The sequence below is a fragment of the Phoenix dactylifera genome, chromosome 6, assembly GCF_051530095.1.
Source record: "Phoenix dactylifera cultivar Ajwa chromosome 6, Ajwa_hap1_PhDact_Kaust_v1.1, whole genome shotgun sequence".
Taxonomy (NCBI): domain Eukaryota; kingdom Viridiplantae; phylum Streptophyta; class Magnoliopsida; order Arecales; family Arecaceae; genus Phoenix; species Phoenix dactylifera.
The window spans coordinates 2,332,848-2,477,026 of NC_143195.1; the positions used below are offsets into that span (position 1 = coordinate 2,332,848).

The following is a 144,179-nucleotide window of genomic DNA, read 5'->3' on the forward strand; positions in this document are numbered from 1 at the left end:
GGCAACACATGCTAGCAACTGTATAAGTTAGTGCAACAAACTTAATTTTGGATAATAGTCTAGGCCTTGGATCATGTGCTGATATATATATATATATATATATATATATATATATATATATATATATATATATATATATATATATATATATATATCATTTGAAATAATGAAGTGGGGACATTGCACTGAATAAATATATTGACAAGTCCTGTCTATTTTTGCCAATGGCCGTTGTAATTAAACAGTGTGGCGGCATGGTGGGCGCTGTGTAAACGAAGCCTCCGCGCCCGCGTTAGGCGAGCAGAATTGTTTTAATTATAATTGACTAGTTGGCCGGTGCGTGCTTGAACTCAGAAGTTAAGAGGACCACGGAACGGTCCCCTTCGACCGGAAATCATGGTGAGTTGGGCGACAAAAGCCCAAGCCTATCAGATGGGGTGCACGTGCTTTTTTGGTTGCCACGTGTCTTTTTCCTCCCAACGACCCAGTTAGTTGGAATCCGTGTCTCCTTTTTAGCACACGGAATAATTATAAGCATCTTGGAAGGGTTGTTGGCTTGGCTGGAGCCGAGTCGGATAAGCCAGCCGCCAGCGCCGAGCCACACTGGACCGGATCTAGCAAAAAAATTCAGCGACCTTACCGTATTTCAAAAGCTTACCGTATTTCAAAAGGATAAGTGCTCAGGTTATTCCGCCTAGTTTTAGAGCGAGAAACTCCGAGGGGCGAGAAATCTGTTCCAAGGAGAGAGAAAGCTTGGTGTGTGCCTAATGGCTAGTTAGTCGCCTCGGTGGAGTGGTCGCCGCCCAAGACGAAGTGCTGCGGATCGGTCTCTCTTGGTTCGCTCCATGGCCGGCCAGACTCAAAGCTTTCAGGGTGGCGAGTTGGCGACCTAGTGGAGGCCGAGGGGCAAGCTGGCCGAAGCTCCACAGGTGTTCAGTGTTTTTAGGGAAGCATTCACTCAACCTCTAACCAGCTTTCTTCCTTCTAGGGGCCAACACCGAATACGTTCCGGGCAGGTGAGCCAGAAGAGGAGGCTGCCTACGTTGGCCAGTTCGACACGGGTGGGAGTATCACCCTCATGGATCGGAAAGGGTAGCAGCTGACGGGGAAGACGATGGAAAGGGTAGTGAGAGGAGATGGTAAGGCAAAGCTTGAGCATGGGGAAAGCTCTGGTGCCCGGTTAAGGCTTGGGTCGTGGGTGACCAACTGGCCCACTGTCACAGAGGTGGAGCGGTTAAGCCGCCGATTCCCAGCAGTGCTGATGCTGCCGGAGGAACCGATCGTGGCAGCCCGCCAGGAGTGGGAGGGGCTATTGGTGGTGGTTCGCAGCCTGGGCCGCTGTGTCCCGACGGATTGGGTGGCCAAAGACGTGGCCACTTGATGCAAGTTGGTGGAGGTGGTGGTTGTACCACTCGCGGCCGACCACCTCGCCTTAAGGTTCTAGTCGATGGTAGATCGGGCCCTTAGTGAGGGCCCGAGGATGATGGCGGGGCAGCTCCTCGCCATGGAACCATGGGTTCCGGACTTTGAGCCCGGGGTGGACGCCATGAAAACTGCAGTGGTGTGGCTCTGGCTACCTCGACGCCCGCTGGAATATTGGTCGGCTTTGACAATCCTCCACGTCGCGGCCCAGGCGGGGCGGCCGATTGTGGTGGATGAGGACACTGAACAAAAGCAGGCAATGGGGTTCGCCTGGGTGAAGGTGGTGATTGATGCCACTGAACCCCTCTTATTGGGGATCCAGATATAAGGGAAGACGAAGGTGTGGTGGTAGCCCTTCATCTTTGAAAACCTACCGGAGTTATGCTCGAGGTGTGGGAGAATAGGGCACCTGGCGGCAGCTTGCTGGTACCCTGAGCTCGATCGGGCGGAAGGGGGCGTGCCTCTAGCAGTTATGGACCTTGAAGCTGCCTCCGAAGTGCCGCCTCTCGGCACTAGGGAGGAGGGCCAACGGTCAATGTATGGGCCTTGGATGGTGGTGTCGCAACGCAAGCACCCGAGGGAGGACCAGCCGCCGCGACTGAGGAAGGCGACCGCGCCTGAACCTGCAGCCGAGTCGTCTTCGACTCGGAAGGCGAGTCGTCTTCGACTCGGCTGCCTTCTCCGTTGGCAAGCCGCCCGACCTCACCGGTGTCCCCGTTGGACCTAGAAGGCCGGCAAAAGCCGATGAAGGTCGTGCATTGCCGGTCGCCACCGAAGGCCCCGCCGGCTGGTGATAAGGGCTGGTTGGACTCCAGGTTACATTTCGGTAGCCTCCGAGTTGACTTAGTCGTGAGTCACTCGGGAGCCAGGCCGACCCGGAGGCCCCTAGATCCATCACCAGCAGTGGGCCGGGAGCTGGCCCAGTCACACCGCGGGCCGGCCCTAGGCCCAACGGGGTGGGCGTAGCCCAATCCCAGTCCAACAAGCGCTCCAGAAATCCCGAGCCGCTTGCGGGACAGGCCAAAGGAATGGGCTTCGAGGCTCGAGCAGGGAGCGCGGGCCTCGGCCCATCGGGGGGCACCGGGCCTGGGCCCGCGTGGCCCCGGTGCAGGGCCAGTGGGCTAGCCAAGGAATGGCCCAAGGCAGCGCCATAGCGGGCCCAGCATGCCCGACCACATAGGGCGGGGCACGATGCGCCCGAGCTAGCAGGTGCGGGCCTAGGCACAATGGACGCTTAGGCCATGCCAAGCCAGTGGGCCTAGGGTGAACCAGGCCAGCGGGAGCGAGCTGCCAACGGGCCGACCTCGGTTAGGCCCGCGGGGAAGCCAGTTGGGCCTTTTGGTTACTGCCCGCCCAGCTTGAGACTGGATTCGGGGTTGATGGGGACTTCCCTACTCCTAATCCAAGACCCCTATAGGCGGCCGGGCATGCCGTGTGTGCCAGGTGTGTGGGGCACGCATGAGGGCCTAGGGATGGGCCCAGATGGGGTGTTTCGGTTTGGCTCACTGACCCAGGCACTGGGTGACTGGAAGGATATCACCTTGAGTGCGATGGACCTACACGGAGAGCCCAGCGAGGCAGGTGGCCTTGAGCGGGTAGGCTGCTCTATGACCCAGGAGTTGAGTGCAGTCGAGCCACTGGTGCCAGTAGAGGGTGCGGTAGGGGCTCAGTCGGCTCGAGCTATAAGGAACCCTCATATGCCGCAGGAAATTTCAGAAATTTTCAGCTTGCAGCAGAAAGGCATATGCGGGATCCATTCATCGTATGAACGTATTTTAAAAACTTCAATTGTAGATAGATTAGGATTAAATCTTTTACATTATTTTATATTATTAGGAAGATCAGATCTTTACCTTGTGCGGGTAGATGGTCTCCACAAATCTGATATTCGTGGATTTGATGGAAGGTTCGTTTGAAGCCGCACACGTGTCCGGCCTCTACGGGTATCCACACGAAGTAAAGCACCGATTGAAGCTTTTAGATCTTCCCGGGTGCTAGCTCACTTGTAGAGATGGCTATTGATGGTTGAAGTTCTCTTTTTTGAATCAACTCTTGATTGCCTTGAAGGAGAAAGAAGAAGGAGGGATCTAGGAAGAAGAATGTAAGGCCCTTCGCAACTTTTTCTTTTCCATGCGCTAGAACCAAGGAAGAAGGTCCAAGAGGAGATGCATGCCTCCTCTTTTTTTCTTCTTGCTGATGGCGGATGAAAGGAGGAAGAGAGAAGCTCTTGTTCACGGCTGAAAGAAGGAAAAATACCATAAAAATTCATAGCCCCTTGAAGTCCCCCTTTTATGGCGTGTGGATGGAGATGAGCTCCTAAATTTTAGGAGCTCATCTTTATCCCCTTTTGAATTCAAATGAGGAGGAGCATAGCCCCTCCTTTGTCCTCACACATCCAGCCAAGGGAGGGTACGCCCCTCCCCTCTTCTCCCATATGGTTAGCCCCACTTAATTAAATTAAGTGGGGATTGGGTTAGGACTAGTTCTAGATCCAATCCTAATCAAAATAGAATTATGTGCACCCATTTTAATTCCTCCAAATCCTAATTCAATTAGAATTTAATTGAACCATGACTCAATTGAATTCTTCCATCCTATCCAATTAGGAGTCTTTTAATTAATTAGATTAAAATTAATTAGCACTTAAGAAAATTCTAATCTAATTAGGACTTATTAAATTTCAGCTCTGAGGCAATTAGGACTTTAGAAATTCTACTCCAAGTAGGACTCTAATTTAATTTGAAATCCTAATCCAATTAGGACTCTCAAGATCCTACTCCAAGTAGGACTCATGATCAAGTCCAATTAATTAAATCCAATTAATTAAATTAAATTGCAATCCGATTGTAATTATTTCTTCTTCAACTCACTAACTCTTAGCAGGTTAACGAATTATCAATCAAATTGATTATTTGTGATTCCTAATCATAATTCAACCATCGGATCGGTCAATACCTCTAATATGTGTGACCCCATAGGTTCTATTCTGACTGGTAGTGAGATATATTGCGATCTCTATCACAATATCATTGAAAACTCCTTTTAAGGGGTTGAAACAATTCCAACTCAACTCACCAAGGATCATCGACCATCAAGATGGTCCCTGTGAGTCTCATTATCCACCAGTGACACCTAGCAGCATGTAGTGGCAACTCAGCAGAATGAAATGATGAACCTCTAGGTGCAGTTATCGTATGATACAGTTCTTCTATCATGAATTCCTACAGACCAGAGGTCATGGATAATTCGTCAAACCCCATCGTCTGTCATATGTCTAAATTTATTCGACTTAAGTTCGAGAGTGGAAAACTCTTTCTCCACTGTATGTATTGCCCTGGCCAAGGTCTTACGAACTCAGTTTTATAAATCACATAAGATCTCTCCTCATCTATCAAGATCGATAGATTCCATGTAGGTGCATACCCTACTCTACAGTGAACCTACTGTAGCCAATCTACACTACAATGATCCATATGACTAGAGACCATGTATATGTGTAGTCAAACAACAATAACCTCACTGTGAGTAGCCGAAGCATCGCAGGTCAAAGGACCAGTCATACTACTGCAACATCAAGCAAGTCACTGACGAGTGGATAGACATCCAAGTGACTTCTTGTCTTGATCATGCTCAGTACCCTTGTTCTCTAACAAGCACTTGCACTATCATCTCAGTATCCCTACAGTGTGGGTACTCGAGTCTCATCCATCCATAAGAAAAGCGATCTGTGCACTGATCTTATCGGATCGATCACCGTTCTCGTGATGATCCATTGATCAGGAGCATTTAGAAATTAATCACCAATGATACATGGATCAAATTCTCAACTTTTGAGAATATGTATCATTATCTTATTAATTTCTTGGACGATTCATAGACACGAGAGGAGGTGTGTGGTGGCAGTGGGCGGCTGCCAATTATTCGACATTCTGATCCCCAGAGCGGAGTTGAGGGCTGCCTGGGCGAATCTTCGACATATAAGGCGAGTACCACAGGCTAGTTCGGTTATCTTGGAGGGAGACTCGACCACGGTGATTAGGTGGATACAGGGGGATCTAAGAGATGCGAGCTCGGGCCACCCTTTGCTCCGGGACATCTGGATGATGACAAGAGATGGGGGGCCTTTCAGGCCAAACATGTATTTAGAGAGGCCAAGGGGCTGCCAACTAGGTGGCTGCTTATGTGGCTAATCATTCAGGGAGCACCCTGTGGTCAGGAGAGAGGGAGTTGCCTCGAGCACTCCGTGAACTTGTATTTTTTGATTTTATTGGGTATGTTCGTACACACATTGTATGATTAACCTGTTAAAGCAAAAAAAAAAAAGAATAACTTTTATGGAGGTTCACGATCATTCTTGAGGAAGATTCGGTCACGGTAATCGGTTGGATATGGAAGGAGGGGAGTAGGATGGACGAACGCCCTCTTATTGACGATAGTCGACGTATGGTGCGAGATTGCAGGGAGTGTCAGGTGGTACATGTATATAGGTAGGCAAATAAGGCCGCCGACTAGGTTGCCCCCTATGCAGCGCAGCATACTGGGGAGGTCCTTCGGATGCATCAGGGGACCTCTCCTCCACAGTTATGCCATTTTGTAGCTCTTGACTCTGCTGGCTGCACTTATACTTGGGTAGGGTGAGCAGCCGTTGTACCAAATAAATAAATAAAAAATAAAAACCATACCTGATCTAAAATCAAAAAATCTAGCAAATTCGAGCCATTAGATATAAATATATGATCTATAATTTCTAAACTATTTACTACTAAAAAAAATTTGATTCGGAAATTCTTAACCTATGCATCCATTGTCAAACTATATAAATTGTTTTATATTTTTAAACTTGTTTTTTCACTTTAGATGTATAGGTTAAGAATCTCTTCTTCGCATAATTTTTTGGACGATAAATAGTTTAGCAATAAATCACATCCAATAGGTGGATCATTGATGGAGAGGTCCCTAGTTGTTGGTTAGGACTAACCTTATTAAATATGCTGTGTGGGTGTCCGTATATTAGCTCTGCTTTTCTTTCAAATATATATATATATATATATATATATATATATATATATATATATATATATATATATATATATATATATATATATATATATATGCGTGGATGTAAAATGAAAGCGATGTTTAGGCCCCTTGAACTGTTAAATTGTATAGAATTACGCCATTTTTTGTAGTGAATGGCAGACATTTTTGCTTCGAAAAATACGATAGAGATGCTGCAACAACCTTTTGCTAGAGTTTCCAAAGAGAGATCACAAATCTATATTTATAGGACCACATTCCATAAACGCCCACAAAGCAAGACAAAGTTTGATCTGGACTCTTAAAAGTCCCATGATTTTGTTAGGTAGGGTTCCACTAAACCAGCTAGGATGAGTAGAGGCCACTTGGAAGAAACCACTAAGCCTCATCTCTTCGCTTGGAAAGTAGGGGTAAAGCACAGCTCTAGTGGGCCAAGCCCTATTATCTACCAGTCTAACAATCCAAGTATCTCGAAGTGCAACCGTCTGTTGTTAGCGTATTATGATCAAGAAGGTTTGGTAGGGTCTTTGGGACTTGTGTGCCATGCTAATTTTGATGTTTTTGATTATTTTTTTTTTTGGGCAAAACGATGGAGGAAACATACCTCACATTGATGTCTTTGATTGTTTAGTAATAAGGATAACAATGGTGTCTAGAATCATCTAGATTTGGATCTGAAAGTCAATCCACAACCTATGAATTGAATTTGGATTTTCGAAAATGCATCCAAATTCTTACTGCATTGGTGTTTAGATGTGTTTATGTCTAAATTTAGTATGCGTGCGGGTGTTTGCGTGTATCATTATAATTATCTTATCGGAGCATCATCAACTATATATTGCTTCGTGTAGTGGTGATAATCAGCCAGGTTAGGTCGGGTTGAGGTTATATATCAAAACCTATAGGTCGAACGCTAACCCGATCCGATCCGCCGGCAGGTAAAAAATGTCCACCCTGAGCTTGACATGTAGCCAACCTGCCGACATGCTTAGTTAGCCCAAGCTGCTGACATGTAATTTTTACATTGCATGGCACTGGGAAAGGAACAGAGGCAATGGGGGTTGTTTTGTTATTTTGCACTTTTAATTAACAATTAACACATATCAAAACATATTAGGGGTAAAAATTAAAAGGCTAGCCTGATTGATCTCTCTAAGTACCTTATGCCACTGAATCAACCCTCAATGAATAAATCTCCAACCAGATTCCAAAGTCCAACTTGCCATCATCAAAACAACAAGATGATTTTTACTAGTTTGAATCAATTAGTCGGAGTTCTATAGAGTAAAATAATCTCCAAGAGCAAAATCAAATGAAAAAAGGGAATTGATATCATTACCATTATGAACTGGTTTGACATAACAACCCAAGACTGCACGTAAAAAAGCTAGTCGAACGGTATTATTTAGATATCCAAGATCCACCCAGTCCATAATCCATGTAAGACTAAATACACGTACGCTTGGACAGATGCTCACATACTTTTCCTATTTAAGGCTTAGCTTTCTCGTCAAGCTAAGAATCTAAATCCAATTATAAACACCACGGTCCGTCCGTGGTCTATCCTAAATAGGTCTATGCTGCAGTATCCTCTAGTCCACATAGTCAAGGTGTAGATATTGTTTGTAACAAGCCAAGAACTCACCCAAAAAACCTAGTTTGAAGATGCAATTTGGGTTCTTTGATCTTGTAAAACTACCAAACAATATGAAACTAAACATATGCTCGAGGTGCTCATATTTGGTGAGGCCTAGCTCTCATATGTGTACCTATGGTAGGGCTCCATAATTTGTTCTCTTTCGAAGAAGTTTGGTAGGTAACACGAGGATGGCATTGTATGGGGCTGGAGGTCAGAGGATTATTGATGGATGTGGCAGTGCAAGGTTGGGCGCCATTCTAGAGAGGGATAGGGCAGCGAAAAGTGGTGATGGTGATGGAAGAAGGGTGGGGTGGAAACATTACGAAGACATGGGGAGGTGGGTTGAAGTGTATGTGGTGTGGTGCCACTGGAGCTGTGGACAAAATGACCTGGAAATCAGATGGGTTGGAATTAATATTAAAAGAGTCAAGTCTGGGTTGGGTAAAAAGGTTGGGTCAAAAATTGCCTCTGCTACCTCAGTGTGTTACAAATGATAGAACTATATACTTCTCATGTATTGCATTATGTAGCCTTACATGCATGGACTATTATATTATTTGTCCCATGCTATGAATGCACCTTTTTGTGTATATATTATTGTATAAATATTTCACCTTTTAGTGCAATATGATGGCATGGGGCAAATAACAAAATTATCCGCAAAGCTACCTAGTATAATACACAAGGTATGTGACCAATATCTAAAATCAGATTTTTGCTTTAATGTGTGTTGGCATGAGCAGTGCTATGGTACATGGAAATTTCATAGCAAAAAGTTAAATATGTGGATGTAATTAGCTATTTGACTGGTTCATCCACTGACACTACATGGATTTAACTACAAAGAAATTAACAACCATTGGGCCAATTAAGATGTTACATATCAATCAATCATATAACTTTTTTTTTTAGTGTGTTCGAGTGATTTCAAATATTACTTTAGTATTTCTCTAGATTCAAGTCATCCAATTTTTACTGGTTTTGGATTTGGATAGCTTTTATGATTTATACTCTACATAATAGAAGACACGCATGTATCGAAAAGCTAAGTATACACTCAGTTTCCTACAACTTGAGTTGTAGAAGATCCCACCTCCTTATTACTTGTCCATTTTTTCCTCAACATCTGATTTTTTCCCCCGTAGCTTGGCCTGCTCATTGAGATTCTTAACAAAATTATCCTTAAAAACATGCGGTTTAGATAGACTCAAATAATAGCCGGCAAACTTCAGAGTAGCATGGGACTCTCCAATCCTTGCAGTATACTGGTCTAATTGGAGGGAAAGGAATAATAAAGTTTCTCTCAAATGGACATGAAACTGGCAAATGGTTCTGAAAACAGTGCCCCTTCTTTATTTGTTGTTGGGGTATAGTCACCACTTCTAAAACTTCCACTGCATTTTAAACACTTATCAGGATTATTTAATATGATGTAGTTTATTTTCTTTCCCTCTATTTTGGCTACATCTTCTCTTTACCCACTATCTTTTGCATAGTTTTGTAAAGAAATGAGATAAATTGTTTGACTACATTGTGTTATCATTTCTAACAATAAACATATATACAGTGTACAAAGCCATGCAGTTATAACCATAGGATCATTTTGTTTGATAGTTACACTCGTAGAATCATTCTATTTCTAAGATAGGAGAGCGTTATGATCATATTGGTTACAACCATAAAGCAAACAATGGGTCATCTATTCTGATCTAATAGTTATAACCGACAGATATGTTGCTCTTATTCCATATTTAATAAACGGCTAGATGATGACCAAGAAGTTTTTGCCTTGGATCCCTTAATTTCCTCGATAAAACTTGTGTAACTTGTTTCGTCTTTTTTTTTTCTCTCTCTCTTTAACGATATAAGAGAGAGAGAGAGGATCTATCACCCTTGCAAGAACCACAACATCATGCAACCTCCATCTTAAACAAGAATTATTTTTATTCATGTTGCATACAAATAGTTTTCATCTACTCAGACCCATGCAATACGATAATCTCTCACGATGATACGAAATTTTGCAAGGTGTTCCATTGGCAATTAATGTTTATGTGCAATTCAATTATTTCTCATGGAGATAACATAACATTTTGAACGAGGTTAAGCTTGGAACACTAAGTCTGGTGTCCTTTAGACATGGGGATGTGATCCATTTGGAGTGCACGAAGTAGACAACTTTTAAATCAATTGAACAGCTCTCCAAAAATTTGGAACATCCTGATCGCAGAGCGCTGCGACAAGAGTAATTCCAGCTCATTCCAGCTCGAACCGGCTCGAGCCAGCCAGCCCATGAAGCAATTCCAGCTCTTTACCTAAAACTCCCTCCCAGTATTACTTATCAGAGAGAAGACCCTGACCTTTTGTTATGGAGGCACAAATCAAATCACAGGCTTTGCAGAATTACCAATTTATTCTTCATTCAACTTGTAAATAGTTTGCATCACATGAGATACATCACACGATTCCGAAGGTTTGACAAACCAAGGCTGACGTCACAGTGATGCATAAATTTTTTTTCAGAAACCAAATCATTATCTACCTTTTCTCTTATCCTGATATTATTATTTTTTATTCCAATAAAATATTTTTATTCAAATTCAATTTTTTATACCCGCCGAGGAAATAAATCTGAATTAGTATATAAACAATGGCTAGAACAAATAATAAAGGCAAATAATAAAAGTTATAAAAGGACGATAGAGAGCTGCTGTCACCTGTGATATAACAGTATACAATGGTTTCCCTTTGGACTGCCTTATTCGGGAATATTAGCCCTTCCGTAGTGCCGTTCTTTCGCTTCTGGGTGACATTCGTCGGATGCTACGGGAGGACCGAATTCTTCAGAGACATGTCTTGCGGGAGGCGAACCAGGCTGCTGATTGAGTCGCCTCCTTTATTGCTCACCATTTTGGAGACCTTCTTAGAATAGTGTGAGCAGCCGATTCACCCAAAAAAAAAAAAAAAAACCCTTAGTATTTTTTTAGTAGTTTGAGGAGCTCCATGTGCAAACCTTAACGCTAAGAGGTTTTATAGTTGAAGACTAGTCTGACGTCCAATAATTAGATGTCGAGTTCTCACCACCCCTTCTACCGCATGGAACTGGGGCCCTTTTGGGGGACTGTTGGGGGGGGAGGGTTAGATACGCATGTGAAGAGGAGCACTATAAAGGAGGATGGAGTACTGGTTCGTTCTCCATAGCTTCCATTATTGTCCTTTCCCTCCCTTTATTTCTATATACTTACTCTTTAAGCCCAGAGATTACACCACACAACTAGTGGTGTAGCTCGTTCGAGTCTCCTACAGTGGAAGTGTGGAAGCTATCACAAGAGTTATAGCTAAAGAGATGGCGAAGAAGGCAGAGAGAGGCGGGAGGAAGGCGGCGGTGATGATGAACAGAGGGGCGTGGACTGCTGAGGAGGACCAGAAACTTGTGGAGTACATTAAGGTTCATGGTGACAAGAAGTGGAGAGCTCTCCCTGTCAAAGCTGGTCTGCTCTCTCTCTCTTTTCCCCCCACAACCCAACCCCACCTTTGTTTAGATGGAGAGCTATCTTTTTATTCTTTTCTTATACCTTTTTTTTTCCTTAATTTCTAATGACTCAAGTATGTAGGTCTGAAGAAGATAGGAGAGTTGGCTTTTAAAGGAAATAGTCTTATGGCTTAGGATAGATGCATATTACCATTAGAGGACGACAGATAGAGAATGAATACATACCTAAAAAATAAAATGAACAAAAGTGACAAAAGGTATGTAGAACAGCTAGCTGCAACTAATGGTCCTTTAGTTGCTAGTCTCTGATTTTTTTTTTTTTTTGTTGGCAATTATTGTTTCTGATTTTATAAAGTGATGCAGATAATTAAGAATATTTCTTTTAAATATTTGTTGAGAGCATTTAATTAGAAGGGTTTCTTTACCCACAAAATGTTTTGATTGCTACTGCTAGTCTACACACCCATGAGCAAGCTTCCATGTACATTATAGATTGCTCTTTAAATGGATACAAGTGGACAGATCTCCTTTTTCTTCTTCTTCTTCTTCTTTTGTGCTCTGTGAGTATTAATTAAAAGAGGTTAGAATTTTAACTGGGTGTTTGAGTAGATTATAGGAAATTAGGCAAGTCTTGAGCTGTTACCCAAACACCAACTTATATTATTTAGAGATCAGAAAAAAATGATGATAGAAAGAAATTAATAGAGACTGAACCGGGAGAAACCATGAAGAAGTCCATAATAACACTGAGTCACAGGTTCAGTTTTATTTTGAAGCTTTAAACTGATGGGAAAAAGGAAAAAGTACGCAAGGAAAAGCTGCTGAGGGCTGTATGTGACTTGCAGATTCATTGGCAATCTATTTGAGTTGAAATCTTTGAAATATTGCAGCATGCCATATTAATAAGAGTTCATTCTGCGAATTTCCTTGGAAAACTGGAAAAGGCTTTCCATAAAAACAATAATTTTGTCTTCTAAGTAATTAGTAATAATCAACTGAATTAAAAGTAGGCTGTCTTTCATGTATGATGAATTTTTGGCTTCCTCTATGGCCAGTACTTGTCTCTTTTCTGAACTCAGAATTGTAGTGATACTAAAAAATAAATATCTCGCTAACATGATTGCATCAAATGTTATTTCATATGGTAAAACACCATTCTTTTTATTTAGTTGTCATTTTTCATATCATTGTCAGAATCAGACCGAAGGATGGAAAAACCAAGAGATCACCAAGTGGTGGGTCCGCAACTGCAGGCCACTAAGAGGAACCAAAATTCTTCTTTCCTTAGAACTTTCACTAAACTAAAGCCTAAAATGAGGTAAAAAGCCTGCACAAAGGTTAAACAACAATATTAAATCTCATTTAACATTATCTGCAAGTTCTATTATATGCCCTTGCTTGTCTTTTTCCTTAGTTTATACCAGACTTCTTTCTATTTCTCTGTGTGTTTCTTCTTATGCATTGTCACGCCCCCTACTTCTTACTCATTATTGCACACAATTTTATCAGTTTCCCAGAAGTATATGCTGAAAAGCAGATATAATCTTTTGCTTTAACTACTTAAGAAATTGAGCACTACTGTGAGAAGTGAGCACTGAGTATGAGCTCTCACCAGAGATGCAATGCTTTCTTTTATATATATAATGGGAAAGCAGCGAGGGACATTGATGAAGATCTTGATTCTAATAATAATTTGGTAGCATTTCTTTTCTATTGGCAGGGCTTAATAGGTGTGGGAAGAGCTGCAGGCTGAGATGGCTAAACTATCTCAGGCCTGGGATAAAAAGAGGGAATATATCCGAAGATGAAGAGGATCTCATTATTCGACTCCACAACCTCCTGGGCAACAGGTATCCTTTGGATCACGGTACTCCTACTTCAATCACAAAATCATTTCGACTGGTCACCCATCTGATAAAGATTGAACGCTCGGTAGTTGGTCCACATGCCACTCGGTGTATCACGGATCAAGTGATGGCATGCCACGCTTGGTGCATGGTGTTTGGTTGGAAGACATGCATGGCCCAGTTTTTGGACTCTGTGTTCCCTCCAACCAAGTTTCCATGCCCATTAAAGTCACTCGCCCATGCCGTCAACGGGCCCGTGATACACCGACAAACATGGTGTACTGCATTGTAAAGCTCATCGGCCAAAGTTCCCAAGCTCTGCAAGTCTTCCATTTCATTTTAAAGCAATGCCAATGAGAACCACAAGCATCCTCAACTTTCTTGAAATATTTTGAGCTCAGAATGCATGAAATAGGGCCACCTTCTGATGTTGGAAAACAAGCATGCATGCTTTGAAATCTGATCACCTTGGACTCTGTGTTATAGATGGTCTCTAATTGCTGGAAGACTGCCTGGCCGGACAGACAACGAGATAAAGAACCACTGGAATACTCACTTGAGCAAAAGGCCATTAACAATCGATGATCTAAACCTTAAGCTGGACATGAAGCATGAGGGTGGTGTTCATGGCCATACTCCCCCATCAAATACTCCTCTCGAACCAAGCCAGGGATTCAAGCCGACGGTCTCGGAGGAGCGCATGCTCCCTGATCACAATGAGGAGTTGGCAAGCTCATGGGCTGACTTGCCTGCTTCCGAATTTGACGTCGGGCAGCTCTTCGACTTCGCATCAATGCCGGATGTCGATGGAAATGAGGGTGGAAGCAGTGGCAGTGAGCTGGGAGTAGAAGAGTATGGCATGATGCATCAAGATGGTTACCAAGAGCTCACCAATGAGCTTTTGGGAGTAAACAATCAGGGGTCCTTGGATCCGCAGGCTATGTGTAATCCACCAGAGTTTGATGATTTGGACCTGTTCATCGGTTGTCAGGACTATGAATTCTATTTTCTTCATTAAAGCGAAATGGTTTGTTTTAGCTAAGGGGCATGAACTATAGCAAGTGTAAATCCTCCGCAAACTATGGTATTGTCTTTTCTTTAGTGGGATGATCTATTATTGTTATGCTCCAAAACCACCTCACAAGTTGGGCGTGTGACTCGGCCGGACAGAGTGTAGTTCTATGAAATTAGGGCAACATAAGACATTGGTTCTGAAATAATAAAACAACTTGTAACCCTAACATAGAACAACCTAGCTATCAGACATAAAATTTAACATGAAAATCCATAACCAAAGTATAAATATCGAACTAAACCCTAAGAGTCCAAAATCCAAGAATTAAAATGTCTAATATAACTAAAGAACTCACGAGCAGCTTAAAGCCTCCACAGCACTAAGCACCTTGTTGCTCTAAAAGAAAAATATTAAAATAAAAGATATGACCTTGACAACCCAGCAAGGATACCTTCAGGACACATATATAATGATGTGAAGGCAAAGCAGCATACAAGCTCGTGAAAAAATAAAAAAAGTAAAAATGTTATTGCTATAATGATGCACATGACAGATCAAAACTGTCATTAATTACCCAACATGATCTAACCAATTAATGCATAACATAGGTAACTCATCACTCAGCTTCAAATAGGATACGTCAACATCATTCCATGATTCCTCAACACAGTTTCAAATCAATGAAAATATTGATAGAATTATATAATAGAATGGAAGGAATAAATTCTATTCTTGAACTGACCATGATCATGTTTCTTTTCCATGATGGGACAACAAAAGGGTCATGTTTCTTAAAGATAGAAGGTTAGAAATGATGGTACCTCTCAAAGATCAATAGAGCTTGGAAAATCAAGGTCGGAGGTTGTAGATAGAAGGTTGGAGATCATTGACTGAAGGTTAGAGGTGATGGATCAAAGATTGGATCTTGGAGTTCAGTGGTTGCGAATTGGGTTGCAGCTTGCTGATCAAGGATGGAGCTCATTGATTTGAGATCAAACGTCGCAAATCAAGGGTTGGATCTTTTCAATTGAGGCTGAAGGTTGTAAATCGAGGCAAGAGCTTGTTGATTGAAGGTTGGAGATCATGGATTAGGATCGAAACCCATCGATTAAGACCAAAGTCATGGATCAAGGCTAAAACTCATCGACTAGAAGCTAGAGGTCGCAAGTCATGGCCAAAGGTTATAGATCGGAGATGGAGCTCATTGATCAAAAGCTAGAGGTCATGCATCAAGGCTGGAGCTTGTCGATTGGAGATTGAAGATCTTGGATTGGTGTTGAAGCTTATCGAACCAAGGCCAAAGGTTGCAGATTTAGGAAAGAGCTTGTAAGGCTGGAGGTTAGCAATCAGGGCTAGAGCATCCTGATTGAAGGTTTGAGGTCATGGGTGAAGGATCAAAGCTTATCAATTATAGGCCTAAATTCACCAATCAAGGGTGTGAAAGAAAGGGGAGAAAAAGAGGATTGCTTTTTTGTTGTTGTTCTTGTTGCTGAATCGGCTACATAATAGAGCCCTTGTATGTACATAACCTCCCCGCATTAGTTATTACAATAGCTCTAAGGTGATTAGGTAACTCTGATAGCACCTCCCATAGACTAGAGTCACTGTAGTTAGCCACATAGTTAGCCACCCCATCAGGGACATCATTGGCCTCTCTATAGACATGCCAGGCCACATAAGTGATGTGCAATGTAAGGCTCTAGATATCCACCAGTAGGGGGGTTCCTAACATCCTGATGATCTGCCTTAACACTAATCCATGAGATAACTATTCAACAATCTGCTTCTATGATTAAACTGTTAGCCCAAGGAATAGTGATGGCATAGGCCAACCCATTAGAAACAACTTGCAACTCGGCCATCAGCAATATTGTGTCATAAAGAGTTCATGACCTACCGGTTGCCACCAAGGATGACCTAGCATCTTTAATAACGAACCCATCTCTACCAATACCCCCTCTATTCTTTACACTACCATCATAGTTAATCTAAAGAAAGCTGGGCGGTGGGGCCACCCGTGTGAAATAAACCACACATGGCACAACAACTACAAATATGAAAGCTCAAATTTCCCAAACTATCATGATTCCCTCTATGTTTTTGGCCCGAATGAAGTCCAAGGCATGCATGTAATGAATCTCTCATAATAGTGAGCAGGGGGCTCTCATCATGCTCCTCAAATAGTTGTTGTTCTTAGCTAGCCAGATGTGGTAGGCAATATATCCCTCTATATCTACATTCCTTCATAGGCTGTATGAGAGTCTCCAAGTTCCAAGGGTGAAAGGTAAGGTATAACCATGTGAAACTTGGTTCCAACACTATCTTGCATTATTTCGCTAAAATAGCACATGGTCCATAGATTCTTCACTATCTATCCTACACCATTTTTTCAAAGAAAAAAAGCAACTCTAGGGTAGATACCAATCTACCAAACCCTCACTGTATCCCTCGATTGCCACAGTACCTCTCTTAGCAAGGCATAAAGCTTGTTGACTTTAACTCATATGGCCCCACTCGCCCTCCTTGGGCCACACCCAGGTCGGCCCTGCATGGGCTCCCAGGTCGGCCCTCCTTAGGGTTTGGTCCTTACAATTATATTGGCTTCTTGGATGAATACATTATGTTCCCTCAATTCTATGCTTAACTGCTTATTCTTCTCAAACAAAGAAATCCTTATAATCATTTCAAAAACAAAAAAAAAAAAAAATTGACCTATTCTGTTCTTTAATTGAAAAAAAATAGCTTGGCATTCCAAATTAAATTACATGACTCCTAGTCATTTCCAAATTAATTTTAATCTTGTTCATCAAAGACACTAACTTCAAATGGCTCCAAAACTTTCATGGTCTAAATATATACTTCTCCTCAACCATTTCACACTCTTATTCACAAAGTGCTAGCCGGACTTGAATGCCAAAAAAGAATTAAAAAAACGCTTGTTCAACGTCAAGCTGTGCAATGTACATGAAGCATGGTAGGTGCTATGTCCCATCCAATGTATTATGAATGATAACATTGCCATTATTCGGATCTAGAAGCTTCAAGCAAGTCAAGAGGATGTAATAGAACCATGCACATGTTTGATTCGGACAGATCGAATACATGTAACCACGGGCCTTTGTTCTTTTGTTCTTGAATGGCCCGCTCCTCTGGTTAGTCTCTCTACCCCACCCTTGTAATTATATCCTCTATCATTTCATATCCTCATGAAATTGTGGTGATCTCTTTGATCATCTTTACATTAATTTTTTTCTTTTAAAATACTTGTTGGATGGCTGCAAAGAAGAACTATATTTTCAAGACGCTGCGTGACTTATGCTCTCCAAATTTAATTCCTGTTCTAGACTTGGCCATAGTTTCAATACAAAGTCTTCTATCAAGCTTGGCCAGGACATCTCATGACATCCTTTCGCATTATAGTATATATGAGTACATTATTTTCAATCTTTCTATGCTTCATATATGTTTTCCAACTAATGCAACATTTATGGTATGCCTTGTCTTTATCTAACCGACCAATGAAAGCTCATCAAATGGCCTTCATTAAAGACTCCATAAAGGCTATTAAAGCTAACCCAACCGGCAGCCATTACAGCATGACCCACGAACACATGCCCTTCGTAGTTAAGCCCTGTGATGTGCGTAATGCACATGTAATTATTGCTTACTGAACAGTTAGGGCACACACCCACCATTCTTGATAACTGACATTGACCCTCGCCTTATATAAACAGCATCCAGAAGACTTTTATGTACACTTTCACATATTCTTATACTTATACTGGCTCGTACTTTCTCTAGTCTTTATTGTTCTCCAAAATTATTGTCTAACTTAAGCATTGAAAGGTCACCCACCAGACAAAGTTTCGTGACCTTTGATATTTTTTCTTTTGTTTTTAGGTCGGATTTGTCATACTCCCACCTCCGCAGGGCACGTGAGGCATCCAGTGCCCACGTAGATGCCACATGAGGGAGGAAACACGGAGCTCCCCTGCTAGATATTGTCCGGTTCCGGAAGCTTCACGCAAGCATCTTTCACCCCTTTGCGGTTTTGTTTTCCACCCAAAACACGTCTGCAAAATTTGGAGACACCTGCCTCATTTGCCCAGGCTCAATGTCACGCCTCCGCCTCTGCAGGGCACGTGAGGCGCCCAGTGCCCATGTGGGGGCCACATGAGGGGGAAACACAGGGCTCTCTTGTCAGATCTTGTCCGGTTCCGGGGCTTCACGCAAGCATCCTTCACCCCTCCCCGGTTTTGTTTTTCATCCAAAATGCATCTGCAGAATTTGGAGATACCCGCCTCATATGCCCAGGCTCTGGAACGAGTTTTTCCGATGTGGAACTATTGGGCCTCACACCCTTTTCACTATCGGACAAGAGCCGTCCTCGGCTCTGATACCAAATGTCATGCTCCCGCCTCTGCGGGACACGTGATGCACCCAGTGCCCATATGGAGGGCCACATGAGGGGGAAAATACGGGGCTCCCCTGCCAGATATTGTTCGGTTCCGGAGCTTCACGCAAGCGTCCTTCATCCTTCTCCAGTTTTGTTTTGGACAATATCTAACAGGGAAGCCCCGTGTTTCCCCCCTCATGTGGCCCCCACATGGGTACTGGGTGTTTCACGTGCCCTGCGGAGGCAGGGGTGTGACAGGTTTTATAGCTCTAAGCAAATTTGTTCATCTAAGTAGACCAGTTGGAGCACTTCGAGCAAGATTAGCCAATCACCGTTAGCCCATGCATTCTGTTTGGCCGGGTTGGATTTTGGTGGGAACAATATATATTTAACATGCAGGAAATAATTGAGAGCTCAAATAAACCCAGATAGTTGCTCAAATGAGTAACTTAATAGGAGCCCTTGACACAGAACTAAGTAGCTCATAAGAAAAAAAAATTAAATGCTTCAGAGCTAATCTCCAAGCCAATTTTGTTTTCCATGTTTCATCCTCTAATTTGTGCCTTACCTTTTGATAGGATGAGCAATTGAATGGCTAGAATAAGGGTCCATTCGAAATAGACACTATGTTTTTAGAGTTTTGTGGGACATGTAAATTGGCAGAAAGAAATAGTGCTAGCTTTGTAGTTTTTCTCCGAAAAGGCAATAGTGTATATGTGGACTAATATACTTCTATTCAGCTACCCAGTTAGTCAAGAAGCATTCATAAAGCTTTCTCCTGTCTGTGGAAAACCCTGATGTGCTGAATTATTCTTGTTGACTTTATATGGAGGCAATACCTGCTTTTTTTAATCTCCAGGAAAAATATTCTCTGCTTCTGGAGGAGTGATGTACTCTGATTTAACATGAGTTGTTTGATAGTGGCAGCAAAAAAAAAGAGAAAAAAGAAAAAGAAAAAAAGAAAGAAAAGAAAAGAAAAGAAACAGAATCAGGGCCTGTTGATTACAAATAATTGGCTTCCAACAGCATCCATTACAGGATTAGAGTGTGTTGTTCTGTGAGGTCGAGTCGCAAAAATTGAATCCAGTCATGACATGTATGTCATGTAACTCTAGTCTTTCAAGCTAATTAAAAGGCAACCAAATAATTATACATTAAGTAATATTAACAACTTACTCTGCATTTAAATAACAGCAGATAACAATGTCAGTTGTAACCATGCAAGCATGTAATCACAGTTACATGAAAACACAATAAGCTTATAAGCAAAGAGGACCTGAGCACTCGCATATCAATTTCATGAGAAAAATAATTGTTGTGCTTCGGCTATTTCCTTGAGGCAACTTAGATTATACTAATAAGTCATTGCCCACAGAATATTAACTGCAACCATGGGGCAGTAATTATTTAATACTAGAGTCAAGAAGCTGAATGAATAAAGGCAGAAAGAGCAAGGCTGTGAACGAGTAGCATGACCTAGTTTAGATGCATGTGAACTTTTACTTTTCCTAATAGTTTGAGAAGGAGATTGGAATTGTTATTTTGCCGCATTATGTTGAAGCATCCGGTTGTAGCGTAACTTGAGGGTCTTCTCTTCCACCGAGCAGAATGTCTACCATCTGTTCTTCCACCAGGAGAGGGTCTGATTGGGATTTTTTAAGCAACTCACGTAATCGTTGACCTCTTGCCAATTGATTCTGAGTAGCTTTATCGAGATCAGAAGCAAATTGTGCAAAGGCTTCTGACTCCGCGAATTGCGCTAGTTCCAATTTTGATTTGCCAGCTACTTATTTCATGGCTTTAATTTGAGCTGCAGATCCTACTCTGGAAACAGAAATACTCACATTAATAGCGGGTCGGATTCCAGCATTGAATAGATTGGCGGATAAGAATATTTGTCCATCTGTTGGAGTGTGCTAGAAGAGTAATGTTCCTTCATATCCTTATGGATCTTTGTTCTTAAGCCTAAATTAGAGACAAAATCATTATTATCCTTGTACTGATATTATCTATTCCCTCCCCTCCATCTAACCTCCTTTTTGTATGATTGTAGCCACTACTAATGGTGAGCTTAAATTCATCACTCTCATAATGAATTGTTTCATTGATGGCTTTCCATCATTCTTTCAAGGAGAGGGGGGGAGGAAAGTAAATTGGTTAGCTCTTTTTTGCCCACATTTGTTGTAATCAGCTCATATTGTGAACTTGCGCTGCATATTTACACTTCTGTCTGGCAATGCACACCTATCAATCTTTGAGAGAGAGAAGCATGAGAAGTACACTACACAGAAATCAGAGTAAAGAGCCCTGCTATTATATGTGCCTGACATTACTAGTCTCAATACAAGAAAAATGGACTTTGAATCTAGCCAGCTTCATAGTCTCATGGAGTGCACAGGAGCAAAGACCCTGCTTGCTTGCATTCCCTGAAGAATCTGCATTGCACTTTTGCCTAAGTCTTTTTGTCCATCCTAGGTCACCAATGGTATCTTCCATCTCCATCATAGCTAATAAGAGAGGCTGCGAGGCCATTTCATGGACATAGTGGTTCTAAGATTAGGTCACCATGTCCACATGGTACTTTAATTCTTTATTCACGAGTAAGGCCAGAGGATCCACACTATCAAAGTGAGACTCTTGATCACTGCCTCTTCTGAGGCATCAACTGGTGTGCCAGGGCCCGGGATGGTAGATAAGGTGGCCCCTCAAGGTTCAAGAGGCCACTCCCAAGGTTTTAGAGCATATATGACCATGCCTTTGATAGCTTGAGGGCCCAACCTTCTCTATCAGAAGGCTCAGTTTGATGGTTCTTTCCTTGATTCCTTAACTGTTTCTTTTCAGCCCATCAAGGAATCCATGCATTAGTTGTGGCTCAGAGATAGTGATTGTATGATGGGTCTGCATGAAGACTAAGTACATTGTGACTTAAGCTCATGCTTCAAGTCTTGACATGGTTCTAATCTGTGACTTAATTAGGAATATTATTTTGCATTCGTAGATAACTGATTTCAGAATTTGATTGACAAGGCCAGATGTTGCAGAGTTTGGATTGATTTATGCAGGCTAGTGTGATACTTTCAACATTAATCAAGATTATGTTTAGTTGATGTATTTTGTCCAAATGATCGAGACCCAGACATTTTAGAAAGACAGTGTTGTTATTTTTTTTTTTTTGAAGTTAAACTTGGGTTGATGGATCAAGATTTTCACGATCAAACGATAAGGTCAAATAATGATCTGAAATAATTTCTACATGACCCCTTGAGATGCAAATATTTATTAGTTATTTTGCACACCTCATGTTATGGAGCAGTTGTATCAAGACCTATTACTCTAAAATCAACATGAGTTCTTGTTACACAAGGATTGCTACACATATGTTTTGCGAAAATTTAAAGAAACCGAACCGTGGCTTTTAAGTAAAGCACCGGTGAGGAGAGTTTCATTAGGTTAAAACTAACTAAGTTCGAGAAGGGCTATGAGTCATTATAATTAATTACACATGAAAAAATGCAAATAATTACTTTGCTAACATATACTTGACATATCTTTACTGAATTTTATGATCTTAACACATACCATCACACTATATGATGAAAACCAATAGAATACATAATCAATCAAAGCAATCATGTACTAGTCTGTGTTGCAGTTTAGAATGTTTTAAGCAACTCCATTCTTGCTGTAGAAAAACTAAGGCCAAAAAAACCATGACATGCCATAACAATAGCACAGCAGATTTTTCTTTCCCTCTAAAGAGCCTGCTCTATTATTTGCATCCTAAATCTTTTGGCCAACTATTATGAAATTACATGGATATATCATAAATAAATGATCAGTATTTATTAGAAGTTATTATTTGTATGCTCTGAAAAATGTCAATATAAAAGCATATATTCCTACAAAGTATCAACTGTTATGAATGATATATAAAGCATTTACAAACAACCATATCTTACATTACAAATGCATTCTTGCGTATGGCTCTGCCATTCTCTGGCGTAATGAGATTGTTGTATAATGTCTTCTATTTAAACAATGACCAACAAGTCTTCTAGTAGTAAAACTTAAAAAGATTTTTTGCATGAATACCCTTCTAAATATCAGATTTTATATGAATACCCTCCCAAAATTGATATTTGCATGTATACCCTCATTAAACAATTGTTTTGCTATTCTACCTTTTTTATCTTTGTTTTTGCATGTGTACCCACATCATCTAATGCTGTTAAAAAATTAACGATTTCAAATTAAAATGATTAAAATGTCTTTAATGGGTAGACGTGCAAAAAGAAACATTTATAAGGGTATACAAGCAAATAGCAACTTTATAAAGATATTCATGCAATATTGTTATTTACGATGGTATATATGCAAAAGAGAATAATAGTAAATGGAAAAAATTTAGACACATTAATTAATATGATAGCCTTCAGAATTCTGCATTTATTAGTTAATATCATAGCCTTCAGAATTTCACATTTATTAATTATTGTTATAGCCGTTAGAGTCATGAATTTATGCCTCTACACAAGTAGGATGAATTAATACGTCATTAATTAATATCAGTCTCAACATCTTAAGTGCTTGCTCTTGTATTGATAGTTTTGAAATAGTTAAAGAAAGATGGATTTTTTGTATGAATACCCTTCTAAAAATTTAAATTTGCATGAATACACTCTTAAAATTTATATTTATTTTTGTACCCTCGTAAAATACTGTCTTTACATAAATGCTCCTAATATAACGATTCTTCTAACACCATTAATAAAAACCATATTTATTGTAATTAAAAATAAAATAAAATTTTGAAATTACTTTTTTGTCTTCCATCGCGATTGCCTTATAAATATTTCTTTATACACATCTACCAATTAAGTATATTTTAGTTATTTTAATTTGAAACCATTAATTTTTTTTAATAACGTTAGATGGCGTGGGTACATATGCAAAAATAAGGATAAAAAATGGTAGAATAGCAAAACAAATGTTTATAAGGGTATGCATACAAATATCAATTTTGGAAGGGTATTCATGCAAAATTCAATATTTATGAGGGTATTCATATAAAAAATCTAAGAAAGATTAAGAGTTATGGAGGAAAGTTGTACTCTCTTTGCAAGGTGACATGTTCGCAAAGAAGAGAATGTCGATGGTCTAGAAAAAGTAAAAAAAAAAGGCTCGTTAATTCAATTTGTTTTCTTTCTCTGGATGCTTTGGTTGATTCATATCAGCAACGTATATTTTATGGGTTCAAGATGGTTATGGATAGGACTTGAAATTTGGCATGTGTGCTCTATCCATGCATTTAGCTATTAGTAGTTTTTCCTCAGTTTTGTATTTTATAGATTTTAACAACCTAGAGGAAGTTCTGTTACAAGACTTTGTTAAGTTATTGTTGTGTCTCTTCACAAGTGGAAAATATAAAGCCACATTGCAATGCAAGCATAGTAAGCAGAACATAAGGTGGAAAAGTAAATATTTTTGATAAATAAAAATTTGTTCACATTTTTGCAATCAAAAAAAAGATTATCTCATTGTAGAACAAAATATCGTCTTGATCATTGTAGAATAAAATACATTGCTAGAGAAAAAACTAGATCCATATCCAACATAATCTCCACTGCTTCAGCAAAACATGCAATCAAATATGCAATTAGCAAAAAAATAAAAAAAAATAAGTATGAGAATTAACTCTATATCAACCAATAAATTATGTTTAGTAATAATACTAAAAGTGATCCAAATAACTTGAAAGCAAATAAGGTGCAAAAATTGGGATAGGTATATCCAATCGTCTACCAATCATATACCAATCAAGATTGTGGGTAGGTATTATTTTCTTCACTCTAAAGTTTTCATTCTTTCAGCTTGCTTACGGGGTTGTCCTTTATTTTTTTCCTCTTGATACTTTGAACGCTACATATGTGCCTCCTGTAATTAACACTCTTCCTCTTGAACCATCTCCCTTAGGCCTACAACCAGCTAAAAATCTTGTACTATAAGCTCGTAGACAAATAAAAAAGCGGTAGAAGTAATGCTTGTCACCTACCACATCTAACCTTAGCTTTACTACACTATTTGAGTTTTTTCTCAAATGCTCCTCCTTGAAATCCTCCATTCACTCAAAAGAATTTGCCCAATTAGCATGAATCAAGGACGTGGCAAACTTTTTTCCTCGCCAAACTCTGTGGTATGGAAGCTCAAGATGATGAAATTGCAACAATCTCCTTTTTAGCTCAATAGGCGACATGTCAGCCTCTTTTCTTAGCCAACCAATCATCCCATCACATATCCAAAATTGTGTGGCTATCTTGTTGCCACATTTGTTTATAGATGAGCATGTATGAGGTTCCTTCAATTTTTTGACTTGCACATACAAATAGAACAATATATTAATACATACAATATTTTCCATAAACACTATAATGAAAAGCTAACATATTTCAACCGTAATACCTGAAATATATGATCATCACATAATAGTAAAGCATGAAGCCTCCAATTACAGGCTTCATCTTTGCAATTCACTGTCATTCTACCTGGCTTGATTTTGAGAGCTCTTATGGTAAATTCATTCAACATAGTATACTGACTCAGTGCCACCTTGAACTATTCTCAACTTGTATATTTTGCCCCTACGGCCATTTTAGAATTCTCAATATCCATCTCATATGTCTCTCTCTCTTAGTCTATGATATTTTTATCATCATCATCAGGATCACTATTATAAATATTGTGATAGCTACTCTCAAAACCATAAATTTCAGTATTTGTTTTCTATTCCTCTTAAAATAAAATTTCATCATATACCCCACTATAGTCATTATTTTCAATAGCAGTAGCTAAGGTATCAATATCTATTGTAGCTAAATGCTAGCTTTCATTGTGCCTTTGGTTCTCTCTTACTTCATCCACTTGAATCTTTTCTATTGCAGTTGCAGTACTTCTACATGTTTCCATTTGATCTTGGTTGCCTAGTGTTGATTGAGAAAGTTGTATAATATTGGTCTCTTTTATGATAAATAAGAAGCACTCTTTCAAATTCTCGTACTCCTCAAGCAAACTCAGCAATTTTCGATATGTGTCTAATATCATTTAAGACTTAAGCGTTAAATGTCTAATCACATACCAAATTTTTATAGTTTCTTCAAGCTTTATTTGAAGGTATGCACTATACCATCATATAGGTCCTTATAACAATAGCAGTCAACATCAACTAACCAACTCTTTTATCTCCGAAATTTCACCTTCAATTTAAATAGTTGTTGCTCCATTTAAGAACCATGTACATGGAATAAATAAATATGAACAATATAAATTGTAACAGAGAGTGCTTATCAACCAAAACTATGCTAACAAAATAAAAGAAAAAAAGAATAGTACATAGCTATACTCTGTTTCAGCAATCAAAAATAGGTGACACTCTGCCTCTCTTACCATCAAATAAGGTATATGGGTAGGCCGTTAGAAACCCAAAAACAAAACTTCAATAGGTTCAAGGCTAGAAATAGGAATGAAAAAAAATCAGCTATAACAATAATTATTGTTCTTCTAACACTTGTAATGATGTATTTTTTTTTGGTTCAGTTTAATACGAGAAAAATAGTAGACATCAACGTGAGGGAAGAGAGGAAAAGTCGACATTGAAATACCTTTTTTAAAGATGAACACTGTTTGGAGACTAGTGATTGATCTCCGGACTAATTTCTGCGGCCAAGATGTAAATAGAGAGGAGAGATTCGGAAGATGGATCGAGTCCATGATTGGATTCGAGAGAGGAGAGATTTCGAATTAGCGAGGAATTTTTTTTTTAACCATCAAATACTGTTGTTTCAGGGGATCATATAGGGCATCGCGGGGAAAGAAGACAATCGTGATCAAGATAGTGGCGGAAAAGGGATCGCAACTGCGATAGCGGGGGAAGAAGGGGATCGCGATCGCGAGCGGAACGAGATGGAGACAAGAAAAATAATTTCAAAATTATATTTTATTTTTAATTAAAATAAAGATAGTTTTCATTAATGGTGTTACAAGAATCGTTATAATAAGGGTATTTATAAAAAACAGTGTTTTATAAAGGTGCATATATAAATAAAAGACTAGTCCAATTTAAATTCATACAAATTTTTATAGGGAATTCATGCAAATTTAAATTTTTATAAAGGTATTTATGTAAAAGAAAATCCAATTTAAAACTAGTCCAGGTACATTAGTGATTCTATATCCCATAGAAATGTGTAAATTGCCTGGCTCGGATCAAGTAAAAACAAATCCAAATGCGTAGCGTTTAGTTAAAACAATCATGCTTTACCTTCAAAAGATAATGTCATGTCGCAAATTATACATTATAATAAAAGAAAAATAAGAAAGAGAAAGTGCGGTTTCAAATGATGTTGTGCACTGCTTTTCCATGGGCGAGAACAACTTTGAGAAGCCCTTTCGGAAAGGCTAGACCCTCCTAATCTCGGCCCCCCACTGCAGACCATTCCAATACTAGATGTCTGTAACGTCTAGTATAATATAATTTATATCATATTTCATCATGCAATTTTAGGGTTGCTTCTTTTTTATTGATTAAATTCTTGACAATGTTTGTTGCTGTGTGAAAAGATTTTGAATTATAATAAAGGGGAATAGCATATACCGTCACCCTTATTTTGGATATTATTCTTGAAAATTTTTCATTATTTGATTAGCGGAAAAAACCAAGGTTTGAAATAGTGAATTTTAACTTGCTGATCTTGTTATAATATAATAACAATTTTTTTTATTTTCAAAAAATTCTAAATAGATTAGGGCATTAATCGGTGTAATTGGCATCAATAATTTTGATCATAGTGCTCCTAAAACCTAGATATAGATGCATCAAAGATGCTAAATTAATGAATAAGTTTCCCCTTTCTCCTCGTAATAATTATACTTGTTTTGTGTTTCTTTTGCTACATAGATATAAGAATTATCTTGACTTACCAAAAAAGCACTCCAATACAATAATTTGATGCACAATCTTTAATAAACAGACTAGTTGCAATGACAAGGAGTGCAATTGAGATTTTTTTTCATTGAGCAACAAGAACACTTGACTTGTATAATATAGGCTGCACCAACATATGTTACATGCAATGGAAGTGATATAAAATCATCATCACGCAAAGAGAAAAATAGTGATATCTATTTTATAAACATTTTTTGAGTTTTTTCATTCTTGCCTAGAGCTCCCAGTAAGCAAGAAGTGAACCTATACGAGTATATGTTTATTAGATCAAGAGATGGCATAGAGCACCTACAAATGGAATGTAGCTCAAATAGTGTGAGCTATTGCAATGTAGCTCATATAATATAATACATGTACAACTTATTGTAGATGAAATGAGAGTTGCATCCTAAATAAAAATCTTGGGCCTATTGTAGAAAGCTTATAGTAGTTTTAGTTATTTATTTACCATCATCGTGACAAGTAGAGATTTCTTGACCTAATTTCGTCTCTATTTTTGATACAATATCGGTCCAATACAGAATTTTTTTGACATACCGAATATCGGTACGCCATTCATATTGGGTACCAGTACCGAACCAGCATAATATGCTCTGTACTGTTCGGTTCGGACCGATACACCATACTATGCTTATATACATTGCAGATGTTGAGTTTTACGAGCAACAAAATTATTTTTTTAATAAAAAAATAATTAACTAGAATATAGCTCTTGTTGCTTCATTCCATTCCATTGCATATGCATCCATGCAGGCTGATATGAAATCCCATATTTTAGGCACCATGTCCTAATAACAACATCAAATAAAAATCTACCTGACCAAATAGACTTCACTCATAAAAAATTATAAAATCTTATTATTATAAGACAGTAAATACTATTTGTTGGCTTTTTTTTTTTTTTTCTCGCACCAATCTGGTCCTCTCACCACACGGCGAGCAGTCCCACGGCTGCATTGTTGCTCTAAATTTATGACTAGAATATATCATGGTTCAGAACCGTCCAAAATCTGATGATTAGACAACTCAGGTCTGAAGAAACCAGCGTCAAATCGCTTGGGCTTTTCCTTAAGCCATTAATGGCTGTCTGGATAATAAATCCCAGCCGTCCAAATGTCATGTCTTCTCCCGTCAATCGCTCAGCAGAACAACGTGCTCGTCTCCTCCAGTTCCGGAATCCACCGATCAAACGGGTGGCATCGGGATGGTGTACCAGAGGATGGACGGCCCAGATCGATCGAGTGGGGATATAAAAAGCAGATGTCGATTGACGGAAAAGATAGCGGCCGTTAATGGGGGCTATAAATAGGCCGCGGGGAGAGGGGCAATTTATTTTGGCCGTCCGGGTCGGAACGGGGAAAACGGAGAGCGGACAGCAGTGGGCGGCTTCTTTGTTTCAAAAATATCGGAAGCCCGCCGAAATCTCGCCGGGGTATCGCCGGCATTCCGATTCTCCGGCCCGATCGGCCTATATCTTCGCTTCTCTCGAGCTCGCTTTCTACTTTAATTTAGACATAAACAGAAAGAGAGCGAGGGTTTCTTCTTTTTTCCTCTTCGCCTCTTGAAGCGAAGAAGGCAAGGAGAGATCGCTGCAAACGTCTCTTTCGAGGATTTCTTGCAGCGATTCGTGCTGTTGGGGTTGAAGAAGGTGAGAAAATGTTGAATGCGATCGCCTTCTGTCGTTTAGATTTCAATGATTTCTGGCCCTTTTGAGTAGATTTTGATCGCACTTCTATCGCCCAAAAAAAAAAAGAGAATTATCTTATGTTCCTTTGCATGTGATGAGTTTCCTTTCAGATTATCTCTCTTGTTTCCTCTGTTTTTTCTCAGCAGCAATCGAGAGAACTTGAAAAAAAAACCCAAAAGAATTGGGCAATCGATTCCATCACATCCAAAAGAAATCGAGTTAGAAAAGGCCTCGGTATGTATGAAGCATCGCTTTCTTGTTTATTGTTCAGTTTCCTTTTAGGAAATTTCTGCCTTCCTCTCGCTTGTAAAGAGGATAGAGAATAAGTGATAGCAGTGCTCCTGCTCCTCCGCATTAATATTTTTTTCTCCTGCTATAAAATTCCCTCCCTCTCTTTCTCTTTCCTCTGCCGGGTTCTGCTTTCCATTTCATCAAACGGGCTAGGCGCAGAGCAGACGGACAGGGCTTTGCAGCTTCCAATCCAAGCCTTAAAACACCCATACGAAGAGATTCCAATCCCTGGACCTGGGACCCTCCCTCCCTCTCTCTCTCTCTCTCTCTCTCTCTCTCTCTCTCTCTCAATACTCTCTCCTCTCTCTCGACCTACACTTTCTGAAGAAGCCTTACCTTGCCTCGGGTTTCGTGTGGGCATTACCGCTATTATTCCTGTTGTCCCGTTGCTTGGGCTCCTAATCCTATCAGGAGCTTCCTTGTTCCGCCAATGTCTACTCGTTCTATCCTGCAGTACGATCTCCAAGTAGCGTGCGGAGATCGTTTCGGACGAAACATCGGCTTCGCTCCGGATTCGTTGTGATTAAAAAACTCGTTCTTTCCGAAAGTCCCGAATTCTGGAAGGACTCGTGTTGGGATGGGGGTTGATTTGCTTGTTCTCTCCGTTTCCCCAGATCCTCTTCGACGTTGTTTCGGTCGGTGTTTCCCGTTTCTCATCTCGTTTCCCGGTGCCAGAACCGGAGGCGGCAGGCGCTAGAGCTGGCTACTGGCTAGAGCTGTCCTTGTCCATGCTCTCCCTTGTACGGTATCCGCTAGTCGGAGTAGCAACAGGCCTCACGTGTTGGCACCGGAATGACCAAATTGCCCCTCCTATGTACACATATGCATGCACATGCACATGCACATGCGCCCGAATTTTCTATTAATTGACTTTATCTAACGAATATGATTTAAATTATTTGTATTTTTCTCTATCATAAAAGGAAAGAAAAGTTTTGTTTATTGGAATAGTTATGATGCAAGTTATTCTAATTTTTGTTTGATTATACTTTTGAAAATAAACTTTAGATGGAATTAACATCAATATGGTGGTTTATGAAAGATAGAAAATTGGCATAAGTGATAGTTTATTATGTATACTTTTAAAATAAGTGTAACTGGTACACTGTTGCTATATTTCCCAACCATGTATGACCTCATTTATGTTGAGATTAAGTTAAGAATAGATTGCACTGGCAATTAACATTGTTGGATTATATAATAATGATAAGTGAACTATGAGTTGGGAATGCTTCTTCTAGGAGCACCACATCAGTTATGGCCGAGCAATCTCTTTTTTGAGATGGCACAGCTTTTTTAGAAGGACAGTGAAGTGAATTAATTTAATATGCAGAGGTAGATTCGGGAGAGCATTGTGGTTGCTGGAGAGATGCTGACCTGCATCGCTTGTTCCAAGCACGAGATTGAAGATGGGGCTGAAGACACCGCGCGTGCTGGGACCCCAAGTACCAAAGACGCCGTCAAAAGCCTGACCTCCCAGGTATGTCTCTCTCTCACTTTGTACCCATACTACCATTTGGTAGTGGCCGAGGACTTTGGATTCAAAGTGGCGTGGGAGAGGGTAAACCCGAAGGTGGTGAAAACGACCCACCGAACCATTTTACTGCACCACCCCCAAAGTTGCCTTATAACCAGTACAGTGTTTAAAAACATCCAAAAGGAGATAACCGGCAGTAAATATTTTGCTTTTTTTTATCTTTTCCTTTTTGGTCCAAGCCCCCACTAAGTAGTGAGTAGCGACTCATTTTTGCTGCACTGCAAAGGCAGCAAAGCTGCCCCACGGCAAGAACAATGGTTAAAAAAATCCTCAAAAAGAGATGGCTAGCCGGTGGCAATTATATTGCTTTCTTTTAAGCCACCAAGTCACCCATTTTAGCGCACCAAAAAAGATAGCAGTAGGCCAGTAGTAATTAGATCAGTTTTTTATTTGTTGCTGTCCTTTTTCTTTTTCTTTTTCTACCTACTAGTTGATTCAAAAATTACAAAAAGGTCCTTTGGTCCAACGTTGGATAAAGTTGGTCAAGGGGGGAGGACGAGGGGAGGTCCCTTTCTGTCATTCCCTGGGGTTTTGAGGAGGGATTCGCTCATCCTAAAAGAGTGGGGTTGGGGGGGTTCAATTGGGCATGCCTCTGGGTTTTCTGTGTCTTTTCTCATAAAGAAGCTAAGGTTCGGGTCTTTTTAAAAAGCCGCGCTCTGGTGGAAAGAGATCCGTTGGATGTAGCCAGGACGAGATTTGGCCTTGTGTCGTTGTACCACGAAAAGAATAAAGGATGCACGATGGTCCTCGACCTGATTGAGTTGGCTGGGTTCGGTCCGGACTGGACTCTACTTTCCTTTGCCTTTGAACCTATGGGTGCGACTCCAAAGCTAGGCATCCTCATGGGGAACCATGAGCTGGTGACCAGTCCGACCGCAAATCAACATGCGCAAATGTGTATGCTTTTATTTTATTCCGTCTTTGTGCATTGATGGTTCAGAGTTGGATTGGTCCACCACTGAGCTGATGGACCTACTTATTTCCGAAAGCTCTCCTGTAGAAATCCATGGCAAAGACCAACCCAAGTGACATGAAAAATTCTAGACTAATTTATGACCGAATTGATTTGGCTCCATCTTCTCAATGTGACGATAATTGTAACTAACCTATTAGCTTTGTGAATCCTTGTTCTCCATTTATATATCCCGCATGATTTTAATGCAGACTAATTATGACTTTCACTTTAACCTAGCTACCAATAATTATATTTTGAAGCATATCATGACATATGATACCAGTTCAACTTATTCCAAAAGCTTGGCTCAGGATGTCTGACCTCATTACTAAATGATGGTACTTGTTTAGTTCTTGTTAGAAGGCTCTGCCACTAGTCGGAATGGCTTTGGCCTATGGCATAGTTTTTTATTTGTACACTTTCAAGCCCTAAGCTTCTTAACCTAGCAAGGCTTTTGAACATGAGTTATTTTAGAATCGAACTTACAATCTCAAGTACAAAGAGGGTAGCACTATCTTATACTGCTGCTTAACTGACCATTTTTCTTATTTCATGTGATGCACCACATGAGGCTAGAAGAAGTTATCCTTATCCAATTACGGTAACCTAACTCTTCCATCAAAAGGTACACAATAATCACAGTTTCGTTACTTCATTACCTGCAGTGGCAATAGTTTATATTGAGGCTCGATTAAGCTGCTCAACACTTATTAGACAAGGAAAGATGGCAATGGTGGATGAACTATACAGTTCTGGGTAGCCATTTTCAGGTTGCAACCAGTGTTTTTTTAGTCAGAACTAGCGACTCAGCTTCCTGAAACTGAAAATGTGCTCATCCAAGTCATAATTATTGCAGTGGTTATTCCTTCATCCTCTCCTCAAAACCATAGGAAATATAACAGATAGACTGGCCAAGAATAAGACTAAAGAAATATTGATAAATGAGCAGTGAAGATGGTGGTACTTATAATAAATACAAAAAGAGAGCAAGGTTTCTATTTCAGCTGCCCCATCCGGTGGTAAGTAATGAGAAATTTCTTTCACCCAAAAAGAAGGGAGAAAAAGCAGCTTCAAACAAGTAGTTTTTTTTTTTTTTTGGTATAGGTTCTCAGACAAGTTGTTAATTATAATGTCATATATATGGCACATGTGTCTACGCAAATCAGAGATTGTGCCGGCTGCTTGTTTGTCTGGTTTTGGAGTTTAGTAGGACGGACAACCCGGCTGATATCATTTCTTTGCTCCCCAAATATGTAAGCAGTTTCATTAAAGTGGACATGCATGCTTGGCAGATAAAGGACATGGTGTTGAAGTTCTCTGGCTCGAACCGGCATTGTAAAGGTGGCAGCTCGTCTCACCGGAGCAAGAGCTTCCACCACCCCCGCCACCATCACAGTGGTGGCGCCAGCAGCTCATTCCCACTCATCGACGATGACGCGGCCTCTGACGGTGGAGGTGGTGGCCACTACGCCTTCCTGCAGGCTGCGAGCTCAAGCTCAACCCCGGCGTGGGACTTCACGAGTATTGCCGGTGACAGGGATGATGACAGGTTCAAGTCCCACAAGTGGATGCCGGGAGTTGGGGTGGTGGCAGCAGCGGAGGAGGTGGTGCTGGAGGAGGACAACGGCGAGCCCAAGGAGTGGGTGGCTCAGGTTGAGCCCGGCGTCCACATCACCTTTGTTTCTCTCCCTGGCTGTGCCGGCAACGACCTCAAGCGCATCCGTTTCAGGTTCTCCATTCTATCTTTGATCGATCTACTAGTCGCTAATTGGTTAAGATTAGGCACTAATGTTCTTTTCTTGGCTTTGGTTCTCATGTTATAGTCGGGAGATGTTTAACAAGTGGCAAGCACAGAGGTGGTGGGGAGAGAACTATGATAGGATCCTGGAGCTTTACAACGTGCAGAGGTTTAGCCGCCAGGCACTCCCAACTCCGCTGAGGTCTGATGATGGCGGGGTTTGTTCTTACCCTTCTAAGTCCTTGCTGCTACTACACATTTGCTGCTAACTATGAACAACAAAAAGCATGCTTTCTTATTCAAAGGTTTTAAATGAATAACAACCATTATAATGTCTCCAAAGACGGCATTCCAGACGTTAATATTGAATTACATGTTTATCCTTATAAATATTTGAAATTACATATGTATCCTAGAAAATTTACTAATTCCTATAAATTATTATATATATATATATATATATATATATATATATATATATATATATTTATAAATGCCTGAAATTGTATGTCTTTCCTAGAAAATGCGAATTCTCTGTTTATATATATATATATATAAACCCTTAATAAAGATAGATGTATAAAAAGAAATAATTCATAATTAAGGATATAAGAAAATATTAAATTTATGAGAGTATATATACAAAAAGAAATAATTCATATAAAGACATTAATGCAATTTCTGATGTTTATAAAAAGTATAAATATTAATCGAAAAATTTGCAAGGGGTATATACACAATATCAGATATTTATGAGGATGCAAAAAACCCCTGGCTGCAACATTAGCTGATATCCTTTGGTACAGGCCTTTAAATGACAGGAATGACGACAATTATTTGACATCTGCAGAAGAAGGTAAATATTTTATTTCCATAAATAGATTTATAGAACAGCCCTGTCTTCATGTTCTTGACCGTTAACATTTAATAAGGACCATTACAACGCATTGTTTGCTGCAAATAACGATCTTATTGTAAGCTTTTAACGTTATTGAGGCTCTGGGCACCAGTTTATTTATTTATTTATTCACGTAGTCTCTCTTGCCTTCTCTTATTATGACTACCCCTCCTGTTCCCCTAGTCCATGCACCTGTTCCGGAGCCTTGTGGATTCCATTCTTCTCTGAACAACGTCCACTGCACAGTACATGATCTTTTTTATTTAGAAGTTGCAACATCGATGGCCTTTTTCTCTGAACAACGTCCTCTTTGATACAAGCTAGAGAGTGTGTGATCACATCACAGTACATGATCTTTTTTATTTAGAAGTTGCAACATCGATGCCCTTCTTCTCTGAACAACGTCCTCTTTGATACCAGAGTGTGTGATCACATCACAATACATGATCTTTTTTATTTAGAAGTTACAACATCGATTTCGTTCTCTGAACAACGTCCTTCTTTCTTGCTGCTAGCTCTGCAACCGACCAATAACATCTTGCTGATGGATCTTGCAGGGAGAAGCATTCTATTCGCGTGTGGGGTCGACAAGGGAGAGCCCCGTCACCCCTCCTCCAGGCAAAGAGCGGCTCTCTCGAAGCACATACAGATCTCATTCGGCTGCCACCGGTAAAGGAACGTACTATCCGACGGTGCCTGACCCTTCAGAGCATACTTTCCCTCATCACCTCAATCCTTTTGCTGCTGCTGCTGGAGCTGGAGCTGTGAGGACTTCGGGTATCAAGTGCGGAGAGGCCTCTGCGGTCGAGGCAACAAGAACAACTACATCCTCCAGGGACGAGGCCTCTATCTCCCTCAGCAATGCCGGTGATCTGGAGGCGACTGAGTGGGTGGAGCAGGATGAGCCTGGGGTTTTCATCACCATCCGAGAGCTGGCTGACGGGACACGAGAGCTTCGTCGGGTTCGATTCAGGTAACTAAACTAGCGCACTTCAAACTAACAGCCCTTATAGCTATATTACCAGAACTCTAAGAACAGTTTTGCTGGCCTCCTATCATGCCATTATATATATATATATATATATATATATATATATATATATATATATATATATATATATATATATGGCATGATAGTCATTAATTGACTCTTTTACTGTTAATTACTAAAGGTGACGAGCAAATTGAGCACATAATATTGCAGTTCTTATTCTGCGGTTCGTTTTTTCCCTTATAAAAGTACATAACCGTCATAAAACAGCCATTATTTATCCAAGTGAAAAATATATGGAAAAGGGCTGAACTGTGCAAATAACAGCTTTATTTTATTATATTGCAACATAACGGTTTGAGATAGTGTCTGTTATTTGGGCGTATCACTCTACTTATCTGCTTCGATTTTCATAGTTCAGTGCAGCACGCGTAGAATATCGATTAGTGCTTGCTTTAATTTAACCCTTTGTGCGCACTGTGTCTGTGCTGCAGCCGAGAAAAGTTTGGGGAGGTGCACGCCAAGCTGTGGTGGGAGGAGAACAGAGAGAGGATACAGGTTCAGTACCTTTGAAAGCCATCCTGAAGTCTCTCGGGTATGAAGCCTGTTCCTAAGAATATAATACACAAATTAGAAATAGATAGGAAGATAAGTTAAATATGGAGATATTTTACCCTTTGGCCTCACTGTAGCATGGTTGCTCATTACTGATCTTCTGTGTAACACTTTGTGGGATTTTCTCACTTTGTTCCTATCCATATTTAGGCTGTATTTAGTTTGTTATTATGTGTTTCCTTTATTCGCACTTGACCCGACCGAAAACCTCCAGTCAATACATTCTATACGCCGAGGGTATCGTGGCGAACGCATTTGAAGGCCATTGTGCTCACAGACTATATTCCATGTATCCATAGTGCTGTAGCTTGTATACTCCCTAACATGATCTAGAGGCTAACATAGCAAGCTTTGCGGCATAAGCTTACCTAACAGGAACAACCCCCAAGTCGTTTTAGCTTCAAAGTTTTGCATGGCATGAGCACCGACCGATCTTTTGCACTTAATGCGCGATTTGCACCGCAAAGTACTGTACATCACTCGATGGCCGCCAATGAAAAATGGATAGTTATCCAACAAGACAGCCTTATATGCCATACATGGCGCATCGCTGTTGATAGCTATCCATCTCTTGATGGCAACCATTAAGCCGTGTACAACACTCTATAATGCATACTGCACTGCGCACTACAAAGTATCCTAGATCAATATGGCAAAAATTGATTGTACTTACCCTGCATGGGCTACGTTTGTCTTCTAAGGTTGACTTTTAGCTTTTAGTTGAAATTCAGATCCAATTATTTTCCTGAATTTTCAAGTCGGACACAAGTCAAGGCTTTGATCCAATAGTTGATGAAATTTTACATGTTGCTTCTGATTTTGAGAGTGAAAAACTAGGTTTTCTAAGTTTTTCAAAATATTTTTATTTTGATTTTTCCTCTTCTATTCAAAAAGCAATTTTAAAAGTATAAGTTGAACACATCCTTATATAAGGTGGTTGTATTGTAAGTGAAGCATATGGATTGTGTCATGATATAGCTAGGAAAAAGGAGAGAGGAGAAGAAAGAAGCTTCATATTCATTGGATGTATTGTGGCTCAAAATCTGACCTGACGGATGGATGAGCGAGGTTAGTCTACTTAGTTAGGTTGGAGGAGCATTGTACGGTGCTGGAGCTGATCTACAAATACAGAAAATGATGAGGGGGTCATAGGAACGTATCCAGTCGGAGACCCTCTGGTGCTTAAGCTAGACAGAGTTTTAGGAGAAAATGAGATAGATGAAAGAGAGATTGAAGTTAGAGAACGGACCTCAAGGTGAAGATCTTTCCGACTTCTCGGTCCATTCCTCCCGAGGCGCCGACACCTCCCTCGCACCCAGCTTCTGAGAAGGAGGTCCACCACCCTAATTAGACCTTGAAATCTTCAGCCTCAGCTCTAACAAATCCAATGTGGCCCTTGCTTAAGGGGATCGTCGTCTCACCGATTGGAAGAGGTTGGAAGATATGAACATGGGGAGCCTTTTCGATGGAGTTTTTCGAGTTGTTGCCGAGGTAAGCACCATCATATTCTCCGTTAATCTTTAGTCAAGCTATTGTATCGCTAACAATTGTCTATTTTTTCAGAGTGTTGTCTGCATTATGCTCATTCATGAGCAGTATTACCAGCTTCGGCGCATGCTCAAGAGATGGAGCACGAGTGGAACGAGGTGAAGAAGTGAATGGACGAGCTAGAGGCATAGTTGAAGCAGTTGTCGTGCTGAAGGGCTTGCAGACCCAATGCAAGGCGGCTCGATTTCGAGCTGTCGAGACTAAGGAGCAGTTGGCGGTCGAGTAGCGAGTGGCTTCTGCTGAAGAGCGAGTCCTCCAAGCTGTGGAGGTATATAAGGCCTCCCAAGATTTTTAGAAAAAGTTTGCTTCAGCTTCCGTCGATTCCTGCCTGCACGACTTACAATTGCCAGTGTCGAGAGGTGAGGCACTTTCCCAAGTTTGACTTTAGTTGTGTTGCCCTGCCTGAGGATGATAAGGTGAAGGAAGCCGAGGAGCAAGAAAGAAACAAGCCTGAGGCTGTAGAACGGGAGGAGGGTAACACTGAGCAGGTGCATTGGGGCGAAGATGCTGCTGATCCCACTGCACCTATTGCCAACCTTCCTTAGGTGGCCAAGGTCCCCCCACCAAGTCCTAAGCAATAGGTTTTGGTGTACATCTTCTTTTGCTTGTTGGCACTGCCATAGAGGTGTAGAGCGAGGCCAAGCATAGCTTCTTGAGATTGGTGACCCCTGGTGAGCTTGACCTTCTTCAAGGACATTGACCTCGTAGGATCTAGTGTAGTTGGATCTCCCCATACTTGTATGGCTTGGCTACCGAGCTACTTCTGCCCTGTAATTTTCAATCATTGATGAAAGTACTTTTGTTCATTCCTTGTGTTTGTTTGCCATGATTGTTTGGCAGCTTTACGTTTCACAGCTAATTTTTGTATGCTTGAGCTGGCCGAGTTTTGATCAGACGGCCTTGGCAGCTCATCATCTATTTGGACCAATATGTAGGAGGTCAAGATAGGAGTTGCTTGCAAGGAGTTGGGGTCTTACCCTCCATTCTTAGCATCGCTTTGCCAAGGTCGTAGACTTAGACCTTTTTAGCATAGATACGTAAGTCGGAGATCGAAGATTGGAGTTTCCCTTCGGGTCCCTACTCGGACCTGAGGAGGTCGGAGACTTAGGATAGATGTCTATAAGTAGATTCCAATAGACATGTTCGTGGTTTCAAACCCTTGCCCCTTGCTCGTAGTCTATTTTTGGTCAGTGGGTCATGCCCACTCCATTGTCACTTGTAGCTTGGCTTCCAATTTGGGTGCCTTATTTTCTTGCTTGAAGAGGTGGGTTATCTGGCCTTCCGAGTCTTTGATTGTTTGGTCAGAGCTCGGCTTATCACCTTGGTGCCTAGTTCCCTTTTCTTGAAAAGGTAGATAGTTTGGCCCTTCAGAATTTTGATCATTTGTTTGGAGCTTGGCTTATCATCCTGGTGTCTGATTCCCCTTTCCTAAAAAGATGGGTAGTTTGATCGTTTAGATCTTTGGAGATCAGCTCGTCATCCTGGTACCCATTTTTCTTTGCTTGTAGAGGTGGATAGTTTGGCTCTCTAGATTTTTGGTTGGCTAGTTAGAGATCAGCTTGCGATCCCGGTGCTTGGTTTCCATTTTTTGAAGAGGCGAATAGTTTGGCTCTCTAGATCTTTGATTGGTTGGGTATTTTGGATACCTAGCACCGATTGATCAGGATGTGCATGCTTCTTCCAAGCCTAGTTTCAACCAGATCTTTCATCGGCTCTTGGCTGATAACAAGCCTGCGGGCTCTTGGGAGGCTCATCTAACCTATGGTGCCATTGATGGTCATTGTGAGACTCTTCTAACATTTCATTTGTGATTAATATTTGACATCCTTGCCAGATCCATGGGGATAATAGATCGGTGGCCTCTTGTGAGGCTCGTTTGAATTGCGACACTCAAGTGCGGCACCATCGGTAGTCCTTGCGAGACTCGTTTGATATTTCGTTTGTGATCAACGATTTGGTATTCTTACCAGGCCTATGGAAATTGTGAATGGTGGTCTATAAGAGACCCATCCAATTAGTTGTTTTTGAAATTTTCTTGATCGATAATTGTTGCATCCGACCTGTAGTACTTAGTTGCATGTAGAGCACGAAACAAAATTCATTTATTATTAGCAATAAAGGAGTACAGTGTTCAAAATTACAACTTCTACTAATGGTATGCTTGGAGCTTGTCTAAATTCCATGCTCGAAGTATCGGTGATCCATCAAGTTGCTCAAGTTTGTAAGCACTAGGTTTGATGACTTCCATAATTCCTTTCTAGCAAGTCCAGGTCGGCACGGAGATCTCCACAGGGATAACGGCTTCATGCAGAAGGAGAGGATGAAGGGGGTTTCTCTGGTCGGAATCCGATGAGTTGTGCAATAGGTCCACAGAATACTTGGTAGCTCATCTACTCAAAAGTCTTTGGCTCGATCAAGTATGGTCTTCAATTTCTGCAATATTGATCTGTTAGTTACCTCAACTTCTCCATTGGCTTGAGGATGACTGATCGAAGTGAGTCAATGGTCAATGCAAGCTCGTTGTAGAATTTTTTGAACCGAGCATTGTCGAATTGTTGGCCATTGTTGGTGATGAGGACCCATGGAATTCCAAACCGACAAATTATATATATCTAGATGAAACTCGATACATTCTTCTCTGTGATTCGAGTTAAAAGTTCTGCTTTGATCCATTTCATGAAGTAATCAAAGGCAACAATGAGGAACTTCCTCTTCCCGATAGTTTTGTTTAAGTTTGCAGGCCTCCTTTTGGTCAATGGGGAGTCCTCCCTCTTGGAGATAATGGATGATGGGATCCATCCATCTCAGTTTGTTCTCCACTTGAAATACTTGGTTATGAATTTCATCATTGCTAGGCTTATCAAACACTTCAAAATAAGGTGTTCTACTCAAGTCGGAGCATTCTGAGCTGGCTAGTTTGGATAGAATATCCGTCTTTATATTTTTCTCCCGAGGTATCTGCTGGATGTCAAATCTATCAAAGGTAGAGGAAATCTTCTTCACTTTCTACTAATACTTTATCATGGTCAAGTCTTAGACTTCGTACTCTCTTCCAACCTAATTAATTACTAACTAAAAATTGTAAATGATCATGAGTTAGGTTACCCCGATAGCTCGGGCTAATTTTAGTTCGGTGATTAGTGCCTCATACTCTGCTTCATTATTGAAAGTTTTGAAGTTAAACCTCAAAGCATGCTCGGCATCAATGTCCTCGGGGCTAGTCAGAATCAACCCAACCCCACATCCAGCTGCATCAGAGGACTCGTCAATATGGAGTGTCCAGAATGGTCATGTCTCTAACTCATTTTGTTCATTCTTGGCTTCGACTTCTACTCTATCCTCAGTCTTGGCTTCTTCCGACACAATGCACTCGACAATGAAGTCAACAAGTGCCTACGGTTTAATGGAAAATCTAGGTCGATAATTTATATCAACTTTTCCAAGCTCAATGACCTACTTAACTAGTTAGCCAGAAGTTTCCGACTTCTACACTACCTACCTCAGTAGCTAATCGGTCATCATCATGATGGTATGAGCTTGAAAGTATGGTCGCAAACTTCATGTTGAAATAATCAGGGCGTAGGCTATTTTTTTAATTCTTGGGTACCTTGTCTCGATATCCGAAAGTAGTTTGCTGACATAGTAGATTAGCCTCTAATTTCCATGCTCTTCCTTGATGACGACCAAATTGATTGCCAAGGGAGGATGACCATTTAAAGATACAATTCTCCTTGACCTTGGCTTTAGTGAGAAGTGGAGGGGGTCCGAGGTACTGTTTCAGTTGATCGAACACCAATTGGAATTCTTTGGTCCATTCAAAGTTTCTGGCATTTTTTAGAACCTTGAAGGCGAGACACATTTCCTCTGACCTAAATAGAAATCGGCTAAGGGTGGTCACCTGACTAGCAAGTCGTCAGACCTCCTTCAATGTCTTTGGAACAACCATTCCTAACACTACTCAAATCTTCTTTAGGTTGGCTTCAATTCCTTACTGGGTTACCATAAAACCCAAGAACTTCCTCGAGGTGACTCCAAATGCATACTTGCTTGGATTGAGCTTCGTACAGTATTTCCTCAGCTGGAAAGCTTCATGTAGATCGTGAACATGATATTCAGCCCTCTGCCTCTTTACAAGCATGTTATTTACATATGCCTCTATATTTCGACCGATCTAATCCTTGAAGACACAATTGACCAGTTGTTGGTATGTAGCTCCAGCATTCTTCAATCTAAATGGCATCATCCGGTAACAATATATCCCCTTGTCAATGACGCATGCCGATTTTTTCTCATCCTCAAGAGACATCTTGATCTAATTGTATCTTGAAAAGGCATCTATGAAATTGAGGAGATAGTGTCCAAAGGTAGTGTCAACAAGCTGGTCAATTCTTGATAGTGAAAAGTTGTCCTTCGGGCAAGCCTTATTAAGATGAGGGGTGCAAATGGGTCGAGTTGAGTCGGATCATGAGTGACTCCGACCCAACCCGGTTTCTTGTTCGGGTCTTAATTTTGGACCCAGACCCGATCCGATAGAAGATCAGGTCCGATCGAGTCCATCGCTACAATTTTTGACCCAATGGATCATTCGGGTCGGGTCGGGTCCATGTATAACCCGGACCCAATCCAAAAAATTCGAGTCCAATTCAGGTCTGAGTCGGCTCTGATTTAGGACTGGGTCGGATCCAATTCAGATGAACCCATCCATGGCTTCAGAACTTGTATTTGCATCCCCACGGACTGCAGCCCGTGGGGCCAAATAATTGTACAAATTCAATTCAGATCGTAAGATTGAAAATCCAAAATTACCCAAATTTCAAATAGGTCGGGTCCTATCTGAATTCAGTAAACCCAGACCCGACCCAAAAAATAGAACAAATCTAATTTTAGGATCCGACCTGGCCCCACGGATCCTCCAAAATCGGTCCTGTCGGGTCTAAGCAAGTCGGGTCGGGTCATGGGTCAACATGGCCTATTTACAGCCTTAATTAAGATCGGTAAGTTGATGCAAACTCTGTAACACCCATTAGCTTTTTTAACGAGCACCATGTTAACTATCCATTCTGGGTATCAACTTCATGGATACTCCCGGCCTCCAAGAGTTTGACGACCTCTTCGTCAATGGCTTGTTGTCGTTTAGGGGCGAAACTCCTCTTTTTCTGCCATATCGATTGACTCTTGAGGTCTACATTCAAACTATTACAACATAAGGATCTATACCTGGCATGTCGATGCCGACCAAGCGAATATGTTGGCATTTGAGTGGAGGAATTGGATGAGTCGGTTCTTCATGTCTTCATTGAGCAATGAGCCAATATGGATTGCTCGGTCGTCTCCTTCGTCGAAAAGCAGGATGGAGGTGAGCTCCTTGGCGGGTTCCCCATGCTGATCTTTTTGTTCATGTCGGACGTCCAGACCTTCAATGGGCAATGTTTATAAGGGCTTGGTATTTCTTCTGAGGGTGGCCACGTAACACTATCGAGCCATTGCCTGCTCGCCTCCAACTTTGCCAACCTCATGGGGAATCTTATCATTAGGTGATAGATGGATACCACAGCTCGCATTGTGTTGAATCCGAGCCGATGAAGAATGACGTTATACACTGAGGGGACCTTGATGACCAGAAAGTTTAGCATGACGGTCACCTTCAAGATTCTCGACCTGCTATGACTGGAAAGATGATTACTCCTAAAGGTATAGGCTTTCCGAAAAAACCAACCAAAGGAGGATCAATTCTCCTTAGCCGATCTACCATTAAATTTATTTTCTGAAATACCTCACAAAATAAGATATCTGAAGAACTTCCATTATCCACTAAAATTTGCTATTATAAGAGATATTACAACTGCATCATTATAAGAGGTTTGTACTTCTCTAGATCGGTATTCGAGAATGATATGACTTCCTCAGCTCTTGGTCTCTTCGAGGTTGGATCTCCTTGATGACCCAAAGATTGATTCAAAGATTGATTTTGATGATCACAAAACCTTGAAGTATAAATACTAATGTTTGTGTTGCAAGGAGAAAGATATTTATTTTGCAAGGAACATAGCAAGTTGGAAGAATACAAGAAGGCCTCCAAAGTTCTCAAGAAAAGTTGGAAGAAAGCTACAATTCATTGGCCTAAGCTTCAAGTTCAAAGAATTCAAGTTGAAGGAGCAAATTCAAAGAAAAATTCAAAAGAATAGTCCTCGAGTCGACTCCTGGAAGTTTCGAGTCGACTCTGGCACTCTAGAGTTTCAAGGAACAGTGCTCGAGTCGACTCCGGGACTCTACGAGTCGACTCCGACTGAGAACAAACAAAAAGACGGAGAGTTGATTTTCTGCGCTACAGTGATCTCGAGTCGACTCCCAACTTCAGGAGTCGACTCCCAACTTCAGGAGTCGACTCCCAGCTATAGTGCCGGCAGACTACTATTCACAGATCAACTCCTGTTTCAGCCGAGTCGACTCCTACTTCAGCCGAGTCGACTCGAGCACGCTGGGAGGCATAACGGCTAGTTTTTTCTTGATTCCAACGGCTCTATTTTTGTCTCTAACGGCTAGATTTTTGTTAGGACTCCCTCTAAAGCTATAAAATCAAGAGAAGAGCTAGGGGAGAAGGTATGGAAGTGGGAGAAAATATTTAGGGAAGAGATTTGAAAGAGATTACAAGGAAAATCTTCCATAAGCACAAAAGGGCCATTCAAAGTAAAATAGAGAGAAGAAGAGCATCCAAGTGAATCCCAAAGCTTTCTCTCCATCCGTGTGCTGCCTCGGAGATCCTCTACTTCGTGCAAAATCAGAAGAGGGGGCAAGTGAAGAAGAAGCCGAGTTCCTCCATCTACAAATTAGTTTGAGGGCTTCTTCTCTTTTCTTTACTTATTTACATTTGCTATATTTGCTTATTTGAGAAGCTTGTATTTGATTTAAACTCTTGTTCTAATATCTTGTAACTTGATTCAATCAAGGGATTGAATCAAGGGGTTAAGGTTTGTTGGTGAGCCAAAGGGAAAAACCAACGTTGTAAGGTTGTGGTTGGTGAGCCTTTGGGGAAAACCAACCGGGTTGATTGTGAACCCGGAAAACAATCATTGTAAGGTTGTGGTTGGTGAGCCTTTGGGAAAACCAACTGGGTTGGATTGTGAGCCCGTGAAAACAATCGGTTGGTTCTAGTCGGTGAGCCTGTGAAAACCGACCGAGTTCGTTGTGATCTCGCAAAACAACAAGTTGGGTTGTGAGCTTGTAAAACAACCGACTGTAATCTAAGGGATTATAGTGAAATTCCCAAGAGGTCTTGGGGAGTGGATGTAGGTGCTGGGGTGCACCGAACCACTATACATCTTTGTGTTTGTGATGCTTTATCTCTTGTATTTCATGCCTTCCATTCATGCTTGATTGTGTAATATCTCTAGATTTGTTTCTATAGAGTTATAAGTGATTTGCTTAGCTTCCACTCCATTCTTACCATACACATAGATTAAAATTGATCATACAACTATAAGTTAATGTTAGATCAATTGCACCCTAAAGCCATAGTATAATTGCTCTAGCTTAATCTTCCACTGCTTTACTTGTAATTGCCTAGAGCTTAAGTAAATAACATCTTATTATTCCGCTGCATTCTATTCAAAGTAAAAATTAGGGAACATAATTTTTAGAAAACCCAATTCACCCCCCCTCTTGGGTTGTCACCTTGGGCAACAAGTGGTATCAGAGCAGGTGCTCAAGATTAATTGTTGATCTCACGATCAAGAGCCAAAGATCATGACAACTCAAATAGATAGTTTTCTAGGAGAGGGACAGTTAATTGATAGGCCTCCACTGTTTAATGGCATAGACTACACATATTGGAAAGCACGCATGCGCATTTTTATTCAATCACAAAACTATTATTTATGGAAAATCATAATAAATGACCTTCACACACTCTCTCAAACTATTAATGAAAAGGACTTAGCACAATTGAATGCTAATGCTATGAACATATTATATTGTGCTATTCATGAAACGAAGTTTAATGAAATTTCTGCATGCTTATCTGCTAAGGAGATCTGGGATACTTTAGAAAATATTTATGATAAATCTCAGATTAGCTCACATGTGCTTCAATTGCATACTAACAATGAGATTGCAGAATCCTCCACAGTAGCCGAGTCGACTCCCAGTTTGTCCGAGTCGACTCCTAGAGAAGAACAGTCTGAAAGGCAGAAACACAGTCTTGAAGACCCTGTGAACGAGTCGACTCCAAGTAGTTCCGAGTCGACTCCCAAGTTAGCCGAGTCGACTCCGACAAGGCCCGAGTCGACTCCGAGGCAGAACAATTCAAAAGACAGAGAATCATCTTTTAGGCCTCTGAGGACGAGACGTCTCCCGAAGATCTCGAGTCGACTCTCAAGTCAGTCGAGTCGACTCCAAGTAAACTCGAGTCGACTCGAGGAAGAAATAACAGCAAGAAAATTCAAAAGCTTCCTAAAGTCAAAGAAGAAGAGGAAGCAAGAAGAAAGGAAGAAAGAGATAAAAAGCAAGAAAGCTAGAAGCAACAATGAACTACAAGAGGTAACTAACTTATGTTTTATGGCACTAGAAAATAAAGTAAAATCTGAATCTAGTGAATTTCATGAAGAATTTTCTTATGATGAACTTTTAAATGCTTTCCATGATTTGTATGGTGAATGTAGAAAATTAGCTATGAAAAATAAAAATCTTAAAAAGCTAAATTTGCAAATTTCAAAAGAAAGAAATTCTATTGCTGAAATACAAGACAAACTAAATTCTGAAAATAAAAGCTTAAGGTTAAATTCAGAAGAATTGATTCAGAAAAATCATAGCTTAATCAAAACAAACCAAAACTTGAGTAAAGAAGTTAACCAACTGAAATCTCTTATTAACAAGTTCACTGTAAGTTCAGAAAGATTAAAAATGATGTTTGAAAGCCAACATGCTGATTTTGATAAATCAAAATTTGGCTTGATTCCTTCACTTAGCAATGAATCCCTAAAGAAAAATGTTTTGAATTTATCAAGCAAACCATTAAATAAGATAACATATTTCGAACATGAAAAGAATGGACATAACAACTTTACCTATCGTTCTAACATAATTAAATCAAGTAGTAAAGTTATTACAATTAAACAAATTTGGGTTCCAAAAGGAACCATATGTCCTAACTCTCAAGGACCCAAGCAAGCTTGGGTACCCAAAATAAAAATATGAGGATGTAGACATAGGTGTGCCAAGATACCCATGGAACAAATAGAACTTTCATACAAATGGGTGTTCTAGACACACGTCAAAAAAATGAAACTTAAAACATACTTATGAAAAGTAATTTTTAAATAAAAAATAATAATAATAATAATAATGAAATCAGTAATCCTTGCATCTCATCATTATTTTTGCCTTAGTATTTGATTAAAATATGAATTGCAAGTATTGATCAATTTTATGATATAGAAAATACTTTTGGAAATATAATCAAATCACTTCATTTTATAGTATACTTTACTCACTATTGGATAAGTTGCTAAATGATTAATCAATTTATTAAAAATAACTCTATGAATTCTCTATATGCTTGATTGAGAGTTTTTTATCCATGGCATTATTGTTTATTGATCATAGATATGATAATGTGTACTTGGTGTGCTTTTGAATATATGCACTATGAATACCAAGATTAAAGAAACCATCTTTGGCATATAAAATCAACTCATGCTAGTATGTACTTAATCTCAAAAGACCTTGCCATTGGCTTACTTAGATTATCTTCTGAAAGGTCAAAGTTTGCTATGCATGCTAACTAAGGAAACAAATAAAAATCAATTTCTAAATTGTTGTTTCCATCACTAAGTTTTCAAAAGCTTACATTGGATTTGTTCTTGGCAAATAAAATTAAAATATTTTCTGTATTTGCTAAATCATGTAAAAATGTTTCAAATGATAAAGATTTCCAAACTGTGAAGATAAAGAGTATCATGGCACAATGTTGAAAACCAAAATCCTGATAAAGGTTTCCAAACTGTGAAGATAAAGAGTATCATGGCACAATGTTGAAAACCAAAATCCTGATAAAGTTTATACAGAAATTAATTATTTCAGCACCAAGGACACCTTAAGTAAAATAGGGTTAATAGAATTCTTGAAGAAATGAAAAAGACAATTGTGTATGATAGTCATCTACTTAAATAATTTTTAAAAAAAGCTATCATCACTGCTTGTCATACATATGATTTCTATTAGATCTATTTTTTGATGAAAACTCCTTTTGATCTTCTGAAAAAATGAAAAATGAACCATTGCATATCTTTCACATTTTTCAGTCGTACATGTTATGCTTAATATGCTCTTATGAAAATAATGCCAAATCTGATAGAGATATGTCTACCCTTGGATATCATTCATCAAGCAATGCATATAGAGTATTCAATGAAAAGTTTTTAGGTGCAAAAATATCAAGGTATCTTATTCTTTATGAGACTACTGATTTATTATCAAAATACTAAAATTAAATTATATATGTATATGGTTAATCTTTTACATATAACAATCTAAAAACTTGTTAATAATTATAACCAAATTGAGTTTTTCAGAAATACATTTAATGAAGAAAAATTGTTTGCTTAGAAGATGAAATAGATCTTGATTCTTGCATGATTAGAAGTAAAGATCACCATTATTATTTGCTTGCTTTATGAGCTTTATATTCTATCAAATGAGTGTGTAGAATGGACTCCTATATGCTTACTTTATTAAAGAAGATATATGTTAAATAACCACCATATTTGAAAACACTCATTACAAATATGATAAAGCAATATATAATTTGGAACAAGCATCAAAAGCATAATATAAAAGCTTAAGTAACCTTTTTGATAGAAAGTAATAGTGATAAATCTACACATCAAAAAGAAGAATTTGTGATATCTTATTTGCTCAAAATATGCATTGATGACATCATTTTTGGTTCTACTAATGAAGAGTTATATGAAGATTTTACTGAGCTCATGTAAGGTGAGTTTGAAATACGTATGATGAATGAATTAACATCTTCTCTCAAACTCCAAATTAAGACAAACAAGAAAGGGGATCTTCATTGACCAAAGTTAGTCCACAAGAAAACTCTTATAGAAGATTGGCATGAAGAAGGTATGTCTATAACCCCATCTTGTAGAATTTGAAAAGGATGAGCAAAGTAGATCTATTATTTTAAAGCTGTAGTGAAGCATGATAGAATAATTATTTTATCATACAGCTAGTAGACCAGATTGTATGCTCATTATGTGCACTTGTGCAAGCCTTCAATCTAAGTTTAATGAATCATATTTTATTGATAACAAATAAATCATAATCTGAATTTTGATAGAAACAACTGTTTAAGATAAGTTGATTAAAACTTAGCTAGCATGTCTTATTAATAATTATCTTAAGCAAATAAAATCTAAACTAAATCGTTTTTGAGAAATTGATTTGACCTTGATAAAACTTCCTATTGCCTCACATACTTGTCCTTGAACCATCTTGGTTAATGAAACTATCTCTTTAGTTCAAGTGATATGTGCTTGCTTATATTTAGGCAATCTCTGGCGTAAAGTGACTCAATATTCAACTATTGTCATATCTTATATTGAGTCATCTAGTTAAAAAAAAAAAAAATATGTTGGATGAATGTTTTGTATCTTGAAAAAACCAATGACTTTCTTTCAAGAAAGAAAAGGAGTTTGTTAATAATGCAGGATCCTTGAGCAAGAAAATGAGAGATCTCAACTTGAAGGATATCTCCATGTAAGATACAATAAACATTCACTTGCAAACAAGAGAGAGGACCTTCTTCAGTCAAAGGTTCATACATAAGAAATCTAGTAGGTATTTGACTGAAGAATGCAGAATGGATTGGTAATTCTAGATACTTCTTGAGCAAAGTCAACAACTTAAGTCTTATTATGGCATGATTAAGTTCTTTAATTATTAACTTTTGATATCATGGCTCTATACATATTGATTGACTTATGCTCTTAGAAATTGTTTCATGGTTTGCCTAAACTAAATGATTTCTTTGCCTATATCATAACCATGAAATACACAAGTATATGCTTAAAAGTTTGATGTAAAATAACTTGTGAGAAGTTATGAATCCATGAGCATAATAAAAATGTTGTTTGCATGATATACATATATATGATACACAAGATTAATTCTTTATTCTGCTCTTTCATGTAAATTACTTGAGAATAACAAAAAGAGAGAGAGATAAAGAAAAGAAAATGAATATTATTCAAGAGGTGTAGAATCTAAGCAAAGGCAAATACTCCAATCTTAAGGAAAAGTAAAACAAGCATAATATATTTGGCACATTTGGAAGGGATAAAATCCATAATTAATTACACTTAAACAGGGAGAATTCGAAGCAAACATTTTAATCCTTCTATATTGCTCATCATAGGGATGGTGCCAATGGGGAGGCTAGTGGTAGTACCCGGCACTATTTGACCCAACTATTCGGTGTAGGGCATATTAGGGACGGCACAAGAGGGAGGCTAGTGGTAGTACCTCGTGCCCCTTCCCAACTCCACCGGATAGGGAGCAAATAGAATATAAAGCATAAGAAAGTTAAAAATGAAAGACAAAGTAAATGAAAATATATAAGAAGAATCAAGTCTAATTATTAGTCACTTGGAAACACACCATAAGGATGAAGTCAATGCAAGATGATATTTAAATAGGGGGAGTGTATTTGAAAAGAATTGACTTTGATCCTTGACATGCTTGTTATTATTATTTTAATGCATGACTTAACACTTAATATATTTTGCATATAGTATGATGTCTTGATTTATGGGTTCTCAATATTTTGTAATGTTTCATACTTGGACAATTTGATTGAATGCATGAATTGCTACATAACATCTTTTTTTAGTTTTATTGAAAAGAAATTTCAGATTTGTCATTCACAATCATTGTTAAAATCTGAAAGCTAAATAAAATTGTAGAAAGGAGAAGAGAAGAATATCTCTATTTAGGGAAAATAAATTGATTTTGATCTATCTTTCTACTCGCCTAACTTTGATACATAATGTCCTAATACTTGTTAAAATATCCTTTATTTTGTATCGAAACTCAAAATTAAACACAAAGATTCTGAAAGTGCTTTAATGGTATTGAAATATGTATTTTTCAATCATAATAATTTAAGATGAGCCACAATGTGAAAGATACATATCTCAAATTATGACTTAAAAGGCCTCTATTGAAAATCTTTATGAAATTCAGAATTTGATTTTGTATAAAAGCTTAAACTCCATATGATTACTAAATAAAATGTTAATGTAAGAAAAACAGAATTTATTTAGATTGCTCCGATACGCATCCGAAACATATCTTTTCTTATCATTAAAATGTACCAATATTGGTCTAAATGATGTGTCTTTCAATGATCTTGATTGCAAGTAAATATTTTTAAAATATATGACTTTATTTTAATATTTAAAAATTTATTGAGTTTCATGTATACATTGCTGAAAAATTGTGATTAAGAAATTGAGTTCTATAAATACATATACTTCCATGATCATCTATATGTTTTTTCTCTCCTATATCATTAAAGACTTTCATCAATAGAGTGAATGATCTAAAAGAAAGAAAATGTAAATGCTTTTGAAAGAAACTAAGCTTCAAATGAATTACTTTTGATTAATATTTTCATACATTTTCTCTAAGATTAGGAGAAAGCATAACTTGTTCTTAAAAGATTAAAAAGAGTGATTACTATAAATTGTGAATATTTCTAGATCACTCTACATTCTTGATATCATAAAGTTTCAGCTCTATTCACGTTTATCATTAAAATCTGAAATTCGACAAAAGAAAAGAAAGATTAAAGAAGAATGCATCTTTTAAGGGGGAGCTTTAGATATTCAGTATCTTATCCTAAAGTCACTTCAATTTGATGCATACCTTGCACTTTATGGATTGATTTTGATGAACCTCCTTATATTGCAAGACATGCTTTAATTACCTTGAGATGAGTTCTATAAAGGTTGTCTTATCTCAAACCTTGAGTCTTGTGAAAATAAGCTGAAACTTATAGAAAATATATTTTTGAGATTGACGATTTTATTGAACATTATCTTCAAATTTTAAAACTCTTAGATGGAATGATCAATTGAGGGGGAGAAAGAAAATTTCAGAAGGAGAGGTCTGATGGAACTTAATTGCATAAATTTATAAAGGAGAGAGAAAGAATACTAAATGAAAAGTGATCCTAATACTCTCCAATATGTATCATCTGAAATTTAAATCTGAAAACCTTTATGATACACCTTGAGGCGTGTTATTTGGTTAGTATATCTTATGCATAAATCATGAACCAAATTGCAAGTTGATCTTAAGAGCCTTTAACTTAATGACAAAGGGGGAGAATAACGTGTTGAATGGTCTTGAGTATCTCTTAGAAAATTTATTTTGAAATTCACTAATAAGTCCTAATTAGCTTGCTCTTTAGAACGTCAATTCTGTGCCAATTCATATTTTTATATATGTATCAAATTGTGCTTATTTTCTAAAGGAATAAAAGAACTTTGAAGACATTAAAAATTAATGATCCAACATGATGATATGTCTCTCAAATATATAAGTTTTGATCTTTTACTCTGAAAATTAACTAAAATTGCTCTCATGTTTGATAAAATACTTAATAGATTGGGCAAAAGGTCTTAAATGAACAAGCTTTCATACTTATTATTGAAGAGAGGTTAGATTTCCACTCGTGTTTTCTTTGAATATCATTTGTAGTACTTCTTGGATTAACCTAAGGAAGATTCCACCTACACTTGAATAGAAAACTATCTGTGGTATCAAATTAGAAAACTTCTTGAAATCACATTTAATGTGTTCTGTTCTGAAATTATCTTAATTGGCTCTGATCTGTGCTCATTAATCTGATTCCAATATTATTGCCTTGAGTTATATGATTCATATCCTTGCAATAATTTAACATTCAAATCAGAGTACAATAAAGAAAAGAAATATATGAGTATTCTGATCTTTGTGCTTAATGTTTTCCTATCTTTTTGATGTTGTCAAAAGGGGGAGAAATATCTAAGTATATGCTCATAATGCTTTATGTTTTGAATTGAATACAAATCAGCTGGAATTGACATATATTGATTATCTTAAGTTGATTAAATCTAAAGCATTATCATGAAGTATGTTTTTTAAATATATATGTTTTCTACTTCATGCAACTTTGCTATGTATTACTTCTAGAAAACAATATCTTTTATATTGCATATACTCCAAGTTTTGTCATCATCAAAAAGGGGGAGACTGATGACCCAAAGATTGATTCAAAGATTGATTTTGATGATCACAAAACCTTGAAGTATAAATACTAATGTTTGTGTTGCAAGGAGAAAGATATTTATTTTGCAAGGAACATAGCAAGTTGGAAGAATACAAGAAGGCCTCCAAAGTTCTCAAGAAAAGTTGGAAGAAAGCTACAATTCATTGGCCCAAGCTTCAAGTTCAAAGAATTCAAGTTGAAGGAGCAAATTCAAAGAAAAATTCAAAAGAATAGTCCTCGAGTCGACTCCTGGAAGTTTCGAGTCGACTCTGGCACTCTAGAGTTTCAAGGAACAGTGCTCGAGTCGACTCCGGGACTCTACGAGTCGACTCCGACTGAGAACAAACAAAAAGACAGAGAGTTGATTTTCTGCGCTACAGTGATCTCGAGTCGACTCCCAACTTCAGGAGTCGACTCCCAACTTCAGGAGTCGACTCCCAGCTACAGTGCCGGCAGACTACTATTCATAGATCAACTCCTGTTTCAGCCGAGTCGACTCCTACTTCAGCCGAGTCGACTCGAGCACGCTGGGAGGCATAACGGCTAGTTTTTTCTTGATTCCAACGGCTCTATTTTTGTCTCTAACGGCTAGATTTTTGTTGGGACTCCCTCTAAAGCTATAAAATCAAGAGAAGAGCTAAGGGAGAAGGTATGGAAGTGGGAGAAAACATTTAGGGAAGAGATTTGAAAGAGATTACAAGGAAAATCTTCCATAAGCACAAAAGGGCCATTCAAAGTAAAATAGAGAGAAGAAGAGCATCCAAGTGAATCCCAAAGCTTCTTCTCCATCCGTGTGCTGCCTCGGAGATCCTCTACTTCGTGCAAAATTAGAAGAGGGGGCAAGTGAAGAAGAAGCCGAGTTCCTCCATCTACAAATTAGTTTGAGGGCTTCTTCTCTTTTCTTTACTTATTTACATTTGCTATATTTGCTTATTTGAGAAGCTTGTATTTGATTTAAACTCTTGTTCTAATATCTTGTAACTTGATTCAATCAAGGGATTGAATCAAGGGGTTAAGGTTTGTTGGTGAGCCAAAGGGAAAAACCAACATTGTAAGGTTGTGGTTGGTGAGCCTTTGGGGAAAACCAACCGGGTTGATTGTGAACCCGGAAAACAATCATTGTAAGGTTGTGGTTGGTGAGCCTTTGGGAAAACCAACTGGGTTGGATTGTGAGCCCGTGAAAACAATCGGTTGGTTCTAGTCGGTGAGCCTGTGAAAACCGACCGAGTTCGTTGTGATCTCGCAAAACAACAAGTTGGGTTGTGAGCTTGTAAAACAACCGACTGTAATCTAAGGGATTATAGTGAAATTCCCAAGAGGTCTTGGGGAGTGGATGTAGGTGCTGGGGTGCACCGAACCACTATACATCTTTGTGTTTGTGATGCTTTATCTCTTGTATTTCATGCCTTCCATTCATGCTTGATTGTGTAATATCTCTAGATTTGTTTCTATAGAGTTATAAGTGATTTGCTTAGCTTCCACTCCATTCTTACCATACACATAGATTAAAATTGATCATACAACTATAAGTTAATGTTAGATCAATTGCACCCTAAAGCCATAGTATAATTGCTCTAGCTTAATCTTCCACTGCTTTACTTGTAATTGCCTAGAGCTTAAGTAAATAACATCTTATTATTCCGCTGCATTCTATTCAAAGTAAAAATTAGGGAACATAATTTTTAGAAAACCCAATTCACCCCCCCTCTTGGGTTGTCACCTTGGGCAACACTCCTGCTAGGGCAGCTCAGGCATATTTAGGTCGACGAGCTTGACCTGTCTGCTAGAGCTACAGGTCCACCTGAAATAGTATTTATGACCCCTATGGTGGGTTGGTGGTGTTCCAACTTCTTGGATGAGCGCATGTTCCACCGCTCTCCTTCTCATCGTCGGTTTTCTATATACCGACTAAGATGTCCTCGACGGATGAGAACCTCAATCTCGTCCTTCAACTTAACACATTCTTGGGTATCATGATTGTGGTCTTTGTGAAACCGACAATATTTTCTGAAATTCCGGCAATAATCACGATGTTCTATCTCCATCAGGATCTGAACCTTGGGCATGTCGAGAGGAGCATACCTTTGAAATCTCAATGATGGGCTCGATGGCTCTCCCCCTCACATCTAGGACTCCTTCTCGATCCTTCTCTTCTTCTTGGCCCTATTTCTGCCATTTTTGCTTTTAGTTAACTCCCTCCATGCCACCATGGCCTCCTCAGCCTTGATGCATTTCTCGGCTTGGGATAGAAATTTGGCCAAATTTTTGGGAGTTCTCTTCTTCGAGAAGAAGTAGAAATGGAAAGATTCTAAACCACTGCACTCTGCCAACACAGCGGTTTTCTGATCAAGGCTATAGATCCCCAGCATCTCCTTATTGAAGCGATTGGCATAGCTTCTAAGCGACTCATCTTGCCTCTTCTTCATCGCGAACATTCTAGTGGTACCCTTCTTCTGCCACAAAGTGAGCGACAAACTAAAGATTGAGCTGATCAAAGGAATGAACAATTCTTGGTCGGAGATCAAAATACCATAGGTGAGCTGGTTTCCTCAAAGTGGTTGGAAAAGCTCGGCATAAAAAATGCATTTATTTTTCCTTGTAACATCATGAGGGCCTTAAAGCTCTCAAGATGGTCCATCGGGCCTGAGGTGCCATCTTACGCCTCAAATTGGGGCATTTTGAATCTCCTCAGCAATGATTCCTCTATAGTAGCCTTGGAGAACGACAGGTTGATTGTAATCTCTAGATCTTCTCACTAATCGGCTTTCCTTCTCCCAAGGCTTCGAGTTTGTTATTTATCTTGATCCTTCGATCGAGGTCGGCTTTCTCTCCTGAAGAGTCTTTCTGGCTTGGGGGATTTCGAAACTCTTAGGCTGGAGCCCATTTCGAAATGAGCACCAGATGATCGTATTCACAATGTCGGTTGGAGTTCTCGAGGAGATGGGCAGTGTTGTGTCAGGCCGCCCTAGCGGTCTAGTGGTGCGATGGTAGGTTGTTAGTTCGAGTGTTGCATACCTCGAACTACTTCGTTGGAGTTTGCACTTGTTGTACAAGCAAATTAAATTGCTCGGTCATTGCCATCTCAGGAGCCGGTTACGGAATCGAAGACCATTGAGGGCTAAGTCAGCAGTCATTAGACTCCTATTGGGGTTGGTCGGTGGAATGGTGTTGTTTCTTCGAGGTTTTATCCATCTTAAATTTTCAAAAAAGAAAAGGATGCTTTCTTTAGCGCCAATCTATTATCGCTTAAAACCTAACTTGACGGATAGACAAGCTGACAAACGAAGTTGCTCTACTCAATTGGGCTAGAAGAGTATTGTACGACATTGGACCTGATATGCAAACATAGAAAAATGGTCAAGAGGCTGCTGAAATATATCTAAACTAGAACCCTCTTATGCTTAAGTCGGATAGAATTCAAAAAACAAAAAAAAAAAGAGAAAAAAGATTAAAATATGAAAGTATGACATTTAGATTTTCTTGTCATACTTAGAGGATCCTTATGCCAGGTATTTATAGAGGAGAAAATACAAATTTGCAAAGTTATAATTGTATGATTCGCAGATGAGCAGTCGTCGAGCTATAATCGATAGTGCTAATTATTCGTAAATTTGACTGGCTGTTGATTTTGCAAAATATAGATCATCTTGTTCGCGAGCTAAATTATCAGACAGAAAATTTAAAAATGATAAATCCAAACTGTAACAAGATGCATAACAAGAGTCCTCTGCAACATAATTGGTTAGGCTAGATCAGTTAAGAGCAAAGGGTGCAGCATAAATTATTGAAATCCAACCAGAGTTGGTGCGAGCAGAGGTATTCAGAACACCCCCAATGGCGATTCAAATGCCGAAATCATAGTAGAAATGTTAAACAGTACGGCAAACGCTTTATAGACACGGCAGTTCGATGGTCCAAACCAGCACTCGGAAAATACCAGGCAGCACGCAGCGACCATTAGAGATAGACCCATGCTGCTAGGAACAACCCCCTAACTTTCATCCCACAACCTTGCGAGTAAATCTTCTAGGAGGCAGTTCATGCGACCGAGCGAGGAGGTCAGTCTGGCTGTGCCAACCCCCTGCCTTCATCCAAGGGGGCGGTTGCTTCCCGGCATGCTGCGGACCAGAGTTCAGTGACATCTTCCCCAGCTTCTCGGCCACATTTGAAACCTTAGCAGAGGTCGCAGCTCGATTGGAAGTCTTTTCGGGTATGTCGGCCATCCTGCGAGAGCTTCTTCCAAAGGCTCCTGCTCAGAATATGGCAAATAAGCCCGTTAGAATAAACAGGAGAATCCTACTCACAGCCCCTTAGAATATGGCAAAGCTGGAGTTTATCCAAAATGAAAAATAGGAGTAAAATGATGACAAGTTGCTGAAAATGTAAAACTGCATGAGCTATGCCATGATTTCCTGAGAATATCCTCCAATAAAATGATAAGTTGCTGAAAAGAGTCGCCGGCTAAAGCCTCGCACTTGCCTGGGTTGTTTCTTGCTGGTGGCCTATATGGAGATTGTTTGAAGCTGTTCTTCATGGATTTTTCAGTTTTCTCAGGCGCCTGTGAACGGAAAAGCTTAGAATGCAAACACCAATAAATCACATCAAGTCAACAAGACATCGAGCAACTTACCTGATGAGCCATCTCCAGCTTTCTTTGTGCACCTGCAGCAACTAGTTTGCGTCAACTATATGCAGTCTGACAATATCTCAGGTATAAGCCAAAGCTTTCAGAATATTTACCTGTCCTCAGAGAAGCATTTGACTTCACTGATAAGACATTATTAGCAGCTTTTGTTGTGGATAGAGTTCCTGTTGAATATCTTCTAGCACCCTTCTGCTCGGAAGCTCCTCTCACCCCAACTAAGGATATAAAAAGTAATAAACATGACTGATGCCTCATAAAAAGTATCCAAATAGAAAAATTTGAAGTATAAGAGCGCCAACAAACCAGATGGAGGTGTATTCGGTTTTGCTGCCACTTTTGGACGAAGAGATGGTGCGACGTAAACACAGGACTGCCAGATCAAGGGGATGCAATATTGATAAGCATCATATAACAAAACAAAAGGCCATGTGTGCCTGCATCATTTTTTGACTCAGTTTATGCATCATAATGGCAGAAAAGATTACAAACGTTACCTGGAAGAAAGAATGTTGAAGGGCCTCTGCAGCTTTAGGCCTTTTGCGGGGATCCCAGGAACAAAGTGACTGCATCCATACAAGTATATCAGGATACTCCTCGCAGTCAATTAAAATACCAACAAGCCAGAATTATTCTCATATCACACATCTGATTAGAAGGCATCCTTCTCAAAAGCAGGGCTTACCGAGATAAGGTCAATTGCTTCCTTGCTAGCTGATGGAATAAGCACTGAAAGATCGACACCGGAAAACTGCATAAAGGAAAAGAAAATAATTGCACACCGAGCTAAATTTGTATGATTTATAAATTAGCAAAATGTAAAGCCAATAGCAATGAATGCTTTTTAATTGCTTAACCCAACAAAAAAATTAATTAGACAACAGATATAGAGATCAGCAAGTCAATGGATGCTTGAGTTTTGTCTAATATACATACATACATACATGCATACATGCATATATGCATCGATGGATGGATGGATGGATAGATAGATAGATAGATAGATAGATAGGGTCAGGTTCAAGTTACATTTAGTCTAACTTCTATAAGAGTTAGATATTTTTTGAATTCAATGATGAAGGTCTTACATCAAGGATCCAAGCTATTGGATGAGATCTATAAATAACATGAAAAATTTGACTACTTGATGCATAAGGCATAGGTCTCCAGGTCATATGATTTTTGGTGAATAAGTAATTTAACGATAGTAGATCACATCCAATGGTTCGGGTCACTGCTGTCGGACCCCTATTATCCAATTTGAAAGAAGGTACAACTCTATATAATATACATATGCATGTATATTTTAGATTTATATGTGTGTGAGTGTGTAATATAGATACATGTAATATAGATGTATTAATGTCAAAAGGGCATGCAAAACATATTCACAGAACTATTGATCCAAATGAAGGGAGCTATCTAGGAAAAAATCATGGAGAATATTGAGCTGATATTGAGCATGTTAATTAACAATCTGGAAGACTTCAATAAGGATGGGTATATTCGTTTGTGTTGAAGAATTCAGAAAAGAAGGGGTAAAACTAATCAAGAATGGGTTTGATCTGGACTTATGATTATCTAATATGCTCTATTTTTGGTCATTTCTATAATGAATTAAAGAATGTTTTAAGATAATCTAATCCACAATAATCCTGGCATTTTAAATGAAAATTATGTAAAATTCATTATTTATTCACTTACAAATAGCATAAATATAAAAAAGGCGGTCCAAAGGCTCCTACCATTGCAGATTTTGGAAAGGATCAAATGTATGCAACCATACCTCCTATTTGGAGAGGTTGTTTTTGTGTTTTGAACTATAACCTCTAGACTATAGTGGATCAATCTTACCGTTGCGCCAAAGCTTACCCTCATAAATTGCACCACTATCTAACATTTAATTATCAATAACTGATAATTTTATTTTTTAACTATTTAAATATTTTTATATGACATCAGCCTGCTTGTTCAACCCAATGGCCAAACCAGTGATCCAGTCCCCTTGGTCGGGTCAAGACTCGGTCTGTGCATGAGAACTATGTTTCTAATTAAATTCTGCACATGTTGTCGACATTGGGAAGTGGAATGTACAAAATTAACTTGCAATAATAAGATTGAAGCTCCAAAAAGGGCAACAAAAAGAGATGAGAATGGAAATCCTGCAGCCACATTGCTGCAGCATACAGTCCATGTTGTCTTTTACTGTTACTGCATTTTTAATGCTCATACACCACTTTTCCTTAGGTGTGATGATGGAAAAAGACAAGATGGTTTCACAAGGATAATCTGAAAGGCTTAACTGCGATTGCATATAAGATTTGCATGCACAAGTTTGGAAGAAAGTTCTGTCCCCAGTGAAACATGCAACACACCATAAGATATTGAGCATGAACTAGAATACAAAGAGCAAATAATGGATCTCCTATTTGGTTGCAGTTTAGGTCCTCTACAAAGCAAAAGATAAGTTCCACTTGGGGCCTTCTGAAACTAGGATGCAAATGGAAACAGCATTGCATATTAGAAGGCAATGCCAGAAACATGATAGGCAGCCATTTCGTAAACTCAAAGTTCACTGTGCATGGCAGGCAGGTCCTAGGTGGAATCTAGGCAGGTCCGAAGTGGATAGTTAGTTTACTTTGTGAGGACCTAAACAGCATCAGTCCTATGTGCTATCATAATAAGACAGGTATAAGGCACAGAACCCAAATTTAAGTAGAACTTTAATACGAGCCTTGGGATATAACCTGTGGAAACTGATACTTGATGGTGCCTGCAAGTTGCAATCCTTCAGCCCAAGTATTTTCACTCGGGCTACCAATAACCTTGCAAATTCTATATATTTCATCGGGTTCACTGTATGATGAATAAACAAATCAAAACACTATTACAGAGTATCCACAAAAATAAAGGCAAAACATATAATGAGAAAGGAGAAAAAATATATAACAGAGATTTTTTTTAGGAAAAAAGGGGGAAAAAAGAGAATACATCAGATAACCTGATTACAAAATCAAAAGTTTTTGCATTTTCATATGTTTAATGCAACATCAGAAAGCAGCATCTTCAGTAGGTTTTCCCACCCAATGTCATTTTCCTACCTTTTACTGGTGGATTTTTGTGTCTCCCTTCTCTTTGTTGTGTGGGTGTGTGTGTGTGTTTTCTTTTTTCCCTTTTTTTATTTTTGGTTTTGGGGGGCGGGGGATATGTTCTGGGCTCATCATACTTACTGATAATTCATAAGCATATTTTTGATGAGAAAGATTCCAAGCTGGAATTAGAAAAAACAAAGATATATTCAAGACACACCAAACCCTTGAGTTGCAACTTTTGGGGCCAAAATCACTTTTCATAATACAGATAATTCCTATAAAAATTGACAAACAGTTTTTTCAAAAAAAAAGGCAGAAGAAACATTTCAGAAATCTGGAAAATCACAGGCAAAGATAACATCAAACAATGAGTACCTTAAGCCAGGGAAAAGAGGACGAAGTGTAAACAGCTCAGCCATAATAGCACCCATTGCCCAAATATCTACAGGTAGCATTGAAAGTAACAACATCAATGTTGATTGGTATACTCCTTTAATCATTATAATTTTATATCTTTAACCACTCACCAACTGCAGAATCATATACTGATGACTGGAGCAATACTTCAGGTGCTCGATACCTTAAACATCAAGTAATATAGGATGGTCATGATGAGTGTGATCACCCCAGCATAAATGTATGAAATATAAAAATAAATTACCAGCGAGTAGAGACATATTCTGTATATGGTGGCTGTGAACATACTTCCCGAGCAAGGCCAAAATCAGCTATTTTTATGATGTCCTTTGTTACTAACAAGTTTTCTGCATAAATTTCAATGAGTTGTTTACGGATAACATGGAAACATAACTACCAAAAATCTGTAATAGTTACCTGAAAAGGTAAGTTTAATAGTTGACTATCAGAAATATATTCTAAATTAACTACTTTAGAATTCATACAAACCGAAACAATGAGTTTAATAATAGCCTGCAACTTTTAAATTCAGAATATAGTCAATATACTATACTAATATAAGTGGGCTATGTTATGCAGCCTAGCAGATATTGCAAGAGAACTTGTAACACTGGATGGGACTCTAGCTTTAACTAACATACTGTATTGGGTGGAAAGAAAGATGTGTGGGGAAAAGAACTGGACCCAGGAAAATTTACGCCAACTTCATCCCTACCACGACACTCAAGGGAGGAAATCTTTGCCCAAGACATGCTCATCCCTTCCCTCCTAGCTTGCCCTTTGCTTTCAGCCAAGATTCAAGTCAAACAACATTCCTTGACAGTTATGTTGCTGAAACATGACAGTATATCTCAAACAAGAATTACACATAGAAGCTATTAAAAGATGGCTTCAGTAAAGATTGTAAAGTCGATGCAGAAATCTTTGGACACCTTGACAGATAAAACTTTTAGCACATGCCCAGCAAAGTTCAATCAGTTTTACAATCCCTTGCCCAATGCCCATCCTTAAAACTACAACTCTTTTGTCCTAAATATAAAGCGACTAGAAAAGACTACCTGCAGGCTTCTCAATGATAAGTAACAGAACTTCTGCAATAACAGCTTCACCCAAGACCTTTCATGAATACTTAAGAGTTTAAATTCCTAATGCAGAAAGCCAACTCGCTGATTCAAGTTTCCAATAAAGCAATCAGATAATTAAAAAAATAACATCAATCAAAAATTGTTTTCACAACATGCACGAGAAAAGTCCTTCAATTTCCTCAGGGATGCTTTTATTTCTTTTGGAAAGATAGAGGTATAGCAATGTAGGTAATATGATCAAAAGCACCACACAATCCATCATCACACAAAAGCTGAACCTCTACAGATGCCCTCATCTCTTAGCCTATCCTACAACTAAAAAACTGAAAGAAAAAAAACATACTCAAACTAATGGAGCGAAAGCTTGCATCTCCTAGATCTTCTTAGAAGATAGGTGTAATCACCCAAAAGAAAAGGCAAAGACAAAATAAAGGCTTACAATTAAATGTCAGAATATTTTGAAAGCTATTCACAAACTTGATCAAGTACTGCTTTAATTCATTCCATCCATTGGCCTTTATCTAATCCAACTAGAATTTGGTGTCCACCATCATTTCAGAACCATCAAAATGGGAAGGTACGATTGCTATCATACCTGTTCTAGCATGAAGCCAGCCCTGGTACAAGTGCCAAGATGTCGAAACAGCTAGACCAGTATGTACCAGCTATATCGGCCGGGTATCAGTCCATACCGGTACATATTGATGGTACCATACCAACTATATCGGTCAGTACCAATAGTTTGTCAATTTTCTGGAATATGTTAGTTTTGGTAGGTATCGTCGGGACGGATACCATATCATTTCAATGGAAAAACCGTATGAAGTTGCCATATTAAAAACCTTAGTGTCTGGCATCCTAATAAGGTAATTGGTCAACAAATAGCATCAATGACTGTTTCATGATCAAATTGTCCAAGTCCAGTCAGAAACAGAAATTTGAACATAACATACCCAGTAGTTATTTAAGAAATCAATTTTTATTTAAAAAAAAAAAAAGCTCAGGCCAGACGGACCTACAAACTATAAAATCTAGACAGGAACCAAGCAGATTTAATCCAAAGGCTCTGGATTTGGGCCAATAGTTGTTGGATGAATTTCCCACTACTTTTGATCTCCATGATAATTGACCAGTGCGTATAGTTAAGTGTGGCATTCAAAAAGAAAATAAACAGCTAAAAACACAACCAAACAACAAATGTCAAATGCAAGCCTTACTCAAATAGGGACCTAGACCCTATCAGAATGGTAACATGAAAACAAAGAGAAAATGGTTATTAAACAAAACATTTCCTCACAACTAGAGTAATACCAGGCTTAAGGTCACGGTGAAAATAGCCACGCTGGTGCATATAAGCAAGGGCTTGAAATATTTGAAAGCACCAATTCCGAATTTCAGCCTCCGAAAAAACCTCTCCCCTATCTTTCATAAGCTGGTAGAGATTGCATTCCTGAAAATGTTACAAAAACTATGAGTTCTCAATGTCGTTGTTCCTGCATTGGAGCAACCTTTTCATAGAATCTGTCATACCATATATTCAAACACGAAGTATAGAATATCATTTTCTCTTATGACTTCCTTTAGCTTCACAATGTTAGGATGGTTCATCCGCCGAAGGGACTTCCGGAGAAGAAAAAAAACTTGTCAGAAAGAAAATAGAAAGGGGAAAAGTACAAAGTTAAGAAACATCTCCAAGCCAGAGTACCTTCACCTCCCGAAGATTCATGCACTCCTCCCAAGAATAATATTTCCTCTTCATTTTCTTAATTGCAACCTATGGTAATCGCATAGAATTTCATAATGTTAACAAAAGATACTATATTTTCCTAGCAGTAAAGTGTGAAATGCACCATAAGAACATACAACTTCCCCGGTCTGTTTATTTATAGCTCGCCAAACACTCCCAAATGTTCCATCACCGACTTCCTTAATTAACTTGTACCTGCAACAGGTGGTAACATTTTCAAATAATGATAGTGCATGCTTTCAAGCAGCTGCAAGCACTTGGAAAATACAAATACCCACCGTTCCATCATATTCAGCAGCTGAAGCCAAGTATACCCCCTTTGGTTCTTATTCAAGTGAACCAACAGCTATTTATAAGAAAAACTATTAAATCTCACAAGAGTTTATACTTGATCGAGGAAATGTCTGTGTTTGTATAAAACTTGGACAAACTTCAAGAAAAATCCACCATCAATTTTAACTTGCAATACATGTCACCAGGATGTCTTTCTGATTGTCATGTTCAAAGCCTCTGTTTCCATTAACATGTGAAATAAAGCTCCAGGACCACGTTCCACTTCACAAAAAGCAGCAGTCAAGATATTGCAGCTCAACCTAGCTGGAGAAAATTACTCCCAATAGCCTCGAACAGCCTAACGGAACAAGTTTCGAGGAAGCTTCGCACTCTCCATATAACTTGTTTACACTTTTTTAAAAATCTTGTTAACTAGTCAAGTGCATGCCATAGTTGAAGAAATTGATATCAAATAACACACCAAACATGCATCTGGATCTGAATGGAATTGGAGCAAACAAAATGCCTACTAGCTATAGGACCAAAAGGAGGAAAAATGAGATGACAGTGGCTGAAGCTCGAAGATTTAACCCTGGAGAAAAGAAGGCCAAAAAGTTAAATTCCTGAAAGAAAAAAGAGAAAAATACCTCATACAATTTTATCAATGTTGTCGACTTGTCATTAGTACATAACCTAAGTCATACCCCAGAGATTACTTCTTCAATATCATGCACCTGAGACCTCAGATTTACACCAAGCAGAAGCTGTGTTGGGAATGCGCTGCCATAGGAGAACAAAAAGTCAGAGTGCATCACCATCAAAATACTTACTTAAACAGAACATAAGAAATTGGCTTACTTGTAGAAGTGTGACATAGACCCAACACCAACTTCAGAAAAAAGTTGCATCAGGCTGCTCTTGTTGGACATAGAAAAGCAGCTGGCCACTAAGTATAGTTAACAAAAGAGATGATCAGAAAGTCTCCAAAAGCAAGAAACCGCCAGCCAAGAAATTCTTGGAATAACGAGACTTTGCACTGATAGCAACTTGACCAACAATGTGCACGTTCCATATCTCTAGTAAATATATTAAGCCTGCAATAACACACTGGAGCGCAGCCTATCAAACAGAGTGAAAATAAATAAAGAAAAGAGAAGGAATAGAAATTACAGAAGCAACATAATCGCCATGTGAACCAACTAATGTTGGTGGACTAATTGAACATGTATAACTGTTAGCAGTCTCTGCGAACTCGTAAATAACTCACCCAATTACTTTTATTTATCAACATTAGTCAAGATTTTGCAAAATAAGATCTCCATAATTGCTAAACACTGGCTCTAACCACAATTATCACCATGCTATTGCAATCAATCTAAGAACTTACAAAATCATACGAAATGCCTACAGCACAAGCAAGTAATCAAAATTCTGATGGCCAGTTCACTAGCTCAATCAGCAAATACTTATATGAAAAAATCTGTGTAACCCTTGATGGCTGGGTACTTCCAAAATGGAACATGCCTGCACAATTTTGTGAGTAGAGCATAAAAAACCAATGCAAGCATCTACAAGGATATAACACAAAAAGTTGATAATATTCAAAAATATAAGGATTGTAAATTGAGCATTCATCTAGCTAAGTTATCAACAGTCAGAAACTAGGGGCTTCAAAGTAAACCATACCATCTGCCAATTAACAGCTCAGCTTGATGCATTCCTTGGTCACTCCTAATCATGGGCTACTCACAATGTCAATCCAGTATTTTTAATTTTCCCTCACAACTTCAGTCCATGTTATTTTAGGTCATCTCCCTCATCAATAACGACAACCATAACAATAACTATCCAGCCTTTTCCAACTATTTAGATCGGCTTTGTGGAACCCATTCACCAAGTGTCCAAGTGTTCCTATTTAGGACCACCTATGATGTCATTCCAACTTTATATCCTTTTTCAAAACTTACATCCATGTTAGCTTAGATCATCCCTTCCATTTCTTACAACCTTCAACACAAACTAAACTCAGTTTACTGAAGCCTCCATAGACATTTGTCATACATGCCTATATTATATCAACAGATTTTCTATCTCTTAACCAAAATCAAAGCCCTCCAACATATAAAGGTTATCCTGCTTTCTATGCATATAATCGCAACAATACCCTCTAACATTGATTTTCCATAAAATTATCCAACCAAAAACATTCCTAGGATCCTGATAGGTACACAAACATGGGATGATTTTTCACAGTTACCATATTATAGTTGTTAAGGAGCTTGTAAGATTGAAGCCCGAGAAATTTTGTACAACTTATTTATAATGGGAGACAATGTATGACAGTTCAAATCCATGCAGTCAATGAGGTTAATCAGTTCATTACACCCGCATTAAACTGAGGGAACATGATGTTCTAGATGACTCAAAGTTTTTTTTTTTTTGAGAAGAAGCTCTAAATCACTTAAGTAGGAATAGTTATATACACTTCATTCATTAATTCACTCTTTCTATTGGTCTCTTGTTGAATCTAGGTCTCAAGAACGAAGATAGCTAAAGTCAGAAGACTTAGGTAGTGGAACTGGGCACATATATAAATTTTATATAAATATCTAAAAGTGATTGAGGCTAAAAGTGTGGTATCAGAGCCCTAGGTTAAACAAGAAAATAACCATAAAATATCTGGGGCAATGGGTAGTTAAGAATGTTGTAGCTTATAGAGATTGTCATAATATGTTAGTTTATTGTAATCTTACTTTAAATTTTGACTGCTAGGTAACCATTAAGAAGACATGGACGATGATAGGAGACCACCCTCCCTAGAGCCTAGCTATCAGTCAGTCTCCCAAGATTCTCCACGTTCTGTAGTAGGTCAAGCAGACCTCGCCGGGGTATACCAGTTGATAGCGCAACTACTACAACAGCAGCAGCAGATGCAGATGGCTGCTATGCAACCGGCAGATTCCTACTACGAGAGATTCCGCCGACTGAACCCACCAATCTTTGATGGTGGACCCGACCCCATAGCAGCAGAAGCGTGGATCCGAGAGATGGAGAAAATGTTTCGAGCTCTCCATTTTTCCGATGAGGTGATGGTCAGACTGGCAATCCCTATGCTGAAAGGAAATGCCGAGTATTGGTGGACGGCCATGGAGATGGCTTATGCCGTCAATGGAATAACCTAGAGGGACTTTAAGAGGTTATTCCACACCCAGTATTTTCCGGACTCAGTCAGCCAGATGAAGCAAAACGAATTTTTGACGTTGACCAGTCCGATCATATGTCCGTTCTGGAGTATGCCAACAAATTTAATGAGCTGGGACGATTTTGTCCCCAGTTTATGGAGAAGGAGAGAAACAAGATAAACCGGTTTGAGCAGGGACTGAGATACGAGATTCGGTCCCGAATATCCTTCCACCTATTCACTAGCTACCGAGATGTGTTGGACCGAGCCTTAAAGGTTGAGGTTGACCTGATAAGGTCCGACAGAGAGAGGAATAATCTGAAGAGGACCAGATCGTCAGGAGGGCAGAGTAGTGGGCCCGAAGGCAGCAAGGGGCCTGCGCCTAAGAAGACAGAACAGAGGTTGCCCCAGCTGCGGCAAACACCAGTGGGACCTGCTTGAAGAAGACCGGGGCTTGTTTTACTTGCGGACAGACAGGACATATCGCGCACGACTGCCCGAGCCGGAAGAGGGATGAGCCCAGACGTTCTGCACCAGAGGACCAGAGACCGAGGAGTAACTCTCGAGTTTTTGCACTGACTCGTCAGGATGCCAGTGCTAGCGATCAAGTGGTGACAGGTACTCTACCAGTCAACTCGGTTCATGCCCTTATTCTATTTGATTCTGGTTCTACGCATTCTTTCATATCAGTTAGCTTTTCCAAACAATTACACTGCATATCCAAGAAATTAGAAGAACCATGGCATGTTGCTACACCCCTTCAGAAAAAAGTAGTTGTTGACACTAAATACAAAGACTGCATAATTCAGATAGAGGAAAAAGAATTAGAGACAAATCTTCTGCAGCTTGACATGCAAGACTTCGACATCATTTTGGGTATGGACTGGATGTCTCAGTACCATGCCCATATTGATTGTTACCATAAAAGAGTGGTATTCCGGATACCTGGAGAACAAGAATTCTTCTTTCAGGGCGACACACCCCTTCGAGGTAATCCTACACAGCATTTTATTTCCATTTTAAAAACCGGAAAGGCGCTAAGAAAGGGGTGTGCGGCTTATCTGGCCTGTGCAACGGATACCCGAGAAGAGATCAAACTGAAAAATATTCCAGTGGTCAGGGAATACCCGGATGTTTTTCGGATGAATTATCGGGATTACCCCCTGACCGAGAGATCGAATTCACTATCGATCTCGCACCAGGAGTGGAACCATTCTCCAAGGCTCCTTATCGGATGGCTCATGCTGAGCTAAGGGAATTGAAGATACAATTACAAGAATTCCTGGACAAAAAGTTCATTCAGCCCAGTGCGTCGCCATAGGGAGCTCCTGTCTTGTTTGTGAAAAAGAAAGATGGAAGTATGCGACTATGCATCGATTACCGAGAATTGAACAAGATAAAAATAAAGAACAAATATCCTCTGCCCCGGATCGATGACCTGTTTGATCAGCTGCAAGGTGCCCAAGTCTTCTCCAAGATAGATTTGCGGTCCGGTTACCATCAATTGAAGATCAAAGCTGATGATGTGCCAAAGACTGCATTTCGAACCAGGTACGGGCATTATAAATTTCTGGTTATGCCTTTTGGACTGACCAATGCTCCGACTGCGTTTATGGACTTAATAAACAGAGTCTTTAGGCAGCATTTGGATCAGTTCGTGATAGTCTTCATCGACGACATTCTAATCTACTCAAGGAGCAGGGAAGAACACGAAGATCATTTGAGAGTGGTACTATAGACTCTTCGAGAAAAAAGACTATATGCCAAGCTGAGCAAATGTGAATTCTGGTTGGACAGTGTGGCATTTCTCGGTCATGTGATCTCCAAGGATGGAGTGTCGGTGGACCTCAAGAAGATAGAAGCGGTGGTGGATTGGCCTCGTCCCACCAATGTCAAAGAAATTAGAAGCTCCTTGAGACTAGCCGGGTATTACCGACGATTTGTAGAAGGATTCTCCATGATAGCCACTCCCTTGACCCATTTGACTAAGAAGCGGGCCAAGTTTATCTGGGATGACAATTGTGAGAAAAGCTTTCAGAAGCTTAAACAAAGGTTAGTATCTGCTCCGATTTTAACTTTGTCGTCCTCAACTGGAGAATTTGCTACCTATAGTGATGCTTCCAAGAACGGGCTAGGTTGTGTACTGATGCAAGATGGCAAGGTAGTAGCTTATACCTCAAAACAGCTGAAACCATATGAGCAGAACTACCCGACCCATGATCTAGAGCTAGCTGCAATGGTTTTCGCCTTGAAACTTTGGAGACACTATTTATATGGCGAACACTGTGAAGTGTACACTAACCACAAGAGCCTAAAATATATATTCACCCAGAAAGAATAGAATATGAGGCAAAGAAGGTGGTCAGAGCTCTTGAAGGATTATGATTTGAGCATTAAGTACCACCCAGAAAAGGCCAACGTGGTGGCGGATGCTCTGAGCAGAAAGTCGGCAGTGGGCTCCGCCGCACTACTCACCACTCAACCGCAAATTCGGAAGGATCTTGACAAATTGCAGGTTGTGGTGGTCACACAAACTGCAAGAAGCCTACTGACCACTTTGAGAGTACAACCAACGCTGATCAACAGAATAAAAGTCGCTCAGCAGTCTGATGTGCACACATGTCAGCTCATGGACGAAGTGGAGAAAGGGTTGCGCCAGATCCACCCAGATGGCACCCTAAGATTCAGCCACCGGTTGTATGTTCTGGTTGATGCTGACCTGAAAAAGAAGATCCTGGAAGAGGCCCAACAGTCTCATTTCTCTATCCACCATGGCAGTACCAAGATGTACATGGACCTTCGGAAACATTACTGGTGGAAGGGAATGAAGAGAGAAGTAGCTGAGTTTGTGGCCCGATGCTTGACCTGTCAGCTGGTAAAAGCAGAGCACCAGAGGCCGGCAGGATTACTAGAACCAGTAAAAATCCCAGAATGGAAATGGGAGCATATTACTATGGACTTTGTTACAGAGCTCCCCAGAACAATAAGGAAGAATGATTCAGTGTGGGTGATTGTTTATCGCCTCACAAAATCGGCTCACTTCCTACCTTTCAGGATTGGTACCCCATTGGACAAACTGGCTCAATTATATATTGATCAGATTGTGCGCCTGCACGGAGTGCTAGTGAACATCATTTCTAATCGCGACCTCCAATTCGTATCCAAATTCTGGGAAAGCTTTCAGAGGGCTATGGGTACCGGATTGAGACTCAGTACAGCATATCACCCCCTGACTGACGGTCAGTCAGAGCGGACAATCCAAACTTTGGAGGACATGTTAAGAGCATATAGCCATGTACTATGGATCTAGGTGAAAACTGGGATAGTCATATACCTCTGGTAGAGTTTGCATACAATAATAGTTACCATTCCAGCATTCAGATGGCCCCATATGAAGCTCTCTATGGAAGAAAATGTCGATCTCCTCTACATTGGGATGATGTCGGAGAGCAGAAGTTACTAGGCCCTGAACTGGTCCAGCACACCAGAGATAAAGTACTTCTAATTAAGCAAAGGCTTCAGGCTGCCCAAGACAGACAGAAAAGATGGGCTGACAGAGGAAGAAGGGCCTTGAAATTTTTGGAGGGGAACTTTGTCTTCCTAAAAATTTCTCCATCGAAGGGTGTTAACCGATTTGGGAGACACGGCAAGTTAAGTCCTGGCTACATTGGTCCATTCAAGGTTCTTGCCAGAATAGGCAAGGTTGCCTACAAGTTGGCCTTGCCCCCAGAGCTATCAAGCATACACAATGTCTTTCATGTCTCTCTGCTACGGAGGTACATCCCTGATCCCAGCCATATGGTGCCATATGAACATCTGCAAATAAATGAAGATTTGACATATGAGGAGGTTCCCCCGCGCATCGTTGATAGAAAAGAACAGATCCTTCGAAGGCGCACCATCCCTTACGTTAAAGTCCAATGGACCAATCACACCGAAAGGGAAGCTACCTGGAAACTGGAAAAAGAGATGCGTCAGTGTTACCCCAAGCTTTTCGAGAATTGAGATATGTTTAATTTCGATGACGAAATTTATTTAAGGGGAGAAGGATGTAATGTCCGGGCCCAATACCTTTAGGGCCCAGTTAGAGAGTATTTAGGCTAGGTGGTTAGTGGGCCATACTGGCTCATGGAGAGCAGCCCATGGAGGGCTGCCATCTCCCGCCTAAGGGCTGAAAGGATAGGACCCCAGCTGGCTATCGGAGAGAAGGCCTTAACCATGCAAAACGGGAGCCCGCCACCTCTTCACCCTCGGTTAAAGGAGAACTGAGTTGCCCTGAGGGGGGGCAGCTGGTGGCTCCCGGAGCAAGGGTGAAAGAGAGGATGCCACCTCTCCAAGGGGTCAAATCCTAATCCACATTATATAACCCTTAAGCTTGCTAACCCACTGTTACTATACCCTCTTAACCTCTAACCCTCTGAAATACTGCACCAGAGAGCCACACCTTGGAGCTGGAGGCCAAAGGAACATTGAAGTCCAAGGAGAGGGAGGAGGGATTTCGTGAAGGTGATACTACCCGACTGCAACCAACCGGAGCAAGGTAAGCAGTAAGCTGTGTTTCACCTGATAGATAAGGTTTAAATGAAGTAAGAAGGGTGGGCATTCCTCTGTGGAGTACTTCTTCCCCCCTGTTTCAACAGTGAAACAAAGGGAAGAAGACCGGTACAGGGGAGAAGACCGGCACGGGGGAGACGGGAGAAGGGCCGCGGGCCTGCCTGAGAACGGCTCGAGCCCAGGCCCAGGCCCATTATTCATCCGAGCCGAGCCCAACCGGACTCGGCCTGCGGCTGACAGGGCACCGCAGCCCCGGCTGCGGCTACCCTAGGGCTTAAGGGCGGCCACAGGCCGCCAGGTCTAGCCGAGCCGGCAACAGATGCGGCCACAAGGCCGCTAGCCCCAGCCGAGCCCCCACCTATTCTCCGGTGAAGAGGTGGTTAAAAAAAAAAAGAAAGAAAAAGAGAGAAGAGGGAAAACGGAAGCTGAAGAAGAATCAAAAAAAAGAAAAAAACAAAGCTTAGCGAACCCTTGAGGCTTCATCCTCGGATGGCGGCCTTACCTCGCCGTGGTCGGAGCAGGTGAGGACCTCCCGAAGGAGATCCGGCCCCGGTTCCACCTTCCGGCTCTCCTCTTCTCCGGCGTCACTTCGAAGAAGAGGAAGGGTCGGCCTTCCGTCCGCCATCGCCCCAAGGGGAAGCTCCGCCTCGGCTGGTGGACTGAGGGAGCCCCGCCTCCCCCGGTCGTCTGCGAGAGGAAAGGGAGAAGCCGGAAGGCGGCGAGGAAAAAGGAAGGGGCCGGAGGAGGAGAAGGCCGGGCATTTCGGCCGGAGCGGCGAGGGCTTCGGTGGAGACGAAGGAGAGAACGAGAGAGAGGGAGAGATCGGAGGAGAGAGAGAGGCGCGGGAGACGAAGAGGTCGAAGCCTCTAGAAGAGCCGAGAAGACCCTTAAACAGGTCTGCCTAACGGGTCGGATCCGGGTTCGGGTCCGAAACCCGTTAGGCCCAAATAACTTAAAATGGGTTTGGTAAACCCAATAAAAAGGTTAAACCGAGCCCAATTGAATGAAATGGATTAAACTAAGCCCAAATAGTGTCGGATCTGAACCTAACTGAGCCTGAACGAACCCAATTAAGCAAATTGGGTTAAATCCGAACCCAATTAAGCTCAATTGAGCCGAGACCGAACCCTATTCATGCTATGTTAATCTCAGCAGGACCAATTAATTTTAAATCAGGCCCAGATCAAGTTCAGTTAAATTGGCAGAAGGCCAAATTGGCTAGAAAAGGCTGGACTTAATCATAAATCAGGCCCAACCCTTTTTTAAAAAAGCCCAATTAAACCATATGGACCCAAATTGGCTTTAATTGAACCCCAAAGGTTTCAAATTGGGTAAATTGAATTAGGCTAAGATCCTTAGATGGGATCCAAGCAAGTCCATAGTAAGATGGGCTAAATTCTATAATAAATAAATAGAGAATAACATGATTCCTATGATGCGAATTTAGGTGATTAAAGATTTATCACCCGGACTTAAGAAATTGGATAACGAATTTCTGTAAGTAACCCGTTCTAATCCTATTATGGATCATGTTATGTTTATGTCTTCTTACATGAATTAACAAGTATAAGTTATTTGTCCTCATCTTATTGTATGCAAGTAGCTTGTTCTTTAATCTTAATATGAATCATGCAAGCATCATGTTTATTAAGATTTGCTAAGTATTTGTTCATATACATGCTTCATGTGTAGCATACTATGAAAAGTAACATGCCTAATCTCATAATTTATGGCTATGCATGCATCATGTTTATGCTGATGATTTTAAAGTATCATGCATGCAAGTTAATATAGCAAATTGCATCTAGTTAAAGGTACTGTTGCAAGAGGTACTATGGGCTCTTGATGATATGGGTTGAATGCAACTGAGCCGGCCTTGCCAGTGGCCGAGAATGACTGAACCGACCTCGCCAGTGGCTGATAAAAAATTGAGCTGGCCCCGTCAGTGACCCTTAATGAATTCGCCCAGCATCCAAGAGGTACTATTAATGGACTTAAAGATGCTACTGATTGAATACAACTAAGCCGGCCTTGCCAGTGGCCGAGAATGACTGAGCCGGCCCCGCCAGTGGCTGATAAAAAACTGAGCTGGCCCCGCCAGTGGCCGATAACGACTTCGCAGTAGCATCCGAGAGTATGAAACACAGCATGCCGGGGGTACAGTTTTCATATGTATATTCCATGAAAATTCTTGTTGACATAAAATACTAATTTGTTTACTCAGCATAAATATTTTGTCATGATAACTTGTTAAAATAAAATACATGTCAGCTTCTCAAACCCTGTTTAAACATGTTTAGCCTTTTAGTTGATCCGATAAGATTATACAGGATTACTTACTGAGCCGTATAGCTCATACCCGTTTATTTATATTTTCTTTCAGATCCTCACCAGTGATCGCCATCAGACGTATTTTTCTTTTGTATCAGGGCTTCTTTATTTTGAGAGTGAAACAAATATACTTTTGTGTACATAAACTATGTAGAAGCTCTGTATTTTGTATCAACCAGCAGGTTGTAATGCAAATATTTTAATACATGAAAGTTTGATTACTTTTGGCTGCCTGTTACCCTTGTATGAGGCTTCGTGCTATTGTGGGCGGTAGTCGGCAATAGCACGGCCGTATCACGGATCCGGGTCCGGGGCATGACAAAAAGAGTACTTGACATATTATTACCACTCAGAATCATGTTTTTGGGTCCTTTAGGTGTCAATAAATATGAATTTCATTAAGCTTACAAACCGTGCTTCATGTTTTATAAGAATCAACAAAGAATTCAACGTCTTCTTTCATCAAAAGATAAATCTTTCAATTTTTTTCTTCCCATGAAAAAATTCATTGCTTAGAATATTGCTTCTTACTTATCCACCAACGACACGATCAGGCACCTCTTAAACACAAGCAAGTTGTTTTCTGACTTAATGTCCAAACAAATTGAGTTCAAAGTCAAAATCATTAAAATGGGATCCATCTCTAATTAACGCCAAACACAAAACGTTGATTCGTAAAACCCAATCCATCAATGACAATAAATCCATCGACTCGAACGGCCGATATAATCAAACAAAGACTAACCAAGCATCCACAAATCGAAACATCAAACCCATAAAGAATCATCCAACAGACTCGAGCACGAAAACAAATCACAAGCCTAGACTGGAGGAAGGATCCATTGGCAAGAAGAACCACCCTCCACATCCCCCCCCCCCCCAACCCCCGCGTGAAAAAAAAAAAAGAAAAAAGAAAAAAAGGGAAATACAAACCCTAGATAGATCCGTCGGAGAGGCCGCACTCCTCCGCCTTGGATCGAAATCCAAGCCCTAGGATCCCCAGAGCCGGAACCCTAGAAGCACCATGGGTTCGATCCCTGGGAAATCGGGCAGCGAATTCTAGGGTTTGCTCTTCGGATCTAAAGAGGGAAAGAAGAGAGGAGAGGATTGGATGCTGTATACCTGTTCGCTCTCCGGCATAACCTCCCTCGCCTCCCTCCGCAGGCAAAGGCCGCGATCCAACCGTAACCGCGATATATAGAAATCAGACGCGAAGCAGCCTGGTTATACCCTAGGCTCCTCTGTTCCTCAAGAACAGCTTTGCTTAAATTAACCGGCGCTCTGTATTATGACGTCATCGGGATCTAATCTTGCGGAATGTTTTTGTCTGTATTAGGAGTCGTGGGCATCGTATCGTCATGCTAAAAAAATTCCGTACGAGCCCATGATATATTCTAGGCATGGAATGACTATAATACCCATCCAAATCTATTCAAATATAAATAAAAATTTAACTATTCAACTAATATTTTTATATATATATATATATATTAAAAAATAAATAGATATTTATCTAATTCATATCTAATTTTATTTTTAATTTTATATAATACTTATAATTTTTTAAAAAATAAATGATCATATTAATATATTATTAACTTAATTTATTATCTATTTTGTAATATTTTTAATTTTGTAGATATAAAGTTAAATTATCCATATTTATATTCATATTTTTTATATCCAATCTACGTCTATATTCGATTGAAACAAATATGAATATAAATTTTTGCACTATTCATATTCATCAAACAAATCAAATATAAATATAGGTATAGCATCTGATCTATATTTAATCCTATTTTAATCTAGTATTTTTCTGTTTGATTCAAACAACATCGTTTTTTGCTAGTTTGGATTTGTTTGGAAGTAAAATATTTGACTGTTATTTGCCGTTACGAAAACTTTTCATCTGAGATCATTGTGATCTATACTTTTTAAGAAAAATACAGCTTAAAAACACCTTTATAGATTTAAACAAATTATTTGCTTTTTATAAAAATTAAAAAAAAGCAGAATAGCAGCAAGATGACTGCCGTTATTTAGGATCCCCTCGTATAACTGTAGCATATCACAAGGCGTCCAACTATAATAGCTGAATAGCTAGACCTGACCATGGTTCCGAAACAGCCGGTTCTGATTATGGAACCGCCAGTTTTGGTTCCACAAAAACCTAGAACATTAACCGGAACCGAAAATAGTCGGTTCGGTTCCGGTTCTAGAACTGCCGGTTTCGGTTCCGGTTCCGGTTCCGGTTCTAGACGGTTCTGGTTCCGGTTCTAGATGGTTTCGATTCCGGTTATAAAATTTTGAAAAAAATAGATTGTGTAATTAATTTGAAAAAAAAAATTAAATACAATTAGATTGTGTAATTAATACAAAATGATAATTTGTACCTCATTTTATTATTTACTCATCAATAGAGGGGGGTCGGTAATTTGGATCCCAAGAATTTGGGTTTGGAACATATATTTCCTTGCCTTTATTTGAGTGGGAGGAAAACATTTTTGATAATTGAATTGGAAAAAATGAAAATATGGGAAGGTTATAGAATGTGTAGAGAATTGGAATAGATTGAATAATTGAGAGAGTGAAAAATTGAGAGAGAGAGATTGGAAGATTGAGTGGTATGGTGAAAAAATTGATTTGGAAAAGTATATATAGTGTTGGGGATAATTTTTGTTTTCCAAAATGTCCCTCAAACTAGCCGTCTTTTAGTTGTTAGGAGGGGTAAAATAGTCGTTTCCCAAAAGCCCCTCAAAATAACCGTTTTTAGTTGTTAGGAGGGGTAAAATAGTCATTTTCGATTCGAACCGGAACCGAACTGCCGATTCCGATTTCGGTTCCGGTTCCGGTTCCGGTTTCTGTTCCGTCAAATCTGAAACCTTAACCGAACCGTATTCCTCAAGATTCCGGTTCGGTTAAAAATCGTGAGACACAGTTTTGATTTCGGTCCGATTCTTTTCAGTTCGGTTCTAGTTCGGTTCTTCGGTTAGAACCAAACCGTAGTCAGATCTATGAACAGCTCCCCACACCTAATTGCAATGAAACGTGGCACCTGTGGGACGGGCGAGCAGCCGGGACGGGCGTTACGTCATAACTTGAAAATAGCCGATAGTTCCTTTGTTCCTCTGCAAAAGTTTTGCTTAAATGGAACCGACGATAAGATATTATAGAATGACGTCATCTAGACTCTCATGCACCGCATGATTTTGTTTTTATTGGACATTCTTTCAGAAGTTTATGATTAGTGTAAGGGATACCGTACGATCGATGGGGCCCGGGGCGGGGGGGAAGGCCCGATTTCCGTCAAGGAGTCAGCGAAACGGTGACTGGAACCCACACCGGAGGTCTTTGGAGGAATCGACCGCCGAGATTTGTTCGTGGACCAAAAAAAAAAAAAACAAAAAAAGGGTCTTCGCTTTTCCGTCAGGGAAGGTCTCGGCGATATTTGTTTGGTTTGGGCGTCAAAATCCCCGATGGCGACTTGCGGTAAGCGCAGGGTTGTTATCATTGCATGACCAAATTTTGGAGCAAAACTAGCGTAGGTGGAACTTAGCTAACAATTCAAATGGATGATATGTTAGATCAGACCACGTAAGACTGAAGTAGACTTTAGAAATTAGAACTATAAGGTTTCTTTCATTCCATCTTGGCCAATATCTTGGATATCCTGATTTGTATGAAAATATCTTAACTATATTACCTCCTCTCATACAAACTGGGTTGATATGTTTTTTCTTATTCATTTTTACCTTCTTTAGATAAATTTTTAATTAATAAATCCGAAACTTTTACCTTCTTTACATAAGTTTTTAATAAAAAAAATTGAAATCAATAGCTACATATTGAACGCGATACGGGATTTATCATGAGGATCGAGAGTTCAACATTTTAATTCTAAATTGTTTGGTGAGATGAGTCTTGGAAAAATTTTAATTCTTTTTAAATTTTTCCATCGTTCGTAAAGAAAGAAGTAAATTGAGACGCCAGTCACCAATATACCTGATATATTAGAATTTAGAAAATGGGGACAAAAAGAAAAAATAGAATTATTTTTTTTGGTAGAGAAATAAAAAATGGAATTGAGTGCCAAGACCCTGGCCTCATGCAATCCACTTGCACCCAACTAATGCTGGAATACACCCTCTAATTTTGCTAAAGATTGAAGAGATGGGTCATGACTTGAATGGAGGAATCAAAACTTCTTCAGAATTTAACTGTGATAGAAATAAGATGGACGATATTGAAGGAAGAAATGTGGATTTGTGATCGGTATCAAACAGTAAGACTTGTCGATGTCTAAGCTGAAGGACTACTTGCATCACAGATGGGACATTATGAGATAGAGCTGTTTTGTGCGGATAAGAACTTATGCATCTGCATCCAAGGTTTTAAGGACTGATGCTAATATTCCCCATAGAGAAGGCTTCAGAAAATTATTGCTTGAACCAAGTTATTTGAGTGATTATTCAAATTCATGTTAAGGTTTATTTTAGCTGAAATTGGATGTTTCTTTCTTTTTTTTGCTCTAATTTATTTTAGGTACGATACCTTAGGCGAAGTAAAATGAAATACATATAGAATCTTCAATATGTAAGTTCACCAAATCATTATTACGCGACGAGCTTCAGCAAGCATTGATTTTGTCTTCACAAGTCAAAAGAATGCTGAGGCTAGAAAGAAAGAACAGGTGCACCTTAGTCTGCACCTAAACAGGAGCCAGACTCCTTTTGTTAGAGATATTTGTAGAGTTCAAACTCAAGTGTGCTAAAACGCTATAAATGACCTTACTTATGAAGTTCCACTGTGGAAATCACTCCAATTCTTAGAAAACCGTCAGTACACCTTTGAACATCTTAGTTGATTGTGGCATCATATTATTTCCAAGCTAGCACCTTTCAAGAGGTCTGAGGTGCAACCACTCCTTAAATGGATGTACTAGTTTGCAGCATTCCAATGACATGGTAAGTTGAGCTTGATGCCCGCTAGGACATCGAGCCCAGAGTCGAGGTGGAAGGCCTTGGTGATCTTCACCACTGGCTTGGCTCATGAGGTAGTGATTTCCGGAGGAGAAGCATCAGGGGAGAAAAAAATTACATAGTTAAATTTAGGAACTTCCTAGATTCCCAGGTTAGGCTACAACCTGAGGTGTTCCTCCCCCAAATCCTTCGGCTTTAGCCATGCAAATCCTAAAGCAGGCGATGGCTTCAATGCTTTCTCCTTTTCTTGGGTACAGATGATGTTGAACTTCTCGATAAAAGTATGAACATTAGATCCATATATCATGGTAAATAATGAGAGATTCTAGGCTTTATATTTAAAATTCCTGGGGTGAAGAAGATAGAGATGTTCACAAGTCTAACAAACACAGAAACACAATAATATCTGGACATGCATGTTTCTCTATTCTAATGATCTTTCACTTCACTTGCATGCCCTGAATCAGTAGCACTCAAAACTCATCCAAGCATGCATAAAGTACAACTGATTTTGAGCGCCTTGCTCCCAAAACCTATTACAAATATACCCTTGCTATTGTCCTTTAATAAAGAATATCTGACAACCAGAATCTATTTTGGGTAATCTATTTTGAGTGTTCTAAGACAAAACTCTCGACCACCCGAGGGGATAAAGCAAACACCTCCGTCTGGAAATCTTTAAATGAGGCCCAATTATGAGAAGTCTGCACTGAATTGAATACTTTCATTTAAAGAATCTGAAGGTTTTCTATACCTTGTAGTTTTACTTGGAATTTTGCTGAGCCTTCCTTGGCTCCTACTTATTGCTGGCTGTACCAAAGTTTCTTCTGACATATTAACAGCTTCTCTTTCTCTACATTGTATTCAGTGTCATGTTTCTGGCAATTCCATCTCATGCCTCTGGCAATGGTTGCTATAGCGTCTATGAAATAGTTATTTTCACGGATTATCGCGTATCCATTTGGACGCAGGATCCGATCCATCTCAAGGAGAACATACTTCATCTCGCATCTGCTAGAATGGTAGAGAAGTCCAGGACATGTAGTTAAGCATGCTGATGCAGTCAAACTTGGTAAATACATGTAATATTGAAAAGAAAATAGACAATGGAAAATATGGAAACTAACAGGGAGTTTCTTACAAGAAATGAAATAGAACAACTATCAAGTAGGAGGTTGCTTATTTTGATGAATGCTAAGAACCATCTTCTAAGTGAAAAAATTTAGGAAAATCCACCATCATTATTGCAGAAACTGTTTTGATTAACATGACTCGACTACTATGAACAACATGTGTCATTGGTGTTTCATAGTGCTTCTGTACCAAGATAGAAGCTGACCTGATAAATTCATGAATATAAGACCCAAGTACGAAAATGAGCTTATGGTGCTGCATTTGTTCCTATGCTAGGGAATGTGTCAGTGCCTTTGTATCAATGACACACAGCAAGTCTCTCATGTGCTGCTACCAGGAGTCTTGCTTAGTTTCTTTGCTGGTGGTATTATTGCTTAGTTTCTCCTAAGGTTTCCCTTCGGTGCTTTTTTCAAGTTTACAGAAGCAATTAACTCTCCCCTGAGGGAAAGTTCCCCTCTACAGTGAACAAAGCTTGATCATCACAAAGCATTTACAAACAGTGAAGCCCAATTTGGAAGAAGAATATAAGATCTTTTACATGCTATGCTGAAATTTGTTCCTGACAGTTTTGATTTTTCCTTTTAAATTGCATCAATGAGTTTGGGAAGTTACTCATGAGCTTGCAAAATGAATGGTTAGTGATGCTTTTTATGACAAAGTCACAGAACATTCATTAAAATTAATGAGCTGTGCTAAAGAACAGAAGCTGTGCTTAAGAACAGAAAAGAGGAACAAGACTCTAATAGTTTACCTGTGACTTTCTGCAGTAAAAAAGCCATCAAGATGCAAGAGGTCATATGTTCGAGGATAAGTTGAGAATGCCTGACACCTACAAAAAGGATTATAAAAAAAAAAGACAAATAACTACCGAATCAATTTACTATAACTATAATTCCTGTTGTGCATATATTATCAAAAGGTCAGGAATATGTAGGTCATAATTCTATCTGCATCTGAACATTGGCATGCAACCAAGACATATGAGATGCATAAGTACCGGTTGAAGTATGCCAGCTAGCATGCATTCTTTAGCACAAAAATGTCCAGGAATGCAAAAAAAGAAGCATCTAGAAAAAAAAGGCCCACATTGCTCCGCAGGAATAATCTTTAGGATAGCTGTATGAAGAAATAGATGGACATTACATACATGTGGAGTCAAAGCACAATCATTGAATAAAATAACTTTGCCATTAAAAAGCCACAAGAAAACAAAAAACAGCCATGTTACAACTAGAATTTTACTATACTTAACTGAGAGAGTATAAAATATACTTAATTGAGAGAGTATAAAATATGTTGAGCAACGAGTGATGTAGACAGAGTCATGAAAAAGATGGTTCATAATACGAGCAAAAGAAATCTTAGTAAGTTCCAAATTCAGGATAGTTAGCAGTGGCTGCACACATGCATGGCCTAAGAATGTAAAAATTTAGTTAACAGAACCGTCCCAAAAGAGGCTGATACACGTACTGCAGGAAATTAGATTATAATAAAGTCTGTTCCTTTCCAATTGTGCCCCTTAGAGTAACTCCAAATGCAAAAATAATGGAAGGCTAAATTATCAACAATGAATATTTCTAGTAAATCTTAAAGCACAAGATATCTCATGGTGGCAAAAAATTGCAACTACAGCAGTCAAAAGTTCTCTTATAGAGTTATGATGAATTGCGATGACTCTTGAATCCTTTAAAAGTCAAAAAGGAAGGAAAGATGAGAGAATTTACTACAACCAAAAAGGAGACACTTCAGGAGAGTCTCGTATCAGATGATATGGATCTTGCATGGACTTGCACACATGCAGATGCATAAGATTTTTTTTTATGGTTCTTGATTTACAGAACCCCTTAAATGGATCATGTTTGTTTCATTAAGCTTGCCGGACGTAAAAATCATAATCATTTGAAAAAGTTATGCACAAGTTTACATGCTCGGTGCACATATTTATATCTATGCATGTCTGAATGGTATAAATATGTATCAACATATTGACTTACCAATCATGATAGGTGCCAATCAGCCCCGTCATAGACCACACCAAGGGAATTTACTCCATAAGAAGAGACAACATTCATTACCCAGACAGGAGAATTGATAAGCGCTGCTGCAAACCCTCCATATAATGTATTCATATCCATGACATTTCGAATTTTATCACTTCCAAGAGCAGGAAGCAAGGTCTTGTAGTGTTTCACCCGCACCTTCCATTTACTGTCATCATGCTTGAACCCACCAGAGTTCCCATTTGGAACCATGGAGACACGTTCTGGAGCTATATGCAGCCGATTGGGCCATTTTGGGGTAGATTGCAGCCCCAACTTCATGAAGTTTTGGCTTGGGGTAGCTATGCAAGGGCGAAGTGGAACATACCATGCTGAATCAGGATCCATGCTGTCATCACATTTTGGTGGGTACGAAGCTGCAGTGAGTTGATTATAACAGCTATTATCTGGAGATTTTTGCCACACAGCAATGTCATCTTTTTTATTGTACAGTTTGAAACACATGCTCATGAGCAACTTCTTTAATTTGTCAAAATCTGCTTTCTGCTCTTGCACTGTGGTGTTCCACCCCCGCCAACGGTTTTCATAGTTTATAGGTGGTCCAGAGAGCACCCAGAAGCCACCAGGCCGAAGAATTCGGTGTATTTCTAACAGGTATATCCCACCTGAAACATAAAAAGGTTGAAATTTAGCACGGTATATCGATGTAAACATCTGGCAGGTTAAAACTGGTAATCCTCTCTCTCTCTCTCTCTCGGGGGGTGTGTGTGTGTGTGTGTGTGTGTGTGAGAGAGAGAGAGAGAGAGAGAGAAACACATGTAAAATATAAAAGAAATATCAGAAAAAAACTGCATACCTACTTTGCAGAAAAATGACAGGAAACATAAGAATTACCCAGGTGCTAAAAATTGGAGCCACCTATACCGTATCAACAGGGGGAACAAGAAGCAGTAAAAACAAGTATTTGAAACATTGTCAAGGATATGAATTATAACCTAATAGTGCAATGCACTAAAGGCCATGGATAAATGAACATAACTGCATTACAATATATTGAAAATCAGGCAGCATGGGAGCAATGCCAACTTTAAAAAAGGACAGTCAAGCTTGTCGAAGATATTTGTTATATGTATGAAGCATAGAAATTTCGAGTCCAAAAAAAATAAAAAGGGATATATCCTCACCAAAAAGTTTAATTATTTTTAAGAACTTTTTAAATGATATATCAGATGAATTTTCACTAAAAATGAAATCGTTAGTGCAAAGCAACTGATAAAAAATTGAACTTTCTTCTCAGCTATTGAGGTCAACAGAATATTACTGTTTCCCATTCAAGTGCACAACGATCAGCATATATGCTGTATTTTTCATTTAGGACATTTTCTTTGTGATATCTGACACCTCAAAATTTAAATTACTTTTTGAGATATGGCATCGCCCACTACAGAAAAAAAGTGTCTTTCATGATCATCAAAACATGAGAGAAAGGAAAATTTACCAAATTCTGTCCACGGGATAAGGCATCTGGAGCAGTGAGCCATATCAAATGAATTGGATGGGAAAGGAAGACGTTGGGTAGAAATGATTCCTAAAATTGCTGGAACACCACGTTCAAGGGCAAACTGTACTTGAGCTTCATGATTATCTCTAGGTGCAAGAGAAACAGTTAAAATTCCACGATCTAACAAATCACCTCCCCAACTTGCAACCTAACAAAGCATGTGGGCAACATGGTTAAGTTTTGAACAACAAATATAAATTTGACTAATGCCGTTGACAAAAATGCAAAACAATAGCCCCCATAAGATATTTGAACCACTTGCTTTAAGCACTAGAAAATTGATGCATCATGAACAAGCTATATTTAAATATATACAAGATTGATTTTAAGCACCATAAACAATAAACAATAATGCTAATTGCCTCTACATATCTAAAATTAGAAGCATGGGACTATGAAATCTCTCCTGCAATATTTGATTCCCTTCCCTTACCACCTACTATGTAAGCAAGTTCAACCATGAACATGACAAAACAGCTATGACTTTTTCAATCCAGGGGGATGCTACTTAGATATATGTGCAGAACCTATTTGGAGATGATTTTCCATCCTTAATGCCAAATAATGAACCACTAGAGAATGAAAAGGATCATGTTGAGTTGTTATGGTGGGTAGGCCAGGATAAGTAGAACGAAACCAGTACACTCAGCCGGAGTCAAACTTGGGACTTTATCAATTGAGGGAAGGGTGTCCACTCACTTTATCAGAATCTTATTGGCACTTGGACTCCCCCTCAACTCGTCCATTATCTCAAAATTTATAAAAAACGTGGACAACAAGAAAGAATTTGTAAGCATGTGCAAGAGTGAAATTCTAAGGAATCTTTTGTATGTACAAGAAGACCACAATTGGCATTCAGAATTATATCATACACAGAATAATCCAATGGTTAAGTAGAGTGTCAGCATGCAGACTCAAAGCTAAACGAAACCATGGGCAATCAACTGATGTGTGGGAATTTATTCCCAGCATATATAGTCATTTAAGAAAATATTAAAACAGGAATACAGGAAGAGATAAGTGACTGTAGTGTTGGTTTGACTGCTGTTCCTATACATCTCTGCAATGTAATAGCTATCTTCTCAAAAACCAAATTGTTATTGTAAGCAAATATTGAAAAGCAACTTACCCCACACCCTGTATCAATGGCAGTTCGGACAGTTCCATCCTTCATTCCAGGAATCAGTTTTTCCATCAAGTCAACATAGGCACCAACTCCTTTAGGAAACATGGTGCCGCCACCAGGAAAGTAAAACTTTTCACCTTCTTTTCTCAGCCAGTGTTGATTAGATTTCTGGTTGTTTATCCAGTCATAAGGTACATTTCTGAACCATGTACATGAAAGGAATAAAGCACTTATCATTCCACCAAATAGTAAGACTGTGGCTTTCATGGTCAATTATGAAGAAATTACAGAAAAAAGGATTCAAGAAGATGACAAACAAATCAACAAATTGAACAATAAAGATCAATAAATGATGACATACCTGTACCAGCACTCATCTCTGCTCTTTGGCCATCTGATTGGTGGCTTATATCCATCAGGAGGAGGCACTAAGCATTCTTTCCTTTCAGTCATTGGTGGACAATGGCGCTCCATGAAACTAAGCCTGTAATTACCATACTTCCTCCATCTCTGACAAAAAACAAAAAAAGACATGAAGAATTAATACTAATATGCAGCATTCTTTCCAGCAAAACAAATTTTTGTAGACACCAAATAATGTGAATATATGGATCTCAGCAACACATATATACTATTTATGTGGATGAAAGTGCACCGTGTAAAGCTCGATGATCTTAACATACATGCAAATGTGTCCTGTGCAGAAGCACACATGCATAAGCACCAAGATTAGCAACCCTTGGGCATGTTTGCATGTAAACACTTAAGCTTTGAAAATAATCTTAGGGTATATTTAGTTGCAAGGAAACCCACAGAAGAGGAAAAGGAACAATAGGACTTTTACGTGGAAAATGAAAATTTTTCCAGAAAATTAGTTGTAAGATTACCAAAATTGTTAATTTTCTAATGAAACAAACAATTAGAAAACTAGATTTTCAAAGGAAAATAAGTATTACAAGCAATCATGCTTGCAACCATACCTTTTGCTTAAAAACATACAAAATCCTGTTCTCTTGAAAGACTAATTCCACTTCGGGGATTTATATCTAAGAAGGATAAAAGTATTTGCACTGAATAATTTACAGCCAGTATGCCTTTTCCCATTTATTTGGGGTTGTCTTGCTGAATCCTACAGTCCATTTGTATCCATCATGGGTCATATTTTTTAATCAATCTAGGCTTTTGTTACATTGTAGTACTTACTAGAAACTTTCTTTTGAGTTTATTCATGCTTCACCTTATAGTGCAGCTTCTATTACTCAAAAGGAAAAAAAATGGAATGCAGAAATTATGTATACCTTAGGGTCTGTGCATGGTGTGTAATCTTGATAATCACTACTACACTCAGGGAATGAAACAGACTTAATTTGAAGAGGAGCCACAGCAGTTTCCTTGCGAGACTGAATCCCTGGTGTCCCATCCTTCTTAAAAAATATGACCTTTTCAGAGCAAAATATGCCCCCAAGGTAGAATGAAGATCCACATAGTACTATGAACATCAAGGTCATGGGGACCATCCCAGAACTTTTATCAGGATAAGCTCGTGGCTTAGGATCTTTATTCTTCATTTTATATTCTGAAATTAGAAACCTGCAGGAAAGCAAGGCAATATAGTTTATAATGGTATAAAGCAGAACTGAAAATCCTTGACTGTTTCCAGTTAAAAATACAATCGCAAACAAATTGCGGCATGTAGACATATGGTGAATGTTGCATAACCATGAAAAACATCCGAGATCTAAAAGTAATCTAAGCTGAATAAAAAGCACAAAACAGGCAGAGAGAGGATCTATAGGATCATCATATATAAAGGCCAAATTGTTACACTCAGAGGAAGCATTTCAGGAACTTAAAATAGCTTCAAAACACAGCAATGCATAGGACATAATATTGCATGCGTATGAAGTTCACGAACAAAATTATGCATAGGATTTCACAAACTCCTTTTTTCTTTTAATATACAAGGAAAAAAGGTAAGATTAAACCAAACATAATGCATGCCAATATAAATCCATAATGACACAACCTAAAGGACTGGATTGATAAGGTATAATTTTAGGATACTACTATGTAAACAGCTGCACTTTACCAGCAAGGCCCATAACCTATGATAAACAAACTCTAACATAACTCTGGCCTGTAAATAGTAGTGATTGCAAAACACAATAAGCAGTTCATTATTTCACTTGCCAAATCTACCTCTAAATCATTTCAATATTTATGTTACAAAGTAATAAACAAGCATACAACTTTCGTATCTGTATTAAAAGTAAATATACAGATTAACCCGTAAACTTTTAGAATTATATTCTTTTACTAGTGCACCAGAAACAATTAGACTCAGCCTGAGAAACAACATCTTCATACAAATAAAGAGACCAGATCTGGAAAGGTAATTATATTTGTGCAACCTCAAAAATAAGGAGACAATTAACATGTTCTTACAAACACACTCAACATGAGAAATGATATCCCATTGGCAAGATCTATCAGTTAGAATTATATTGCCATTCCACCATGGATCTAAAAGTTCACCACTCCAAGTTAGATTTTTCAGTTCTTTTTTTTTTCCGAAATAAGGGAAGGGTTGCCTTCCGATTCATTAAGATAATGAAAGATGTAGTAAAAAATTACTACCTTTTATGTTGAAGAAAATAGCAATATATATCCATGGATGGATCTGACCATCCCACAGCAGAGTTGCGATCCAATAACAATAGATCTAATTATCGCAAATCTGAATCTAGAAGCAGAGAACTTGACACTCCAAAACGATAAATATCAGATGATGATCAGTGCTTCAACAGAATATTTATAGAATTAAGAATTAGTCTACAGAAATTGTCAACAAGGTTGAACAGTTTGGTGATTAAAGCAGAGTAGACAGCAATGATGGTTGGTCAAGGGATCCGACTTTGGAGCAAAACTCCAACACCGATAGTCACTGAACTTACTGGTCCTCCTTTTATCTCAACCACGAGAAGATCATAAATGCTATGACAGGTAAATTATCCACTGTGACCTAAAAGGTACTAAAAGTCAACAACACTGTGACTCACTAAACTAAGAAATGCTACCGACAAAGAAGCAACAAGAAACTCTGCAGAAATAACACCTACCCCAGATTAGAGAGGAAATGAACCATAGTCACAGACACCAGTCAAATCATAAAACTTCAGACCAAAGCTCGACTATTATTATATTTCTAAATACTAAAGTGAATGATTCAGGGAAAAGATCGGCCAAACTAATATAAAAAAGTTAATCATTTCCGGACATCAACTTCCGCAAGAGAGCACCGAGTTTGGAAAGCCAGATCGGAAGAAAATACGAGTGAAAAAACCCAACCAATCCAATTCCCACTCAAAACTCCACAAATCCACTAGAAATAACGCTACAACGCAGTAAATGCATCAAAAGAAATTGAGCAAACAAGAAATTCCCGTCCGATCATAGCTCCCAGCTCTGAATCGCTGCGTCCTTTCACGAATTAAACTCAAACAAGAAAATCTTATAAAAGCCCATTCGAACTCAAAAACCGATTCTAAAACCCATCTTCGATTAACAATCAGAAAATTAAAAAAAAATCCAGCCGACCCGATTGTCGAATGAACCCCGGTGACGCAATCGATTATGATCCAAGGAAATCCCTCGTCACACATACAGAACCCCAGAAAATCCACGAACCCACTCAAAATATAACACTAAATCCAATAAATCCTTCAAAAGAACCAGACAAAATGAGAAATCTCCAATCAATCAGAGATCCTGGCTATAAATATCTTTCCTGTTCCGAATTAAACTAAAAACAGAACTCCGAAATCGATCGAGTCCAGATCTATGAGAGAAGTAGACCAAGAACGAGAACAAGGTAATGAAACAACAGCGGAACAGCAGCAGCAGGAGCACTTTGGAAGAGAGAAAATACCTCCAAGATCTCTCTCTCTCTCTCTCTCTCTCTCTCTCTTTCTCAATCAATCAATCAATGGATAAGAAACGAGGAGAGCTAAGGGAGAGAGAGGTTGAGATAAGAAGATGGCACAGGCCGCAGCAGTAGTTATAGAGGGATGAGAGGTTGAGGGAATGGGGGGAGGAGATGAGGGCTGGTAAAACGAGAGATCTCAACTAAATCGATTGAAGGAACGAGAATTTTAGCGCGCGCTCCCTCTCTCTCTCTCTCCTTTTATAGCTGGCATTTGGCAGTGCGGCCCCCCTCCCCGCTCCCACTCTCTCTCCCGCGTTAAATTGCGAAAGGGAAGAGGGAAGCTACCGCGGTCATGCAGACGGGTTAAAAGAGAAGGTAGCAACGCGGAAACTTGGGGAAAAATAATAATAATATTGATCTAAGTTTACGGATAAAATAGTAGCAATGAACTCACGGACCTCTGAGTGCACCCACAGGGCCACCTCCTGAGCCCTAGGTCCGAACAACTCAATATATATATATATATATATAATAAAACGGACGACTCTATAGTATTGGTGCAACCAAAAAAAAATAATAAATAATAAATTTCGACGAACAGCTTTTTCTTTCGATTTATAGAATATCTCTATAGTAATTGACTATATATGAGGCCCCCAATTTGTAGTCTCCTTGGCCTCCCTATCTACTCAATGTTTCTGCAACATATTTTTTTTTTACTTTTTCTAATTTTCATTCAAAAATCAAAATAATAATAATAATAAATTAATCAAATATGTACCATGAAAACTTTTTTATATTTTTAATTATTTATAAAATTTTATAAGGTACTTAAACAATATCTATAAATTGAACCGAGGACATTATTTAAATGCAAGCTCTGCTTTTGTGTCCTATTCAACTAAACCAATAATTCTTAGCTTCAAAATAATGATCAAATGTTATTGCTTTTGACTAAAAAAAATATTTACATGATGGGTGCTAATAAAGGATTAACAATTGTGCAATATTTATTTTTTTAACGAAGATTCATCCAATTAATACAATTCATTCTTTAGGTTCGTAAAATTTCTAAAAGTTATGTAGCATCTAAGAATGTTAATAAAAAATAGATACTCAAATATTTTACTCGAATCGAATGGAGTGATTTTAACCAAAATTAAATGAGGAAGGTTTTAGTTATTGTTTTAAAAATCAAAAACCATTTGGTTTTAGTTTTGCATTTTGGTTCTACTAAAGCCTCTAATGTGAAACTGAACTCGAACCAAACAGGATATCGAATTCAAAACTGAACATAACTGATATTTTTTAGCATCATTTACATTTAACATAAACCTAGCCCCCTCATCTCATTAAATCTAAACTGTTCATAGACCATCGATGGGTAAATGACTAAATCGAAAAACCCTAAATGCTAAAGAGGTGGTTTTTTTCCTCTCCTCGATTCTTCTTCACGATTATTGTGTTGTTGGACTTATTTTTTTTGATGTAGTTGAACTTGTTTTTAACTTGAATTATTATATTTGTTGAATGGTTATATTATTATTTTAGAATTATTGAGTTTGTTGGATAGCTGTATTATTATTTTCGACATATTTATTAGTTGAGTTGGTATGAATTATATAACAATTATAGATAATTTTTTTAATTTAAATATTTGTATATAAAAATTTTAAAATAAATAAAAATTTTAGATTTTTAGTTTCGTTTTTGCGATTTTTTCAGTTGTAGTTGTAAATTTTTATTTTAAAAATTATTTAATTTAGATTTTGGTTAACCACATTGAATCTATTCTTTTTGACATCCCTAGTAACACCTTCTAGTACTTTTCAAAAAAAATAATTCTATATTTTTTTTAAGTACAATAGTCTTTTACATTAATCTAAGGTGAGTACAACCAACTAAGCCAAGATACACTACGTTGCATAAGGTGCGGTATAGTTTAATGATATTTTTCGTATATCTCAAACAAAGTAAAGCAGTTTATCAATACAAAATTTCAAATTAAAATAATATTTGATGATATCAACTATACTTTAATTCTTTTCATATTCTCGGCAAATCCAATACGTTAAAAAAATACGAACAAATAAACCATGGTCCACGCCCTCTCGCTGGCAATAATTTCCGTTTGGAATTCCAGGAGACCGAGCGCGACGCTTCCAACGCTACCTTCCTTGGACGGTTGCAACGCTTCGAGCTCGCGACCGCAAATCTTGCGTCAGCTTACCGTGTGGGGCCCACTCTCTGCATGGTTTTCACGTCAAAGCACGTAAAATGATCATAAAGGATATCGATCTCGGCCGTCTGATCAAAGGTTCATCGCTCTCCGCGAAAGCCGCTTGGACGGCGATCACGTCGAAAACGGCATGAAAAGTACCAAACTTCACGATTAATCTGATGGTGGATGCTAAATATAGATTAACTACCAGGTTAGAGCCAGTCGAGAGTAAATTAAAATATATTTATACTTAATAATTTAAAAAATTTATATTCGTACTTTTAAAATATATTTTTATCTAATTTTTTATTTTATAACTTAATAAAATATTAATCAAAACGTTAAGCTTAAATGTAGGCTGAAAAAAATTAAAAATAATTAAAATAATTTTAAGTGATATAACAATCAGCCAAACATACAAGGGAATATGTGTATTTTTTTTGGTCCAAAAATAATTTCGACCTTTTATATGAGGTAAGTGATTTCACTAATTTTGTTAATTTAATTAAGTACAGAAGTAGGTTTTACAAACCATCAATATAAGTATAATAAATATAAATCTAAAAAAAATAATTTATTTTATAAATTATTTATTATTTGATGTAACACCATTTTGGCATTATAAGCAATGATATTGTCCGTACAAAAATTGTAATTTAGATTAGAATAATCGTGACACAACTTTAGGTATTGACGATGGGTTTCTTTTCTTGTGAATTGCACTTTTTTTGAAATAAAATGACTAATAAACTAGTAGCTGTTATTTTTTCCTCAAAAAATACAATTATTGGCCTCTAGTCTAATTTTTATCTGAATATGTCTTACGTTCATCAAGACTCGGAGCAATGACTTCACTTGAAACAGTACGCTTACACCTAAGTCAAATAGTAGTCTATTTTTAATAGCTCAGTATAGCAACCGTCAGGGACGGCCCAATGCATTTGGGGGCCTAAAGCGAACTTTCTAAGAGAGACCTTTTTTAAAAATAATAATAATAATAATAATAAATTTTAATAAGTGTAAAATATTTTAAAATTTATTTAAAAATAATCCGTCTAGCTTTTTGAGATGCAAAATTGCTAATCAAACTTTTGTACTCAAGATTCATTAAAATACTATTTTCAATCGATAATATAGCTAATCCATTTAATCTTTCTTGTGACATAGTTGACCGCAAATAAGATTTTATCAACTTTAATTTTGAAAAACTTATTTCAGCAGAAGCAACTATTTCAGGTATTGTTAACAATATCCTGTAAGCAATGCATGCATTTGGAAAAGAATCTGTTTTTTTAATAAAACTTAAAGTATCAATAGGGGTACAAGTTTCTATTTGTAAAATTTCTTTTAAAACGTTTAACTCTGAAAATAGATCAAGACCATCAATATCAGAATATTCACCGTGCTTTAAATAGTTTTCAAGATTAAGACAACACCTTTTCAAATTCTCTTCATTCAAAGATTTTAACTTTCTAAAGTTAAACAAAAAACCAAAAACATCTTCATATATGGTGAATTGTTCAAACCTACTTTGAATTGAAGAAATAGCTTGATCTACTATATATAAAAAGTAATCAATTCTAAAAAATTCTCCAGCTGATCTTATTGTCTCATCATCAGTATTTTCATCAAATTATTTTTTTCTACGGATCACACGTTTTTCACGAAATGTAGGTTCTATTTTCATTTCATTTGCAATTTCTTTAGATGAATTCAAAGCATTCATAAATCCATTTTCTCTATAACTTTTTAAATAAGAAAGAAGATATTTTAATAGATCTATAGAAATATCAATATGCATGTCTTCAGATTGTAAATTCTTACTAACTGAGTTAACAGCAAACAATATATCGTACCAAATATTCATGCCTAATAAGAATTCAAAATTTTCAATCTCATATGTAGCTAAGCATATGGCTTCACTCTTTATTTTAGGATCTTCACTAGTTTCCGCTAATTGAATTAAGGCATCTCTTATTTTAGGAGCTTGATGTTTAATTGCTTTGACACTTTCAATACTACTTTCCCAACGCGTTTGTGATAAAGGTTTAAGAGTTAATGTAGATACATTATCTTGTAAAATTTTCCATCGTTTTGTAGAAGAAGAAAATAAGGTATAAATTCGTTGTATCACTCCAAAAAAAGATATAGCCTTAGGACATGAGTTAGCAGTATCACATAATACTAAATTCAAGTTATGACATCCACAAGGTGTGTAAAATGCTCTAGGATTTATATCTAATAATCTTTTTTGTACACCTTGATGTTTTTCTTTCATATGAGATCCATTGTCATACCCTTGTCCTCTTATATCATTAACCTCAAGTTTATGTTTTTCTATTATATTTAAAACTTCATTAAAAAGGCCCTTTCCAAAGGTATCATCTACTTCTAAAAATTCTAAAAAATATTCTTCTACTTTTACTGGACTTGTTGAAGTATCTACACATCTTAAAACTAGGGACATTTATTCCTGATGGCTTGCATCAGGAGTGCAATCAAGTATTACAGAAAAGTATTTTGCTTTTTTAATCATTTTAATTATTATATCTTTAATTTCAGACGCTAATATTTGAATCAATTCATTTTGAATATTATGACCTAAATAATGATTGTGAATTTCACCATGTTGAATGCGTCGAACATGTTCTTGCATTACTGGATCAAATTCTGCAATTGTTTCAATAAAACTTAGAAAATTTTCGTTATTGCTTTGATAGATTTTTTCATTCTTTCCTCGAAATGCTAAATTATTTTTTGCAAGATTTTTTACGACAGTAATAATTCTTAATAAAACTTTTTTCAATGATCCTTCTCTTGGTTTATTTGTTTTTGGAGACTTTTATCAATTGTCTTATTTTTTAGCAATCTCACTTCTATATCAATCCACCTATTCATGCTAATGATATGTTCATTAGTTGTTTCATGACTTTTAAGCTTGATACCTAGATTTTTCCAATCCCTACTTCCTTCATTGACTAATTGACTCGTGCTAGACTTTGAATCAAATAATTTACAACAAAAACAATATACCCTATCCAAATTCTTTGAATACACTAACCATCTTCTATCATATTTTTCGCCATTAGGTAACTTACGAATGTAATGTATAGTAGAAAAGTGTCTATTATTTTCATCCATAGGAAAATGAAGATCATAATCTCAAATTGGACCTCTTTCCACTAATAGATCTCTCAACTTTGTATCAATATTTTTCCATTGACCAGGATCATATATATTTATAGAAATAGAACTAGTTTCATTAAACTCTACACTATCCTTATTTATCCTATCTTAATCTAATTTCTTATTGTGTTCTTCACTAGATATTGTTTCAGTAGATATTTGAATACTACTATAAATCTGGTTATCAATCTCATTTTGTTTCGTTCTTTTTATGTCATCTTCTAACTCTATTTCGTTCTGAGTTGAACTTGATGTAATGTTTTGTTTATTTGTAACAATAAATCTATCTAAAGCACCTTTTTGAGATTGAATGAGTTTTTCGATTTTTCTTTTCTTTTTGAGTTTTTCATACCCACATTCAAATTTTCTATTAGACATTTGAATCCAAAAATAATATTATCAAACCAAATAATTAAGACAATCACTACAAACAAATCAAAATAGAGTAGAGTTGAAAATGATAAAACCCGAAATGCCAATAGAAGCGGTGCCGGACTCGACGACAAACTCAAGTCCCAACAAGCGGTGCCGGACTCAACGACGAACTCAAATTCCGACAAGCGGTGTCGAACTCAATGGCGAGAAGGGGTGCCGAAAGTACTGCCAATTTTAATGGAGACCCTAGACATGAAAAACTATTATCAATTTTTAAGAATAGACATAAAAATTTATTTTCAAGAATCCGACAATAAAAATTTTGATGGCATTGAAATGTAAATAGTAAAGTGGAAATGGGTGCAAAATGGAGCTCTGTAAGACTGTAACAGAGAGTATATCATGACATTAAGTTTAAGAATGTTAATTGTAGTTTTTACATCATTAATTGTAACACTAAAAACTGGGTTAAATTTCTATTCTCTCTTCCTCCTGGCTCCTGCACAACTACCAGAAACAGGGAAAGCACCAAACCCCAACTATCATACTCTCAACTTTTCCCTCTATCTATATGATTCTATCTATCGACAAAGAGGTAAAAGGGGGGAACTAATGATTCAGCACAACAAAGCACCAACGATTACTTGAGTTAAAAACGAAAAAAAAGCTCCCGTTGCCACATAGTCAAATGATTCATTCAAACCACAGTTCCGGCAGCCGGCACATTCTGCCCAAAAAATAAATCCCCCGTTCCCCAATTTAAGCGAAATTTTCCAACAATCTTTAAAATTATAGTTTCTATTGCTATCCATTTATCAACAAAGGGGTTAAAAAATCATAAAGGGCTTGTAATCACTAATCAGTAAGCTATGTCTGGACTCTGGTCTCTATAATGACGAATTGAAAGTTGGAACAGGGGTGGAGCCGCGGAGGGCGGAACTGGAGAAGGAGAACTCACCTAGTCGGCTAGTCCCCTGACACCTAGAGAGGGCGGACTGCGGAGCCGCGGAGGGCCGAGAAGGAGATCTGGAGAAGAGACGCCGTCAAGAACCGAGTTATCGAGGAACGGGAAGCCAAGAAGGAAGAACTGTTGAGTCAAGAACCGAAGAAGAGCTGAGCTGCTGAAGGAAGAACTCAAGGATGAAGAAGAACACGCCGTCCTCTTTGGTTATTTGGGATTATGGTGTCGGTGACTACGGGCTACGGCTAACATTTAAGAAGTAAGAAGACGGTGGCGTGCCAGGCGGATGGTTGGATGGAGAAGACGGGCTACGCTAGGGCCTGGGCAGCTGGAGCCTGGAGAAGACGGGCTATGGACGGGGGATGGCTAAGATGTCTTGTCCCGTTACTCCCGTAGGCGGTAGGCCGTAACTCGTAAGCTCTATCCCCGTTGCCGTTGGCCTGGATGTCGGTTGCCAGACCGTTGGTCGCTGCCTGTTGGTCACTGCCCGCTGGTCGCTGGAGGAGGAGCTCTCCCAGAGGCGGAGGCCGGAGGCCTTCCTTTGGTCCGAGGCCCTAGGCGACCGCCTCGATCGCCTAGGGCTCGGGCCGGCATGGGCAACCGTTCTCATTGGCTGCATGCCAAAATATACCAAGAGGCAGGAGATTCAAGTACCAAAAATAGAATAAATAATAAATATTTTTTTTATGCAAAGCAGTGTTATAAAGCATTTATGTTAGATTACCAGGATTCAAAAAAGGTTAAGATTACTTGCCGCTTGTAAAAATTATCAAATGAACCAGGTATATCTAGAATGGTTTTATCTTAGATGAATTAATTTTATTCTAAGATAAAATTATTAGTCAATTCATTTTATTTTAGATCCACGATGGTCCATAGGGCTGAAATTGGATCAGAAATAGACCATATACTAGCATATCTATTGTTAGAGTAGAGAAAGGGGATGCATTCCCATAGAAGGTGTTGGGGAAAAAAATGGATTGCCCCAAAGCGCGTGAGCACACCGCCGGCACGTGATAACAGGTACCTGACCTCAAGGCACGCCCGACCAGGTGCAGGCACCCGACCTCAAGGCACACTCGACCTCAAGACGCCCGACCTCAGGGCGCCTAACCTCAAGGTGCGCCCGACCAGGCGCCCGACTTCAAGGCGCGCCCGACTTCAAGATATCTGACCTCGGCATCCCTGACCTCAAAGTTCTGTGGCCCTGCAACCTTGGTCTCGGCCCAGTCGACCCCGAACGACTTCGATCCCAAAGAAGACCCAGTCATAGAACAAGGCAAACTCCTCCACTCCGCCGGGAACCAAGCCTTTCAGGGCCCCATCCTGTGATCTCCGCCTAAACGGCTATCAGCAATTAATGCGCATGGTCTCCACAGATCTCCGGCTTACTCAATAAATGCGCATGCTCTCCATGGATCTCTAGCTTACTCAAAATCCACGTTCAGTCATCTACGGCAACTCATTAATGCGCACGATCGTGCCCAATCATAATGGTAACTCATTAATTCACCCAGTCAAATCTCAGGTAACTTTGCACCCCTCCTATAAAAGGGGAACTCCTTCCCCTTAGGAGGGGTCTTTTTTCCGCCGATTTCTAGTAACAATATATTCATCACCTTCTCCTAACTAAGCCCCCTCTGACTTAAGCATCGGAGGGCCGGCGCCGGAAACCCCGGCCACCGGCTTTTTGCATCTCTCCGGAGGACGTCGCCTGCTGACACGCCCGCCGGAGCTCCTCCTCCTCAGCTCGTGGTCCCCCCCGGGTCCAATTTCCAACAACAAAAGGTATTGTCTGCTTTGGAGGCAGGTCACCCTCGAGTCTCTTCGGCTCTTTGGGGCACCATAAATCCCTCACGGCTTTGTCCTTTAAAAAGACGCCTTTTGAGGAAAGGGGTGTACCCTCCTTAATAAGGCGCAATCCTTTCCGCTACTTAACCAATGTGGGACTAAGTCCCTAGCCCCCTCCACCCCCAACACTAGCTCCCCAAACGAAAAGGATTCATGCAGAGTCTATGGGGGGTCCACACTCACTGCACCATCTGTTAGAGTAGGAAAAGGGGATGCGTTCCCACATAAGGTATTGTCCGCTTTGGGCAGGTCACCCTCGGGCCTCTTCGGCTCTTTGAGGCGCCATATACCCCTCACGGCTTTGTTCTTTAAAAAAGTGCCTCCTGAGGAAAGGGGTGTACCCCCTCCTTAATAAGGCGCAATTCTTTCCACTACTCAACCGTTGTGGAACTAATTCCCTAGCCTCCTCCACCCCCAACACTAGCCCCCCAAGCGAAAAGGATTCGTGCAGGGTCTATGGGGGGGTCCACGCTCACCGCACCATCGGTTAAAGCAGGAAAAGGGATGCGCTCCCACAGAAGGTATTATCCGCTTTGGGGCAGGTCACCCTCGGGCCTCTTCGGCTCTTTGGGGCGCCATATACCCTTCACGTCTTTGTCCTTTAAAAAAGTACCTCCTGAGGGAAGGGGTGTACCTCTCTTTAATAAGGCACAATCCTTTCCCCTACTCAACCGATATGGAACTAAGTTTCTGGCCTCCTCCACCCCCAACACTAGGCCTCCGAGCAGGAAGGATTCGTGCGGGGTTTATGGGGGTCTACGCTCATCGCACCATCTGTTAGAGCAGAAAAAGGGGATGCATCCCCTATTGTCCGCTTTCAGGGCAGGTCACCCTCGGGCCCAGTGGGCTCTTTGAGGGTGGAGGGAGCCAGGGACTTAGTCTCACATCGGTTGAGTAGCGAAAAAGATTGTACCTTATTAAGGAGGGGTACACCACTTCCCTCAGGAGGCGCCTTTTTAAAGGACAAAGTCGTGAGGGGTATATAGCGCCCTAAAGAGCCGAACAGGCCCAAGGATGACTTGCTCCCAAAGCGGACAATACCTCCTGTGGGGACGCATCCTCTTTTCCTGCTCTAACAGATGTTGCGGTGAGCGTGGACCCCCCATAGACCCCGCATGAATCCTTTTCGCTCGGAGGACTAGTTTTGGGGGTGGAGGGGGCCAGGGACTTAGTCCCACATCGGTTGAGTAACGGAAAAGATTGTGCTTTATTAAGAAGGGTACACCCCTTCCCTAAGGATGTGCCTTTTTAAAGGATAAAGCTGTGAGGGGTATATGGCGCCCCAAAAAGCCGAAGAGGCCCGAGGGTGACTGGTGCCGCACCAAGCACGGGAAAATCAGCTGCGGTGATGGTCCAACTCGGGCGTCTGCTGTGGTGTTACAATAAGAAACAGAAGAAGAAGAAGGAAAAACAGGAGGAGAAGAAGAGAGGAAGAATGGCAGAAAGAGAAGAAGAGGGAGAAGGAGAGGGAGGAGAGAGAAGAGGGAGACGTGGGGGAAAAGAGTTTCTTAATCTTTCATTAACCCTAATCAATATAAAAGTTCTCGATAAATAGGGCCCAAATAAGAACAATTAAAATAAAACCCTCCTTACACAAAATAATTCCCAATGAACCCGAAATACACAAATAAATCCTAAAATGCGAACAAGCCCAGAAATAACATAAAACAAATATGTAAAATAAAATGGTGGACTAAGCGGGGACATAATCAACTCCGATGTCCCCATCAACTCCTGAAACATTGCGTTTGGCTTCTTGAGGGCGGGTTGGAACCTAGTATGCATTTTTCTTTATCAGTTGATGGACTTTGAACAGGCATCAGGGACGGCCTAGTCGGTGCTTGGCTAGAGCCGGGCTGGTTAGGAGGGTTGGAAAATAGTCTGGATTGCAGGAGATAGCTTTGATTAGGTCGGGCTCCTGGGGGTATGGACCGAGAGTTGGTACGCCTCACTACAAGGATCCGTAAGAAACTATCCACATCTTGAGCCAACTGGTATGCTTGGCCAAGGGTGGTAATCTTTCGAAGGATTAATTTTTTCTGGATCTCCTCACGGAGTCCTGCCCGAAACCTAGAGAGGGTAACAGTCTCCTCTTCGATTACACCGCATCTCATATGAAACTTCTCAAATCGTGCAATGTAATCGGCAACGGTTGATGTCCCTTGAGTTAATTTCTGCCACCTATCCATAAGTCGTTGTCGGTAAGAGAATGGCAGATATTTCTCATTCAACTTTTCTTTCATATCCTCCCAGGTGGTGATACGAGGAAGCCTTTGGATCTCACGCATATGTTCAACGTTATGCCAGTACTAGTGAGCTTGCCCAATAAGCTTCATTTTAGCGAACCGTACTTTTCTATCATCAGTCATTTCGTACCACTCAAAATAATTATCCATGGCTACTCTCCAATTAAGGTACACGCTCGGCTCTAATTGATCAGCAAATGTGGGGGCATCTACTCTTACGGTACGAAGTAGTCGCTCGTCAAGATCGTGTTGGTGATTAGGAGAAAGTTGGTTCCTAGGAGGATGGGGAAAAGCTACAGGTGGTGTGGCCAAACCAAGCTCGGGATAAGCTGCGATTGGGGTTGACGGTTCAGGAGTCCTAGGATGTTGCACTAGGGCACGGATCTCTCGTTTGAATTCGTCATGATTAGCTCGTAATGCAGCGATTTGTTCCACAAGATCTTGCAGAACTCTGGGGTCCATGGTGGTTAAAGGGGTCTGAGAGCCAGTGAGGAGGTTCTCCCTACCACTACGGGTTGGCATACAGGGATTACACTAGTTGGTGATATGACATGCAATGCTACTAATGAACCCTAACTTACTAAATGTAATGCAGGACAACCTACTAATGCAACCTACTATAAATTCGGAAATCAGCAAATTTTCATAAAAATAACTTAAAATTAAATGTTACTAATTTGTACTTTGGTTATTTCAGAATTAAAATAGGAAATTAGTCACTATAAGAAGTTAGGTTGCAAGCACGTATTACAGTCATTCTAATCCTAAAGTAATCTGATTGACGGATATTGAGAATTGTCGCTAAGGTGTGCTAATTTAATATCTAGATTTAAATGATGGGTAGGATGGTGTGGTAGTAGATGTTCTAGGTTTTACAGTTTGACAGGAAAGTAAGTTTACAAAATAGGATTGTCATACAAGAGAACTAGAACATAATTAGATAAGCAAGCCCAAAAGAAAGAAGAACCTGTTACCTATGGCGAATGTAATCAACCAGAAGCGTCCGTTGTGGAGTCTCGAACATGAAGTTGGCGCTGGGCAGAGCTAGCTGGAGCTGTGGACCTGGATCTACAGCACAAGAATTTCTGGGCTGCTGAAATGGGCTGAAGAACACTCTGGATCGGGCCAGGGCCTGCGGCCAAGGGGCCTTGGCCCGCGCTCAAAGAAGCGTGCCCGCGGGCCTGGGCCAAACCGAACCTTCGGCCGCTTGGGCCTAGGCCACGCTCAAAGGATCTGGCGCACGGGTTGAGTGGTGGGAGATGGCCTGGCAGCCTGCGGAACAGACCCTAGGGCAGACCGCTCAAGCTCGGGGAAGAGAAGAAGGCCGGACGGAGTTCGGTGAAGGGGTGCTGCAGGCGGTCCGTTCGGAGGCGACGCTTGGGGAGAACGGCTCAGACAAGGACTAGGCGGAGAAGAAGAGGCTCGGCGGCGGGAGGTGAGGACTCGGCGGCAGGGAAGCATTCAGGCGGTGGAACTCGGGCGGTGGAGCCGACGACGGTCATGGATCGGGGAAGACGAAAAGGTAGCGGAGAAAAGGAGGTGGAGGTGGCGGAGGGCTCGGAGAAGGAGGCGGCGGGCTCGGAGGGACGCTCGGCAGAGGCGGCGCTCAGAGGATGAAGGCGGCAGCGGTCTTCCAGCGTTGGCTCTGATGCTCGGAAGAGGTGGCGAAGCCGGAGGCCGCTCGGGGAAGAAGACCAGCGAGGACCGGTGGGGCTCAGCGTCCGTGGGATGCTCGGCGGCGTTGATGGCGGCAGCGGTGGAAATCCTCTAGGGTTTCCTTGTCGTTAGGAGCAGAGGTATTTTTTTTATAAGGCACGTGCAGATCACATGCCTTCACTTGAACCTTTCGCGTGCAACCACACGTGCGGGAGTCACGTGCAGATCACATGACCCTACGGATTCTTTTTTTTTGAAACCTTTACGGGTTCAGGTTTCAGTTGCAACCCACTCTGATAACTGTTAAGCCTAGCACGTGCAGATCACGTGCAGTCTTTTTTTTTTGAATTTTTTTTTTGGACCCAGGTTACCGGGTTGCGGGTGATAGGTTTAGGACTTACCCGTTACCAGACTTCGTCTTCAACCTCCTAACCGATTCGGGAGGGCGATCTAGTCTCTTCAGCGGCAGCTGCGGAACCGCTGAAGGGAACTGGGATGGAGCAGGTGGCCCTGACACGGTGGTGGGCGGTGACAGGCGGCGGCCGAACGCGGCGGCAGGTGGATTCCCCCTGTGTGCGGTGGCCGGCGGGTGCTTCGGCGGGTCCGAGGGACAGGGCCGAAAGAAGGGCGGCGATGCTCCTCTTCTTTCCGGCAACGGGAATCGCTCGTGGCCCGTCAACACGCTCCGGTGTCCGTGGTCGAGGGACGGCGTAGATCTCGTGCGCCCACCGGAGGCCTGGGATCCGGCGCGGCTCTTCCATACACCAGTAGAGGGTGCTGCGGGTTTCTTTGCTCTTTATTTTTTTTTCTAGTGAAAGCTGACAGAGGGGAGGGGGAGGGGTTGGTGAAAACTAAGAGAGAGAGGTCTGGTGAACGAGGGGAAAGAGGAGGTGGAGGCGTCCCAGGGCGAGAGGCGGTGGGCTCGGGCGGCACCTGACGGTGGGGAAGAAGGTGGCGGTTCCAGCAAGACGGCGGGAGGTAGATGGGTTTGGGACCGAACCCCTTGAGGGATGAAAAGGAGGGATCACGGAGAGGGGGGGTATCGGGCGGTGAACCAGGGATCGTGGCTTTGGCAGGACAAGGCCGACTGGCTTTGATACCAAGCTGATGCCGCACCAAGCACGGGGAATTCAGCTGCGGTGATGGTCCAACTCGAGCGTCTGTTGTGGTGTTACAATGGGAAACAGAAGAAGAAGAAGGAAAAATAGGAGGAGAAGAAGAGAGGAAGAATGACAGAGGAGAAGGAGAGGGAGGAGAGAGAAGAGGTAGACGTGGGGGAAAAGAGTTTCTTAATCTTTCATTAATCCTAATCAACATAAAAGTTCCCTATAAATATGGCCCAAATAAGAACAATTAAAATAAAACCTCTCTTACACAAAATAATTTCCAATGAATCCGAAATACATAAATAAACCCTAAAATGCGAACAAGCCCAGAAATAACATAAAACAAATATACAAAATAAAATGGTGGACTATGCGGGAACATAATCAGCTCCGATGTCCCCATAAGTGACCTACCCCCAAAGCAGACAATATCTCCTATAGGGACGCATCTCATTTTTCTACTCTAACAGATGGTGCGGTGAGCATGGACTCCCCATAGACCCCGCACGAATTCTTCTTGCTCGGAGGGCTAGTGTTGGGGATGGAGGGGGTCAGGGATTTAGTCCCACGTCGGTTGAGTAATGGAAAGGATTGTGCCTTATTAAGGAAGGGTACACCCCTTCCCTTAGGAGGCGCCTTTTTAAAGAACAAAGCTGTGATGGGTATATGGTGCCCTAAAGAGCCGAAGAGACCTGAGGGTGACCTGCCCCCAAAGCGGACAATACCTCCTTTGGGGACGCATCCCCTTTTTCTGCTCTAACATCTATATACATATTTGTTTTATTTGATACGAAATACAGATATTAGTCGAATGCAAAAATTCACACTCATATTTATTTCAAACGGATACGGATACAAATCGGATACTAAATATATAGATATAAAAACGAATATAAATCGGATAATTAAACTTTATGACCACGAAATCAATGATATTACCAAGTGGATGATAAATCAAGTTAATAACATATTAATGCCATCATTTATTTTTCTAAAAAATTCATAAATGCTATAAAAAATTAAATAGGATTATAAATATAATTTAATATTCGGATACAGATCGGATAGGTGTCTATTCATATTTATATCCATGGATATTCAAATGTCTATTCATATTCGGATAGATATTATCTAAACTCAAAGTCTACTCAAATCGGGCCAAACCGCCAGATTCAGGCGTACCGAAACTGAGTCGGTTCGTCATTCATATTCGGTTTTGGCCCCTACCGGCCAGAACTGATATTAGACCAACTGAAACCGATTTTTTACTGCCCAGAACCTGCCGATTTGCACCGAATCAATCTAGTTTCGAACTAGATTTGGTATGGGACACCTGCGACTGTTCTACTGGTTCCGTCCCATACTAAATTGGCACCGAACTGTATCAAACACCAATCAATATGAGTTTCGGTATCAGTTCGGCAGATCTTGTCCAAATCATCGGTTCCAATTCATCAAATAATATCCGATGTGCGTTAGGGTGAACCACATCCGCACGTGATTGTTATTTCTGTTCACCCTTAGAGAGAGAGAGAGAGAGAGAGAGAGAGAGAGAGAGAGGTTTGGCAGCTTCGGGGCAGCAAGCCCGTCTCCAGCCGCTCAAAGAAAGTCAATTAATCACCAACCGCTGTACTAACACAGTCAAAACCGCAGCACCTTTTGACAAAAATTAATACCTCCCAAGAACCACTAGTTCGAAGACCCAAAAGTAAGTGGATCTTTAACTCCCGCGCCCGTGATTCTAGAAAGATATGATTGTAGGGAATTCTTCCAGATCAAGATATGAGTGATATTTGTTACTAAGTTATGACTTTGACTTAGATCTAATTTATTTAGAGTTTACTTTTAAATATAAAAATTATCTAATTTCTTTTTTTACCCATTAAACTTTGATATTTATGAAATTTGATGAAACTTCACTTAAATGCTATGATAATATGATCAAGTGATTTTCCTTCAACCATGAATCTTGAAATACAGCCTTATATGTTGCCTAGCCTTCAATTGGAGACTAAATCTTCTCTAAAAGAAATCTAGATATGTTTTATTTTATTTTATCTAGAATTAAAAGGATCGCAATTATAACCATCCATTCTTATTTTTAATTATTTGGATTTGTTTTAATAATAATTGCAGCATGATTTTCTGATGATGGATGTGTGTATGGTTCAGATTTGACACTATTTTGTTGTGTTCATGTACAGTGCTCTGCATTGGCAATGGTAGACTTGAAGCATGGGCATGGACATAAGAGTGAACCATCTTGAAATAGTAGATACTACTAGTTTGGCGAAGTCAGTGCTCAAAATCAAGCAAGGTGGGGCTCACATGAGACTGAGGTGGTTACCCTACCCTTCACCGTACGTCACATCCGTTAATCCGACTTTATATTATCTTACTGAGTAGTACCTTATTCTATTCCAACTAAGAGCACAAATGAGCCTAACTCCTCCTGGGCTGCTCAAGTCTGACTCAATCCCAAGCTCAACTTGACTCGGATATTACTAGGCTCAAGCCAAGCTCGAATAGTTTGAAGAGTTTTTCAAATCTAGCTCGAATAGTAAAATACTCGACTCGAAAGCTTACAAACCTAATTATATATATATATATATATATATAATAATTTATTTATAATATATATTATTAATTTAATAATTTAAAATATAATATTATGTTATGTTTTTTAATTATATTTTTTTAATTTTTGAATTCGAGCTCAAAATAGCTCGGTTCATATTCGAGTTGAGTCGATTTTGAGTATTATTTATTTTTTTATTTAGACGAGTTTAAGTTTGAATATTAAAGCTCGATTAATCTCAAATCAAATTTTGAATCTTAATATTTTAAATTAAGTCAAACTTGAGCCTTTTGTTATTCAATTTGGTAGACCCTAGGACCAACCCACTATTGATTATTATTACAAGGATATATATATATATATAACAGCTATTTCTTGGTGGGACTCGCATAGCGTTGATAAAAGTTGACGGGGTTCCTGGAAGGAGCCATGCACTGATAGCCTACGACTGTAAATAAAGAAGTTCAATAACTTCGCGCGCCGACACAATCCCTTCCGCCACCGTCTGTACTTTATTCTTTTCTTTCAAACTTCGCCATCTTGCCAACCCCACTGTGACTCTGTGAGCCTCTCAGCATCACAGAATCACAATTGACCACAAAGTAAAGGGGAAAAAAAAATAGATACACTGCCCTCTCCTTATATATTTCATTTTTTTATATTTTCTTTCTTTACGTTTAGGTAGGGTTCCAAATGAGCTTTAACAAACTACTAATAATTACCTGAAAAAAGTAATGTTTGAACAACATAAAGAAAAAAACAAAAAAGCACATTAAACTAACATTACTTTTATTCATATCGCTGAGCATTCCCTCTTTTTTTAAAGATCATGAACAGACGCCAGAAAAAGACCAATTTGGGTTTTGTCAAAAATAGAGTACCTGATGAAGCTTGTTTACCGGAAGGCTAATGAGGCTGCCGATTGGATGACTTTCTTTATTGCTAACCATTTGAAAGGATACCTATGGGTAAGTGAGGCGGAGCTGCTTAGTGCTCTTTGAAATGTTTTGCTTTTGATTTTTTTGGTTGTATTCGTATATGTTTAGTATGATACTTTCATTTTTTAAGCCAAAAAAAAAAAAAACAAACGGGATACTTGCATCAGACAAAAACAATAAAGAGAAGGAATTTAATTACACATTGTATCATGGAGCATGGGGATGGGTCTGGCTTAAGGGGGTGGTGTCGGTGCAAGATGGAATGGAATCTTACTTATACCTATCCAATGATAGGTCTTATGGAATGATGGAACCTCAGAGAATTAATCCTTTTGGCATCTTTGTTTGGAGAAGGCTTGCGTGCAACCTAAAACGAGCATTGGCTCCTCCAGAACCATCAGATATTTCCTTGTGGTATTATGGCCGAGTAAAATTAGTTAGCACTGGTGGGCATAATTGATGATTGATTTCGAGCCCACTTAGGAATTTGTATTAGGCTGTTGTTAGATTTATCTAATTTATTGATTTTATTTTAAAATTTAAAAGTTCATTTTTAATTACTAATTAAGAAGTGATTCTTCATTTTCTTCTCCTATTCAGGGAGTACTGCATTTCTTGATTTATCTTTTTTTATTTTTCAACTATCATCGCTTGAGGACTTCATGGCACGAGTTCTTTCAACTTCGAAGCAAAGACAAAATAAAGTCGTCAAGGTGAAAGTAAAATAGTTGGAATGGAGATTCTCCATAAAATATATAGCTTTCATGAGGTTGAAGGAGTGTTCTTTTCTCACATGTATAGTAGTTTCATTGTTTTTTCTAGCTATCTGTCGGTGTGACATTTTCTTTAAATCACATTCTCTATGAAGCAATAAGGTCACTTAACTTACCTATGGTATCCAAAAATAAAAATAGGTTACTATCGATTTGTCCGGATTTTCTCTTAAAATAAAAGAAATATGGATACATCCATTTGCTTGATGCTTTCACCGATAAATGGTAAAATAAAAATGCTATGCCTAACCTTCTACTTGTTTAATCTCATTATCATGAGCGCTAGATCAACCATCTACTCACCTTGCCAAATTGTCCTATCCAATTATAGGTGTACTATTCTGATAATTTTAGGTAGAATGCCCCTCGGCCATTTGCAATTGAACCTTAGCACCCTCCATCATCCAAATGAAGCTGTCTCCATCTCTCCAAGTGTTCATGACATGGGACCTATCATTAGTGCTGCTAATGATAGAGGGTAACTTTATCTAGTTGCAAAAGGGAGGAGAAAAGGGGCTACAAAGAGAGGCGAATGGATTAGAGCGGCGGTTGCGCGTAATGGCTGTCGTTCACGTGCTTGCGCGTGACTCCAAGTGTGTCACGTTCTCGACGGATGCCCCCAGATCACCTCAGACAAGACCTTGGCATCTGTGTCGGCAAGGGGTTTGTTATAACTCTTAATACGCTCTCGCCATAGAAATTTTGATTATGTTCCCCAGAGAAAATCTACTAGCTTATTATAATTATGGTTTAAGTTGCATATGCAGGTCTCCATTTTTTTTTTTTTTTTTCTAGTAACTCCCCCTTTTTTTTTTTGCTAAAACGGATATTTCATACATCACGGGTACGAATACGCCCAATAGAATCTGAAAGCAAATAGGTAACTCCCTTTCTCCAACACAAAGAGTACCTCTAGAGTGATTAGCCACGTACGAGGCCACCAAATTCGCAACCCCTATAGCTTCTCTATAAACGTGCCTAGCTTGGAACTCAACATTATCTCTCACCATGATCCAAATGTCCTGGAATAGAGGATGACGCCCATCCGCGCCATTAGATCTCTCTAAATCTAGCCGATCATCGTGTGAGTCGCCCTCTAGTACGACCGCTCTGGCCCGCAGCACACGCCGTGTATACTCCAGACTAGCCTACGCCGCTCTCAACTCTATACTTTCATATGTGTGGAGTGATTGATTAAAACCCCATTTGATTTTGATGAGCTCAAAGCAATTGAGTATATCTTGTGATTACTAATGAATTCAATTGAGTGTTTCAGTGAAAATCCTGTCCAAGTGTTTCTAGACTTGGTTCATAGTATTTTGGATAAGTTAAGAAGTCTGCATGAACCAATGTCTGAGACTCGAGTCCACTCCCGAGTATCACGAGTCGACTCCAAGCGTATCAAGTTCACTGGCACGAGCTCGAGTCGACTCCAGATTAGTACGAGTCGACTCCGACTGAGAACAGAAAGAAGAACAGAAAGCTTCATCTCAGAACCTGTCAACGAGTCGACTCCTGAAGTGCGCGAGTCGACTCCAATGTTCACCGAGTCGACTCCAGGGAAGTAAGAGTCGACTCCAAGCAGTCACAGGCAGAAAAGTCAGAGAGCAGTTTTCGGGTCTGAGATTCGAGTCGACTCCAGTGGAACGCGAGTCGACTCCGATGGTTGGCAGGTCGACTCCAAAGAAGGTAAGAGTCGACTCTCAGAGGAACACAAGGAAAAAGTCAGAGAACGATTTTCGGACTCTGAGATTCGAGTCGACTCTCGCAGTACACGAGTCGACTCCGAGACTGAGTGACCATCAACAGACAGAAGACCATGTTACTGCCTCTGAGATTCGAGTCGACTCACAGACAGCTCGAGTCGACTCCAAGACAAGCTACACGTCAAAAGGCAGAAGACCAACTTTCGGAAACTGAGAGCCGAGTCGACTCCAAGACTGGATGAGCCAAACGACAGAGAATCGAGAGTTCGGGCTCTGAGATTCGAGTCGACTCCCAGGACAGTCGAGTCGACTCGAGTGGACAAAATTCAAATTTGGATCCACGGACTTCAGTGGATGAGCCGACTCCAAAAATTGCCAGGTCAACTCCAGAAGTTGGCGAGTCGACTCCAGGTCAAGACGAGTCGACTCCCAGTCAAGACGGCAACTTTAATTCAAATTTGGAACAGTTGCCGAGTCGACTCCGGAAAAGCGTGAGTCGACTCCTGCTACAGCCGAGTCGACTCCTGATCGCGCGAGTCGACTCCAACCCACCAACGGTCATATTGTCAGGCTGCGCAGAGTATGCAGAACGGCCAGAAAAAACAGAGTAACGGCTAGTTTCCGTGGGGATTGGGTTAAATAGCCACAGTGGACTGTAGCAAGGCAGAGAACAGAGATTCCACTCCAAGCATTCAAGTTTTCAAGCTCTCCAAGTGCTCTTAAACGAAAAAGGGGAGATCTGCATTTACTGCTCCAATAACTTCTTCCCAACAATCAAAGCTTCCTCCTCCTGCATTCAAGTCGACCACTCTTTCAAGAGGAGACCGGAGTTCCAGAAGCCATACCTCTTCACCAGCTTAAAAGCGTTTGAGGGCTTCTAACTCCTTTACGATTATATTGTCTTAAGTCTGCTTTTTGAGAAGCTATTTTCTGTTTTCTTCTATCTCTTGTATTTACTTGATTCAATCGGGGGATTGAATCAAGGGGTTTAAGGTTGGTTGGTGAGCCAAGTTAAAACCAACGTGTGTAAGGGTTTGATTGTGAGCCCGGGAAAACAATCGGGGTTGGTTCTAGTCGGTGAGCCTGAGAAAACCGACCGAGTTCGTTGTGAGCTCGTAAAACAACAAGTTTGGTTGTGAGCTTGCAAAACAACCGGCTGTAATCCAAGGGGGTTATAGTGAAATTCCCAAGTGAGACTTGGGGAGTGGACGTAGGAGCAAGGGTTAGCTCCGAACCACTATAAAACTTTGTGTTTGTAGTGCATTGTCTCTCATCTTCTTCCCCGCACATTACTCACAGCACTAGGCGTTAATTAAATAACTTGCTATAGTTTTTAATTAATCATCCACAAAGTTTTAATTAGCCAAATTATATTAAAAACCCAATTCACCCTCCCTCTTGGATTGTCTATCTGGGCAACAAGTGGTATCAGAGCCAAAAACTCTTCCACTCAAGAGTTAAAAGATCAAAATGACAACCCCATTTGGATCTTCTCACATTGAGGGTCAGTCCACCCAAAGACCCCCTTTCTTCAATGGATCTGACTACTCATACTGGAAGGCTAGGATGAGAATATTCATCCAAGCCCAAGACTATGAGATGTGGTCCATTGTAGTAAATGGGCCATACATCCCATCCATATACGTAGATGGTGTTAAGGTACCTAAACTAGAAATGGACTGGGATGAACATGACATGAGGAAGGCACAATTAAACTCTAAAGCTATGAATGTGTTTTATTGTGCCTTAGACCGTAATGAATTCAATAGGGTCTCTACTTGCAATTCTGCAAAAGAGATTTGGGACAGACTTGAAGTGACCCATGAGGGCACGAATCAAGTGAAAGAGTCCAAAATAAATATTTTGGTTCATAAATATGAACTATTTAAAATGGACTCTAACGAAACAATTACATGCATGTTCACTAGGTTTACTGATATTGTCAATGGCCTAAAAAGCCTTGGCAAGAATTATACTAACAGTGAACTTGTCAGGAAAATCCTTCGGTGTCTACCAAGGTCGTGGGAAGCTAAAGTGACGGCAATCCAAGAAGCTAAAGACTTGAACAAGCTTCCACTTGAAGAGCTCCTTGGATCCCTTATGACGCATGAGCTTATCATGAAACAACACAACGAGGAAGAGTCCTCCCATAAGAAAAAGGTAATAGCTTTAAAATCTACTTCTTCTAACAAGGACTTGTCTTGCAGCAGCAGCAGTGAAGAAGAAGAAGATGAGGAAGATGGTGGTGAGGCTCTTCTTGTGCGCAAGTTCAAGAAATTCATCAACCACAAGAAGTCCTATCATCAAAGGAGAGGCCCCTCAAATTCCTACCGCAAGGACAAAGGTAAGGAAAGGGAAAGTGAGGGGATCGGCTGCTATGAGTGCAAAAAGCCGGGACACATCCGAGCTGAGTGTCCCTTACTAAAGAAGAGCAGCAAGTACAAGAAGAAGAAGAAAGCCCTTGTCACCACCCTATCGGACTCCGACGCATCATCTTCATCATCGGATGAAGAACAAGAAGAGAAGGCCAATTTTTGTTTCATGGCCAACGAAAATGAGGTAACTTCCGATACGCACTATGATTTTTCATTTGATGAACTTTATGATGCATTTAATGAATTAATGGTAGAATATAAGGCTATAAATCTTAAGAATAAAGAACTGAAAATAACCAATCAATCATACCTACATAAATACGATAAATTAGTTAAGGATAAGGATTTAATCACCAAAGAAAATATAGAACTTAAAACAAGCAACCAACTTTTAACTCAAAAGACCAACACCTTAACTAAAGAAAATGAAAAACTAACTAAGGAATTTTCAGAACTTAAAAAATATAAACAAACCTTAGATAAGGATCTTACTAAAGAACTTAATGATCTAAAAGCCGAAAATCAGACACTAACTAAAGAACTTAACAAATACAAACCCTTAGTTGAAAGATTTACCTATAGTTCTGAAAAATTAAACATGATACTAAATAGTCAACGTGCAGTGTTTAATAAAGTCGGTTTAGGATATAAACCAAGGAATAAGCAAAAACTTCTTAGTAACTTCTTTGTTAAAGCTGGAGAAACAAAAACTAAGAAAATAACCTGCTTTTATTGTGGTACAGTAGGCCATAAAGCAAATGTATGTAATTTTAGAAAAAGTAAAACTAAAAGAAAAATTAAAAGGGTATGGGTTCCAAAAGGAACCAACTTGACTAACCATGAAGGACCCAAGAAAACTTGGGTACCTAAGATGACATGATTTGCTTGTGTAGGAGTGTCTTGCAGCCAAGGTCAACAAAAATTGCTGGTATTTGGATAGTGGCTGCTCAAGGCACATGACGGGTGACAAAGACCAATTTTTCACCCTTGAAGCTAAGAAGGGAGGTGCTGTGACGTTTGGAGACAACAACCAAGGTCACATCATTGGTATTGGTAAAGTTCAAATCACCCCTTCTACTTTTATAGATAATGTTAGATATGTTGATGGTCTTAAGCATAACTTGTTAAGCATTAGTCAATTATGTGACAAAGGATATGATGTTATGTTTAAACCATCACTGTGCATTATAACAAATACTAATGATAATAGTTTAGTTTTTAAAGGGATTAGACGTGGAAATGTATATGTGGTAGACCTAGAAGACCTTGCAAAACATAACCAATGTTTAGTTGTTAATGAAACTAAAGATAATAATGCTAGTTGGTTATGGCACCGTAAGTTAGGTCATGTAAGCATGGACACAATAACTAAATTAGTTAAAAGAGATTCCGTGATAGGTTTGCCAAAGTTAAAATTTGAAAAGAACAAAATCTGTGAAGCATGTCAATTTGGCAAACAATCTAGGAATTCTTTTAAACTCATAAAATGTGTCTCTACCTCTAGGCCTCTAGAATTATTACACATGGACCTATTTGGTCCAACTAGAACAACAAGCCTAGGTGGAAATAAATATGGTCTAGTCATAGTAGATGATTACTCTAGGTACACATGGGTCATGTTTCTAGCACATAAGGACCAAGCATTTTCCATGTTTAAAAAGTTCCATAAGGAAGTAACAAATGCTAGAGAGTCTTCAGTCATAGCCATTAGAAGTGACCATGGTACCGAATTCGAAAATCAATTATTTGATAAATTTTGTAGTAAAAAGGGGATAACCCATAATTTTTCTGCACCTAGGACACCACAACAAAATGGAGTTGTGGAAAGGAAAAATAGAACACTAGAGGAAATGGCTAGAACGATGTTATGTGAAAGTAACCTCCCTAAGTACTTTTGGGGAGAAGCCATTAATACTTCTTGCCATATATTAAATAGAGTTCTATTAAGACCCATCATAAAGAAAACACCTTATGAACTGTGGAAAAACAGAAAACCAAAGGTTAACTATTTTCATGTTTTTGGATGTAGGTGTTTTGTACATAATAATGGGAAAGATAATCTAGGAAAATTTGACCCTAAATCTGATGAAGGAATATTCTTAGGTTATTCTACAACTAGTAAAGCCTATAGAGTCTTTAATAAAAGAACACTAGTTATAGAAGAATCTATACATGTTGTATTTGATGACTCTAGTGACATCTCCTCTAGTAAGAAAGCCAATCTTGATGATGATATTGAAATACTTGAAGAAAAGATAGATGAGGTGGGATTACAAGATGGTAATCAAAAGTTGATTGAAGGAGAATCATCAAACCAAGAGCCTATAGTGGATCATGGGCTAACTAAAGCTTGGAGGTATGCTCACGGGCATCCTAAGGAACTAATTCTAGATGATCCATCACAACCGGTTAGGACTAGAGCATCTCTTAGAAATTTGAACAACCATCTAGCTTTTGTTTCACACTTTGAGCCCAAACATATAGAAGAAGCCGAAAATGATGTAAATTGGATAAATGCAATGCAAGAAGTTTGATATGGAGGGAAACAAGTCAATCAGCACCCCCATGAGCTCATCATGCAAGTTAGACCAAGATGAATCAGGTAAATCTGTAGATCAAAAACTTTATAGAGGTATGATAGGTTCTTTACTGTATCTTACTGCAAGTAGGCCTGATATTATGTTTAGTGTGTGCATGTGTGCTAGATATCAGGCTAATCCTAAAGAATCACACCTAGCTGCAGTTAAGAGAATCTTTAAATACTTAATTGGAACTAAGAACATAGGGCTGTGGTACTCTAAAGAATCTAGCCTAAACTTAATAGGGTACACAGATTCAGACTTCGCTGGATGTAAGCTTGATAGAAAAAGTACCAGCGGGTCTTGTCAATTTCTAGGAGAAAACCTAATCTCATGGTTTAGCAAGAAACAAAACTCGGTTGCATTATCCACTGCAGAAGCTGAATATGTTGCAGCCGGGAGTTGTTGTGCTCAAATCTTATGGATTAAACAACAATTAGAAGATTATGGCATTAAACAAGATAAAATTCCCATTAATTGTGATAACACAAGTGCCATAAATCTAACTAAAAATCTAATTCAACACTCAAGAACTAAACACATTGAGATAAGACATCACTTCATAAGAGATCATGTATTGAATGGTGATGTGTCACTCCAATTTGTATGTACTGATAATCAATTAGCAGACATTTTTACAAAACCCCTAAGTGAAGAGAGGTTTAGTGTGCTTAGAAGGGGATTAGGAGTGATTGATCCATCCTAGTGGGAGTTTTTCACTAGATTAATTGATTTTGATGATTAGAATGAGGTTAAAATAGAGTTTCTATGCAGTGATCATCAAATCAGTCCTTAATTAGGTGATTTTCCCTCATTTGGCACGATTATGGCATGGTTTTTAGGTGCGTGCCAAGGTTAGAGACGACTCGAGTAAGTTTCAGAGCCAGCTCCTAAGGGGGAGTCGACTCGCGCATTAGCGGGAGTCGACTCGCAAAGTTGGCAGCTGAGGGGGAGTCGACTCGCACACTGTCGGGAGTCGACTCGAAGTCTACATGCGCTAACAGAGAGTCGACTCGCGCATACTCTGGAGTCGACTCGAGGTCGAGTCGACTCGCGACTCAGGGGAGTCGACTCGCAGTCGGGATCCGACTTTTTAACCCTAGGTTTGTCGTTTCGCAAACACTTTTCCTCAAGCCGCCACTGTTCACAAAGCCCTAGAGCCGACTCCTAGGTCATCCCCGATCGTCTCCAAGACCTTTTCCCGTCGATTCTTCGCCGGACATTGAGTTTCCGTCCGTTCCTAGGTCATTTCCGGTCCGTCCCGAGCTTCCTCTGTCGGTTCTTCACCGTCCTCTAGGTATTTTTCTTTCCGTTTAAGTCAAGATGCCTCGTAAGACCGTCGTTAGGAAGAGGTCCCGTCCGGAGGCCGGTCCCGAGCGACGCTCCAAGGCGCGGCACGATCCCGCGAGGCAACCACCTCCGGATCGGTCCCCGCCTAGGGTGGTTCTCGTTAGGCCGTTGGCCGGGAAGGCCGTCACCTCCGGGAGGTTTGTCGATTTCGACTATCTCTCCCGGGAGGGGTTCACCATAGGCGATAGGCTTAGAGCCCAGGGCCTAGAGTACTTCCTCACCTTGGACCTTCCCACCTATCCTGGCCTAGTTCAAGAGTTTTACAGTACCGTCCATCGGGGAGATGGAGGTATCGAGGGTACGGTAGTAGGTGTCCCGTTGCGTGTCACAGAGGACCTCATTGCCCATATCCTTCATCTTCCATTAGTAGGGGTGGCTCCCGCACACCCTGAGGATAGAGTTGCGGCCCTTACGGTCGTCTTAGGGCATCCACCTCAGTCCCCTCTAGATGAGGTATCTGCTAGCTCACTTCCTATTGAAGTAAGAATTCTTTTGAGCATTCTGTCCAGGTCCATCTTCCCTAAGACAGGGAGATTTGATTTTGTGAATGAGAGGGACTTAGCTATTATGTCTTATATCCTTCAGGACACCCCGATCAACTTTCCAAAGCTAATTTATAGGTATATGTGTGAGCCCCTAGATAGACCTAGGCTCTCACTCCTATACGGGATGTTATTCACTCTTCTTTTTAGGCAGTACGAGATTCCCATTCCTGAGAGGGAACCCTCTCGTGCCTTGCGATGGACTGATCGCTTGTGTACGGGGACTATGCACAGGATGGGATTTCGGAAGAGAGAAGGGATCTGGGTTAGGAAGTCTACTCTCACTGCTCAGACCACCAGACCATCACCCAGTCCTGAGCCAGATTCAGACTACCCAGACCTTCCAGACCATCCAGACCTCCCATCCACTCCTCCTGCTCCTACCACCTTTGCCGGACCTTCCTCCTCAGCTACACCATCTATGGAGGTTCGGATTGATCCAGTGCAGCTCCGGGAGCTGCGGCAGGAGATCGTCCGAGATCTGAGGGACGAGCTGCTTCGGGAGCTCCGAGGTGCGGTGCCTGCTCCCACTCCTGCACCCGTATCTTCTCAGTTGGTCCCTTCCTTGACAGCCGTGACTGACATGACGGCTCATGTACGGGAAGAGATCTACAATATCCGGAGTTTGGTCCAGGCCCAGTTCCACAGCATGAGTGAGGTCACGAGCTCCACTCGACAGATGCGAGAGGAGATAGGTCGTGACATGCACACCACCACCGAGGGGGCCGAGCGCTTGTCGAATGTACTCATCGACAAGCTGGACGCACTTCAGACATCGGTGACTGGGCTTCAGGCGTCGGTGACAGAGCTCTCCACTACACATAGCAGAGCCACCACGTCTATCATCGCACAGCTTGGCCATGTGACAGATGCAGTCACCCTCCTCATGGAGCAGAGCCGATTGAGAGGAGGAGCCACATCCTCGAGAGGAGGAGCCACATCCTCCAGAGGAGGAGATGCATCCTCGAGAGGGGGAGCCTCATCCTCGAGGAGGCCATAGATGTTTTTGTGTTTTGTCTTGTTTTGCTTTACTTATTGTATTCTCAAATGTATTCACATTCATATCAATACAATGAGTAGACATTTTATCTTCAATTATGTGCCATTTGATGTGCCATTTGTTGATTGTGTGTGATTACCTCCTTTTTGGTATGATGACAAAAAGAGGGAGAAATATGTATAAAATATGGTAAAATATGTAAAAGGGGAGAAATATTAAAAAATATGTAAAAGAAATCAATGGAAATCAATATAACGATAAACTCTTAAAAACACACACAAATTTGTTCTAAGAGGATTCGGTACCTCGAGGCTCATTATCTCTCTTTTGGGGCTCCTAATGGAGTAATCTCCAGAATCTATTCAAGGGATATTCGGAGATTAGCTGAATCCTACTCAAGAACAAATTGACAGATTTTCCCTCTAAAAAGATAAAATTCAGTTCAAAAACTTCAAAGCATTAAAAGGAAATTCAGAGAATCAAAACATAGTTGAATGCATATGTTGAGGGGGAGAATCTGAATTTTAATCAAGCTAAATCATTAATGACATATAAGCCAAACAATTGATTGCATAATATGTACGCTTATATAATTCCAAATGAAAGGGGGAGCTTTAACTCCGAAATTTAATGTTTCACTCCTTTCAAACTTGGATAAATTAAATTATCAGACATTTGAATTCATTTATGGATTTTACTTCATTGTTTTATGAGCAATTCATTTTACATATACTCAAAGTTTTGTCATCATCAAAAAGGGGGAGATTGTGGAGTGATTGATTAAAACCCCATTTGATTTTGATGAGCTCAAAGCAATTGAGTATATCTTGTGATTACTAATGAATTCAATTGAGTGTTTCAGTGAAAATCCTGTCCAAGTGTTTCTAGACTTGGTTCATAGTATTTTGGATAAGTTAAGAAGTCTGCATGAACCAATGTCTGAGACTCGAGTCCACTCCCGAGTATCACGAGTCGACTCCAAGCGTATCAAGTTCACTGGCACGAGCTCGAGTCGACTCCAGATTAGTACGAGTCGACTCCGACTGAGAACAGAAAGAAGAACAGAAAGCTTCATCTCAGAACCTGTCAACGAGTCGACTCCTGAAGTGCGCGAGTCGACTCCAATGTTCACCGAGTCGACTCCAGGGAAGTAAGAGTCGACTCCAAGCAGTCACAGGCAGAAAAGTCAGAGAGCAGTTTTCGGGTCTGAGATTCGAGTCGACTCCAGTGGAACGCGAGTCGACTCCGATGGTTGGCAGGTCGACTCCAAAGAAGGTAAGAGTCGACTCTCAGAGGAACACAAGGAAAAAGTCAGAGAACGATTTTCGGACTCTGAGATTCGAGTCGACTCCCGCAGTACACGAGTCGACTCCGAGACTGAGTGACCATCAACAGACAGAAGACCATGTTACTGCCTCTGAGATTCGAGTCGACTCACAGACAGCTCGAGTCGACTCCAAGACAAGCTACACGTCAAAAGGCAGAAGACCAACTTTCGGAAACTGAGAGCCGAGTCGACTCCAAGGAGGTTCGAGTCGACTCCAAGACTGGATGAGCCAAACGACAGAGAATCGAGAGTTCGAGCTCTGAGATTCGAGTCGACTCCCAGGACAGTCGAGTCGACTCGAGTGGACAAAATTCAAATTTGGATCCACGGACTTCAGTGGATGAGCCGACTCCAAAAATTGCCAGGTCAACTCCAGAAGTTGGCGAGTCGACTCCAGGTCAAGACGAGTCGACTCCCAGTCAAGACGGCAACTTTAATTCAAATTTGGAACAGTTGCCGAGTCGACTCCGGAAAAGCGTGAGTCGACTCCTGCTACAGCCGAGTCGACTCCTGATCGCGCGAGTCGACTCCAACCCACCAACGGTCATATTGTCAGGCTGCGCAGAGTATGCAGAACGGCCAGAAAAAGCAGAGTAACGGCTAGTTTCCGTGGGGATTGGGTTAAATAGCCACAGTGGACTGTAGCAAGGCAGAGAACAGAGATTCCACTCCAAGCATTCAAGTTTTCAAGCTCTCCAAGTGCTCTTAAACGAAAAAGGGGAGATCTGCATTTACTGCTCCAACAACTTCTTCCCAACAATCAAAGCTTCCTCCTCCTGCATTCAAGTCGACCACTCTTTCAAGAGGAGACCGGAGTTCCAGAAGCCATACCTCTTCACCAGCTTAAAAGCGTTTGAGGGCTTCTAACTCCTTTACGATTATATTGTCTTAAGTCTGCTTTTTGAGAAGCTATTTTCTGTTTTCTTCTATCTCTTGTATTTACTTGATTCAATCGGGGGATTGAATCAAGGAGTTTAAGGTTGGTTGGTGAGCCAAGTTAAAACCAACGTGTGTAAGGGTTTGATTGTGAGCCCGGAAAAACAATCGGGATTGGTTCTAGTCGGTGAGCCTGGAAAAACCGACCGAGTTCGTTGTGAGCTCGTAAAACAACAAGTTTGGTTGTGAGCTTGCAAAACAACCGGCTGTAATCCAAGGGGGTTATAGTGAAATTCCCAAGTGAGACTTGGGGAGTGGACGTAGGAGCAAGGGTTAGCTCCGAACCACTATAAAACTTTGTGTTTGTAGTGCATTGTCTCTCATCTTCTTCCCCGCACATTACTCACAGCACTAGGCGTTAATTAAATAACTTGCTATAGTTTTTAATTAATCATCCACAAAGTTTTAATTAGCCAAATTATATTAAAAACCCAATTCACCCCCCCTCTTGGGTTGTCTATCTGGGCAACAATATGTTTTACTTCTAATTCTCTTCTCCATATGGGCTATCAAACCACTCGGTAATTCATGAGAGGGAATAGCTTTAACCCTGCACGAGGTAATGCATTCTTTCAATCGAAGGAAGGCTTGGCCGCCCCAAGGCAGCTCCAGATAAGCACATTCATGAGGAAAGATTAATATAGGATCGGTATTTACCTTTTTTTTTCTTTTTTTTTTTGCTAGGACGGGTGGATCATACCTGATGGGTACGGATACACCCAATAAAGTCAAAAAATAGATTACCACGGAGTGCCAAGGGCAACTCCCCATCTCCAGTCCACAAGGTGCCTCCGGAGTGACAAGCTATATACGCAGCCACCCAATCCGCAGCACCATTGGCTTTACGGTAAATATGCTTGGCCTGAAAGGCCCCACTGTCACTCACCATAGCCTAAATGTCACGGGGCAATGGATGTTCACAGCCGTTACCCCTTGGACCCCTCCGGATCCAACTGATAACGGTGGCTGAATTCTCCTCCAAGATGATGGACCTGGTCTGTAACACGCACCGGGCATGGCGAAGGCCCGCCCAGGCAGCTATCAGCTCCGCATACGGAGCCGAAGTGTCAAATAACTTATTACCCCCAGTAGCCACAACCCAAGCAGACGGGTTCCGAATAACAAAACCCGCACCTCCCCTCGTGCCACTATCCAGGACTGATCCATCAAAGTTGACCTTAAGAAAACTCGGGGGTGGGGGCTTCCAGGTGAAAAACACCGTACGGGATACTGCCGAAACAGAATGGGAACTTCAGATGTCCCGAGCTATCAAGGTCCTTCAAACGAGGATAGTGTGACACAGCTCAACCGTCTGAACGCGAGCACTCTCGACCACAAGTCTCGGCGACATACGTCGTTCGCCGAATGTACGAGCATTCCTGGCCAACCAGATCTGGTAGGCAGTGCAACTCGCTCAAACCGCCTCCTGACGAAGCACTGGGGACTCCGAGCCCTGACACATGGCCTGTAAGAACTGATCGTTACGGCTCCACACCACCTGCGGGACCCCTACCATACGCTAAGTAACTCTAGCCCATGTGCACTGAAACAAGGCATGGTCCACCGTCTCGACCATATACCGCAAACCCCACACTCCAAAGGAATCCTCAATCCTTGACCTCCAAGTACCGCTCTCGTAGGAAGGTGGTCCCAGGCCACCTTCCAGAGGAACAACGCGACCCTCGGGTGGAGTCCCAATCGCCAGATTCAGGCACAATCCGGACTAGGCTCATACTTCCGCTTAAGAATGCGGAAAAGATCGCCCATCCTGACCCTGGTTCTGGTAGAGGAACTCTACACTCGTACATCTGGTCCACCACTCCGTGGTAAAGAGAGGGAACGGACCCGCTCCGCTAGATGCTTCCCGAAGAATTGGGCCAATCGAGTCTCATCCCAACCGCCCCCCCCCCCCCTCCCCCCCCTCCGGGGTCATAAGATCACAGACATGTGGTATTTACCTTTCGATCTGCCTCTTTTGACCGATCTTCTCTTCCCTCCGTAATTTGATTTCGTCCATTCTTCTCTTCAACCCGTTCACTCCCATCATTCTGCAGGCCCTTAGCCGCCATCACAGACTCTACCAACTCCCCCCACCGCCGTCTTAGATTCATCTTCTACGCCAGTTGATGCGGAAGCCGGCATTGCTGGATGGTTCAACGTCGGTGCCTGAGTCGGGGCAATTTGGGTGTGTGGGGAGTTCTTCTTTTTGCCAGTTGGATCCTGTGCCCAATCGATTTGGCCCAGCCCAAATCTTGGACTCTACGTTGCAGTCTTCCGAACCAAACCCAGAGCGAACTGCATGGGCCCTTTTGAGAATGGGCTGAGGTCGAGTTCGATTAAGATGAGAATCCATGCCATCGATGGCAATTTTTTCCATTGAATCCCCGTAGCAGTCTCCTCTGATTCCTTGCCTTCGTTATCTCTCATAATGATACCTCTTTCCTTCTTTGTAGTACCGCACGCACAACAATAGATATGTATGCCTTCATAGGCAAATGGTTGCCATATTGGAAATCTGAATACAAAGTGATCGCCTCCAATAGGAAAGCCCTCGAAGTCCTGCCAATCTCTGCTAAAGTTTTAAAGATTAGATTTGGTAGGGGTGCGCCAGGCCCGTGCAGCAGTGCAACGCATGGGCGACGCTCGAGGGCCCCGATGGCAAGCCACCGTGATGGGCTCTCCCACACAAAAAATTAATTTAATATCATGGTGGGCTGATGGCCCACGTATCAGATATTAAACTGATAAGAACAGATACTACACTTGATCTTAGCCAAAAGGCCGAGAAAGGTATGATTTCAAAAGGAGGCTTCGACCTTCGTTTATCGCAACAGTGGCTCCTCCCAATAGCTCCCCCTTCCGATGTGGGACTAAATGTTATCAAGGAGTTTCGAATTTAGCCCTTTTCTTTCTATTCCTCCCATATTTTTGATATGCTGCAAAACAAATTGCATTGATGGCAAATTCTAATAGGCCAAGATAGAATTTTTGCACAGCTAACAAAAATTTGCCATAGCCAAATGTTAAATTTTCTATGACAAAGATGTTAATGGAAAGATCGTTACTTTCTGTAAGATAGATCGCTACCATTTACACCAAGATTGAGAGCTCGAAGATAGTAGCCTAGCTATAGCGTAAGCGAATTGTCTATTGTTGCATCCTATCTTATGATCCCTCTGAAAATTAGTCCGTTAACAGGGCCTACAATTATAGTAATTGTCAACTTGATGGTGCCGAGTCATATTTCATCCAGAGCTGCCATGGATTTAAAAGACTTCTAACTAGATAGGGCAAGCGTACGATCACCTCAAAGCTCTAAGCAACCAGGCATTTGATCCTCTATCTTGCAGTTCAAATAGGGTCTCCGGATCACCTTTGAGCTCACAATAGCCAATTCTACTTGATTAAACTCCCCGCCAGCTCGAGCCAACTTGAAATGCCATACTAAGCTCAAGGCAGCTAAAATGCATGGTTGCATCTTGTCGCAAGTCATTTCCTTCTTGTATTAGATATAAAATCTAATCTGTTTGGAAATTTTACAAAAAGGATCCGATGATTAGTTCCCTGTAGACAACTCCAATTTCTTTGAATAGTGTTTTTTTCTTATTCTTATTATTTTAAATAATGCATATGATTTGAATTCTGGATCGAGGAGGTACCAACCAACTGAGCTAGCAGTTGTTACATTATATTTTTGGAGATAGAACGTGAGACGGAACCTTGATAAAACTTCTTTCTTTCATCTCCTGTACCTACAAACCTTCCTTTCATGAACATTCTCTTATGTTTGATGCAAATATTGTTTCCTTTGTCACTGACGGTTACTGGGTTAGGAGGAAGTTTTGTGAATGCTTTTGGAGAGGACGCTGCTAGGTCCATTAAGGCGACTCCTGTGTACCAATATTGACGGAGCTGATAGGTTTAGGACGAGGGATCGGAGTTGTATCTTTCCTGCGAAAAAAAAAAATACCTTGCTTTGTGCCAATGCATTATTGAATCATTTACTAGCCATTTTGAGATCTGTGTAGGCATATGGATGACGGCTTCGGAGCGCTTTAGATATGTGGTGGGCGATCTTAGGGCTCATTTGGTTCGCAGAAAAATTTTTCTTACTGAAATATTTTTTTTTTGAAAGATTTCTGAGAATATGATATCTAGAAAAATAGTTTTGGCATGTTTCGTTGATCATAGAAAAGTGGCATATTTTAGAGAGGCTTATATTTAGTTGAGCATTTAGTTTCTCAGAAAAGTTGTATAAAATATCTATTATATATTTAATAAAGAAAAAAAATTTATCTATAGATTTTGATGGTTTAAAGGTGCTTTTTTTTAAAAAAAAACTAATTTTTAATAGGTAGAAAAATAGCTTTTCTCACTACCGCCCATTTTTTTTTTTTTGGTACATCGGCAACTCACCTACACTTAGTATGAACACAGCCCAAAGAGTCAGACAAAAGAGACAAAACGGAGTTGTGGGTCTCCCAAAGAAAATCTCCAGAGTGATGAGTCGCATATGATGCCACTCAATCTGCAGTGCTATTGGCCTCTTTGAAGATATGAGTGGCCCGAAATATAACACACTCATCTAACAAAAAGCGAATATTATGAAGCAACTGTGTCCCCTCGGGCTCCAAGATCCCCTCAATCACTATAGCAGAGTCCCCTCTCAATCATAATACAGTCTGCCTCCAGAAACCTCCCGGCACGGTTGCCTCTTCTAGGCACCCGCCTAACATAATTTAAAGATAAGATTTGGTAGGGGTGCGCCAGGACCGTGCAGCTGCAACGCATTGGCGACGCTTGCGGGCCCCAATGGCAAGCCACCATGGTGGTCCCGCGCCCGGAAAAAAATTAATTTAATATCATGGTGGGCCGATGGCCCATGTATGAGATATTAAATTCTCAATAGCTTCCACTTCTGATGTGGGACTAAATGTTATCAAGGAGTTTTGAATTTAACCCTTTTCTATCTGTTCCTCCCATATTTTTGATATGCTGCAACACAAATTGCCTCGATGGCAAATTCTAATAGGCCAAGATAAAATTTTTGCACAACTAACAAAAATTCACCACAGCCAAATGTTAAATTTTCTATGACAAAGGTGTTAATGGAAAAATCATTACTTGCTCTAAGACAGATCCAATCTCTTTGAATGATGCTTTTATTATTATTATTATTATTTTAAGTGATGCATATAATTTGAATTGAGGAGGTACCAGGCAACTGTGCTAGCAGTTGTTACATTGAATTTTTGATGAGAGAATTTGAGACGGAACCTTGATAAAACTTCTTTCTTTCATCCCCTGTACCTACAAACCTTCTTTCTTTCATGAACATTCTCTTATGTTTGATCCAAATATTGTTTCCTTTGTCACTAACAGTTATTGGGTTAGGAGGAAATTTTGTGAATGCCTTTGCAGAGGAAGCTGCCAAGTCCATTAAGGCGATTCCTCTATCCCAATATTGATGGAGATGATAGGTTTAGGACAAGGGATTGGGGTATCTTTCGTGCGGAAAAAAAATTCACCTTGCTTCATGCCAATCCATCATTGCTTTATGATGGCTTTCAGAGTGTTTTAGATGTGTGGTGGGTGATCTTAGGGCTCGGTTGGTTCGTGGAAAGAATTTTCTCACTAGAATTTTTTTTTGGATTTTTTGCATGGATATCTTTTTAAATATCGAATTTTGCGTGAATACCCTTCCAAAATTGATATTTGCATGTATACCCTCGTAAAATACTTGTTTTGCTATTTTACCCTTTTTTATTTTTATTTTTGCATATATACCTATACCATCTAACGCCGTTAAAAAATTAATGGTTTCAAATTAAAATGACTAAAATACTCTTAATGGGTAGGCATGCAAATAGAAATTTTTATAAGGGTATACAAGCAAATAGTAACTTTACAAGGATATTCATACAATTTTCTATATTTAGAAGGGTATATACGCAAAAAAAATAATCCTAGTAGATGAAAAGAATTTAGATATATTAATTAATGTGATAGCCTTTATAATCCTATATTTATTGGGAAATGCATTTGGTTCTATGACCAGAGGCCTGTTTCTTTATCATGAATATAACAAAAATATACAATAGGATTCACAAATTGGCTGTATCTGATGGACTCTTCGTTGTGAATGCTGTGAGTAGGTCTAGATCTCAGCTATTCTGTTAACTGATTGTATTGAGCTTCTTCTTTAAATTCTAATTTTATGTTGGATAGTGTGTTACTTCTATGAATTAGCATATAATATTCAATTCCAAATATTGTTCTATGTGTCTATTAGAATGAAATGTGAAGCATTTCATAATCAAACTATATTAGAGTCAGAGAAACAGATGGTGTGAATTATTATTATTATTATTATTTTGGTTTAACAGATATTGCATTGAGCTTGAGTCATCGTTGTTTACTTATTTTCAAGGTAGATATCTAGCTTGCAGATCCACTTGGCATATCTTTTAAATTTTTTGTTGTACCCTTTTTGATTAAACATAGAGTTGCATCCTGACAATGAAAGATAAGAGAGATTTGGAAGATTTGAAGAATGGATTGCGTTCACGACTAATTTTTGGAGAGGATAGATTTAGGAGTAAGAATTGTTTATCATTTATTGGATTATAGAACAGGAAGGAAGGAGGAAGGAGATCGCGAGCGAGCTGTATCGCGTTTTCGGGCCGACCTCGCTCCCCATGGCCTGCGTGATCTTGATCTCGCTCCCCATGGTCCGCGTGATTGCGATCTCGCCATTGCGATCGCGATCCCGATACGCGGGGGGCGGGCAGGGGGGAAGTCGCCGATGGGGGGGGGGGGGCGGTGCGGGGTCGGGGGGAAGCCGGGCGCCGCGCCCGGGGGGGGGGGGGGGGGTGCGTCGGGGGGAAGCCGGGCGCCACGGGGGGGGGGAGCCGGGCACCGCACAGGGCGGGGGGGTGGGGGTGGGGTGGGGGGACGCGGCGGTGCGGGTCGGGGGGAATCCAGTGTGTGAGAAGGGTGAGGCTAATAACGTCATTTCAAATTTTAATTTTATTTTTAATTAATATAAATATGATTTTTTTAATACTGTTAGAACTATTAAGGAAATTTGTATAATAACAGAGTTTGATGAGGATATACATGCAAATATCAATTTTAGAAGGGTATTCACGCAAAATATGATATTTAGAGGGATATCCATACAAAAAACCCTTTTTTTTGAAAAGATTCTTGAGAATATGATGTCTAAAAATATGATTTTAACATATTTGGTTGATCATGAGAAAGTGACATTTAAAAGTAATTTATATTTAGTTGAGTATTTACTTTATCAGAAAAATTGCATGAAATAAAGAAAAAAATTCTACCTATATGAATTTTAATGGCTTAAAGTTACTTTTGAAAAAAAAAATAGCTTTTCTCATTAGAATGCTACTTTTCCATCTTGTCATAAGCCTCGGTCCGTTGTAGTCTTGAAGTGGAGAGTAAGGTGGTAGTAAGCATCGCTTCGCCCTTCTGCCATCCATCGCCATTTTCGATAATCTCTACCCCTCCTGGATCGACCTCTCTCCGATGGTTGCCTCTACCAGGCCTCAAGAGTCAGCCTGCAGCCACCCCTTCGCCCACGCAGGCTGAAAGTCTGAAACCCCGCTACGAAATGAGGCGAAGAAAATGAACAAAATTTAGAGCTTAGATTTGGTAGGGGTGCGCCAGGCCCGTGCAGTAGTGCAACGCATGGGCGACGCTCGAGGGCCCCGATGGCAAGCCACCGGGGTGGGCCCTCCCCCACAAAAAATTAATTTAATATCATGGTGGGCCGATGGCCCACGTATCAGATATTAAACTGATAAGAACAGATACTACACTTGATCTTAGCCAAAAGGCCGAGAAAGGTATGACTTCTAAATGAGGCTTCGACCTTCTTTTATTGCAACAGTGGATCCTCCCAATAGGTTCCACTTCCGATGTGGGACTAAACGTTAACAAGGAGTTTTGAATTTAACCCGTTTCTATCTCTTCCTCCCATATTTTTGATATGCTGCAACACAAATTGCCTCGATGGTAAATTCTAATAGGCCAAGATAGAATATTTACACAACTAACAAAAATTCGCCACAGCCAAATGTTAAATTTTCTATGACAAAGGTGTTAATGGAAAATTCATTACTTGTTGTAAGGCGGATCGCTACCATTTACCCTGAGATTGAGAGATCGAAGATGGTAGCTTGGTTATGACGAAGGCAAATTGTCTATTATTGTCGCCTATCTTATGATCCCTCTAAAATTTTTTTCATTGACGGGGCCTATAATTATAGTAATTGTCAGCTTGATGAACTGCAATAAACAGACTCTTGCAAATGCAACAAGTGATCTTAAGATTCCTGAGGCTCGGATTGGAAGAAGCACGGAGTCATATTTCGTCCAGAGCTGCCATGGATTTAAAGGACTTCTAATTAGATAGGGAATGCGTACGATCACCTCAAAGCTCTAAGTTGCAACAAGGCATTTGATCCTCTATCTTGCACTTCAAATAGGGTCTCCGGATCACCTTTGAATTAACACCAGCCAATTCTACTTGATTAAACTCCCTATCAGCTCGAGCCAACTTGAAATGCCATACTAAGCTCAAAGCAGCTAAAATGCATGGTTGCATCTTGTCGTAAGTCATTTTCTTCTTGTATTAGATATAAAATCTAATCTGTTTGGAAATCTTACAAAAAGGATCCGAGGATTAGTTCCTTGCGGACAACTCTAATCTCTTTGAATGGTGCTTTTTTCTTCTTATTATTATTATTTTAAAAAATGCATATGATTTGAATTCTGGGTCGAGGAAGTACCAACCAACTGAGGTAGCAGTTGTTACATTATATTTTGGAGATAGAATGTGAGACGGAACCTTGATAAAACTTCTTTCTTTCATCTTCTGTACCTACAAATATTCTTTCTTTCATGAGCATTCTTTATGTTTGATACAAATATTGTTTCCTTTGTCACTAATGGTTACTGGGTTAGGAGGAAATTTTATGAATGCTTTTGGAGAGGAGGCTGCTAGGTCAGACATCTCAGCGGCGGGATTGGATACCCGCATCAGATCGAAGTTCCATTTTTTTCCATTAAGGCGACTCCTCTGTCCCAATATTGGCCGAGCTGATAGGTGTAGGAAGGGGGATCGGAGTTGTATCTTTTGTGAGAAAAAAAAAATCACCTTGCTTTGTGCCAATCCATCATTGAATTATTTACTAGCCATTTTGAGATCTGTGTAGGCAGATGAATGATGGCTTCGAAGCACTTTAAATATATGGTGGGTGATTTTAGGATTCATTTGGTTCGCAGAAAAAATTTTATCTCGCTGAAATATTTTTTTGGAGAAGATTTCTGAGAATATGATATCAAGAAAAATGGTTTTGGCGCGTTTGGTTGATCATGGAAAAGTGACAGCTTATATTTGGTTGAACATCTAGTTTCTCAGAAAAGTGTATAAAATATCTATTATATCTTTAATAAAGAAAAAAATAACCTATAGAATTTGATGATTTAAAGGTGCTTTAAAAAAAATTCTAATTTTTAATAGGTAGAAAAATAGCTTTTCTCACTACCGCCCAATCCTTTATTTTTTCTAGTGCGAACACAACCCAAAGAGTCAGACAATAGAAGAGAATACAAGAGAGACAAAACGGAGTTGTGGGTCTTCCAAAAAAAATCTCCGGAGTAATGAGTCGCATATGATGTCGCCCAATCTGCAGTGTTTTTGGCTTCTCTGAAGACATGAGTGGTCCGAAATACAACACATTGGCCTAACAAAAGGCGAATATCATGAAGCAATCGCGTCCCCTTGGCGGCACTCTCGGGCCCCAAGATCCCCTCGATCACCATAGCAGTGTCCCCCTCAATAATGATGTGATCTGCCCCTAACACTCGTCTGGCGTTGCAGCTGCAACACTCGCGGGCCCACAAAAAATTAATTTAATATCATGGTGGGCCGATGGCCCACGTATGAGATATTAAACTCCCAATAGCTTCCACTTCCGATGTGGGACTAAATGTTATCATGGAGTTTTGAATTAAACCCTTTTCTATCTGTTCCTCCCATATTTTTGATATGCTGCAACACAAATGTCTCGATGGCAAATTCTAATAGGCCAAGATAGAATTTTTGCACATCTAACAAAAATTCGCCAGAGCCAAATGTTAAATTTTCTATGACAAAGGTGTTAATGGAAAAATCATTACTTGCTCTAGGACAGATCACTACCATTTACACTGAGATCGAGAGCTCGAAGATAGTAGCCTATGACAAAGGCAAATTGTCTATTATTGCAGCCTATCTTATGATCCCTCAAAAATTTGTCCATTAAGAGGGCCTACAATTATAGTAATTGTCAACTTGATGAACCACCGCAATAAATAGACTCTTGCAAATGCAACAAGTGATCTTGAGATTCCTGAGGCTCAGATTGAAAGAATACCCGAGTCATATTTCATCCAGAGCTGCCATGGATTTAAAAGAGTTCTAATTAGATAGGGCAAGTGTACGATCATCTCAAAGCTCTAAGTTGCAACCAGGCATTTGATCCTCTACCTTGCAGTTCAAATAGGGTCTCCGGATCACCTTTGAGCTCACAATAGCCAATTTTACTTGATTCAACTCCCAGCCAGCTCGAGCCAACTTAAAATGCCAAACTAAGCTCAAGGTAGCCAAAATGCATGGTTGCTTCTTGTCATAAATCATTTTCTTCTTGTATTAGAGAATATATTGATCAGCAATGAAAAAAGCAAGCAAAACATGAGGTCAGAACCCACAAAAATGTACTAAGAGATGCTCCTCAGATTCATGACAGTGGAGCATGGGACAATAATGAGAATTCTCTTTGGTTCTCATCTAAAATGGGCACCATGAAGTAGGACACTATATGCAATTGAAGAGGCAGGCTTATACTCCCTTTACAATATAACAATTTAAGTTAGCTCACTAAGACTGATACAGGAAAGCAAAAAGTAGGTACTTGTAAGAGCACAATATGAAAGATAAGCCTGTCATATATAGCATCACTTTCCATTGAAATTATCCAACTTTCCAGTATCAACCATTTTCGTGCATGTAACCAGCAAACAGAAAAAGCTGAAAGTAGTTGAAGCCTTTAAGGTGCAGCAAATACTCCACCAAGCAATAAGTTCACCAAAGCAAAGAAATATATAAGCAAACCTATTTTGGATGATGGATAATAATCAGTTCGTCTTTCAGGCCCGAGGAAATTAGGTTTGATCAGAAGGCAAGAAAGAGATACCTCTGCACCAAGATGTATTTTAACATCTACCAAAATCAAAAACAGCATTATCTCTCTGAGAAGGGTCACATAATATAAACAATAAAGTCTACAATCTTTGTTATGTGAATTAATTTTTTCTGGCCAGTCTAAATTATAAACCTGCTCTTGTATCAGTCGAAACACATAATCTGTACAATTGAAAACAAGTAACTCAAAAAGTAAAGAAGATGCCTTTACATGACCTCAAATGAATAACTCCGCACTATGTCAAGCAATGGAAGAGAATATCACAAAGCAGAATGTTTTATAATCAAGTTTATTATTAAATAATCAAAAAATAAAAAACAACTAAATGAATCTTTGTACTGCCAAAGAAAATTATACAACTGAAGAGTCAAAATCTAAGGATGTTTGAAGATCTGGTGCACGTTTAAATTATCTACAATATCAGATGCAAAAGAATTAAATTTCGCCAGAATTGCATATTTTCAGGCTTACATCCAGGAGCATGCTCTGCTCCCATGGAAGACTATTTTGCTAAGCATTTGGTTTTGGTTCACCAACATTTACTACAGAATTGTTTCCATGAAAATACTCTGCAAGTGTGCTATATACAAGACTATCAGGTTTGACACCATCTGCTACCATCTTATTGTAAAACATCCTGGCTTCAGCTAATCTTCCAACTGCACAAAATCCACGAATCAAAATTCCATATGCCACAACATCAGGCAACAAGCCCCTGTTCACAGCGCAGTGAAAAGCCAGTGAAGCTTCTTCCAACTGGCCTGCCTTGCAAAGGCCATCGATAAGAATGCTGTAGCTAATGATATTGGGGGTGACATGATTATTTAGCATTTCTTCATGGAGTGCAATTGCATTTTTGAAATTTTGAGCTTTGAAACGACCATCTACCAAGCAACCGTAGGTGACCACGTTGGGCAACGGACCCTTATCGAGCATTTTATTAAAAAATAGCATCGCTTCATCCATTCTGCCTTCTTTACAAAATGCATCAATCAGAATTGTGAACGTAATAGCATTTGGCTGAAGACCTCTTTCATCAGGCAATTTTTCATAATATTCAATGGCTTTATCAATTGTTTTCACAGAACAGAAGCCGCTAATCATCGTATTGTATGTCACAATGTCTAGCTCCCATGCCCGTTCATTAAGCTGGCTAAACAATTTAGATGCCTCTTCCACATGGCCCTCCTTAAAAAGACCATTTATTAGAACATTATAAATAAACATATCAGGATCAACACCATTCATAAGCATAATATCATAAACTCTAAATCCGGCCATGACATTATTATGTCTACAGAAGCCGTCAATCAAACTGCAGTATGTTACAACATCTGGCATAAAACCTTTCTTCAGGATCTGAAAGAGAACCATAGTTGCTTCCCTCAATCTCCCTTCATCTGCCATTCCCTTGATAATCACACTGAAAGTAACTAAATCTGGTTCTAGGTTTTTCACTACCAACTGCCTGAAAACCCTTAGCATATCTCCTAATCTCTTCGCTCTACACAACCCATCAATCAACACATTATAAGTTACAGTATTAGATTTCAAACCTGACTTGATAAGTAACCTGAGGGCATCATTCATCCTCCCCAATTTACAAAGACCTTTTATTAACACACTATAAACAAATGCATCTGGAGAAAAGCCCTGGTTTATCATAAGTTCATACAGTTCAAATGCTTCCTTCAAATTCCCAGCATTGCATAGCCCATCAATCAGGCTGCTATATGTCAAAACATTCGGCTCAATCCCCTGCTTCAAGATTCTAGAAAAAATTCCACAAGCCTCAGCAACTCGGTCATTCTGACATAGCCCATTAATCAAAATGCTATAAGTGACAACATTAGGCAATACATCTTCCTCCAACATTCTCTTGTACAACTCGAATGCCTTCTTCACATCTCCCACTCTAACATATCCATCTATAAGTGAGCTGAAGATCACCACATCCGGCTTAAGTCCATCATTTAAGCCCCTTCTAAGGAGACCATGCCCCTCATTCACTCTGCCTTCCTTACATAACCCATCAATCAGAATTCCATAAACTACCAAATCAGGAGCAATGCCCTTCTCTACCATGAGCTCATAAACCCCAACTGCAGAATCCACTCTACTGCCTTTACAGCACGCACGAATCAAAGTACTATAAGTTACCACACTTGGCTCCGGACCAATTTCTAACACCAAATAAAATAAATCAGAAGCAGTACGGAACCGATTCCCCTTGCACAGAGAATTTAGAAACCTATTAAAATCATAAATTCGCGGCACAAAACCTCTCTCCATTAGAACTCTGTGCAAGTTCAATACCTTTTGATCATCTGACTTCCCTAAGAATGCATTCATTAGAGTGTTATAACCATCAGATAATTCTCTGTAAATTTCCAGCATCTCATCGATTTGGCCCACAGTGACCAAAGAATCTAATAGCTCCTCAACTACGAGCGGGGAAATGCTGATACCCATCTGCCGAGCCCGAAGAAAAGAATCCACTGCTCGGTCTGTAATCCCAGCGCGACAGCAGCATTCAGTCAAACAGCTAAAGGCCATTCCAGGATCGGAACATAGCGACTGAGAGCTGCCCGGGAAAGCCGAGAGAACTTCGGCAAAACTGAAGTTTTGGATCATTCGGTCGACGAGTTGGCGCGCAACGTCGAACATTTGGCGGCGGAGGGCGGCGTGGGCGGCGGCGGAGAGGGAAGGGAGGGTGGGGGAGAGGTGGAGGTGGCGCTCGGACCATTGGAGGAAGCGGACAGCGGAGGCGGGATCGGAGCGGAGGAGGAGGAGGCGGAGGACGGCCTCGGCGTGGTGGGGGCGGAAGCCGGAGAGGGAGAGGGGGTCGAGGGGATTGGGGGGGTTTGGGTGGGAGAACGCGGAGGCGATCTCGCGAAGGGTTTGGGAGGAGATGGGGTCGGAGAGTTGGGGGGAGGGGAGGGAGGAGAGGGAGCGGAGGAGGAAACGGGGCTCGAGTTTGAGGACCAAGTGGTGGAGAAGGAGCTTTGGGGAAGCAGCAGCAAGAAGCATGGGATGCGTCTCCCACGGAGAAGCCTAAACGAGGATAGCCGTTTCTTCAAAGGATGGAGAGGGGGTTTAGATTTAAAATTATCATCGCGTGATTGAGTTTTTAGACTTGCGCTTTACGATTGTATTATTATTATTATTATTATTATTTTTGCGCACCGGCTCCTCACACCAAGTTTATATAAGTACAGTTAAAAAAAATCAGAAAAAAAAAATTGAGAAAAAAACATCTGCTTGATTCACCCAAAAGAAGTCCTTCGAGCAATGTGCCGCGTAGGAGGCTCCCTAGTCTGCAGCTGAGTTGGCCTCCAGGTATACATGTGTGGCCCTGAAGGAGCCGCAGTCTCCTGCCATCTGTCGTATATTAAGAAACAAGGACTGCCCATCCGACTCGAAGAGTTACCCATAGATTTCCTCGATCACCGAGATCGAGTCACCTTCTAGGTGGACGTACTCCTTACCCAGAGTGTGCCTCGCGAAGGAAAGTTCCTTCCATACCGCCTGCAGCTTCGCACTAATAATAGAGGTGTCGAAGATCCGTCGACTGCCAGCCGCTACAAACCTGGAGTAGTGATCTCTGATAATAAAACCCACCCCCCCCCCCCCTCTCGCCTTGCTCAACTGCACCATCATTAAAATTCACCTTGAGAAAGCTAGAGCGTGGAGTCTTCCAGGAAACATAAGCAAACCTAGCCACTGTCACAGCTGGATGGGAGACCTAGGTGTCCCTAACCGCTTCAAGGGAATAGGATATTTGATAGGGACATGGGAGCCGATTATGTCCCCGCTTAGTCCACCATTTTATTTTTCATATTTGTTTTATGTTATTTCTGGGCTTGTTTGCATTTTAGGGCTTATTTATGTTATTCGTGGGCTTATTAGGATTTATTTCTGTGTAAGGGGATTTATGCAAATTGTATATTTGGGCCCTATATATAGGGAACTATTTTCATGATTAGGGTTTAATGAAAGATTAAAAAATCCTTTTCCCCTCACGTCTCCCTCTTCTTCCTCCTCTCTTCTTCTTCCCTTTCTCCTCCTCTTTGCCTCTCTTCCTCTTTATTCTCCTCTTCTTCTTCTTCCCTCTTCCTCTATCTTCGTATTTAGCAGTTGCAGCAGTCATTCCGCGTAATGACTGCTGCTGCTAAATACGAAGACAGAGGAGGAGGGAAGCAGAAGAAGAGGAGAATAAAGAGGAAGAGAGGCAGAGAGGAGGAGAGTGACCCCTTCCCGTGCCTCCCTATGCCGTGGGATTTCAAATCTCATCGGAAGAAACACCGAGACAAAAAAAAAAAGAAAAGAGAACTGTTCTTCATCGGCTGGTTCTTCCCCGTCGTCGCACGTGAGCCACCACCGCCATCCGTCGCCGCCAGCACCACTGAACCACCTCACAACGCCGCCACACCACTGACTGCTGCCGGAGAACCCCGTCGGTGTATGGTGGAGCAGCGCCGAATTTCAGGATTCTGGTTGGCGCACGAGCTCTACGCGGTACCCCGACCACGGATGCCGGAGCGTGTTGACGGGCCTCGCGCAACTCCTGTTGCCAAAAAGAAGAGGAGCATCGTCGCCCTTCTTTCGGCTCTGTCACTCGGATCCGCCGTAGCAGCCGTCGGCCACCGCACACAGGAATCCACCCGCCGCCGCGTTCGGCCGTCGCTTGTCGCTGCCGACCACGGAGCCGCGGCCGCGAACTCTGTCGCCGTTCTGTTCGGCCGATCCGCGGCTGCCGCCAAGGAGATCGGATCGTCCTCCTGAATCGGTCGGGAGGTTGAAGACGAAGACGAGTAACGGGTTAGTTCTAAACCCGTTACCCACAACCCGGTAGCCCGGGTCCAAAATCCCAAAAAAAAAAGAGCACGTGAGCTGCACGTGCTAGCTCTAACGGGTATCGGAATGGGTTGCAACTGAAACCTGAACCCAATAACCCGAACCCGTAAGGGTTCAAAAAAAAAAAAAAAACACGTGCCTTGCATGCGCCAAAAAAAAAAAGTAACACGTGCCTTGCACACACCAAAAAAAAAAAAAAAAAACCCTTACCTCTGTTCATCATCCCGATCAGCCGCCGCTTCCCATTCTACCGCACCGACCACCCTTCGTGAACGCCGTCGCCGCCACCGCCTTTGCCATCAACGCCTCTGCCCTCGTCCACCGTCGCCGCCACCGCTTCACCATCACCGCCTCCGCGCCCGTCCGCCGTCGCCACCCAAGCGCCACCTCTCCACGTCGTCCTGCCGCTTCATCGCCGTCGCCGAGCATCTCCTTCCCCACGGCCGACTACCGCACCGCGGCCACCTCCCTGCTCCGCTACCTCTTCGTCTTCCCCGAGCCGTTGCCGTCGTCGCCTCCACCGCCCGAACGTCTTCTTCTCACCGCCGAGCCTCCTTCGCCGCCCGGGCGTCTTCTCCTCGCCGCCGAGCCCTCCTCCGAGCGCTGTCTCCTCCGAGCGGGTCATCTGCAGCGCCCCTTCGCCGAGCTACATCCGGCCCTCTCTTCTCACTCGAGACCAGGAGGCCTCCGAGTGGTGCCAACAGGTCACACCCGAGCTCCACGAAGCTTGACCCCAGCTCGTGGACAGCAGGCCGCAAGTCCAGATTTCCCCCACCTGACCCGCGCACCAACCTTCCTTGAGCGCGGTCCAGGCCCAGGCGGTTTCAGAACGGGCTTGGTCCAAGCCCATGTGCCGTTTGCTGTAGCGCAGCCCAAGGCCACTCGGCCGCAAGACCTTATTTCAGGCCCGATCCAACACCTTTTTTCAGCCCATTTCAGAAGCATAGGAGCCCTTGTGCTGCAGATCCAGGCCCATCACTCCAGCTAGCTCCGCCCGATGCTAACTTCGTGCTCGGAACTCTATAACGGATGCTTCTGGTTGACTGCATCCACCACAGGTGACAAGTTCTTTTTTCTTTTGGGCTTGTTTATCTAATTATGTTCTAGTTCTCTTGCATGACATTCCTATTTTGCAAACTTACTTTCCTGTCAAACTACAAAATCTAGAACATCTATTACCACACCCATCCTTTTCACCATTTAAATCTAAATATTAAATTAGCACACCTTAGCGACAGGATAATTCTCAACATCCGTCGATCAGATTACTTTAGGATTAGAACGACTGTAATACGTGCTTGCAACCTAACTTCTTATAGTGACTAATTTCCTACTTTAATTCTGAAATAACCAAAGTACAAATTAGTAATATTTAATTTTAAGTTATGTTTGTGAAAATTTGTTGATTTCCAAATTCATAGTAGGTTGCATTAGTAGATTGTCCTGCATTACATTTAGTAAGTTAGGGTTCATTAGTAGCATTGCATGTCTTATCACCAACTAGTATAATCCCTGTATGCCAACCCATAGTGGTCGGGAGTACCTCCTCACTGGCTCTCAGACCCCTTTAACCTCCATGGACCCCAGAGTTCTGCAAGATCTTGTGGAACAAATCGCTGCATTACGAGCTGATCATGACGAATTCAAATGAGAGATCCGTGCCCTAGTGCAACATCCTAGGACTCCTGAACCGTCAACCCCAATCGCAGCTTATCCCGAGCTTGATTTGGCCACACCACCTGTAGCTTTTCCCCATCCCTCTAGGAACCAACTTCCTCCTAATCACCAACGCGATCTTGACGAGCGACTACTTCGTACCGTAAGAGTAGATGCCCCCATATTTGCTGGTCAATTAGAGCCGAGCGTGTACCTTGATTGGAGAGTAGCCATGGATAATTATTTTGAGTGGTACGAAATGACTGATGATAGAAAAGTACGGTTTGCTAAAATGAAGCTTATTGGGCAAGTTCACTGCTACTGGCATAACGTTGAACATATGCATGAGACCCAAAGGTTTCCTCATATCACCACCTAGGAGGATATGAAAGAAAAGTTGAATGAGAAATATCTGCCATTCTCTTACCGACAACGCCTTATGGATAGGTGGCAGAAATTAACTCAAGGGACATCAACCGTTGCCAATTATATTGCACGATTTGAGGAGTTTCATATGGGATGCGGTGTAATCGAAGAGGAGACTGTTACCCTCTCTAGGTTTTAGGCAGGACTCCGCAAGGAGATCCAGAAAGAATTAATCCTTCGAGATATTACCATTCTTGGCCAAGCATACCAGTTGGCTCAATATGTGGATAGTTTCTTACGGATCCCTGTAGTGAGACGTAACGACTTCCGACCCATGATCCTAGGAATCCGACTTAATCAAAATTATCTCTCACAATCCAGATCACCTCCCAATCTTTCGAACCAGTCCGGTTCTAGCCAAGCACCGACTAGGACATCCCCGATGCTTGTCCAAAATTCGTCAAATGATAAAGGAAAGGGCATACTAGGTTCCAACCCTCCTTCGAGAAGCCAAACCCAATATTTCAGGTGCCAGAAATTTGGCCATATAGCGTCCCAATGTAATGCCAAGACCTATCTAATGACTGAACTTGAAGTTGGGACCCAGGAGACTGAATGTGTCGAAGAAGTCTATGAACCGAACATTGAGGATTTTGTAGAAGACTTTGGAGACGAACAGACCGGGTTATAGTTTATCTAGACTGAACCCCAAAATGAGCCCACTGATCGGAATGACCAAAACCCTAGGCTTCATGTGGTTAGGTGTACTCTAGCTCAAACCAAGACTGAACAAGATTGGCGTAGAACCTTCCTATTTTACACGTTTATTAAGATCAATGGTAAAACATGCAAAATCCTATTTGATAGCGGGAGTTGCATCAACGCCACTGCGTCTGGAGTTGTTTTCCGCCTCGGTCTGAAATCTACCCCTCATCCCAATCCATATAAGGTAGCCTGGGTAGATAAGACGTCCATCTCGGTGTTGGAAAGATGCCTTGTCCCGATTCAATTCTTATCTTATAAAGACGAGATCTGGTGTGACTGCCTTCCGATGGACGTAGGTCAAGTCATTCTAGGGAGACCTTGGTTATATGATAGGGACGTCACACTTCATGGTCGGTCGAATTTGTGTAGCTTTATGTTCCAGGGTCGGAAAATTATACTGAACTCATTACCTCCTAGAGAGTCCGCCCATGAAAAGAAGAGTGCTACACTATAGAAAGGTGAGTCACTTCACATCATTACTTCGAAAAAGGTAATGAAAAATATCGAAAGCCAATCACCTGTGTTTGCCCTTGTGGCTAGAGTTATCAATGTGGAGTTGAATCCTAAGCACCCACCCGCAGTAGTCCCCCTGTTGGAGGAGTTTCACTCTGTTTTTCCTAAGGATCTTCCAGATACACTTCCTCCGATGCGTGATATCCAGCACATAATTGACCTCATTCCTGAAGCATCCTTGCCAAATCTTCCCCATCATAGGCTCAACCCAAACGAGCATATTGAACTGAAACGTCAAGTTGACGAACTCCTCACTCGAGGGTATATTCGTGAGAGTTTGAGTTCCTGTGCTGTACCCGCACTCCTCACTTCCAAGAAAGATGGCTCTTGGAGGATGTGCGTCGATAGTCGTGCTATCAATAAAATCATAGTTAAGTATCATTTTTTCATTCCTCGACTGGATGACCTTTTAGACTATATGTCTGGTGCTACAGTTTTTTCCAAGATCGACCTAAAGAGTGGGTACCACCAGATTCGGATTCGTCCTGGGGATGAATGAAAAACTGCCTTTAAGACCAAAGATGGACTCTACGAATGGTTAGTAATGTCGTTCGGGTTAACAAATGCTCCTAGTACTTTTATGAGGGTGATGACATGGATCTTTCAACCTTTCTTGAATAAATTTGTTGTTGTATATTTTGATGATATGCTCATCTATAGTCAAACTCAAGAGCTCCATCTCTCACACTTAAGGCAGGTTTGTGATGTCCTTCGGAGAGAAAGCTTCTTTGCAAACCCTAAGAAGTGTGCCTTCCTGGCTGATCACGTCACTTTCTTAGGGTTCATAGTGTCTTCCAAGGGTGTCTCCGCTGATCCAAAAAAATAAGCACGATAGTCGATTGGCCTGAGCCCAAGACCCTAGCAGAAGTACGTAGTTTCATGGCCTGGCTACTTTCTATCGTCGCTTCATTAGAAATTTTAGTTCAATAATATCTTCCATCATAGATTACATGAAGAAAAGAAATTTTATCTGGACTAAGTCGGCATCCCAAGCATTTAATGAAATTAAATAAAAGGATGACCGAAGCGCTTGTCTTGCACCTCCCCGATTTCACTAAGGTATTCGAGGTCACATATGATGCCTCTGGTGTTGGCATAGGTGGCGTGTTAAGCCAAGAAGGTCACTCTGTCGCGTTCTTTAACGAAAAATTAAGCGATGGTAGGTTGCGTTATTCCACCTATGATAAGGAATTCTATGCGGTAGTGCAAACTTTGCGACATTGGCGACACTATTTGCTACCGCAAGAATTTGTATTGTACTCTGACCATGAGGCTTTAAAGTATCTCAACTTCCAAAAGAAATTGAACCATTGGCATGGCCGTTGGATTGAGTTTTCTTCAAGCCTATACTTTTATCCTCAAATATAAAGTCGGAGTTGAAAATAAGGCTGCTGATGCGCTCAGTCGATGGATCTTCCTTCTATCTGTGATGAGCACTGAATTAATTGGTTTTGAAAGGATCAGGGAACAATATACCACCTGTCCCGATTTTAATGATGTATACCTGACCCTACGAGATGGAGTAGAGAGAGAACAAGATGATTTCTTTTTACAAGATGATTACCTCTTTCGCTCCGACCGATTGTGTATTCTCCAAACCTCATTGAGAGATTTTCTAATATGGGAAATACACGCTGGAGGACTGTCTGGGCACTTCGGGAGAGACAAAACTATTGAGATGGTGGAGAGACGTTTCTTCTGGCCGAGTCTCACGAGAGACGTGGCCAAAATTATCGGCCAGTGTCGCACATGTCAACTAGCTAAACAACGTAAGCAGAACATTGGTCTTTACACTCCACTGCCCGTTCCTGATTGTCCTTGGCAAGATGTTAGTATGAATTTCGTGTTAGGGCTTCCACGTACCTCCACCAAACACGATTCCATTTTTATAGTGGTGGACTGATTCTCTAAGATGGCTCATTTTCTTCCCTGTTCTAAGACTTCTGATGCTTCTAGGATTGTGAAACTCTATTTTGACGAATTCGTTAGACTCCATGGCCTTCCAAAATCTATTGTGTCCGATAGGGATGTTAAATTCATGTGCTACTTTTGGAAAATCCTTTGGCACATGATGGGCACCAAATTAAAATTTTTCTCTGCCTATCATCCCCAAACTGATAGCTAGACAGAAGTTGTCAACCAAAGTCTAGAAAATCTTTTAAGATGTCTGGTAGGAGAGCATGCTAGGACTTGGGATCTCGTGTTACCAACCGCCGAGTTTGCATATAATAGTTCGGTCAATAGAACCTTAGGCATGAGTCCCTTCGAAGTGGTGAATGTATATAAACCTAGGCAACCCATAGACTTGATTCCCATGTCTCATCAATATAGAGTCTCTGAGTCTGCACAATCATTTGCTTCACACCTGCATTCATTGCATCAGGAGATCAGCAAACGTATTCACTCTAATAACTTAAAATATAAATTTCTTGCTGATTTGCACAGACGTTATAAAGAATTGAATGTAGGCGATTATGTCATGGTAAGAATTAAACTTGAACGACTTCCTTCGAAAACGTTCAAAAAGTTGCAATCTCGTAGTGCGGGACCGTTCAAAGTCGTAAAGAAAATCAGTTCGAATGCTTATGTTGTAGATCTTCCTGAAGACTATGGGATTAGTGCGACATTTAATATTGAAGATTTAGTCCCATACAAGAAGTCAACATTCATTCCTTCTGACCCTTTTGTTGATATACCCGCCTTTATTGATCACCTTGACCCATCACTTGCTATTGAGCCTCCACACCCAAAGTTTCATGCACGCAGAGAACACATAGAACATATATTAGATGAGCAGGTTATATCTACCAGGAGAGGAAGTTATCAACGTTACCTTGTTCGGTGGAAAGGTCGACCCAAATTGGATGTGACGTGAATTTCGAGGGGCGAGTTGCAGCGCCTTGATCCTGACCTTCTGGAGCAGTACGATAGCCGGTCAGACTTGCACTCGATGGGGTCGAGTTCTTTCCATCCGGAAGGAGTTGATGGGGACATCGGAGCTGATTATGTCCCCGCTTAGTCCACCATTTTATTTTTCATATTTGTTTTATGTTATTTCTGGGCTTGTTTGTATTTTAGGACTTATTTGTGTTATTCGTGGGCTTATTAGGATTTATTTATATGTAAGGGGATTTATGTAAATTGTGTATTTGGGCCCTATATATAGGGAACTATTTTCATGATTAGGGTTTAATGAAAGATTAAGAAATCCTTTTTCCCCCATGTCTCCCTCTTCTTCCTCCTCTCTTCTTCTTTCCTTTCTCCTCCTCTCTGCCTCTCTTCCTCTTTATTCTTCTCTTCTTCTTCCCTCTTCCTCTGTCTTCGTATTTAGCAGCAGCAGCAGTCATTCCGCATGGATGTTCACTGCGTCAACTCTTCTCCCGTCTTGGTCCGGCATCAATATTGCACTGCTGATGAACTCCGATGTATGAAGCAGGGCTCTGACCGCCACCATCCTCAGATGTAGCCATCAGTTCTCGAAGATCCAGGCGTTCTTATTCAGCAATATATGGTAGGCCAAATAGGCACTCCGAACCCCCTACTCTATCATGTCTGGCCTCCTTGCCGACGCTCGCAACCGTAGGAGAAAGCCCTCCGATGGGGACAAGCCTCGCGCACTGCTAAACTTGGGTCGTACGCAGACAGCAGAAGAGGGCATAGCAAATGGTCTCCTCCATCGCTAGGTAAACACCATAGGTGGGGGACACCCTCATCTCTCTACTCGCCAGTACACCCCTGCGCTTTACGATTTCCACCGCCACCTTCGCTGTGACCCTTCCGCTTAGGTTTTGTAGTTGGGAGCCAAAATCTCTATTTAGAGACAAAAGGTTTTTTTAAATAATTTTGAGATATTCAATAAAAATTTTAAAATTCATAAATTGGAAGAAAAAAGTTAACAAAAAAATTTCTAATTTAGAGTTTTTTTTAAGATAAAAATACTAGCTAACATGTACTCAGTTTTATGTACTCAGTTTTAGACCTCCATAACAGCCCTCCTTGACTCAACATCTCTAATCCAACCTCGATAACCCACCTTCTTCCTAGATCACAATTAGGTGGTTATTGTCAAGAGATCCCAATCGTCAGTCAATGATATAGGCTCGAGCTCAAATGGAATCCAACACTCTTAACTCTTGTTGACTTTGAGAACAACGAGCTATCAAAAGGAGACAGAAATGATGACCAGGAGAGTCTAGGTGTATTCCTATTTATGCCATGCCCATGCCTCATGGTGGAGAGAACATTTTGGAGCTAGAGAGGAAAAGGCAAGGATTTTGATGAAGAGAAATTTTCTTTTTCGTTTTCTATAATGAGTTTTTCTGGAAAAGCTATATGCATTGTGTTAATGATGATAAAATATTTTATTTAAGAGTAAGTATTATTTATGAAAAATTAAACTAATAATTCACATATATATCAATTAGAGCGTAATAGTATTGTCTTCCGAAAAAAAAAGCATGTTGCTATAATAAAAATAATTGATAATATATTTCTTTTCTTTAAATTTAAATCAGAGAGAAAAAACTCTAATTACATTATAGATAAGAACTTTAAATAGCAGTTATTATATTTCAAAGATAGTTGTTAAAGAATGAAAAGAATAGATGCTACTCATTTTCTCACTATAATTATCAGAAGTTATTTGATATTTTTGCTACTTATAGAAATGAAATTATATTTTTAAAATTTGAACTTTATATCAGCTAGGAAAAAAAGGTCCCCAAAAGGTAATTTGAGCAAAGAATTTATAAATTAACAAGCGGTATAATGAATTTGATGAAGAATCATTAACAATTAAATAAATAATTAGACTATTTATTATATTATTTAGATTAAAATATAAAATAAATGTTGAATTCCATCAACACAATTCCTTCAAAATTGTAGCAAGCAACCATCTGTACCTTTATTTTTTTCCCCAAAACTTTAGAGCCATCAAAATTGCTACATCTTTACTAGTTACGAATAAAATTTCAATGCAGTTATAGCAAGAGTTTAGAGTACCTGAAGTAATAATTGGCAGATGATAATGATAATATAGAGACATTAATTAGGTGGATAAAATTGCTAGGTTGCATCACTTGCCACCTAAATTTCAGAGATTGACAAAGTAAAACAGTTTGAAGCTTATAGGGCACTCATTGTCAAATAAAGCTAAGATTTCACGGCATTCTATTTCCAGTATTTGCTGCAAAATAAAGGCAACAATCACATACAAACAGAGATCAGAAAGTGCCCCTTCCTGAATGAATTTTAATTAGTATATCTCATCAACTGGAATCTCTAGCGTTAAAAATTTTCTAGGACCCCTATCAATAACACCATTGGTAATGCCATATTCAACAGCCTCAATGGGGGACATGTAACGGTCAATATCTTTTTGGATCTCTTCAAATGTTCGAGCAGCAAAGCATGAGATAATTCTTCACTTTAATACATGGGAGATTTTCACTTTTAGGGCCTGTTTGGGTGCTCCGGCTAGATTTGTGGGATTGGATAAGCAAAAAAAACATTGCTGTTTTGTTTTTCTTTCTCGAGAATTATTGCAGAAATATCCAAACAAACTCTAA

General features: G+C 40.3%; 4 protein-coding genes, 3 non-coding genes and 1 pseudogene across 28 annotated transcripts; 2 read left to right on the forward strand and 6 right to left on the reverse strand.

The window, feature by feature from the left end:
- The first annotated feature begins 11,278 nt into the window (after positions 1-11,278).
- Positions 11,279-14,539, forward strand: LOC103698612 (transcription factor MYB3-like). The gene is made up of 3 exons (XM_008780644.5): positions 11,279-11,589; positions 13,312-13,441; positions 13,925-14,539. Exons 1-3 carry the CDS (start codon positions 11,445-11,447, stop codon positions 14,454-14,456), a joined length of 807 nt encoding a protein of 268 aa, XP_008778866.1. The 5' UTR covers positions 11,279-11,444; the 3' UTR covers positions 14,457-14,539.
- Positions 14,540-29,121: 14,582 nt separating this feature from the next.
- On the forward strand, positions 29,122-38,913 carry LOC103699982 (protein Brevis radix-like 2). 5 transcript variants are annotated; one of them, XR_015987789.2, is made up of 9 exons: positions 29,122-29,495; positions 29,681-29,768; positions 31,159-31,305; positions 33,610-34,046; positions 34,141-34,273; positions 35,511-35,926; positions 36,439-36,539; positions 37,538-38,050; positions 38,123-38,913. XR_015987789.2 is itself a non-coding variant. In XM_088723112.2 (7 exons), exons 3-7 carry the CDS (start codon positions 31,195-31,197, stop codon positions 36,515-36,517), a joined length of 1,176 nt encoding a protein of 391 aa, XP_088579238.1. In that variant the 5' UTR covers positions 29,122-29,495; positions 29,678-29,768; positions 31,159-31,194; the 3' UTR covers positions 36,518-37,475. The 5 variants fall into 5 exon arrangements, 4 of the variants coding, with proteins under 4 accessions (XP_088579238.1, XP_088579236.1, XP_088579237.1 ...); XM_088723112.2 differs by lacking the exons at positions 37,538-38,050; positions 38,123-38,913 and having other exon boundaries at positions 29,678-29,768; positions 36,439-37,475; XM_088723110.2 differs by lacking the exons at positions 37,538-38,050; positions 38,123-38,913 and having other exon boundaries at positions 36,439-37,475.
- Positions 38,914-57,179: 18,266 nt separating this feature from the next.
- LOC103716659 (cyclin-dependent kinase F-4-like) lies at positions 57,180-76,078 on the reverse strand. Of its 17 annotated transcripts, none has more exons than XM_088723120.2 (20): positions 75,868-75,985; positions 66,067-66,203; positions 65,538-65,786; positions 65,384-65,459; positions 64,685-65,271; positions 64,523-64,601; positions 64,365-64,433; positions 64,190-64,279; positions 63,971-64,109; positions 61,819-61,921; positions 61,685-61,737; positions 61,533-61,599; positions 60,813-60,921; positions 58,751-58,816; positions 58,563-58,631; positions 58,372-58,438; positions 58,164-58,283; positions 58,054-58,085; positions 57,903-57,981; positions 57,180-57,672 (listed from the first exon to the last, which is right to left on the reverse strand). In XM_088723120.2, the coding sequence occupies exons 5-20, from the start codon at positions 64,693-64,695 to the stop codon at positions 57,422-57,424; spliced, it is 1,404 nt and encodes a 467-aa protein (XP_088579246.2). In that variant the 5' UTR covers positions 64,696-65,271; positions 65,384-65,459; positions 65,538-65,786; positions 66,067-66,203; positions 75,868-75,985; the 3' UTR covers positions 57,180-57,421. The 17 variants fall into 17 exon arrangements, with proteins under 17 accessions (XP_088579246.2, XP_088579250.2, XP_088579239.2 ...); XM_088723124.2 differs by having other exon boundaries at positions 65,373-65,459; positions 75,868-75,962; XM_088723113.2 differs by lacking the exon at positions 66,067-66,203 and adding an exon at positions 75,679-75,782 and having other exon boundaries at positions 58,054-58,094; positions 75,868-75,898.
- Positions 76,079-80,432: 4,354 nt separating this feature from the next.
- On the reverse strand, positions 80,433-88,350 carry LOC103716660 (putative methyltransferase PMT21; annotated as a pseudogene). The gene is made up of 8 exons (XR_016395680.1): positions 88,186-88,350; positions 86,847-87,138; positions 85,910-86,058; positions 85,552-85,747; positions 84,360-84,570; positions 82,856-83,526; positions 81,613-81,690; positions 80,433-80,741 (listed from the first exon to the last, which is right to left on the reverse strand). The product of XR_016395680.1 is annotated as a putative methyltransferase PMT21 (transcript).
- Positions 88,351-121,776: 33,426 nt separating this feature from the next.
- LOC120108009 (U2 spliceosomal RNA) lies at positions 121,777-121,973 on the reverse strand. Its single transcript, XR_005509556.3, has one exon. It is a non-coding gene; the product is annotated as a U2 spliceosomal RNA (small nuclear RNA).
- A 1,962-nt stretch (positions 121,974-123,935) lies between these two features.
- Positions 123,936-124,127, reverse strand: LOC113462526 (U2 spliceosomal RNA). Its single transcript, XR_003384994.3, has one exon. It is a non-coding gene; the product is annotated as a U2 spliceosomal RNA (small nuclear RNA).
- Positions 124,128-126,857: 2,730 nt separating this feature from the next.
- Positions 126,858-127,054, reverse strand: LOC113462524 (U2 spliceosomal RNA). Its single transcript, XR_003384992.1, has one exon. It is a non-coding gene; the product is annotated as a U2 spliceosomal RNA (small nuclear RNA).
- A 3,671-nt stretch (positions 127,055-130,725) lies between these two features.
- Positions 130,726-133,535, reverse strand: LOC120108004 (uncharacterized). The gene has a single exon (XM_039121531.3). It carries the CDS (start codon positions 133,480-133,482, stop codon positions 130,963-130,965), a length of 2,520 nt encoding a protein of 839 aa, XP_038977459.3. The 5' UTR covers positions 133,483-133,535; the 3' UTR covers positions 130,726-130,962.
- Positions 133,536-144,179: the final 10,644 nt, after the last annotated feature.

Coding starts and splice junctions, on each gene's coding strand:
- LOC103698612 (XM_008780644.5), top strand. CDS start 11,445: ATGGCGAAGAAGGCAGAGAGAGGCGGGAGGAAGGCGGCGGTGATGATG. Junction 11,590..13,311: donor AGCTCTCCCTGTCAAAGCTG/GTCTGCTCTCTC, acceptor TTCTATTGGCAG/GGCTTAATAGGTGTGGGAAG. Junction 13,442..13,924: donor CACAACCTCCTGGGCAACAG/GTATCCTTTGGA, acceptor TCTGTGTTATAG/ATGGTCTCTAATTGCTGGAA.
- LOC103716659 (XM_008804751.5), bottom strand. Junction 64,280..64,364: donor TGAATCTTCGGGAGGTGAAG/GTACTCTGGCTT, acceptor CTTCTCCGGAAG/TCCCTTCGGCGGATGAACCA. Junction 61,922..63,970: donor TCACCGTGACCTTAAGCCTG/GTATTACTCTAG, acceptor AAATTTATGCAG/AAAACTTGTTAGTAACAAAG.
- LOC120108004 (XM_039121531.3), bottom strand. CDS start 133,482: ATGCTTCTTGCTGCTGCTTCCCCAAAGCTCCTTCTCCACCACTTGGTC.
- LOC103699982 (XM_088723112.2), top strand. CDS start 31,195: ATGCTGACCTGCATCGCTTGTTCCAAGCACGAGATTGAAGATGGGGCT. Junction 34,047..34,140: donor CTCAAGCGCATCCGTTTCAG/GTTCTCCATTCT, acceptor CTCATGTTATAG/TCGGGAGATGTTTAACAAGT. Junction 35,927..36,438: donor CTTCGTCGGGTTCGATTCAG/GTAACTAAACTA, acceptor TCTGTGCTGCAG/CCGAGAAAAGTTTGGGGAGG.